The 118727-nt window shown below is 40.2% G+C and overlaps 4 protein-coding genes across 6 annotated transcripts in view; all 4 read right to left on the minus strand.

Annotated features, from left to right (window-relative positions):
• Positions 1 to 15903, minus strand: part of LOC133610603 (forkhead box protein K2-like) — a 24544-nt gene extending 8641 nt beyond the window's left edge. The window contains exons 1-5 of the mRNA XM_061967020.2: positions 15411 to 15903; positions 8573 to 8767; positions 8351 to 8492; positions 5990 to 6136; positions 1 to 91 (exon numbers count right to left, since the gene is read on the minus strand). The exon at positions 1 to 91 is cut by the window's left edge and continues 103 nt beyond it. Coding sequence (XP_061823004.2) covers positions 1 to 91; positions 5990 to 6136; positions 8351 to 8492; positions 8573 to 8767; positions 15411 to 15709 — 874 coding nt within the window. The 5' untranslated portion in view covers positions 15710 to 15903. The remainder of the gene's footprint in view (positions 92 to 5989; positions 6137 to 8350; positions 8493 to 8572; positions 8768 to 15410) is intronic.
• A 7896-nt stretch (positions 15904 to 23799) lies between these two features.
• Positions 23800 to 70555, minus strand: LOC133610068 (transmembrane protein 238-like). 3 transcript variants are annotated; one of them, XM_061966130.2, is made up of 2 exons: positions 69901 to 70555; positions 23800 to 24747 (listed from the first exon to the last, which is right to left on the minus strand). In XM_061966130.2, exon 1 carries the CDS (start codon positions 70436 to 70438, stop codon positions 69905 to 69907), a length of 534 nt encoding a protein of 177 aa, XP_061822114.1. In that variant the 5' UTR covers positions 70439 to 70555; the 3' UTR covers positions 23800 to 24747; positions 69901 to 69904. The 3 variants fall into 3 exon arrangements, with proteins under 3 accessions (XP_061822114.1, XP_061822113.1, XP_061822112.1); XM_061966129.2 differs by lacking the exon at positions 23800 to 24747 and adding an exon at positions 57860 to 58089; XM_061966128.2 differs by lacking the exon at positions 23800 to 24747 and adding an exon at positions 57860 to 58180.
• A 12217-nt stretch (positions 70556 to 82772) lies between these two features.
• Positions 82773 to 96471, minus strand: LOC133610601 (uncharacterized). The gene is made up of 2 exons (XM_061967017.2): positions 95887 to 96471; positions 82773 to 86428 (listed from the first exon to the last, which is right to left on the minus strand). Exon 2 carries the CDS (start codon positions 86376 to 86378, stop codon positions 84867 to 84869), a length of 1512 nt encoding a protein of 503 aa, XP_061823001.2. The 5' UTR covers positions 86379 to 86428; positions 95887 to 96471; the 3' UTR covers positions 82773 to 84866.
• Positions 96472 to 100735: 4264 nt separating this feature from the next.
• On the minus strand, positions 100736 to 110744 carry LOC133610602 (uncharacterized). The gene is made up of 4 exons (XM_061967018.2): positions 110707 to 110744; positions 110221 to 110325; positions 109937 to 109998; positions 100736 to 102327 (listed from the first exon to the last, which is right to left on the minus strand). Exon 4 carries the CDS (start codon positions 102275 to 102277, stop codon positions 100883 to 100885), a length of 1395 nt encoding a protein of 464 aa, XP_061823002.2. The 5' UTR covers positions 102278 to 102327; positions 109937 to 109998; positions 110221 to 110325; positions 110707 to 110744; the 3' UTR covers positions 100736 to 100882.
• Between the last annotated feature and the right edge of the window lie 7983 nt (positions 110745 to 118727).

Genomic DNA, 118727 nt, shown 5'->3' on the forward strand with positions numbered 1-118727 from the left:
TCCTCCAGAAGGAGCCTTTCCCTGGCTCCTCCTGAGATCGTGCTACTTTGATGAAGTACCGGTTCAGAGACAAGTTGTGGCGGATTGAGTTCTAGACACAGATATTAATGAGTAATTCAGAAACATTATCAGTGTTTTCCATACACTGATTTATTTGTGGCGGGCAGCCACAGGTAAATACGAAAACGTTTGGGACTACATGTCAGAAATCTCTGAGTTTATGCATACTCTATCATACTTCTCCTAAGCATGTGTGATGTTTATTGATGTTCTGATGTCATCAAACTAACATTCCAGGAATTTGCACTGTTGCCATCGCGCCTATTAACGCAAATTCAACCAATCCTCTCCGTTGGTTGGCATTTTACTGGGATTTATCTGGGGAATTCCCCTTATTTTGCTCCCATTTTATGCAAATTAGATTTCCTTAGCAGGAACATCGGATAGCTACATTACGGTACTTAGTAGAGCTGCAACGATTAATCGATTAATTAGATTTGTATTCTGTTGATTTGATTCATTGTTGAGTGTAATTATTCAAAATGTATAAAACCTCAACAATGTTAACAGTTTCAACAGAGCTGCTGCAATAGAGCATATGTGAGAGTGGTGGTGTGGGTGCGTGCCATTGAGTGTTGCACCTGTATGGCTGAAAACAGCAGAAAGCGGCGATGGAGAGAAATGGTTCAAAAGCAAAGAGCAATGAGGGGAAAGAGATGAAAGGGCAGAAGCGGTCATAAGTTTCTGATCATTTTAAACTTAAAAAGACAAGGAGGCGCAATGTTTGTACTGTCAAACGGAGAAGGCATTCCACCATATCAATGCTGTAGTACATTACCAAAAAGCACCTTGTAAGCAAACAACCAGAAACAAGATAGAAGTCTGTTTTGGCAGGGAGCAAACGCCATCTTTAGTCTTGACTTGCATTACGGAAGTTCTATTCAAACACATGCGGGGCATGTAAGAACATGTTGGTATTAATGCCAATGCTTGTATGTTAATGCTACCTAGGGATCCCAGTGAGGTAGAGAAAGAGAGGAATTGAAAATATCAGCTGGAGGTGAAGGGGGCCCTTTTGGGGTTCAATTGAAGAGATTTTACCATTTTTAAAAGATACTTTGTAAGTCATTCCCAACATAGAAATTCTCTAAAAATGCAATTTAAAAATATTCCTAGGGCTAGTAGTGTTTTCATGCATGAAAAGATCAATATGAAGATTCAAATACATTTCAGAATATTTACATAATTATGAAAAATAATGACATGATTATGATAATTATTGTAATTGTTAAAACTCAGGTATGTTGTTAAACTAGTAAGTTGCTTAGTAAAGTCATGGATGTAAGATTGCATTCATAGTGTCTGCTACTAGGGATGTCCCGATCCAGGTTTTTGCACTTCCGATCCGATACCGATATTGTTTTTGCACTTCCGATCCGATACCGATACTAACCGATACTGGCCTATCCGAGCATGTATTAAAGTTATTTAGCCTACTTAGTTGTCAGAATCATGTTGAAAAGGGTTTTAGTACTCTTGATAACAACTAGCCAGCTGAATTAGGGGAGTTTGAATAATACACAATGGTTGGTAACAAGAAACTGACCTGTTTATTCAAAGATAAACAAAATAGACAAAATTATACATGACAAACAGAAATGGCATCATTGAACTAGGGCTGGGTGATATGGCCTTTTTTTAATATCGCGATACACGATATATATGTGGATATTTTGCCTTAGCCTTGAATGAACACTTGATGCATATAATCACCGCAGTATGATGATTCTATGTGTCTACATTAAAACATTCTTCTTCATACTGCATTAATATATGCTACTTTTAAACTTTCATGCAGAGAGGGAAATCACAACTAAAAAAAAAAAAATCACTATTTTTTTCATACGGTGTTGATCTGGAAATGTTTGCCTCAGCATTTTGATTAGATTAGATTAGATTAGATTTATTGTTCCCCTTGGGGAAATTCATTGTCACTGTCGTACATTTAAACACTAGACATTACACATCACACAAAAAAAAATAACAAAAAGACATCATACATGACTAACACACATTTACAGGCTTGTCAGACAGGTCGGCCGGGCCTGCTGTTAAGGGCGGCTATAGCTGCAGGGATCAGGCTTTTCCTGAGGCGGGCCCTCCGGAATTTGATTGTTCTGTACCTGCGCCCTGATGGTAGTGGGATGATGTATTGGTGTAGTGGGTGAGTGATATCCTGAACTATTGTTTTTGCCAGTCGGGTGATGGACCTGTGGTTTATGTCTGAAATGTTGGGTGTGGGTAGGCCGATGATTTTAGCTGCTATGTTTGTAATGCGTGTGAGTTTGGTCCGGTTGGTTACAGAAAGCATGGTGAAAAAACATGTGGAACAGTACAGAAGGATGGGTTGAACAATGCTTTGGTAAAGTAATAACAGGAGATGAGGTGCAACGTATAGTCCTTTGATGATGTGGGCGTGTGGCACTGAATGGAGATAAGCGTCTCGACAGACGTTACAATATTTGAACAATGATGACGAAAACTGTTCTCTGTCGTGTCCGTGTGTCGAAAATTGTTATGCGCTTATTTGTTTATTTGATTTTGTGCGTGGCATAGATTTGCCGTGCGCTAGCATCACAGCTAAAGTTAGCCATGCTGCTACCTCTCTGCTGGGAGAGGACGTATACGTATGTGACGTATGACGTGACAGCATGTGACGAGTGTAAGAAGGTGCGCTTGCTGTCTGAGAAGGAGACACAGGAAAGAGTGAGAAGAGCCTGTCGTGTAATGTCCACAGCTAAAAGCAACTGCGTGAGAATCCACAGACCTGTGGATGTGTTGAAGGTGTGCTGGAAAATGCGGAATGGAAATTAGGGAGCAGCAGAAAAGTGGAATGAATTATTTAAATTGGTGCGTTGGAAAACACGGACCGGAGTTTTTTTTAAAAAAACTGGATCTGGATCGGCATTTTCCCATGCCTTGCCGATACGCATTTTTTGGCACATATCGGCGGCCGATCCGATCCAAATATCGGATCGGGACATCCCTATCTGCTACAAGTTTGTTTGTTTACGAAATAAAATTAAGCATTTTATCACGCAATCTTAAGAAATTCATGATTATACTTTATACAGCTTTTTAGGCAACTTTGCCATGCAGCACTAGATCTAGTACAAGTTCGTAGGTTTAGTATTGTAAATCATGATTAAAATTATGAAACATATCTACTGGTCAACAATAACATGCCATATTATGCCATGACTCACCAGGAAGTTTGTAATTTTATTTTCTCAAAATTTTCTTCTCTGCATGTTTGCTTCCCTCGCAGTGTTGTTGCTATGACAACCAACCTTTGCCACCATAGTTGATCACTTTCCCGTCGCAAAGACTGCAAAGTGCTTTCCTCGGATCTCTGTGCTTGAAAATGAATCCCGAAAGCGGGCATCCGTAGACTTCTTTTTCTAACCACAACCAATTCTAAAAAATCTTTATTCCAACATCCAACGGAGACACAGTTCCACGACATGTTGAAAAAGTCGTGAGACCGCCGGAGCGAGGAATTCCGAAACGCGTGTTTTTTCATAACAAAATCACCACACAAAATTTACCAATCCTACACTATGATATTAACAGACTAAACACAAGTACCTAAACATGCGAAATGTTAAGAACACATTCGCTAGCAAAAACGCAGCAAAGCCGCTAACATTTATGTTTCTTCGTCACACAATATTTCACTTCTGAGCGTTCTTGAATGTCAACGGAGGCAACTGACACAGACCCAAACATACTGTAATGTAGTGATGTGAGGAAATGTGCAGAGGCTTTGAGGCGTGTCGAGAAATTAAGGGGGCTTTTCCGCGAAGCGCGCATCGAGGCTCGTTTTATGTAGGGAAGGAGCCAGGAATGATGACGTGTGAAGCCTCGCGGCTCGCCTGTACCACGTGACTTTTTCAAGACGCGGTTCAGATTTCGCTGGGAGATTTGACAACTTATAAACCGCCCAAGCTCCATTGAAAATATGGGCTTTTAAGAGTTGTGGTCATTTTGGAATCTGGATAGAGAATACAATTTGTTTTCAAATTGCCAATAAAATCCAAGTATGACGACTTAAATCAACTTATTTTGATCATGTCAGTCAACTTTTGGTAGTGCAATGGTTTGCGCATATACCTTTTATGCCACATGACATGGGTTCGATTCTCAACGTCAGTTCGCGAATGGGTTTATCACTGTTAACATTACGTTTAATAAAGTAACACATTCTGTATTTTTTTTTTTTTTAACCAGCCACTAGAAATCTATAGCTGGATGATAGAGAGGTTTTGTCAAGAAAAACCCCCCGCCTAAAACCAAAAATAAAAATGAACTAAATATCCTCCGTTCTGTACACAGTTGTCCAAGTTACATTATATAGTCATCTTCCGCTTTATGCCATTTCCTCAAGGAAAACACATAAAACATATTTTAGTATATAGAAAACCATTCGGTCAAACATTTATTGTGATTCATTGTCATTTCCAAGAGCTATAACAGACGCAACAATTCAGTGCATCATACATTATGTGGTGAAGATACAGCTGTTTGTAATCATACAATTGACCAGCAGGTGGTGTCTTGTGCCGAGGCATGCATTGAAGCTTCAGAAAGTCTCACACCAATTGGCTCAAGTAGCTCAATGCCTTTATGAGGCTTCATCTGACCATCACTACTGTAATGTTCCAAGAATGGAGGCTCCCACAAATTCCCAGTTTTTCTTCATTTATTTGAAGAAAAGCCACACTCTTGTACAACAAGCTCAATGTACGTCTCTCTCCATTCCCGGCAACACTCGCACAAACTCACCCAATAACAACACGTCACTTCCTCATCCTTGCCCCGGAAGTCCCGCAACCCCAGTTAAAGCCATTGGCTACAACGCTGTACAGCCCCCTGCGCATTGTTTTGGCGGTTTTATAAGAACATTGGAAAAAAATTACCACTTTTGCTAGAGAATTGCAAAATTCCGCTTAATAGCGATCCACTGTGACTTTTTACTTGTTAATGGACTAGGGATGTAACGGTAAACTAAATAATGATAAACTGCGGCAAAACTCCGGACGGTTAGTAACACGTTTAATTTTTAAATGATTGAAAAGCCGTCATTTATTATTGCATTCTAGGCGGCATTGCTCACGTCCTGGTAACGCACCAGCAGCCGCGCCTCTGAAGACGGCGCAAGCGCACTAGCGCTGTTTGCAATGGCGGAAAACAACAGACGGACCTTGCTCTTGAGATTTTGCCCTTGTAGTAAACGGACAAAATATGAAGTCTGGACATATTTTGGATTGATAAAGCATGCTGAAGGTAAAATAATTGAGGACAGTCAGTCCATTACCAGAAAATGCAAGAAAAAAATCAGGCAACACTTCAAACATGTTGAGCCAACTTGTTCTAATACACCAATGAAAATGAAAATTAAATTTAGCATGATTGTGGCATCACATGTCTGCCACAATCATGTGTGTTCTTAAATGTGTATTCCATGTCGAGAGCAGTTTTGATTTGGTCTTACATGTTAAACAACTAAAATGAATGTTTTGGGCATTGTTTAATCCAGACGCATACATTTGTCCAAATGTGGCCAAGTAGACGCATTGTGGGTTTCCTGGACGACGTCTACATCGTTAAAAGAAAAATCTAAGGAAGAGAATTCCTCTGCCATCTTCCACTAGTTTTTTTAAATATATAAATCGCCCGCTTGAATATTCCCTCTTCAACACTGACATTAAGTGGCCAACTGACACAAAGGCACACATTACCCCCAATATATTGGTGGGAGAAGACATTGCTATGCTAATTTTTACAAACTTTTTCAAAAGTATTCTTTGCGTTTGTTCTATTCAAACAATAAAGCAGTTTGTGATAAACCAAATGAGCTTGCATGGCCTACATCACCAAATGAACAAACACATATTTACTGCTACAATAAAGTGAGCATTACACTGACCTGCCAGCCTTTATCAGCCGTTCTGTAGTAAGGGTAATTCTTGGTGATGTGGGTGTAAATTCCATTCAGTGTCAGCTGTTTATCTGGGGCCATGGTAATTGCTTGGACTATCAACTGTGCATATGAATACGGTGGTTTGGCGTCATCCTAGAGAGAAGAAAATTAGGGCTGTCAAACAATTACAATTTTTAATCAGATTAATAACAGTTTTTGAATGTATTATTTATGATTAATCACTATTTGCAAGTACATCTAAATATGCCAACTTTCACTGTACTGTATATGCCATGACATAATTACACATGTTTAACATACTGTATGTTTATGAACAACTCCAAATGAAATGAGAATTCAAATCAGGTTAAACAAATAATAGTACACACCATATTATTTGCCTCTTTCTTGCATGTCTCTGTGCACATTTTAATTTTCAAATGCAGTACAGGAAGAAGAGTAGACTTAAGAATAGTCACTTAAACGTTTTGTTTTTAAATGTTTTATCATTGTTCTTTTTGTGAAGAAAAAAAAAATCTTAAAATCCATCCATAGTACCAGTCAGCTCATTGGAATCCATCTTGCCTATGTGGTTCATGTTGTGTTCCACATAACAGTTTAGACTTTTGGTTGATTTATTCTCTGTTTCTATCATTATTTGCTGTTGTGTGCTTTCATTTTGTTACATCTGTTTCCAGTTTTCATTCTTAAAAAACTGCCACTTGCCTGCATTTAGGGAATGGGGCAAAGCTATCTTTCATCTTGTAATATTCCTTTGAAGGGGGAGTGTCTAAAGCAAGGTACCCACGGTGATTTTCTAAATCTGAAGATATTTGTTTATCTGTTACAGATGCCACACATAAAGATAAAACAATGGCGTTGGGATCTTTCAGGCATGTGAACACCCTTTGAGAAAAACAAAAGTTGAAAAAAAATTTCTCCCAGCACAAAATGCTGCCACGTAAGCTCTGAAAGAAATGTTTTGAAAATCAAAACTACATTTGCTGCAATTGGGTGCGTGTCTACACATTTTACCTCTAGATTTATTCTCATCTACAACCTCTTTTGGCTGTCTTTTTGACACATGTTCCATGTAATGTACCACAGTATTTTAGTTTTTTAGTCGATAATTTACTAACATTATCATTGAAAATGTAATGTAAAATTCTATAACATGCATGCAAAGAACTCAAAAAACGTTTCCCATTTGGAAAATCCTGTAGCCACACCCCCTTGGGCAATATACTTTCTATGTTGAGACCACTGTTTACATCCGTCACGTCAAAAATATATTAATATATATATTAATAAATGTTTTAGAACTACAACTCAGGGTTTCCTCTTAATATAATTGAAGGTGGCGTGCCGACAACAAGTAAGCAAGCGAGAAGATGCTAATTAGCAAGCTTGTTTCTGCACCCCTGTTGTCTTCCTGTCCTGCAATTCAGTGCGGCATTTAGGTAGGAGGAAGAGCAAATACCTGCAGCTCAGGCAAGCTTTCAACAAATTTTGTTTGGACCCTATTTTTTGGATATTGTAGCGGGTTTACATAATTCACCCACGGAACTTTTGTTAATGTTGGAGAGTTCCGGTCGGTCGAGTTTTCACGGGACATATTTCCGGTGTTGTATGTTGTTGCAATGTGAAGCCATGGATGGATACTGCTCGATTGCTGATTAGAAAATAAATGTCATTAAAACAATTAGCTCCATCTTTTGATATTACTCCTTCGACTCCGGTCCTTAAACGCTACAATATTTCATTAAAAATACGTGCAAGTGATATTTCAACGTGAAAGTGAATGTTTAAAAACGCAGATTTCCGCGTTTAAGACATGCTTATCGCTGAGTTGCGTAGTTTCATTTTATCTGCTTTCAGATATTTTTACTCTGAGTCTGTGCTTTTTTTGGCTCTATGCATGAGGCCATGTTACTTTTTTTGTACCTTAACTTATTAAAGACTCTATTGATCTTACACGTCCATTGTCCTTGCATCCTGTGACAAGATAGACGCCATTTATTTTTTTAATAAAATAAATTAGTTGCCCCCATTCACACGTTTTTTTGACAGCCCAAAAGAAAAATACAGGAAAGTGGATATTTTTGGAAAAATAATATGTTTAGCTGTTGTTTGCATACAAAATGGCTCTTCGATTGACTGGATTGAATCGAGTTCTGTATTCCAAATTCTACCCTGCAGTGAGTGTTAAGCAATTTTTAGACTTCAACGAGGACATTCTCAGCACATTACTGAAATAAAAGCATTTCACAAAATGCATTATTAATAATGCAGACTCACACAGACATTACACGTGCATCAATATCCTGTTTGATGAAGGCTTATTTGATTGGGACCACCTTCACTCACCTTTGGGCTGTCTTCCCCAGAGGCTTCCTTGTCGTTTTCAGAATGGGAGTTATCTGCTATAAGGTCTGAGACCAGAAGTCGATTGTTTCGGTAGCTAGACAGTCCCGCCCCCCTCGGGCTTGAAGGGCAGGAGTTTGCCGCACTATAAAAATGTTGAAATGTTTCCAAATTCAGATGAAGAAACAAAACCACGAGATTGAAAGTGCCATCCCTTAAACTCACCTGAGGGTGCCTGTGGGTGAAGGCAGTGGGCTCATAAGATGGGCTATATTGTCCGGAATGTTGATGGTAAGTGGGGATATTTGAGGTTGCACGGACTTGACCGGTGATTCCGGCACACTCCTTGGTTCCTTTTTTTCAGCAGAAAGTGCTGTGAAAGTGATTTTTATACTTGTGCTGGGGAATCGGAAGCAACATCTAAAAACAAACAAGCAGAAAAAACATTTCAAACCACATACATATAACAAGCGTGTTATGTTTCATGTTACTATGTTTTGTGTTTACAACGCACTTACATGAATTATTAATACAATGACAAAAGACAGCTAGTTGTGTGTGCGGGTGAATAATACATGTTTGCGTGTTGCTACACTGAGGAAGTATGTCGTCACTACTATTTTTTTTTAGCTAAAGTTAGCGTGTATCAATGGCTTTTTATTTTCTTTTTACCTTACAAAATATAAACATTACCAGCTATCCATCCATCCCATCCATTTTCTACCGCTTATTCCCTTTGGGGTCGCGGGGGGCGCTGGAGCCTATCTCAGCTACAATCGGGCGGAAGGCGGGGTACACCCTGGACAAGTCGCCACCTCATCGCAGCATTACCAGCTAGCATATGTTTAAATGTCTACTCATACAAGTTATATATACAATTGTATTAAAATTGTCATTCAGCCTGAATAGGATTGCTGACACTCATGGCCAATGATGTGCGATATAAACCATAGTACGACATAAACAATGTCTATGGTACAATATAATACTCTATTGTTTATATGTTCATTTTAACAGTTGGTTAGCGGCTAAAGTAACTGAAAAGCTGTTGCTTTGCGGTAACATTTTTACGTCTCTTTAATTAAATTAAATAACTTTACGGCAGCATGGGGGAAGAGGGGTTAGTGCGTCTGCCTCACAATACGAAGGTCCTGGGTTCGATCCTGCGCTCGGAATCGTTCTGTGTGGAGTTTGCATGTTCTCCCCGTGACTGCGTGGGTTCCCTCCGGGTACTCCGGCTTCCTCCCACCTCCAAAGACATGCACCTGGGGATAGGTTGATTGGCAACACTAAATTGGCCCTAGTGTGTGAACGTGAGTGTGAATGGTGTCTGTCTATCTGTGTTGGCCCTGCGATGAGGTGGCGACTTGTCCAGGGTGTACGCCGCCTTCCGCCCGATTGAAGCTGAGATGGGCTCCAGCACCCCCCGCGACCCAGAAAGGGATAAGCGGTAGAAAATGGATGGATGGAACTTTATAGCCAGGGCCAGTTGAGCATGGATGTCAACAATGTAGCAGTTTGCTACTAGCTTGACGTAAAACACTACAGAATGCTAAACTAACGAAACGGAATCGGTGCCAAAAAGAGGGAAAATTAACTCTTGTGGCTTTGGTTTGGAATAAAAAATTCAGACACCAACTGAACAACGCTAATCTGGTAATAGCAACTTGAACATGTTAAATCTTTTCTATCACTCAAACACACATTATGTAGAAGAGTAAAGAGACAGTGTTAAAATGCGACAAAGTTCTAACGTTTCCTCAAAACCACAAACTATGAAAAGACAAAAAACAGACCAAACAAGCCTGACACAGTTGTTGTTTGAAGGCATTGTCTATCTAAAGCAGTCCCAGAGACACTAAAAAATGTCAGATGCCATCTCGAAATTTGTGTGTTGATATGGCTCAAGTATATATTGTCGAAAAGAGCTGGCATGAAAAATGATTTTTAGTTTTTTAAATGTCTTGTCCCTTTATGTATAAAATATATGATTTATAAATAAAAGGAGAGAAGTTAAGAAACATTTAATGTATGTACCGGTACCGTATTTTTCGGAGTATAAGTCGCTCCGGAGTATAAGTCGCACCGGCCGAAAATGCATAATAAAGAAGGAAAAAAAACATATATAAGTCGCACTGGAGTATAAGGCGCATTTTTGGGGGAATTTTTTTTGATAAAACCCAACACCAAGAATAAACATTTGAAAGGCAATTTAAAATAAATAAAGAATAGTGAACAACAGGCTGAATAAGTGTACGTTATATGAGGCATAAATAACCAACTGAGAACGTGCCTGGTATGTTAACGTAACATATTATGGTAAGAGTCATTCAAATAACTATAACATATAGAACATGCTATACGTTTACCAAACAATCTGTCACTCCTAATCGCTAAATCCCATGAAATCTTATACGTCTAGTCTCTTACGTGAATGAGCTAAATAATATTATTTGATATTTTACGGTAATGTGTTAATAATTTCACATATAAGTCGCTCCTGAGTATAAGTCGCCAAACTATGAAAAAAACTGTGACTTATAGTCCGAAAAATGGGGTATGTATATGTATCATAAGAAATAATTCCATCCATCCATCCATTTTCTACTGCTTGTCCCTCTTGCGGTCGTTGGGGTGCTGGAGCCTATCCCAGCTGCACTCGGGTGGAAGGCGGGGTACACGCTGAACAAGTCGCCACCTCATCGCAGACAACATTCACACACTAGGGACCATTTAGTGTTGCCAACCAACCTATCCCCAGGTGTATGTCAATTCTACATTGTGGCGTGGCGCAGTGGGAGAGTGGCCGTGCGCAACCCGAGGGTCACTGGTTCAATCCCCACCTAGTACCAACCTCGTCATGTCCGTTGTGTCCTGAGCAAGACACTTCACCCTTGCTCCTGATGGGTGCTGGTTAGTGCCTTGCATGGCAGCTCCCTCCATCAGTGTGTGTGAATGTGTGTGTGAATGGGTAAATGTGGAAGTAGTGTCAAAGCGCTTTGAGTACCTTGAAGGTAGAAAAGCGCTATACAAGTACAACCCATTTATCATTTATATATATCGTTATTGGGATATATAGTGATCTATATCAGGATATATTTTTGTATCCATATTGCACAACACATGGCAGTCTCATTCACAAAATCAGTCTTACAGGAGCTACCAACAATGTGTTACTTAGGGCGAAGTTTATATGCTTGGAACAGGGGCAGGGAGTGATGTAATGCTTGCAGCACATTCAAAACGTTGTATTAGACAGTCCCATACAGTTAAAAAAAATCTGTGTTATTAATAAATATTAACATATATGCGTGGGTTCCCTGCGGGTACTCTGGCTTCCTCCCACCTCCAAAGACATGCACCTGGGGATAGGTTGATTGGCAACACTAAATTGGCCCTAGTGTGTGAATGTGAGCGTGAATTTTGTCTGTCTATCTGTGTTGGCCCTGCGATGAGGTGGCGACTTGTCCAGGGTGTACCCCGCCTTCCGCCCGAATGCAGCTGAGATCAGACTCCAGCAACCCCTGCGACCCCGAAAGGGACAAGCGGTAGAAAAGGGATGAATGGATGTTTATATTATGTTGTTTTGCTATATTTTCAATTGTTGTTGCTTATTGTACAATGTACTTTGTTGAGTTTTTCAAGTGCTTGGAAACTTTTTGTGATTTTCCTTACTGTATTAAAAACAACTAGCAATAAAACTAGCATCTTTTACAGGTGTTATTATAGACCGTTCATGTGCTGAGAGATTCTACTTCTGTCCCTCTATGTCCCCAACAGAGAGAGAGCATCAGCGAGCATGACGTCACACTTGCTTCGCGTTGCTGCTCTACTTGGAATTTATCTCCTTAAAAGCCTCCACTGTCCTCTTAACATTAGTGCATTTTGTAGATCCCTGTGTGCGGGTATATCTGGGATACATTAAAGTTATGTCCACATCGCAGACAAGCTGACTACGCTCCAGACAATTGCGCGTGTCTTGTATATGTCATAGCATTTAGTTTCAGCAGCGCTGTTTTCTTTTTTCAGTGGCCGAGTTTTTGGTGCATCATTTGTCAATAGTGCGCAAATAATAGCTTAAATATAACCATACATACTGTAACAACCTGCGATGGCGATGTGCCACCATCTGTTACATTAAGGGGAAACCCTGGGTGATCAAAGTACGTCTTTTTTTCGGCGACTAAATTTTCGGTGTATCACTAGTCAATAGTGCTCAAATAAAGCAAATAAATACATAAATAAAAATAAATAAAATAAATCAATTCATATTGCAACTACCTGCTTGTCTTAAAGCGTATGTTTGTCTGTTATGATGTTAATTTTTCTCATGGTCTTGAACGGATCGGTTTGGCAGAGAATGAGTGTGGGAGTGTGAACAGACAAAATATTTGTTGGCTTGGTCCCATCCATCCATTCATTTTCTACCGCTTGTCCCTTGGTCCCGTTAGCATAAAATTGGCATAAAAGGTAAAGAGTGTCGGACTTTGTCTTCTTTTGGACACTACAATACATTATATTACTTTACTTTGTTTTCACGTAAAAAAAAACCTTCCCATTTTTAAGGTGTAGCGGGTAATATTTTGCCGTGGCGCAACGCCACAATCAAATACATTAAGGGGAAACCCCGGTGACAACATAAAATGGTTGACGGAAACTTTGTGGTGACAGCAGCATGAGGTCTGTCAAATTAGTTCGAAACGGGTGGACGACGATGAGGCTACGACCAGCAGCCAAGGACAATGCAAGCAAACATGGGCGCTTAAATATTTTAAATAGTAGATTATTGCATATTGTTTGAATGTGGGGCAGCACGGTGGAAGAGGGGTTAGTGCGTCTGTCTCACAATACGAAGGTCCTGAGTAGTGTTGGGTTCAATCCCGGGCTCAGGATCTTTGTGTGTGGAGTTTGCATGTTCTCCCCGTGACTGCGTGGGTTCCCTCCGGGTACTCCAGCTTCCTCCCACCTCCAAAGACATGCACCTGGGGATAGCTTGATTGGCAACACTAAATTGGCCCTAGTGTGTGAATGTTGTCTGTCTATCTGTGTTGGCCCTGGGATGAGGTGGCGACTTGTCCAGGGTGTACCCCGCCTTCCGCCCGATTGTAGCTGAGATGGGCTCCAGCGCCCCCCGCGACCCCAAAGGGAATAAGCGGTAGTAAATGGATGGATGGATGTTTGAATGTGTGGCAACTTGAGACAATAATGTGTTGAGGAACAATCTAAAAATAACATTTAGCAGTTTTATGCATTTAAAGGAATAGCCTAAAATGTAAAAGTCGTAAATAGACTCACTATTGCAATTTTTGGCAGAAAAATCGCAATTAGGTTTTGTCTTAAAATCATGCAGAGCTTAATGTCCATCCATCCATTTTCTGCTGGAGTCTATCTCAGCTGCATTCGGCGGAAGGCGGGGTACACCCTGGACAAGTCAGATGGACAGACACCATTCACACTCACCCACTAGGGAGTCATACCAAAGACTATAAAAAGGGGACCCATTACCTCCCTGATTGGCACTCAGCATCAAGGGTTGGAATTGGGGGTGATCAAGGGTGAAGGGTCAAATGCAGAGAATAATGTCGCCACATCTAGTGTGTGTGTGACCATCATTGGTACTTTAACTTTAACTTAATTTAGTGTTGCCAATCAACATATCCAGTATGAAGCATTTCCTGTTTTTACCTCCTTTCGAAAGCACCACTTTCAAATAGAATGCTTTCTCCTTCTGTTTCATAGCATCATGTACAATAAAAGTAGTGGATGTTTCACACTGATTGGTACAGCTTCAACAACCATCTGAATGTCGCTCCTGTAAATAATGTAAAAACAAGAGTATAAAGAAGTCATACTGCTCCATTACCTTTGTTCATACTACTGTCACTACTCAACTGCCAAAGAACTGGAGACACCTTAATATTTGTTGCTTCCTATACTGTATATGCTGTTATACTATTTGATCTTGCACTGGTACTGTATTGGACTACTGTACTTCTACTTGTACTGATACCTCTACCATAACGACTGTAAGTTATTGTGCAACTTATTGTCTTGTAATTAATGTACATCAGAGCTACTCAATTTTTTTTATATAGTGTATTAGATTCTGCAACTAGTGTTTGGATCCCATTGTACGCAATATCTGAAGAGCATGGAAAAAAGCATTTCACTGTGGTGTACTCTGCATGTGACGAGTAAAACTTGAAAACTGTTGTCGTTGTTTACTACACGGGAAAATAAATAGCTGATCACTGACAGTTGTGGTGATTTCTACTTAGGAAACAGCTTTTGCACAGATAAATTCACGTCACGCAGTCAACCTATGAAATGAGCAAGAAGGTTTTAATTTATCCGGCGACCCCGAGAAGGAAAGCGGTAGTAAATGAATGGATGGACGGCGAAGACACTGCGCAAGCGCATAATCCAAGTTTTTGCCTGCGTCTCCCTCACTTGCAACGTATCCTAGTTCACCAACAAAATATCTAGCCCCAGCTTCTTAAACACGACTGGTTCTGCTGTAAACTTGATTTGCTTCAAGTATCACAACCGAATCGCCATTTTGTAAATTTGCAAAATGTCGCCGGTTATACATGAATATTGTTTATATTGCTTGCTCTCCCTCATGGCTAGCATGTAGACTGGTAGCTTTACCAAACGCATCAGACTTGAGGCATAATTACATAGATACACAGGTATTTAACATATTTACAGGGTTCCGGAGGAAACCAGTCTCCAATTCAAACACACAGGCGTTGGGGGTTAAACGCAATGCTCCAAAGCGCAAATTTGGTGAAAATATACAGGCCGGATAAAACAATTTCAAATGACGCCGTGGATTGGAGGGAAGTTATTTGCTTGGCTACAATCGCAAGCATATTTTCACTGCCATATTTAGCATGGATATTTGGCGTGACGTTATCGTACAAACCGAGTGCGTCCTTTGACACAACACGTGCAACGCAGCTGCCGGACAGCAAAACAACAACACGACATTACCACAATGTGTGCAGTGCTGTCCCCCTTTTAACACCACCACCAAGAATAATTATAATAATAATCCTACATTCGTGGAAGCTGCAGAGGTGGAGCCCCTCTTCTCTGGAACACCCCATCCACAAACACCCCGTTTTTCCCCAGGCATCGGAGGTAGAATTCCCCCGTGCAAGTGCCATCTTCACCCGCCGTGAAAATCTCGAGGTGCCGCCTGGAAATGAAGCTCGAGTGTCCCATGCTGACGTCCACGGAGCCCTGCGAGGAGTTCCGGCCTATGGTCACCGACCTTTTCTTCATCAAATACTCGAATTCTCGGCCCTCGAGCCGGGCTACAGCCGGCCCCGACGTCATCCCGCTAATCACCGCCATCTTTTGAGGAGTCTGCTGGGTGTTTGGAATTGTGTTTTAAATGACGTTCGGGTGGTTGCAGTAAGGCAAGGCAGGTTACTCGTGTGAATTTGTAAATCAAAAAAAAAGAATGTGCCAAATTTGAAAGCGCTAAGGCTCTAACAAGGGACGTGCTAGGCGTGCTAGACCGACCCGGGCTACGGCGGCTCCGACCTACCGCCGCGAAGGAGAGGGGGAAAAAATTGAAGCGTGTGAGCCAATCAAAAGCGAGCAAACGGGCGGAAGTGGCGTGACAGGCGTGCCGTTGGACCAATTAAAAGCGACTCCGGGCAGGAAGCTACAGTGTGTTTACCAATTGCAATTACAATAAAAATAGACGAATACACGCGTGGTTGGTTGCACTATTCATGACTAGATGGATGAAAGACACGGCGCTGTGGATATATATATATATATATATATATATATATATATATATATATATATATATATATATATATATATATATATATATATATATATATATATAAGTAGTCGGGATGTCCGATAATGGCTTTTTGCCAATATACAATATTCCGATGTTGTCCAACACTTTAATTACCAATACCGATATCAACCGATACCAATATCAACCGATATATGCAGTCGTGGAATTAACACATAATTATGCCTAATTTGGACAACCAGGTATGGTGAAGATAAGGTACTTTTTAAAAAAATTAATAAAATAAGATAAATAAATTAAAAACATTTCTTGAATAAAAAAGAAAGTAAAACAATATAAAAACAGTTACATAGAAACTAGTAATTAATGAAAATGAGTAAAATTAACTGTTAAAGGTAGTACTATTAGTGGACCAGCAGAACGCACAATCATGTGTGCTTACGGACTGTATCCCTTGCAGACTGTATTGATATATATTGATATATAATGTAGGAACCAGAATATTGATAACAGAAAGAAACAACCCTTTTGTGTGAATGAGTGTGAATGAGTGTAAATGGGGGAGGGAGGTTTTTTGGATTGGTGCACTAATTGTAAGTGTATCTTGTGTATCTTGTGTTTTTTATGTTGATTTAATAATTTAAATAAAACAAAAAACGATACCGATAATAAAAAAAAACGATACCAATACTTTCCGATATTACATTTTAACGCATTTAGCTCTAATTTATATATATGTATTAGTGATGGTCAGATGGAGCCTCATGAGCCATTAAATTACTTGAGCAAATCGGTGCGAGAATTTCTCGAAGCTTCAATACATGCTTCGGCACCAGACTTCACCTGCTGGTCAAACGTATAATTACAAACAGCTGTATCTTCACCACATCAAGTGTGGTGCATTGAATTGCTGTGTCTGTTATGGCTCTTGGAAATGACAATGAGTCACAAAAAATGTTTTGACCGAATGGTTTTGCTAGTTAAACCAACAAGGTATAATACAATGTGTTTTGTGTATTATATATGCACTGTATATGTAGTGTGTGTTTGTATTTTGCCAAAGTGGTGGAATCATATGATAGAGCAGCTTGTATAATGTGTTTATGTCACTTTGAGGAAATGGTATGAAGAGAAACATGACAATACAATGTAACTTGGACAATGATGTACAGAACAGAGGAGATTTAGTTCTTTTTTTTTTACTTGTAAACGATTCTTTTTTTTTCTTGACAAAGCCTCTCCATCATCCAGCTTTGATTTCTGGTGGCTGGTTAAAAAGAAGAAATACAGAGTGAGTTACTTTACTAAATGTATTGTTTACAAACACGTTCGAGTACTGACGTGGCCGGGATTCGAACTCACGTCATATGTGGTATAAAAGTTACCAGCCGGACATGACTCAAGGTGTGGTGATAAAACGAATACAAATTAGCTATTTTGATATTTATAACTAAGTTCTTTCATTCTTTATTATAGTGGCATTGTAAAAGCTATTTTTTATTCTCCAGTCACAGTCACGTGGTACAAGCGGGCAGCAGTGCTGAGCTGCGTCCGGAAGTTGGTCACGTGGTACAGCCTGGTAGCGAGGCTTCACACGTCATCATTTCCGGCTCCTCCCCTACATGAAGCAAGCCTCGATACGCGCTTCCCGGAAATGCCCCCTTCATAACTTGACACACGCCTCAACACCTCGGCCCGTTTCGTCCTATCACTAAAAATATGTACATCCATTTTTCTACCGTCCCGTTCGGGGTCGCGAGGGGTGCTGGAGCCTATCTCAGCTGCATTCGGGCGGTAGGCGGGGTACACCCTGGACAAGTCACCATCACAGGGCGATGAATGCAGCTGAGATAAGCTCCAGCACCCCCCGCGACCCCGAACGGGACAAGCGGTAGAAAAATGGATGGATGGATGTATTGACATACTGCGCCACCCTGTGGCAGCCACAGAGCCCTCACTTATAATATATCCCTGCGTCACGAGTGTTTACATCAGTTGTTTTGCAGCCTGGATACACAGTACTGAGACACAGCTGGACTCCATCCATCCATCCATTTCCTACCGCTTGTCCCTTTTGGAGTGGTGGGGGGTGCTGGAGCCTATCTCAGCTGTATTTGGGTGGAAGGCGGGGTACACCCTGGACAAGTCGCCACCTCATCGCAGGGCCAACACAGATACAACACACTCACATTCACACACTAGCGCCCATAGTGTTGCCAATCAAAAACCTATTACTCTTAATCATGATTTAATCCTTACCAGAAAAAAGTGAATAATACAGAGATAGTCTGCTATCAGTGGCCTAGTGGACCTACTCAGTGGCCTAGTGGTTAGAGTGTCCGCCCAGAGATCGGTAGGTTGTGAGTTCAAATTCCGGCCGAGTCATACCAAAGACTATAAAAATGGGACCCATTACCTCCCTGCTTGGCACTCAGCATCAAGGGATGGAATTGGGGGTTAAATCACCAAAAATGATTCCCGGGCGCGGCCACCGCTGCTGCCCACTGCTCCCCTCACCTCCCAGGAGGTGATCAAGGGTGATGGGTCAAATGCAGAGAATAATCTCGCCACACCTAGTGTGTGTGTGTGACAATCATTGGTACTTTAACTTTAACTTTAACTATTAACATCTCAAGAAGGCAGCGGAGGCTCTCTTTGGTGGGAAAAATGTTGAGCTAACTCAAGTGTTATTGAACCTTTGCGGTTGTCTCTTCTAGACAGTGAAGATGGCAAAAACTTCTGCCAGCTGCTCGGCCAGACTGAAGGTCTGGAATTGTATCAGAATAAAAATAATATTATATAGTTTACAGCCAGGGCAACGTCTCCTAGTTCACCGCCGATACCTCCAAAGTCCAACCAGAATTTCGTTACTCCTCTTTACAAACCCGAGGCGTGTCATTGCATATACTTTGTGCTCGAACTCAGACCAGATGTGACGCAATCATCAATATACGTCTTTCTATTGGCAGGGATGTGGAGACACTCGGTACACGTGTTCGCCATTAATGACGTCATACTGTTTGTGGTGCATTTAAGAGCCTAGCAGGCCAGCAACATTCGAAGTCGAATGTTTAACTGTATAACAACTAGAGATGCCCGATAAATGCGTTAAAATGTAATATCAGAAATGATCGGTGTCGGTTTTTTATTTTTTTTATTTTTTATTAAATCAACATAAAAAACACAAGATACACTTACAATTAGTGCACCAACCCCAAAAACCTCCCTCCCCCATTTACACTCATTCACACAAAAGGGTTGTTTCTTTCTGTTATTAATATTCTGGTTCCTACATTATATATCAATATATATCAATACAGTCTGCAAGGGATACAGTCCGTAAGCACACATGATTGTGCGTGCTGCTGGTCCACTAATACTACTAACCTTTAACAGTTAATTTTACTCATTTTCATTAATTACTAGTTTCTATGTAACTGTTTTTTATATTGGTTTACTTTCTTTTTTTATTCAAGAAAATGTTTTTAATTTCCATCCATCCATCTTCTTCCGCTTATCCGAGGTCGGGTCGCGGGGGCAGCAGCTTAAGCAGGGAAGCCCAGACTTCCCTCTCCCCAGCCACTTCGTCCAGCTCCTCCCGGGGGACCCCGAAGCGTTCCCAGGCCAGCCGGGAGACATAGTCTTCCCAGCGTGTCCTGGGTCTTCCCCGTGGCCTCCTACCGGTCGGACGTGCCCGAAACACCTTCCTAGGGAGGCGTTCGGGTGGCATCCTGACCAGATGCCCGAACCACCTCATCTGGCTCCTCTCGATGTGGAGGAGCAGCGGTTTTACTTTGAGCTCCCCCCGAATGACAGAGCTTCTCACCCTATCTCTAAGGGAGAGCCCCGCCACTCGGCGGAGGAAACTCATTTCGGCCGCTTGTACCCGTGATCTTGTCCTTTCGGTCATGACCCAAAGCTCATGACCATAGGTGAGGATGGGAACGTAGATCGACCGGTAAATCGAGAGCTTTGCCTTCCGGCTCAGCTCCTTCTTCACCACAACGGATCGATACAGCGTCCGCATTACTGAAGACGCCGCACCGATCCGCCTGTCGATCTCACGATCCACTCTTCCCCCACTCGTGAACAAGACTCCGAGGTACTTGAACTCCTCCACTTGGGGCAAGATCTCCTCCCCAACCCGGAGATGGCACTCCACCCTTTTCCGGGAGAGAACCATGGACTCGGACTTGGAGGTGCTGATTCCCATCCCAGTCGCTTCACACTCGGCTGCGAACCGATCCAGTGAGAGCTGAAGATCTTGGCCGGAGGAAGCCATCAGGACCACATCATCTGCAAATAGCAGAGACCTAATCCTGCAGCCACCCAACCAGATACCCTCAACGCCCTGACTGCGCCTAGAAATTCTGTCCATAAAGGTTATGAACAGAATCGGTGACAAAGGGCAGCCTTGGCGGAGTCCAACCCTCACTGGAAACGTGTCCGACTTACTGCCGGCAATGCGGACCAAGCTCTGACACTGATTATACAGGGAGCGAACTGCTTACCCCATACTCTCTGAGCACTCCCCACAGGACTTCCCGGGGTACACGGTCGAATGCCTTCTCCAAGTCCACAAAGCACATGTAGACTGGTTGGGCAAACTCCCATGCACCCTCAAGGACCCTGCCGAGAGTATAGAGCTGGTCCACAGTTCCACGACCAGGACGAAAACCACACTGTTCCTCCTGAATCTGAGGTTCGACTATCCGGCGTAGCCTCCTCTCCAGTACACCTGAATAGACCTTACCGGGAAGGCTGAGGAGTGTGATCCCACGATAGTTGGAACACACCCTCCGGTACCCCTTCTTAAAGAGAGGAACCACCACCCCGGTCTGCCAATCCAGAGGTACCGCCCCCGATGTCCACGCGATGTTGCAGAGCCTTGTCAACCAAGACAGCCCCACAACATCCAGAGCCTTAAGGAACTCCGGGCGGATCTCATCCACCCCCGGGGCCTTGCCACCGAGTAGCTTTTTAACTACCTCGGCAACCTCAGCCCCAGAAATAGGAGAGCCCACCACAGATTCCCCAGGCCCTGCTTCCTCAAAGGAAGACGTGCTGGTAGGATTGAGGAGGTCTTCGAAGTATTCTCTCCACCGATCCACAACATCCGCAGTCGAGGTCAGCAGAGCACCATCCCCACCATACACGGTGTTGACACTGCACTGCTTCCCCTTCCTGAGGCGGCGGATGGTGGTCCAGAATTGCTTCGAAGCCGTCCGGAAGTCTTTTTCCATGGCCTCTCCGAACTCCTCCCATGTCCGAGTTTTTGCCTCCGCGACTGCTGAAGCCGCACACCGCTTGGCCTGTCGGTACCTGTCTACTGCCTCAGGTGTCCCATGAGCCAAAAGAACCCGATAGGACTCCTTCTTCAGCCTGACGGCATCCCTCACCGCCGGCGTCCACCAACGGGTTCTAGGATTACCGCCACGACAGGCACCAACCACCTTGCGGCCACAGCTCCAATCGGCCGCCTCGACAACAGAGGCACGGAACATCGTCCACTCAGACTCAATGTCCAGCGCCTCCCTCGTGACATTTTCAAAGTTCTTCCGGAGGTGGGAATTGAAACTCTCTCTGACAGGAGACTCTGCCAGGCGTTCCCAGCAAACCCTCACAATGCGTTTGGGCCTGCCAGGTCTGTCCGGCATCCTCCCCCACCATCGCAGCCAACTCACCACCAGGTGGTGATCGGTAGAAAGCTCCGCCCTTCTCTTCACCCGAGTGTCCAAAACATGAGACCGCAAATCCGATGACACAACTACAAAGTCGATCATGGAACTGCGGCCTAGGGTGTCCTGGTGCCAAGTGCACATATGGACACCCTTATGTTTGAACATGGTGTTTGTTATCGACAATCTGTGACGAGCACAAAAGTCCAATAACAAAACACCACTCGGGTTCAGATCCGGGCGGCCATTCTTCCCAATCACACCTCTCCAGGTTTCACTGTCGCTGCCAACATGAGCGTTGAAGTCTCCCAGTAGAACGAGGGAATCACCCGGGGGAGCACTCTCCAGTACCCCCCCGAGTGAATCCAAAAAGGGTGGGTACTCTGAGCTGCCGTTTGGCGCGTAAACGCAAACAACAGTCAGGACCCGTCCCCCCACCCGAAGGCGGAGGGAAGCTACCCTCTCGTCCACCGGGTTGAACTCCAACGTGCAGGCTTTGAGCCGAGGGGCAACAAGAATTGCCACCCCAGCCCGTCGCCTCTCATTGCCGGCAACGCCAGAGTGGAAGAGAGTCCAGCCCCTCTCAAGAGAAGTGGTTCCAGAGCCCTTGCTGTGCGTCGAAGTGAGTCCGACTATATCTAGCCGGAACTTCTCCACCTCACGCACTAGCTCAGGCTCCTTCCTTTATTTTATTATTTTTTTTAAAGTACCTTATCTTCACCATACTTGGTTGTCCAAATTAGGCATAATAATGTGTTAATTCAACGACTGCATATATTGGTTGATATCAGTATCGGTTGATATCGGTATCAGTAATTAAAGAGTTGGACAATATCGGCAAAAAGCCATTATCGGACATCCCTAATAACAACCAATGTGCATGTTTGGTGTGTTGCTGTTTACAGCAGAAAACCAAAAGGTTACTTTTACGTCAATTAACTAAAGCCAAGGGTGATCTGTAAACATATAATATACATATGCAAACGTCTTAATGTAATAATTAATTCAGAAGAAATAAAACAATTAATTATGAAACAAAATAAACGATAGGCACACACCCACATGTATATACATATACATATATATATATATATATATATATATATATATATATATATATATATATATATATATATATATATACATATAAACATATATTTTCTATTATTTATAATAATGCAGCTTCTTGGTGTATTATTAAAGAGGTATATCTTATTACGTTGATGTCTTATAATGGTGGTATGTTGGTACATATCGCCATTGCTGGACAAGTAAAAAGTCATGACAGAGCTGCCACCTGCTGGTTCATCATGGTCATGCAATAAAAAACCATGAGCGCCTTTTATTTTCACTGTAGTGTTTTTTCATGCGTTTTGTGGCTTTTGAGTCACATTTTACAACATTTTACACAATTGTCCAATAGCTCTGAAGTTCTACAGACTACACATTTACTGATAGTTTGATGTACAGTATAGGCCAAAAGTTTGGACACACCTTCTCATTCAATGCGTTATCTTTATTTTCATGACTATTTACATTGTAGATTGTCACTGAAGGCATCAAAACTATGAATGAACACATGTGGAGTTATGTACTTAACAAAAAAGGTGAAATAACTGCAAACATGTTTTGTATTCTAGTTTCTCCAAAATAGCCACCCTTTGCTCTGATTACTTTTTCGCACACTCTTGGCATTTTCTCGAGCTTCAAGAGGTAGTCACCTGAAAAGGGTTTTCACTTCCCAGGTGTACTTGAAGCTCATATAGAGAATGCCAGGAGTGTACAAAGCAGTAATCAGAGCAATTTTGAAGAGGCTATTTTGAAGAAACTAGAATATAAAACATGTTTTCAGATATTTCACCTTTTTTTGTCAAGTACGTAACTCCACATGTGTTCATTCATAGTTGTGATGCCTTCAGTGACAATCTACAATGTAAATAGTCATGAAAATAAAGAAAACGCATTGACTGAGGTGAAGGCGTGTCCAAACCTTTGGCCTGTACTGTATGTGTATATCTGTAACTAGGGTGTCCTGTGGGTCTGGACAAATAAGCAAACACAAAATTACTCAATTGTTAATGAAATACAATTTGCATTATGTTTTTAATGTGTAGTGTATATTATATCTGCAGACTTTAGGGACACCCTGCAGAAGTATACATTTATTAGAAAAAATAAACAAGAGCGCACACAGATATTACATCATGCATTCTATTTTCATTAAAACATCTCTAAACAGCACACACCAGATATTTTAAGGTTTTTTTTTTGTAAAAAGTACATTGGTTGGTAAATTCATTCATTCCCTGACGCCGTATGAGTTTGCGCTAGATATCGAGTTGCCAGCTTGGCATTTTAGCCTAGCCTGGCCAAGCACTCTCATTTGGTGGACCCCAGGTTTGTTTGTTAGAGAATACAAATATTGCTGAGGAATGGAAGAATAGTGGTGCCAACCTTTAAGAACAAGGGTGATTAAGAGTTGTGGCAAGGTTCAAGCAGTTGATTTTGTCATTCCAATAAAACACACACAACTGTAGCATCCAGCATATTATACAGGCCTACTACGTTATTGTATTTTAATGTTGGTCATTATGGTGGTACTCGGATTCCCAAGTGTTTTCTGAGGTGGTACCTGGTGAAACAGTTTGAGAACCACTGAGGTAGTTAAACAGTTCTTAGTGTGCACAGTAATAACGATGCAGGTGTCCATGCCTCTTCCTTTAAAGTTGTGTGTTGTTGTTGTTTGGCAGTATCACGATTGTGGGGAGGAAACTATTCCCAAGGCTCTGGATGCTACAAACAGACACAAAGCAAACTGTCTCTGTGCTGGGTGTTTGGTGTCATTCCTGATGCAAGTGGCCCTCTTCCGACATCTGGGAGCAAATATGTCTGTGGCGCAGCCTCCACCACCCTGTGCAGAGCAGTCTTTTCTGCAACTACACAAACATAAAACAGATGAGACACACAATAAAGTTTTAGGTTGTTAGAATAATTATGTATATATTATCATCATAACTTTATGCTTAAGGGCCATACTATAAAGTATTGTCAATTTGTGCAGAGCTAGCAATCCAAAAGATTGCTAGCCTCGTTATCAGTGTTGTGTGCAGACTCGGCCTGCTGGAAGCCAAGGCCGAATATTTGGTTCCAAGACCAGACAAAGCAGAGAAGAGACTGGGCGATATCACCAAGAGTCAACATATTTGCATTTTTGTATTATCATATATTGTGTCTTACTGGAGTTGTCGAGATTACCCCCTTCCCTCAGTCACCGTGATGTAATAGGGCCATTTCCTAATAAATGGAGGAGGCGCACGGGCTTTTCTTTAGAACGTAGTTTGGATCTGTAACTAGAGTACAGCCCAAAACACGTGTCTCCTCATGAGCTAAATTGAACTCCGTCTCTGATTCATTCCTTGCTTCTTGTCTGATTAGTAGATGTCAACAGTGTTTGCACCTGACATCTCTTTGGTCCTTCGAGCCGGATCCCAACACGTCTGACGATTCCAGCCTGGTGAGTAAAACCAGAAGACCATGGCACCCACATCTCCCATTGAGGAGCTGCTTTTTCTGCACCCTGGCTGGATCTGACGACTGACGGGGAACCGAGGACAAGAGGAAGGAACGCAGATTTCAGTGAGTACGTTTTGAATTACAAAGGAAAAATAGCGTGTGACTGAGGGTTACGACGCATAGAAGAAGAAAAAAAAAGCGTGTAACTAAGGGTTACGACGCATACAAAAAGCGTGTGACTAAGGGTTACGACGCAAAAACAAACCCTGTAAATCCTAGGCTCTAACAGGTAAAAAGGCCTACAAATCAGAAGGACGTCGGAGTCCGCAAAGAATGAAACTTCCGTAAGATTCAACATTGAAAATAAACCAAATTAAGGACATCGGAGTCCACGTAAAAACCGACAATTCTAAAACAGAAGAGGCCATATAAGGACGTCGGAGTCCACAAGTACTGAAACTTCCGTAAAACAAGTGTGAAAGGTATGAACGTGAGAGTGTGTGGGAGTTATCGCCACTAGGCGATCACTCCATACTAAAGTTGTGAGAAGTAATAGTGGGTTATTGTGGAGGCATCAGGCAAGACATCTCCACTGGGGGAAAAACCTCCAGTGGAAGTGACGTGTACCACAATAATAAATTGAACCACTATCTTACAACAAAGACAAAAGTAATCCTTATAAGTTCGGCTCTGTAAAGTACGACGGATTACTCCAAATTCTCAAAATGGAAAGAGGGACCCAAAGAAACGCAGATCTGATATGGTCTATTACAATCTATTATAACCAAAATAGGAGAAAACAACAACGGCAGCGGTTACACCCTACTGCATGTTGGCGTTGTGGCAGAGAAGGACATTTAGCACGAGACTGTCCTGAAAAAAAACCAAAACGTAGATCAGCGTTAAACAAATTCTAATCAGAGGACATACTAAGTTATGAGAACTTAACAGACAGCAAGTAAACCAGAAATAATAATTGAAATAAATAACAAAGAAAGCAAATTTCTATGTGACACTGAAGCATGTAGAATTACATGTAGAGAATAAAACTAAATGGAAATAAATGTCTGCAAGATAAGAAGTCTGTCCAGTGTTTACAAGGACGAGACGTCATGAACTGTGCTCGGATTAGTAATAGATAGATAGCACTCTATTGATTCCTTCAGGAGAGTTCCCTCAGGAAAATTTAAATCCCAGCAGCAGTGTACAAAATTGAGATTGAGTTTAAAAAGTAAAAGTAAATAATGGGGGTATAAATGGAAACAAAATAGAAAAATATTATAATAGAATAAAAATAAAAAGCAACAATGAGAATGAAAATATAACAGTAAAATAAGAATATCACAAGAGAAACTAGGCATTAATGACCATGTTATGAAAAAGTATTGCACTGTTATTGTTTTGCATCCCCTGTCATCCTAGCTCCCCCAGAGAGGAGTTGTACAGTCTAATGGCGTGTGAGACAAAGGATTTTTTTTTTAGTCTAAATCATATCTAAAGTTTAAAATTCTAAAATTCAGGTTATGAAGGAGGAATGATTGTTAAGAGATAAATAAAGATGCATGACATTAAAAGGTTTTGGATTGCTGCTGACCATGTTGTATTTTATAAGACTGATTTATTCTGGATTGTTGTGTTTGTATTGTGAAAAGAGAGAGAGGGAGAAAGAGAGAGAGAGAGAGCAGGTGAAGGAAGATTGAGGGTGAAGAGAATGGATTGAGAAAATATGGAAAAAGAATGTTTATAACCTTACGTTACGTGAATGGTTTCTAGGAGAGGAGAACAGAAAATAGAAACATTGTATGAAGTGTAAGGAAGAGATGGATACAGGATGTTGTTTGTAAAGGAAAACGAAAGTGAAGAAAAGATGAGAAAGTGACAAATGAAGGTATTCACAAGTGGTAGGCTGTTGGTTGTGGTTCGCTGCAAGTTTGTGTATTTGTTTGTTTGGTAGTTTAAGTGAAATGGGAAGAAATCAATAGGAAGAATTAATGCAAAATGGAATAAACTAATGCGAACGAGAGATAATGGGGGATATTGAAATAAGATATGAAGAAAATGTAGATTGAAGATATACATGTATGTTTGGATATATAAATAGCGCTTTTATATATACAAATATATGTATATATATCTATAATTAAAATAATGGAACAAATAAAAACCTAGATTAATAACTATAATAAGAGTCGATATGTATAGCATGATAAAATTATATAAAATAAGTTACATGTTTAGAGGCTGAGGAAGAAAAAAAAAAGAGAGAAAAACGCTCTTCGAGTGTGTTCGCCTTATCTCTTAGAATGTGCACTCACGCACACACATAACCTTGTGTGTGTGTATGTGTGTGTGTGTGTGTGTGTGTGTGTGTGTGTGTGTGTGTGTGTGTGTGTGTGTGTGTGCGTGTGGCGCACCAGGAGTGCAAGTTAGAAAATAAATGTATTAAGTGTAAGTTTTAAGTTGTTTAACTTTAAAGTGTAGTCTAACATTCTTAGGTTAGAATATTTTTTAGACATTTGCAGTACACCATACATCTGGGTGGTGAGCTATGATAAGATAATGGCATAACATTAAATAAATAAAGAGGCATGGCAATCTCAACAGCTTTCAGTTAGCTATAGACTTTTGATAATATAATGCGAGTAACTATAACCATTACAACTGTTTGCTTTGAATATTGTTGAATAATAATTACAAATAAAACATATAAAGAATTGGAAGAATGTCTCTTCTGAGTTGTAAAATTATAGTTAATACACTTATAGACAGTTTTTAGTGGGTTTAAAATGTTACTTAAAATTACATGAAGTAATACGTATAACATTTGAATTAGGAATATTGATTTAGTGTTTATTAGGACAATAAATGCTGTAATTTTAAACATCATATGCAGGATTGGACACATTTCACAGTGATTGATATCAGTAATGCATTCTTCTCGATACCAATACATAAAGAAAGTAAATTTTGGTTTGCATTTACTTATAAAGGGAAAAGATACACCTATACAAGACTACCTCAAGGGTATGCGGAAAGTCAGACAATCTTTTCACAAGCAATGCATGCAAGCATGTCCAAATTTGAACCTTCAGGAGGAAAACAAAAGTCCTGATATACGTAGATGACATATTAGCATCACTGGATAGAGAAACCAGTAGAAAAGATACATTAGCGTTATTAAATCATCTACACAGTGAAGGACACAAAGTAAGCAAAACAAAAGTCCAATTATGCAAAACAGAAGTAAAATATCTAGGACATTCTCTAAACAAAGATGGACGCACTATTGTGGGAAGCAGAAAAACAGCAGTGCTGCAAGCACCAAAACTACAAACAAAGAAGCAAATTGTCATTTCTAGGATTAACTAATTACTGTAGAAGTTGGATACCAAATTACACAGAAATAGTAGCTCCTTTAAGTAAATTAATGTATGAAAAAGATCTAAAAATGTCAACACCAATAGAGTGGAATTTAGAAGCTGAAGCAGCATTCTGTGAAATAAAAATAGAATAGGATATGTGCGGTTGTTACAGCAACTGAAGTTTTGAAAGCTATCAAATGAGCATCAAATGACTCAATGCAAGCGGCACAACTAGTAACACTAAAGCAAGTAAATTAATAAGATCAAAATGTTACAATACACACAGATAGTCAATATGCATTCTCAACAGTGCACACATTTGCACAACACTGGCAAAATAGAGGAATGATAACGTCAACGGGAAACCTTGTAACACATGGAGAACTATTAAAAGTAATATTAAAAGCGGTACAGTTAGCAGCTAAAATAGCAATGTGCAAATGTGTGGCACACACCAACGGAACGGACGCAATATCTGTCACACGTGGGTTATGCAGCTTGCTGCGGTTCCTTCTTTCAATGCAAAAAGACGGCTCTGGACGAAGGTGTAAAGGTAGGATGGGATTTATTAACATAAATCATCCAACTACCAAAAACACAAACAACATAAGAAGAAAGGCGTGCCTAAAACACGTCAAGCTAAGACTAAAACAGAAGCTATGGCATGGAACAAGAAACTTAATTGGTACAAGCGTGACACAAACAGTGTGACATAAATAATGAAGCCAGGCTCACTGACTGGCAGAGGTAACTTAAATAATGCCTCTGATTGGTGCTCGGGAAGCAGGTGAGCGGGCGAGCACTAATCAGAGACAGGTGAACAAAATAAGTCGCCATGGTGACAAAAACAAACAAGGAAGCCTAAACGGGAACTAAAGAAGTCCAAAATTAACAGAACATAACTAAACAAAACATGATCCGGACCACGGATCATGACAATATCACGTTTGCGGACAAAACAGCAAAACAAACAGCAGAAGAAGAAATACAAGGTTTTAAACTACAAACTAGTGAAATGAATAATGATATACTAAAAGACATGCAACAACAAAGTACTCCAAAAGAAAAAGATAAATGGAAAGATAAACCAAAAAAAAAAGAACAAAAACAAAAAACGGAGCCACGTTGAACAAAGACGACATCTATGTATGTCCAGACAATAAACGAATTTTACCAAAAAAATCTGTATAAGTGGGCAGCAGTATTGAGCCATGGTTGTACTCATGTCTCAACAGGAGGGATGGTGACCCTTATACAGAAGTACTATACTACCTACAGCTTTTATTCTTATTCAAAAAATAAATAAAAATAAAAATTTGTAGGTCATGCATGACCTGTGCGAGGCCAATTCCCCAAACCAAAACACCCGTTCCAGCATCTATGCATGGATTTTATTGAACAAAATAGGAGTGAAGAAAAACAGTGTTGTCTGGTCATAGTAGATGCATTTTCAAAGTGGGTAGAAATATTTTTTAAAGGAAAAGCAGATGTGCTAACAGTAGTAAAAGCATTATGCAAAGATATAATACCAAGATAGGGTATAACTAAATCTATACATGACAATGGACCTCAATTTGTAAATCAATTAATCAAGAATAAGAAGCTATTTAACCAACAGGAAGCAATATGTGAAGATGGGTGAAAATATGTCAACACGGCTAGATATATCTTGTGGTGTACCCCAGGGATCAATACTGGGACCAAGATTGTTTAATATTTATACAAACGACATTTGTAAAGCTACAAAGGACTTAAAGTTAGTTTTATTTGCAGACGACACAACTGCTTTCTGTTCAGGAGAGAACACACAGAAGATAATACAAATAACAGAATAAATGAACAAATTTAAAAAAATGGTTTGACTCTTTGAATCTCAGTAAAACTAAAATAATGCTATTTGGTAACAGTAGAAAAGAGCATCAAACACGAATACAAATAGACAGAGTAGATATTGAAAGGGTAAAAGAAACAAGATTTTGGAGAGTATAAATAGATGATCAAATGAACTGGAAATCTTATATACAAAACATACAACATAAGGTGGAAAAAAAAACATTTCAATAATGAATAAAGCAAAATACGTCCTGGGCCAAAACTCACTTCATATTCTCTACTGCTCGCTCGTGTTAAACTTAAAAGGATTCCCACCACGGGAACAGACTGGCCAAATTACTGGTGTTACCTCACAGGACATCCAATACGGGGGAACTGGACACTCTGGTCACTACATATATTATACTGTAGTATAGATTATATGTATTATTCTACTTATTTTGTGTCTGGTTTTGTATTTGTTTTGTATCCCGTGAGGTGTATATTATTTTTTGTTATATTTGGATGCATTTGTTTGGTTTGTAAGCTTGTGAATCTGGGCTATCCATTAAGTAAGACTACTTATTATGTTGAAGGGGGCAGGAAATATAAGATTCTCTTTATCCTGTTCCTTCTCAAGCATAGGTGTGTAAATATGTGTTCAGTTGCCAAAGTTTTGAATTGTCTATTGATAATGAATGAATGAATTACTGGCCCCGGGAGATAGTGAAGAAGCTAAATTTTTTAAAAGTCAAATAACTCTGAAACATTAAGGCCCAAATCTAGTGTTAACCATATCACTCCCTGATGGACAAAATAGACCACCCAATTCCACACTGTTCAACACGTCCAGATGGGGTTTCCAATTATGGGCATGGTCAAGTGGACTAGACCCATATTTCCTGGTCATTGTTTGCATAAATCAAACCATGCGCAACACCGAATAACCCAGAGTGTTCTAAACGCGCTGGAAGTCACAGTTGTAAGCGTACCATTTGATGATGTGGATAAATGTTCAAAGTAACAACTGGTGTGTAATAATTGGTTCCTCCTTTGGCTGTTAATTGGTTACTCATGGCAAAAAGGTTTAATTGAAGTAATCTGCGAAACAACTCCTGAATGGAATTGCACTACATGGGACAAAATCTAGCCTGTAACAAAAGAAACAAAGCAGAAACCAATATTTGATAAACATGTGACAAAAGCTAATTACACCTGCATTAACATACTAGGCTCTGGACAACAGTTAGGAAACTTATCGTCAGACAACTGCTTACACATAGTAAATGTATCAATATTTGTACAAAAATTGTTAACACGTCTGAACAGTTTGATATCCGAACATTGGAAAAGAACTACACGTGATGTAAACTGGCAAAGTGTTGGAGATCCAACTTATATCGATACAATAGGTGTCCCCAGAGGTGTACCTGACGAGTACAAATTGGTAAATCAAGTTGCAGCTGGATTCGAATCATCCGTCTGCTGGTGGTGTACGATTAACAAGAATGTTGACAGAATAAACTACGTCCACTACAACGTACAGAGATTAGGAAATTGGACAAAGGCCGGACTTGAAGTCGTCACTGATCAACTCGCCGCAACCTCCCTTAAGGCCTTTCAAAACCGTATGGCGCCAGACATGTTGTTAGCGGAAAAAGGAGATGTGTGCGCAATATTGGGTGAACAGTGTTGTACTTCATTCCAAAATACACTGATGCAGAAGATAGCCTGACCAGAGCACTGGAAGGCCTTCGCACCCTCAACGGTAAAATGGAAGAGCACTCACCTATGTGGGATGGATGGTTGAATGTGTTCGGCAAATACAAGTCCTTGCTATCATCAATTCTAGTATCTATGGCTGTGTTTGCAGCAAAACTGACGTTGTGTGGATGTAGTTGTATTCCGTGTCTGGGTTCTCTGCTTAACCGTCTGATTACCACAGCGATTAGCCCAGCAGATGATAGAACTGTTCAGATGCACCTTCTGGCGGACGACAAGAAAGATGAATCTGATGACGAGGATACCTACCTGGACGGTGTTCCTGATCTGTTTCCAGACCCTGGTGACTATATATATATAAAAATAGGATGATGTTGAACTCTGAGTATAAACATAACTTGGCCCTAAAGAAATGAACTATTAACTGAAAATCGCAAGAAGAAGTTATTGGGGATAAGAAGATTCTGGGGAAGTTATGTGATAAACAGGAGGGAAATGTTAGAATAATTATGTATATATTATCATCATAACTTTATGCTTAAGGGCCATACTATAAAGTATTGTCAATTTGTGCAGAGCTAGCAATCCAAAAGATTGCTAGCCTCGTTATCAGTGTTGTGTGCAGACTCGGCCTGCTGGAAGCCAAGGCCGAATATTTGGTTCCAAGACCAGACAAAGCAGAGAAGAGACTGGGCGATATCACCAAGAGTCAACATATTTGCATTTTTGTATTATCATATATTGTGTCTTACTGGAGTTGTCGAGATTACCCCCTTCCCTCAGTCACCGTGATGTAATAGGGCCATTTCCTAATAAATGGAGGAGGCGCACGGGCTTTTCTTTAGAACGTAGTTTGGATCTGTAACTAGAGTACAGCCCAAAACACGTGTCTCCTCATGAGCTAAATTGAACTCCGTCTCTGATTCATTCCTTGCTTCTTGTCTGATTAGTAGATGTCAACAGTGTTTGCACCTGACAAGGTAGACATTGGTGTCTTGGTGGAGAAGGACAGAAGGTTTGTCTTTTAGAAAAAAATGTATGATAGATTGTCGAGATTGGAGCTCACAGCATGAGGAAATCTAGGCTGACATGGAATTATGCCAGCGTTTTACAGGACAACAGTGAAGTTTGCTGCAAGTGTCACAGATTCCAGGTTCCAAGTGGAGGTTAGACTGCATCAATGATCTGTCCTGAGCCCCTTTTTGTTTTTCAATGGGGATGGACAGATAAGATCAGACAGAAAACTGTAAATACAATGATGGTCCAACAGACAATTATGATGACTTAAAGGGGTCATATAGTGATTTTTCAACTACATCAAACTAGTGTACCAAAATATTGGTACTGGTACCAGTACCAAAATGTATTTCGATACTTTTCGGTACTTTTTGATGCTTTTCTAAATAAAAGGGACCACAAAAAATTGCATTATTGGCTTTATTTTAACAAAAAATCTTCCGGTACATTAAAAATATGTTTCTTATTGCAAGTTTGTCCTTAAATAAACTAGTGAACATACAAGACAACTTGTCTTTTAGTAGTAAGTAAGAAAACAAAGGCTCCTAAATTAGCTGCTGACATATGCAGTCACATATTGTGTCATTTTCCATTCTATTATTTTGTCAACATTATTAAGGACAAGTGGTAGAAAATGAATTATAAATCTATTTGTTCATTTACTGTTAATATCTGCTTACTTTCTCTTTTAACATGCTCTATCTACACTTCTGTTAAAATGTAATAATCACTTATTCTTCTGTTGTTTGGATGCTTTACATTAGTTTTGGACAATACCACAAATTTGGGTATCCATTCGATACCAATTAGTTACAGCATCATACATTGGTCATATTCAAAGTCCTCATGTGTCCAGGGACACATTTCCTGAGTTTATAAACATAATATAACATTTTTTTAAATGAAAAAAGATTTTGTAATGCTAAAAAATATCAATGTAATCATAGTAGTATCGACGAGATACGCTCCTGTACTTGGTATCATTACAGTGGATGTTAGGTGTAGATCCACCAATGACGTTTGTTTACATTTTGACGCCGGTGAGCTACGGTGTGTAGTGAAGCATGTTTAGCTATTCCTCGTCCTGCAGGGATGATACTTGTAAGAAACTTACTTTATTTGTCACCATGGAGAAAAGGATTAGTGATTTAGAAGTAGCTACAACATCGCTAACGTATCATTACATTAGTCCGGGGGTCAGCAACCCGCGGCTCTCGAGCCGCATGCGGCTCTCTAGTGCCACCCTAGTGGCTCCCTGGAGCATTTTTCAAAAATGATTGAAAATGGAAAAAGATGGGGGAAAAATATTTTTTTTGTTTAAGTATTTTATTTGTTTGAGCACATACATGACACACACCTTCCCAATTGTTAGAAAGCCCACTGTTTAATATGTTTGTGTGTGTGCTTCACTGATGAGAGTATTTGGTGAACATCGTTTTGTCCTACTAATTTCGGCATTTGAACTCACCATAGTGTGGACTGTGACGCAACAGTTTGTTTACATGTAAAATCTTCTACTCCTTCTGTGTCTCATTTTGTCCACCAAAAGTTTCATGCTGTGCGTGAATGCACAAAGGTGAGATTTGTTGATGTTATTGACTTGTTGGAGTGCTAATCAGGCATATTTGGTCAGTGCATGACTGCAAGCTAATCAATGCTAACATGCTATTTAGACTAGCTGTATGTACATATTGCATCATTATGCCTCGTTTGTAGGTATATTTGAGCTCATTTAATATCCTTTACTTTTATCCTCTTTGTATATAATTTAGTTTTGCATGTCTCATGACACATTATCTGCATTTCTGATAGTTGTTTGTGTGCCATGTTGTTCCAGACCACAGCAAACTACCTAGCTTGCCAAATATTGTATTAAATCTATTGCCGTTTCCTTTAACTTGGACACACACATCTACACCTTTGGCCACTCTAAGGCAGTCATTTCCAGGAGTTATATCACCCTCTGAGAAGTTTTACTAATGTTTTCCAATGTAGTAAAAATGTGTAGAATAAATATTAAATTTTAACGTTTCTGTCAACGAATATTTGCTTCAGCCTGCTACACAGTAATTTTGATAGTAGGCTATTATAGCTAATATAGACACTTATGTCATGTGTTGCCTTTATTATAAGACTTATATACGGCATTTCATATTTTGCGGCTCCAGACAGATTTGTTTTTTGTATTTTTGGTCCGATATGGCTCTTTCAACATTTTGGGTTGCCGACCCCTGCATTAGTCAGTCTACTGCGATCGGGGATTTACCATTGTACCACTGTTGCCATAAATTGTAGATCTGTCTCGGCAATGAATTGTAATTTCGTGTAAATCCTTCTGTATATGCCCTCGGGCCGAGGCAGATTTCTTAGCATTCATGCTCTGTAGTGCTTCCATGTCCGGCTGCAACTCTCACTGGGCCTCACGTCTGAGAATCCTAGTAGGTACATTGTCATGAAAAACAAAGTAAAGCAGGTCCTTCTTATTTTGAGGAGGTTGGAAGTTTGTGTAATGACCTGTGCTGGTTATTGCAACCAATAACAGAGTATTTTAGTTTACCGGTCTCACTGTGGACATATTTTTGTTTGGACTAAAAACATGCTGCGTAAAATAAAAATTGCAGACTCGCTTGTACAGAAATATTTGCTGACGTCATAACGGCAAACTACGTCACAATCTTCTGAAAAATCCAAACAGCTCATTTAGAACTAGGCAAAATAGATTTATAAATATATCAGTCATGACACATGGTTTCGTAAAAAAATTGGGACATATGGGGATCTTACAGTAAACACACAAAACCAGGTGTCAACAGGTAAGAGAAGTTGGTGTTGATATAATATGACCCGCAAGGTGTCATCAAACTGTATAACGCCTCACTAGGAGGAAGGAAGACGGCGCTGGGCACAAGAACAATGTGCAATAATATGACTTTGATGATCATATCATACATTTTGTTCTCAGGTGTTTTTATAGCTTTGCTGTTTTTAAAAAAAATAATATTTCGTCATTCTATTTCATTTATACCTGTGTACTGTGATGCTTTTAATGGACAGGATTAGAAACGAGCAGATCAGAGGAACTGCCTACAATAAGACGTCTGGGAGACTAAGTCAGAGAGGCCAGACTGAGATGGTTTATCCAAGTGGGAATGAACGATTGAGATTATATTAGCAATTTATACTGGTCAGTATCTTGGAAGGTATCTATACTTTAAATCAAGTATGCATTTTAGATACTTATACAAGTTTGCACCTGCTTGGTTGGTAGATATTGTTTGTTTTGTTGACTGTAATGGACAAGCTTTGGTTAACCGATACACATAAAACTCTGCTTCATATCACCCGGCACTTGGTATAAGTACAACTTTTGATTTTGAATTATGAACACAGTTCGTATCACCTATTGTCAAATCATTAACAAATAGAGTAGGCTGCAGAAGGAAACCAAACATTGTGCTGACAAGCCACAAAGAATTCAATACATGTCACCATTGTCGCCACGGTGTCAAGTCAGTGTCATGTTCGCTTGGCCCACAAGGTGTGTGCGTGTACGTGTCTGTGTGTGCGTGTGTATGTACTGTATGTGTTTGTGTCTGTCTGTGTATGTGCGTGACCCAATAGCAGCTTGGCAACAAGTGGTGGAAGGACACATGAGGTGTAAGGTGGAAAATGCAGACCCCATGTTTACTTATTCCTTGTGATCTTTGAGCACCGCAGTTATGAATTAATAATGTAGAGCCGACATTCTAAAGTTACGATCATCATTGTGTGTGGCCTCTTGTTTAAACGGAAAAAAGAAATTGAAAAACACAAATGCATGCAAAACCATATTTAACCAATAAAATAAATACATTTAAAAATAAATGAATAAATATAAAAAAGATGATGAAAATCTATATATTATATACTACATATAACATACATATATGTTATATATGTATATATGTAGGTATATATACATATTAGAGATGCGCGGTTTGCGGACACAACCGCGGAGTCCGCGGATTATCCGCGGGTCGGGCGGTTGAAATAAAAAAAAAATTAGATTTTATCCGCGGGTCGGGTGGTTGAAATGAAAAAAAAAAAGATTTTAAATAGATTCAGGCGGGTGGCAGTTAAACCAATTCGGAAATATATATACATAGTTAAATGTTGTTACCCACATACGAAAAACGAGCAGCACTCTTTGAAACAGGCAATTATTTATCATCAGGCACCTGCAGCACGCCACAACAGAAGAAGAAAAAAAAAAAAAGATGGCAACGCCGGCAGCAAACGTGGTACGCGACAAACTAAAAAAGGGAATACTAAAGACCAGGGGAAAAAAAGGCCAGAAAAGTTCAGCGTGGACTCGTTTTTATGAGGTTAATCAGGATGATAGTAATTCTGGCTACATGATTTGCAAGAGCTGCGACGCTGTTTATGTCTACGACAGTCACAAAGCCGGGACATCTAACATGGTGCATCACATTTGTGCAAAACCCCGAATCTCCACAAACACCCTGAGCATGAGCAGTTTCGCCCGCCGTGATCCCAGAAGAGTGCCACAGGATGTTAAAACAAGGCTTACAGATGCATGTGTGAACGCAGCTGCCTGCAGCAGTTTGAGTGGCGCGAGCGCGCTTGGAGGTGCGCTCAGCGCGGCTCCCAGATGATTGCGCACTGGTGTGCGTCTGGGCCGTGACAGCGTGGCACGCATTGAATGTCTCTGCTGCATTGGATCAGTCTCCTTTCTTTAACAGGCAAAAGCTCTATAACCTCACTAATGCCTTGCATCGTCTATTTTAGATATATAACAACGAGTGGGTGCGGGCGGGTGCGGTTTTGATAAAATGTTAGTTCAGGTGGATGGCGGATGGGTGACGACTTTTGTGATGCGGTTGCGGATGAAATAATTGCCTATCCGCGCATCTCTAATACATATATTATATATATATATATACATATATATAAACCCAAATATATTAAAATATATGTAAATATATATATAAATACATTTAGAATATATACATACATGTATACATATATACACACATACACATATATACATACCCAAATATATATATACATACATGCACACACACGTATTTATATATACATTTAGAATATATACATACATATATACATACCCAAATATACACACACACACACACACACACACACACACACACACACACACACACACACACACACACACACACACACACACACACACACACACACACACACACACACACACACACACACACACACACACGTATATGCAACTGGTCCTTCCTGACTAATGATGATCAAGTCTGACAATATTGTTTTTTAATCAAGCTGAGTAACCATTTCGATGCTTTGCAGTTACAAGAATAGGACCCAACTCATAACACTACCTACCAAGACTTTACACAACCCCACCTAAAAGGAGTGGATACTTCTGAAACCAAAAGTCAAAGAAGTTTTTGTTTGATAACGTCACTTGTCACGGCATTATTGTGAGGATTTTGAATGGAATAGTTGAATTTATATTAATTTTAATGTTAAACATTTTCTTAAGGTTTTTTTGGTTACGAGTCTGTCACAGATTCAATAACACAGCCTCTGTATTCCATTGTTTATTATACTTGTATTACTTGTATATCTTTAACTATCCATCCATCCATCCATTTTCTACCGCATTTTCCACCTACTCAGTGGCCTAGTGGACCTACTCAGTGGCCTAGTGGTTAGAGTGTCCGCCCTGAGATCGGTAGGTTGTGAGTTCAAACCCCGGCCGAGTCATACTAAAGACTACAAAAATGGGACCCATTACCTCCCTGCTTGGCACTCAGCATCAAGGGTTGGAATTGGGGGTTAAATCACCAAAAATGATTCCCGGGCGCGGCCACCGCTGCTGCCCACTGCTCCCCTCACCTCCCAGGGGGTGATCAAGGGTGATGGGTCAAATGCAGAGAATAATTTCGCCACACCTAGTGTGTGTGTGACAATCATTGGTACTTTAACTTTAACTTTAACTTTGTCTCTTTCGGGGTCGCGGGGGGTGCTGGAGCCTATCTCAGCTGCATTCGGGCGGAAGGCGTCGTACACCCTGGACAACTAATAATCTAACAATCAATTAACTTAACAATATTAATTTAACAATTCAATAACTGTACCCGGGCGTCACGGTGGGAGAGGGGTTAGTGCATCTGCCTCACAATACGAAGGTCCTGAGTAGTCTTGGGTTCAATCCCGGGCTCGGGATCTTTCTGTGTGGAGTTTGCATGTTCTCCCCGTGACTGCGTGGGTTCCCTCCGGGTACTCCGGCTTCCTCCCACTTCCAAAGACATGCACCTGGGGATAGGTTGATTGGCAACACTAAATTGGCCCTAGTGTGTGGATGTGAGTGTGAATGTTGTCTGTCTATCTGTGTTGGCCCTGCGATGAGGTGGCGACTTGTCCAGGGTGTACCCCGCCTTCCGCCCGATTGTAGCTGAGATAGGCTCCAGCGCCCCCCACGACCTCAAAAAGGGAATAAGCGGTAGAAAATGGATGGATGGATGGATAACTGTACCCACTGGACATCTATTGCAGCCGGTCACCCTGGAAGGAGGGTTTCCCAACATCTGCGATCCCTTCTCAAGGTTTGTTCTTTTTTCCCATCTGGGATTTTTCAAATATTTCCTTGCCGAGTGTGGGTTTAGATCAGGGGATGTAGTTGTGAAGCCCTTACAGGCACTCGTGTTTAACGGCTACATAAAAAAAACAATGATTGATTGATATTTGAGCATAAAGACTTGACACTTTTTTGTGTTTGACAAATATGTACTTTGAATTGAAACAAAGAACAATAATATTTATTGGAAATCAGTAAACAATTTTTAGCAATTTTTGCTATTGTACCAAAAACATCACATAAAAAGTCACAGGAAATACATTAAGAACAGTTCAATTGTAATTTTTGACATCGTATTAAAGCATTAGAACTATTCAATGGCTTTAATACGAGACTTGACGGCAAATAAGCTTTTTGAAATGAGCTCGCTCCTTTACATGTTCACCTGACACACTGCTATTTTAGGGAAACCATATCCTGGGAGAGTCACATGATTGTCACATGACAACCACTCCAAAATGTTGGTTGGTTGCTTGAAGTTTATTTTGGACATGAATGCAGTTTCAACACGATACATCACATATTATACATTTCTCTTTTCAACATGCTTGAAAAAAGGAGTAGGAAGAAGCTACCCTTATTTAATCTTACTCCCTTTTCCACATCATAGCAGTTTTGTGCACATAAATGTTTGCTTCCTGTTTCATTTTGTAAAACAATGACATCAACGTTTTCTAATTGCAACAGTTCTCTTCATAAATAGTTAAGTCAGTTTACAATCCACATCTTATTTCCAATAAATATTGTTGTTCCTTATACATTGTAAACACTTCGTGTTTGAACAACCTCTTAAACTGGATCACATTAGTATTTTGTTTCAGTTCGGTTTCAGTTTATTTGGAACATGCATACGATACAATGTAATGCATCACATATTTCCAGTTGTTTCATTACAACGCGCCCAAAAAGGAGTAGGGAGAAGTAGATCTTATTTAATTCTACCCCTTTTCATATCATATCAAGTTTATCCCATTTCCTTGTTTTCTGTAAAAAAAACAGTGACATAATAATTAATATAAAACAGTAAGTAAACAAATATTAAATACATAAATAATCATTATCTCAAAAAAAAAAAAAAGTTCAAAATGTTCATCATAATTGTTCTTTTTACTTTGTGAACACTTGTAGTTTGAAGTCTCTTAAAGTGAATCATATTGGTGCTTTGTTTGATTTCTTTGGTTAAACCATTCCATAATTTAATTCCACATACGGATATGCTAAAGGTCTTAAGTCTTGTACGAGCATACACATGTTTTAAATTAGATTTTCCTCTAATGTTCTATTTCTCCTCTTTTGTTGAGAAGAATTGTTGTACACCTTGGGTAGCAGGTAATAGTTGGCTTTATTCATAATTTTAGCTGTTTGCAAATGCACCAAATCTTTGAATTTCAATATTTGTGATTCAATGAATGAAGGTTTGTATTTCCTTTATACCCAACATTATGTATTATTCTAATTGATCTTTTTTTGTAACACCGTTAGTGAATGAGGCACATATTTGTAGTTGTTTCCCCATATTTCTACACAATAACTCAGATATGGTAACACTAGTGGGCAATAGAGAATAGGAAGTGATTTATTCATTATTGACGTGTTTCTTGCTACTTTACTGTATATTTTTACATGAGGTTTCCAGTTAATTTTTTCATCTATTATTACACCCAAAAATGTGTTTTCTTTTACCCTTTCAATGTCTACTCTGTCTATTTGTATTTGCGTTTGACTCCCTTCAACTGTGTTTGATTAAAACCATCAAACCATCTTTTTAATTTGTTCAGTTCTTCTGTTATTGTTTGTATTAGCTTCTGTGTGTTCTCCTGAGCAAAACACAGTTGTATCATCTGCAAATAATACTAACTTTAAGTCTTTTGTAACTTTACAAATGTCGTTTGTATAAAGATTGAACAATTTTGGTCCAAGTATTGATCCCTGAGGTTCGCCACAAAGTATTTTTCAGCTCTGTAGACGTGTGTTTGCCTATCTTCACGTATTGCTTCCTGTTGTTAAATAGCTTCTAACCAAGTTCAAGACCAACCCTGTGATTCCATACCTTTCTAATTTGTTTAAGATACTGTGATTGATTGTGTGAAATGATTTTGTTAAATCCATAAACACTGCAGCAGCACATTTTTTGCTATCTATTGCATTGGTGATCTCTTCAGTCATTTCGATTAATACCATTGATGTTGAAATGTTGGCACTGATTCCGTATTGGTTGTGTCTGTGAGTGTTTCATTTTTATTCATGAATTTGTCCAATATGTTGTTAAACAGTTTTTCAATAATTTTAGAAAATTGTGGAAATAGAGAAACAGGTCTGCAGTTTGTAAACTGGTGTTTGTCACCAGTCTTGGTACGACTTTTGCTATTTTCAATTCATCTGGGAATTTGCCTGTTTGAAATGATAGGTTACTGATATGTGTTAAAGTTTCCGAAATCTCTTCAATAACCTTTTTTATCGTTTCTATATCAATTGCGTTACAATCAGTTGAGGTCTTGGATTGACAATTTTTACATAATATTGATTATTTCCTCTTTTGTCACTCCTTCGAGGAAAATAGAGTTGGGGTTTCTGCCTATAGTGTCATTCAAGTCCTCAAATGACTCGGGATTTGGGATCTTTTCCTCCAAATTTGGTCCAATGTTCACAAAGTACTTATTGAAGCTTTCAACTACTTCGTTCATAGTGTAATTTTTTACATTTCCATCTGAAAAGTATTTACCGTAGGATAATCCTTCTTAGCACCATTTTTAATAATGCAATTTAGGATGCCCCATGTTGCTCTCATTGTTTTTGTTCCAGTCCAATAATTGACTGAAATGTTATTTTCTATATGTACGAAGTATGTTAGTTAGCTAGTTCTTATACGTTTTGTACTTGTTTTCTGCCTCTGTAGATCTTTGTTATAAATGTTCTACACAATGTATTCTTCTTGTTGCAAACATTTTTCCATCCTTTTGTCATCAATGGTTGATTTTTGTTTTGTTTTGCTTCTTAGTAAGTTGTTTCAAAACACAGTGTTTGTCATAAAGCATCTCGAAGGTATTAAAAATATATCATATGCATCATCTACATCATTTTCACTGTAGACATTGTCCCAACTTTGATTTCTTGAAAGCTGTCATACTTTGTTCTGTACATATTCTTCGAAAAGTCTTTTTGTCATCAATGTTTCTCTTCTTGTAGTTTTCGTCATAGATTATGAAAACTGGCAGATGATCACTGATGTCGGATATTAGCAGGCCACTTGTGGAATTATTATCAAAATCATTAGTAAAAATAGTATCAATAAGTGTGGCGCTGTGTCCTGAGATTCTGCTTGGCCTTGTGATTTTAGGATATAAATTCAGACTATACATTGTGTCCATAAAGTCATGTATGGGTTTAACAAAAGGAAGTTACTTTTGACTGAGTTCATTAAAAATTGCCTTAATCCAGTTCTCAAACGTATCAATGTTTGACTTTGGTGATCTATATATACAACTGATCATTATGTTTTTACTTTTTTCATGACATATTTCAATGGTTATACAGTCTAAGATATTATCAATAGCTAGTGACCTATTTTTTACCACTTTGTAGTTTAGGTTCTTCGTCATGTACACAGCTCCTCCTCCTCTGTTCTTGTTGGTTTTGTCGATACAATTTAGTTCATATCCTTCCAAGTCATAATCAATTCCTTCATTAGCATCCATCCATGTTTCTGAGATAGCGATAACTTTGAAGGGTTCGTTGAATTGTTCCAAAAAATGCTTCACATTGTTGTAGTTTCTGCTGTTTAAATGAATAATCGACAGTTTGTTGTCTATTTTAATGTTTCCATTATGTTGTTTGTCTGTATAACAAAAACAATTATTCCTGGTGTGAAAGAAAAATATTGTGACTGGATCTATATCCTTATCTAACTCCGGACTATTGTAATCTATGCTGCTGAAGGTTTTCAGTTCCATACTTTCCTATTCACCAATCTTTTGTGTTGTTCTATGAATGGCTATAAGTGTAGATGAATGTGCACCTCAGTGAAGATCTTCTTGTTCGGTAATCCCTTGGGGCGTTGTAATTTTGTAGTCGAATGTTTGTTTTCCGTCAGTCTCCATTCCGTCAGACAACTTTGACTTCTTTACTTACGGTAATCCATTCCATAATTTAATTCCACATACTGATTTACTAAAGGTGTTAAATGTTCTACGTGCATACACATGTTTTAAATTACATTTTCCTCTAAGGCTATATTTCTACCCTTTCGTTGAGAAGAATTGTTGTACATTCTTGGGTAGCAGGTTATAGTTTGCTTTGTACATCATTTTAGATTATTGCATATGCACCAAGTCATTGAATTTCAGTATTTTTGATTGAATTAATAAATGGTCTATATGTTCTCTATTGCCAACATTATGTATTATTCTAACTGATCTTTTTGTAACACGGTTAGTGAATAAAGTGTACATTTGTAATTGAGATATGGTAACAATATGAAGTGATTTTTGGTTCAGAACATTCATCCATCCATCCATTTTCTACCGCTTGTCCCTTTTGGGGTGGCGGGGGGTGCTGGAGCCTATCTCAGCTGCGTTCAGAACATATTTTGCTTTATTCATTAATGACGTGTTTCTTGCTACTTTATGTTGTATATTTTTTACAAGAGATTCCCAGTTAATTTTTCATCTATTGTTACACCCAAAAATATGTTTTCTTTTACCTTTTCAATGTCTACTCTGTCTATTTGTATTTGTGTTTGACTTTCCCTTCGACTGTTACCGAATAGCATTGTTTTAGTTTGACTGAGATTCAAAGATGTCTGTTTTTGTCAAACCATCTCTTTAAATTGTTCATTTTTTCTGTTATTTGTATTAGCTTCGGTGTGTTCTCTCCTGAACAAAACACTGTTGTGTCATCTGCAAATAATACTAAGTTCAAGTTAAGCACAAAGCACAGAACACATTTGAAGTGCATACTTATGGGTTGAAAGGGAGAAACTGTTATGCAGTGATTTTTGTGTTTATGAGCTATTGTAAATGTTTTCCATGTAGCGATGTTGGTTCTAATGAGATTAAATATAAGCCACACTGTCAACAGGGTGTGTCTACTTCAGCGTGAAAAGCAACTGTTCCACAAGTAAGCATAAAGCTTGACCAAATACTGAACAAAATCTCGGCCAGTTGGACTCTGTATTTGTTTACACCTTTATGATGTTTCATTGATAACATTTGTCTCCTCATAGGCAAGAGGATTCAGTCCCTGCCTCAGTCGCAAATAGATCCAGTTTGACTGGTTTCTGGTGAATAAGATAGGCGACCATTACTCAGATTTCACAACAGAACAGCAAACCAACAGAACGAGAAGGGGTCATATCTAGCTGATATAGCACACACATGCATTGAAATAAATATAAATGCAAATAAAAACAGATGTGTTCAATAAGTGTCAGAATGTTCTCAAAGAGGACACTTAATTATGTGAAATAACGACAGAGACAGAACCGGTGGACCAATCTCTTCATAGACAAATTTTGACACTGGAACATTTAATACACACTGTTGTCTCGGCTTTCAAACAAATATAAGCAAGGACGCCTCGGGACGCAATTCTCCACGCGTTGTGGTATCACTTACTAGTTGTCGTTTTGCTTGAAGATCGCCAGGTTGTAGTGGGTGAGTGATTGAATGGGCAACTAATGTAATATGTGTGTTGCGAGTGTATGCTATGTCAAAGTAAGCAAACAAACTCAAAGCCGATGCATGCATCAAACTGTTCGCTCAAACCCAAATCAATAAAACAAAAACAAAACAGCGTCACTTAAACGCTTCGTACTTTCTTTTCATTTTCAAAACTAAGGTTCACAGAGCGGTTGAAAACTATTTCTGCTGATGTCTCTTGTCTGCAGCGAGCACACCTGTGTCTGATTGATTATCAAGGCTGAGGCCTGCATTGATTGCGTCGCCGCTCAAAACCAACCAAAACGCGACGTTTGTAGTTTCTCTGTCGATGTCTCAAACACACACAATAGAATTATGGCAGCACAGTGGAACAAGAGTTAGTGTGTGTGCCTCAAAATAAGGTCCTGGATTCACTGCCCGGACTCCGGGTCTTTCTGTGTGGAGTTTGCATGTTCTCCCTGTGACTGCGTGGGTGCCCTCCAGGTACTTTGGCCTGGGGATAGGTTGATTGGCAACACTAAATGTTCCCTGGTGTGTGAATGCAAACGTGAGTGTGAAAGTTGTCTGTCTGTTTTGGCCATGCGATGAGGTGGCGACTTGTCCAGGGTGTACCCCGCCTTCTGCCCGAATGCAGCTGGGATAGGCTCCAGCCACCCCCGCAACCCCAAGAAAGACAAGCATAGGGATAGCATCAGAGATAAGAGCATGGAAACTAGAGCTTCATATGTAGTTGTGAAAATAGAATAAACTGAATTATTTGAGAAATCAGACTAATTTAGTGCATGGAAATGGACTGACTGTAAAAAGTGACATGACGTCAGACAATGTAGCAAAACTCTCCAATGTGACAGTGTGACCCTATTCTTGGCCGGGGTTATTGGGGAATGTTATTGCCGACGGACATTAGGTTACACGGAGTTCTTTACTTTTCTTTTATCCTGTATCACTTTGATTTATTTTGTCAGAGAGAGACAAGTGAGTTCAAACCCCGGCCGAGTCATACCAAAGACTATAAAAATGGGACCCGTTACCTCCCTGCTTGGCACTCAGCATCAAGGGTTGGAATTGGGGGTTAAATCACCAAAATGATTCCCGGGTGCGGCTACCGCTGCTGCTCACTGCTCTCCTCACCTGCCAGGGGGTGAACAAGGGGATGGGTCAAATGCAGAGACAAATTTCACCACACCTAGAGTGTGTGTGACAATCATTGGTACTTTAACTTAATATATACACCCGCTGTGACAATCTGTGTTGGCCCTACGATGAGGTGGCGACTTGTCCAGGGTGTACACTGCCTTCCGCCCGCATGCAGCTGGGATATAAAATGGATGGATGGACCCGCTGTGACACAAGTTGGGTCAGTTTCACTGTTTTGAGTCTTTTCCAGATGTCCCTAATGTAGTGACCGCTTATGTTTTTGTAGTTCTGCCAAAGATGGAGGCGGAGCTACAGGACACCCACAGCTGATTCTAATCAATCCTTCCTATTTATTTCCTTCAATTGTGTCACACCTGGGTGAAGTTTTGTCTGGGTTTCGTCTGGTTTCATGTTGTCTTGTCATTTCCTGTTTTATTTTGAAAGGTTAACTCTCCCTCTCGTTTCAGGTCACTTGCCTTTCCTCCCGTTTCACTGGTCTGATGTCTCTCCTGATTGCCTGATTGTGCCCACCTGTGTCACTCTCCCTCATGTGTATAAATGTCTCGTCTTCCTCTTGTCTTGTACCAGAGTATATCGTCTTGTCATGTACCTCCAGCCTTCGTCCACAGTCTCGAACCAAGTTGCTAAGTATTGCCTCGCCTTATTTATTGATTTCTTTGTTTCCTCTGAGAGAGTGATTTTCGTTTGCTAAAGTTTTTGGTCAAGTTTTTTTGTGTGTTATTTCATAGTGCCTTGCCTTCCTTTTTTCCTCCTCTTGGAGCGCTTTAGTTTGTAGTTATCTCAGCTCTTTATAGCGTACTTTCTGTTTTAGTTTCTTGTCTCCTCTGCATGATTTATTTACCTGTTTGTAGCTAATCATAGATTGTTTTTTTTTTGTTATTAGATTCGTGGGTAATTTTGCTATTGCCTTTTTCCTCCCTATGGAGTGATTTTCCGTTTATGGCCTTATGCCTATATGTCTTTTGTTACTCTATTGTATCAAAGCTAGATTCTGTAGCCACGTTGTTTTAATCACTCTCTTCAAAGAGATTTCAAAGAAAACTGTTTAAATAAAGCCTGTGTCAATTGTCCCCCTTCTGCACCTGAGTCCTCATTCTCGCCAAGGCATAACAAATTGTTTGTTTTATTGCTGGTTGTTGTTTGATGCTGCATGCTACGCTTCACGTCCCCAGTTTGGTAAACATCAATCCCGCCCTGTACCTTCCTGCCCGTGCCGGCAAACTGCCTATTTGTCTGCTCATCGTGTTTTGTGGTTTTGTGCCCGAGCCTATTCTCGCGGTGCCTTTTTTCTTCTTCTATTTTTTTAATCATTGACAGTGGGGACAATAAAAGACTTGCACTCGCACTCACAGGTCTTGTCCTCTGCGCTTATTGGGGTCCACCACAGTAAGCCATGACATATACTGTCCCGTTTTTTAGAAACTTTAAAAACCTTTTTTTAGAAGTGTTGTGAACGCAGCGTGCTGGGATGAATGTCTATGTGTGCCCAATGGAAACGAGGCAGCCAGCCAGGCACAGAAGATAACTTTGCACAGCAACACTGTTGTAATTTTTGCTCATTGAGAAATGTTTCTCTGCTTGCATCAATCAAGCCCAGTCGATGTCCCGCCCCTGAAAGCCATATATACCACCGTGATTGGTAGGTTCGTTCAGCTCCGCATACAGCACAAAAATGCCATCCATATAAAACTCTCGGGCCGCCCTGACATTAAACTTTAATATTAACGTGGGGGCCGCAAAATACCCGCGGACCGCGAGTTTGAGACCCCTGCTGTAAAGTAACAGTACTCTTGAGTACAATTTTTGGCTACTCTACCCACCTATGCTGGTTAGACTATTTTAATGTTCTGGGCTGGCGTTAGACTCCTTCTGGTTTGGTATGGTGCAGACTAGAGATGTCCGATAAAACGGACTGCCGATAATATCGGCCGATAAATGCTTTAAAATGTGATATCGGAAATTATCGGTATCTGTTTCAAAAAGTAAAATGTATGACTTTTTAAAACGCCGCTGTACGGAGTGGTACACGGACGTAGGGAGAAGTACAGAGCGCCAATAAACCTTGAAGGCCCAATCACATAATATCTACGGCCTTTCACACACACAAGTGAATGCCACGCATACTTGGTCAACAGCCATACAGGTCACACTGAGGGTGGCCGTATAAACAACTTTAACACTATTACAAATTTGCGCCACACTGTGAACCCACACCAAACAAGATTGACAAACACATTTCGGGAGAACATCCGCACCGTAACACAACATAAACACAACAGAACAAATACCCAGAACCCCTTGCAGCACTAACTCTTCCGGGATGCTACAATATACACCCCCCGCTACCCCCTACCCCCCCACCTCAACCCCGCCCACCTCAACCTCCTCATGCTCTCTCAGTGAGAGCATGTCCCAAATTCCAAGCTTCTGTTTTGAGGCATGTTAAAAAAAAAAAAATTGCACTTTGTGACTTCAATAATAAATATGGCTGTGCCATGTTGGCATTTTTTTTCCATAATTGAGTTGATTTATTTTGGAAAACCTTGTTACATTTTTTAATGCATCCAGTGGGACATCACAACAAAATTAGGCATAATAATGTGTTAATTCCATGACTGTATATATCGGTATCGGTTGATATCGGTATCGGTAATTAAGAGTTGGACAATATCGGAATATCGGATATCGGCAAAAAAGCCATTATCGGACATCTCTAGTGCAGACTAGTAGTGCTGCGCTCCAATTTCCTTGGCAATCTACTTTACGGTTGCTCTTGTTTTTGATCATTTCTTTCTTTAATTCAATAAATATCATCTGCTTTCACTTCTCAGTTCAGGCTGGTCGACATAATTTTTGTTTTGCCTTTTTTATTTGTGTGAAAAGAGTTTTACATTATCCACAAAAGTTGAAGGGCAACTCTACTCTTCTTTGTTGAGCCGAGTTGCATCCATTCAACCTTTGTGGATTACATGGTCCCATGACTGACAGTCCACACACACATTTGTATACTATTTGACTCCAAGCATACCAGAATTAGATGTGCAGGTTTTGCCATAACACGAATACATGGGAAACAAATTGTTCTATTATACATCTTTTGCGTTTTTATATTGTGGTTATTTGTCATTGAATACAAGCAAAAGAAAAACAAAAAAGAAAAATTTATAAATAAATACATACAAGCATATTGCATGAGTTTAACACTTATAAAACATATTAAGCATTGTAAAGATGAACACATTACTGTATGTTTATGTTCAACAACTTAGATACACAACCAGTGTTTTGAGAACAAGATATTATTATTCTAACACAAGTGGTTAAATGACAATTAGTGCTCATAAGTTAGCAAGTACCTCAGTGGCCTAGTGGTTAGAGTGTCCGCCCTGAGATCGGTAGGTTGTGAGTTCAAAACCCCGGCCGAGTCATACCAAAGACTATAAAAAAAATGGGACCCATTACCTCCCTGCTTGGCACTCAGCATCAAGGGTTGGAATTGGGGGTTAAATCACCAAAAATGATTCCCGGGCGCGGCACCGCTGCTGCCCACTGCTCCCCTCACCTGCCAGGGGGTGAACAAGGGGATGGGTCAAATGCAGAGGACAAATTTCGCCACACCTAGTGTGTGTGTGACAATCATTGGTACTTTAATAGCTACATGTGGCTTCCCTGTCAGGACAAAAACAATCCCTGAACTTCCCCAATTGTTCCTTTTTTAAAAAGAAAAACATGCCACTGTGGTAAAAAGTCACATTTGGAGTTTGATTGCCAGATACAAATAGAAGCCAGAAAAGTCGACCTGTTTAACAGGTGAGCAATCAGTCACGCTTAACCTGTAGCAGACTGTTGTGAAGCTGCTGTCATTGGAAAGAATTTATAGATATTTTCACACACCATTTTTAATTCTCAATTAGGGCTGGGCGATATCGACCAAAATTATACCACTGTATTTTTAGTCCGAATGGCGTATGACCAATAGTTGTATTAGAGAGAGTGCATGGACACTTGCACTTCACACGTAGGTGTGAATATACAAAAAGGCAAATCAGAAATCAGACTAATTTAGTGCATGGAAACGTAGTGATTGTAGAGATGGTATAAGCCTGGTGAAGAGTGGGGCCTGGTTTCTTCCAAACATGATGCCTGGCATTCACGCCAGAGACTTCAATCTTTGTCTAATCAGACCGGAAAATGTAGTTTCTCATGGTCTGAGAGTCTTTCAGGTGCATGTTGGTAAACTCTAAGAAATGGCTTCCGTCTGGCCACTCTACCATACAGGCCAGACTGGTGGATTGTCCTTCTGGAAGGTTCTCCTCTCTCCACAGAGAAATGCTGTAGCTCTGACAGAGTGACCATCAGGTTCTTGGTCACCTCCCCGACTAGACAAAGATGAATGCAGTGACATCCTGTATAAAAACCAACACTTCCCATCCAACCTGATGGAGCTTGAGAGGTGATGCAAAGAGGAATGAGCGAGACTGCTCAAAGATAGGTGTGCAAAGCTTGTGGCATCGTATTGAAAAGACTTGTCATTTTGGTTTGCGGAGGGATTTAGGCCATTTCCTTTTTTTTTGCGTAATCTTGGAAAACAGGCCACATTTAATTTTGTCTGTAGAATATGTCATGGGCCAAAATAAAACAATATATAAAGTGATGAGAGCAGTAAATGGCTGCACTTTGAACACTCCTGTTTTAAGTTAATCAACTACCAAAGGTAACACCCACACCAGGAAGGCACGATGTAAAACTGGTCCTTCAGCTTTGTAGTTAACTGGGATCAAATTTTCAGTAATTATACCTGACCAGGGCAGCACGGTGGAACAGGGTTTAGTGGGTGTGCCTCACAATAAGAAGGTCCTGGGTTCAATCCGGGGCTTGAGGTCTTTCTGGGTGGAGTTTGCATGTTCTCCTCGTGACTGTGTGTGTTCTCTCTGGGAACTCCGGCTTCCTCCCACCTCCAAAGACATGCACCTGGGGATAGGTTGATTGGCAACACTAAATGGTCCCTAGTGTGTGAATGTGAGTGTGAATGTTGTCTGTCTATCTGTGTTGGCCCTGCGATGAGGTGGCGACTTGTCCAGGGTCATACTTGCCAACCCTCCCGGATTTTCCGGGAGACTCCCGAAAGTCAGCGCCTCTCCCGAAAACCTCCCAGGACAAATTTTCTCCCGAAGATCTCCCGAAATTCAGGCGGACTCAGGTCCATGAGGACCTGAGTCCGCTAACCCACAATATAATCAGCATACCTGCCCAATCACGTTATAACTGTAGAATGATGGAGGGCGAGTTATTGGTTTCTTATGTGGGTTTATTGTTAGGCAGTTTCATTAACGTCCTCCCAGTGCGGCAACAACACACAACAACAGCAGTCACGTTTTTGTATACCGTAAAGCAGTTCGTCTGCCGTAAACAGCAATGTTGTGACACTCGTAAACAGGACAATACTGCCATCTAGTGTTATGTGTGTGTATATGTGTAAATAAATGAACACTGAAATTCAAGTATTTATTTTATATATATATATATATATATATATACATATAATAAAATAAATATATATATACATACATATACATATATATATATATATATGTATATATATATATATATATATATATAGCTAGAATTCACTGAACGTCAAGTATTTGTTTTTATATATATATATATATATATATATATATATATGAAATACTTGACTTGGTGAATTCTAGCTGTAAATATACTCCTCCCCTTTTAGCCACGCCCCGACCACGCCCCCTTCTAACACGACCACGCCCACCTCCACCCCCCTCCCCCCACCTCCCAAAATCGGAGGTCTCAAGGTTGGCAAGTATGTCAAGGGTGTAACCCGCCTTCTGCCCAAATGCAGCTGGGAAAGGCTCCAGCACCCCCCACAACCCCAAAAGGGACAAGCAGTAGAAAATGGATGGATGGATGGATATACCTGACCAGGAAAACTTTGAAACCACACACGATATATACAGTATATTTGCTCAAGCCAGTAATGATACCAATAACTTCCTGCTTCTCAAGGCAAATACCAATAACTTATGTTTATTATTTTCAAAATTTAGATTTGACTGTAGTTAAGCACTCCAGATGGTAAAAAAACAAAAATCCTCAAACAAAAGTGGATTTGACAAACTGTCCTTTGAGATTTGTTCTAACAAAAAGTGACATCACTACTGAGCTATCGTGCTAACATCACATCAATAAATTAGTAATGAATCCAATGTCCTGATTTCTATCCATCAGTGTGTGCAGGAGAGTAGCTGTCACATTATATTTTGCTAGCAAACATACATCCAGACAAAAAGCAGCAAGTAAGAAGTACAAACTAAAGACTCAAATGGTCTGCTGGCCGATGGGGTGCAGTGTCACCAGCGATGATAGGGGCCATGGTCTTCTGCATTTCTGATATCGCTGCGGTTTGATTGATGATTGAGACTTTTATTAGTAGATTGCACAGTACAGTACATATTCTGTACAATTGACCACTAAATGGTAACACCCGAATAAGTTTTTCAACTTGTTTAAGTCGGGGTCCACGTAAATCAATTCATGGTACAAATATATACTATCAGCATAATATAGTCATCACACAAGTTAATCATCAGAGTATATACATTGAATTATTTACATTATTTACAATCCGGGGGGTGGGATGTGGAGGGGGTTGGGACATGGGAGTTAAGTTTGGTTGATATCAGCACTTCAGTCATCAACAATTATATCATCTGAGAAATGGACATTGAAACAGTGTAGGTCTCACTTTGTAGGATATATACAGCGAGCAGTGAACATTGTCAATTGTATCACTGATTTGGCTGTATCGTTTTATTTTTGATGATATGCAGATGTGAATAGTAATGCTCTACATTTACTCCGTTACATAGTGATGGTCAGATGAAGCCTCATGAGCAATTGAACCACTTAGACCAGTGGTCCCCAACCTTTTTGTAGCTGCGCTTGAAAATGTGTCCCATTTTTTTTTTTTTCATAAAGAAATACAATCGTGTGCTTACGGACTGTATCCCTGCAGACTGTATTGATCAATATTGATATATAATGTATATATTGTGTTTTTTATGTTGATTTAATACAAATTAAAAACCCAGTACCGGACCGGTACAGGGGGGTAAAATAAACAATTGGTAATCTCACTTAAAATGCTGGACGAGGCACTGCACAATGATATAATTCTGTGAAAAGTATTTGCTTCTGTGCAAATTTAAAGAAAGTCAACAATGGAAATGACAAATGAGAACTTGCGAAATGGTCCTAAAATAATCTTTGAAAGGTGAAGAAAGCGTATTAGGACTGAACTTTGTTGATATCATAAATAGATAGTACATTTAGTTTCCTAAACAGAGGAGCAGATGGAGCCAAATAGTTAGAGGAGGTAGCTAATCTTACAAATTTATTTTGCATAATGAATATGTGTACATTTGATGTATATGTACTAGCCCAGACAACATTGCAATAGATAGGATATGGATAAATTCAACTGTATTAAAGAGTTAAGAGGCATGCCTGATGAACCAAACCCCTGATTCTTCTGATGATACCAAGAGATCTTGACACTTTATTGGTTACTTAACCTGTGTGTTCTGTCCATGACAATTTTTCATCCACTAGGATACCTAGAAATTTGGCAGATGATACTTGACTAATTTCGATTCCTCCAATAGAAATCTTAGCACTCTGTTTACAGTATGTTTTGTTTTTGCTTGCAGACACAATACAGTTGTTAGTTAGTGGTAGTCTATAAACAAGAAACCATTCAGATAGCACGGCTATACCAGAATTAGCTTCCCTAATGAGGTTTTCAAATTTCTTGTGAGTTAGGATTAAACTTGAATCATCAGCAAACAGAATCGGTGTAAAGTATCAAGATACAGCAGCCAGGTCATTGATGTAAATGAGAAATAGTAGGGGTCCAAGTATAGACCCCTGAGGAACTCTACATGACATCTTAAGTTTGGATGAAGAACAAACACTGACCTACACATATTGCTCACGGTTATAAACATAACTAGACAGCCATGTAATTTATCAAGTAAAATAGTATAATCAACAGTATCAAAAGCTTTAGAAAGATCAAGGAATATTCCAAGAGCAAATCCATTCTTATTAAGGGCAGCATAGATATTCTCAACCAACTGAACAAGAGCCGCATCGGTGGAGTGATTTCTCCTAAAACCATACTGGTGTTCATAAAGGATATTGTGTTCATTCAAGTGGTGCATCATTCTTTTATAAGCCAGTTTTTCCAATATTTTAGAGAAGCATATTAACACTGATATTGGCCGATAATTATTAAAAAGTCTTGGATCTCCGGATTTTTGCACAGGAGTAACTTTGGCTATTTTTAAATCTGATGGAACCTCCCCAGATTGCAGGGATAGGTTAAATATGTGTGTAAGGGGTTTACTAATATAGGGGGAAACTGATTTAATCAATGAAGCACCTATATTATATCATCATGACCAGCTGCTGATATCTTCAAGATAGAAATGAATTCCAATACCTCTGTTTCATTAATATCTTCAAACTGAATTCTAGATCATTGCTATTTGGTTTTCCCATATCCTTTGACAGTGCTGAACCCATATTTGTATATTTACTATAACAACAGGGTCATTATACATCCTGTCACCATCCTTGAACTGAGATGGTAGGGGTGCATTCGATTTTCTTTTGTTGAGAAGTTTATTGACAATTTTCCAAGTGCATTTAGTCTGATGAGACTCTGAATTTATTGGAAAAGTACTTTTTCTTAGTTATCCTTAGCAAATGATAATATTCATTTTGATATTTTTTTATAAATCGCAGAATTAAGTGGAGTGGGATTTATGAGGAATTGTTTATACAATGTATTTTTAACAATAGAAAACCTGTTGTAAACCAGGGTTTCCAAAGGCCTTCAGCCACTTTCTTCCTGGTTTTGACCAAAGGAAAGCAGCAATGAAAGGCAGAATTAAAATACTGAATGAATGTCTGGTAAGCATGCTGTACATCACAATGTTCATAATCATCATCCCAGGAAATATTGCCTATCAATCTCTTAAACCGTTCAGTATTCCTAGTGTTAAAAATTCTAAATTTAGGGCTGTTAGTTGCTCCCACATGTTCAGTCTTATTTGGCAAGGAAAGATGGAATACAGGGAAGTGATCTGATAAATCAGTTACCAAAATATCTGATTGAGCTACATTATTTAGCAAATTTGTAAAGATATTATCAGTAAGAGTTGCAGAAGAACTCCTAACTCTTGTTGGCCTGTAAATCACAGGATAGGGACAGTTGGAGTACATTGTATTCAGAAAATACGCAGTTGATACATTATCTTTTTTAAATAGATCAATATTATAACCCCCTAGAAGGAAACATACCTTATTTTCTTTATTAATTACATCTAGTGTTAATACAAGAATAGCAGTGAAGGGTGTTATATCTGTATCAGGGGGTCGATAGATACATCCTACTATAATGTTCTTGCTAGAGATGTCCGATAATGGCTTTTTTGCCGATATTCGATATTCCGATATTGTCCAACTCTTAATTACCGATTCCGATATCAACCGATACCGATATATACAGTCATGGAATTAACACATTATTATGCCTAATTTTGTTGTGATGCCCCGATGGATGCATTAAACAAAGTAACAAGGTTTTCCAAAATAAGAGAACAACTTTAACTGAAGTTATGGAAAAAAAATGCCAACATGGCACTGCCATATTTATTATTGAAGTCACAAAGTGCATTATTTTTTTTAACATGCCTCAAAACAGCAGCTTGGAATTTGGGACATGCTCTCCCTGAGATAATCCTAATACCCACTACAACTATGGGAAATACTATACTTTGACTTTCACAAAGTGCGTAATTTTTTTTTTTTTTTTAAACATGCCTCAAAACAACAGCTACAAAAACAATGAAGGCACACAGCTTCAGTTCAGAGTATACTAGAGTAATACATTAAACAATAACATAGTCCTCCTTTAGTGCAATACTGCCTGGTATACTGTATAACAGGAAATTATAAACTGGGCTCAATCTGCCCTGCTCTAACGTATTTGTATGAGTAACAAAAATGTGCTGCAAGCGAGTGGTGAGTGCTTGAAGTGGCCTAGCAGTCATAACCAACTTTTTGCAGTCATTGCAAATTGCCAGTTTTTTATCCGTCAGACACACTTTAAAATAATCCCAAACCATAGACATGGTGTCGTTAGTTAGTCACCGAGCGAGCTCGCTTGTTAGCCACGGCTACAGCACCGGCAACAACACACTCTGGTTGTTGTTATGCTCCGCTCGCGGTGGTTTGATGAGGTCATCACGCGTCGCCAGTAAACCTCTCATGCTGCAGTCGTCAACTCCTGTGTTGTGTGGGGGAGAGGGGAGGGGCTGCTGACTGGAAGAAGCAACTGCTCTGTACTGCTCCCTACGTCCGTGTTTTACCGGATATGTACCGCTCCGTACAGCGGCCTTTTAAAAAGTCATTAATTTTACTTTTTGAAACCGATACCGATAATTTCCGATATTACATTTTAAAGCGTTTATCGGCCGATAATATCGGCTGGCCGATATTATCGGACATCTCTAGTTCTTGCCATTAAAAAATGAACATGAAGGAATTTCAACAAAGAGATTCAAAATCATTTGAATGACGCTCAAAACCAAGATCATCCCTAGCATAAAATTGAAGCCTGTTATGGACATAAATTGTCACACTACCTCCTACTCTTTCTGATCTACAGGAGTGAACAGCATTATATAAATACATATCATAAAGCGTTTTTGTTGATTCTGAGAGAGCAATGATTTGACTTTGTTAAATATTTGTATTGATTTCTGTTATATTGGCATTAGTGTGTGAATGTGAGTGTGAATGTTGTCTGTCTATCTGTGTTGGCCCTGCGATGGGGTGGTGACTTGTCCAGGGTGTACCCTGCCTTCCGCCCAATTGTAGCTGACATAGGCTCCAGCACCCCCCCCCCCGTGACCTCAAAAGGGACAAGCGGTAGAAAATGGATGGATGGATAATACAGTCAGCCATATGAGTGCCCCAACCACCTCCCAAACAAACACCACACTATGCACTTGCACAAATGTTACTGTAGATGAGGGATTGAACAGTTTTTTCCCACTAGCAAATAAGGTACCACAAGGTACAATTTGTGTGCACCCATGTATCTCCCAAAAAAGCACAACAAAATGTTACATTGAAGTACTGTACATTTAACTACTGGTCAACTTTATTCTAAAAAAAAAAAAACATTTGTCACAAAAAGAAAAACACAGAAATTCACTATTTACATTAAAAAAAAAAAAAAAAAAAACATTTTCTTGTTCTGCTTGCATCCCTTCTGCCTTTAGTTGGAGCTTGTCCCTGAATAAGAAATCATCATTAAAAAAAAAAAAAAAGTGTTTTTTAAAAAACAGTACTTAAAGTCCAGTCGATATGTTAAGGGTAATCTGACCTGCGAAGAAGAGGAGGAATGTCAGTGGCATGAAACATTATTGAGAGGATTGTGTTTGTAACCAGAAGATGCACATAAACTATTTTACAAGCCTGTGCTTTACTCTTCAAAGAATATTTATTGCTGGATGAAAAGTGGATGACACGGGTGGTAGTGGTGTCGTGGTACTAATTAGATAACAATAAGCCTGCAAAACCTGTCAAATTTACTTTACATACGTTTAAATTAAGGACACAAGCCAAAAAAGCTCAGTCAATGGATGAACAGTATTTGTGCAACACTAACAGAAATACGGTACACATTTATTACTCTACCATATTAGAAATACTTAGATTTAGACAAAGTTTATTGATCCACAAGATAACGTTGTGGAAAAATGGGTCATAACGCCACTAAAAAAGTTAAGTTTAATTTATTTTTTACGTAGTTACAGAACAAAACAGAAATAACCTAAGGCCAATTGTTGAAATCATATCATAACATTTAAGATTGTTCTGTAAGAGTAGTTCAAGGATCCATATTGGGCCTCCCATTTTATCTGCCTTAAAAATCTCCCTGACATTTGTTAACGTGTAGACATTTATCAGACAAAATATATATTCTGTTTGCGTGTGTGCTAGTATATATATATATATATATATATATATATATATAAATATATATATATATATATATATATATATATATGTGTATACATGCATATATACATACATACATACATACACACATACACACACACACACACACATATATATACACACACACACACACATTTATATACACTTGTATGCATACATATATACACATATACATATTTATATATATATACATATATATATATATATATATATACACACATATATATATATATATATATATATATATATATACATACACATATATATATACACATATACATATATATATATATATATATATATATATATATATATATATATATATATATATATATATATATAAAATGGGACCCATTACCTCCCTGCTTGGCACTCAGCATCAAGGGTTAGAATTGGGGGTTAAATCACCAAATGATTCTCGAGCGCGGCTACCGCTGCTGCTCACTGCTCCCCTCACCTCCCAGGGGGTGGAACAAGGGGATGGGTCAAATGCAGAGGGTAATTTCACCACACCTAGTGTGTGTGTGACTATCAGTGGTACTTTAACTTTATATACAAATGTACATAACACATGTACATATATACATATATACACACACACACACATATATACACACACACACACACATACATATACATATATATATATATATATATATATATATATATATATATATATATATATATATATATATATATATGTATATATATACACACACATATATACATATACATATGCATATGTACATATATACATATACATACATATATATATATATATATATATACATATACTTGGACATATATATACAGTCGCGATTAAAAGTTTACATACACTTGTAAAGAACATAATGTCATGGCTGTCTTGAGTTTCCAATACTTTCTACAACTCTTATTTTTTTGTGATAGAGTGATTGGAGCACATACTTGTTGGTCACAAAAAACATTCATGAAGTTTGGTTCTTTTTATGAATTTATTATGGGTCTACTGAAAATGTGACCAAATCTGCAGGGTCAAAAGTATACATACAGCAATGTTAATATTTGGTTACATGTCCCTTGGCAAGTTTCACTGCAATAAGGTGCTTTTGGTAGCCATCCACAAGCTTCTGGTTGAATTTTTAACCACTCCTCTTGACAAAATCAGTGCATTTTAGCTAGGGCTGGGCGATATATCGATATACTCGATATATCGCGGGTTTGTCTCTGTGCGATATAGAAAATGACTATATCGTGATATTCGAGTATACGTTCTCACGCAGTTGCTTTTAGCTGCGGGCATCACACTGAAGGCTCTTCCCACTCTTTCTTGTCTCTCCTTCTCACAGAGACGTAAAACAAGCGCACCTTCTTACATACGTCACATACGTATACGCCCTTGCGGAGTAGAGAGGTAGCGGCATGGGTAACATTAGCTGTGGTGCTAACGGAGTGGTGCGAGTGGTAATACGAGAGAAAGAAGGTGTGAATCTGGTAATAAATGAAGAAATAACTAATTACCAAGAAAAACAGCACGGAGTCAATCGTGTGGCGGTGGTTTGGCTTCAAGCGGGAATATGTCGAACATACAACGGTAATATGTCAAGTATGTGGCAAAAGTGTACAAAAAGTAGCAGCTCTACTAATGTAGCATCATTTGAAAAGTCACCTACTAGAGAATGAAGAGTGCTTGAAACTCTGCATGTCAACATCTCCGTTTGGTGCCACACCAACAAAATGCTGTCGCAACCATTTCCACATCAACACCGTATGAAAAAAATAGTCAACAACAGGAGATAACGTCTGCAGGAACCTACCACATAGTGAAAGACATACACTATTTGATTTCCTATCATGCAGCTCATTTTTATTTGACACTTATTGAAATATCTTGTGTGACATCATGCACAAAAGTGCACTTTATTTGTTTTTAACTATTGTTGTGGCGTTCCGTACAAAAAGTTCACTTTAATTTAGTGTTTTGATATGTCATCTTAGTGACATCATGCACAAAAGTGCACTAATAGCTTGTTTTAAAATGTCTCTGACAATCTTGCACTTTCTCTTTTGGAAATGACATGAATGTTTGTGCCACTGCTTAATAACTGTTTAATAAATACAGTTTTTGGTAAATTGACTTAGTTGTGATTTCCCTCTCTGCATGAAAGTTTAAAATGAGCATATATTAATGCAGTATGAAGAAAAATGTTTTAATGTAGACATATAGAATCATCATACTGCTGTGATTATATGCATCAAGTGTTCATTCAAGGCTAAGGCAAAGTATCGAGATATATATCGTGTATCGTGACATGGCCTAAAAATATCGAGATATTAATAAAAGGCCATATCGCCCAGCCCTAACTTCAGCTAAATGTGTTGGTTTTCTGACATGAACTTGTTTCTTTAGCATTGTCCACACGTTTAAGTCAGGACTTTGGGAAGGCCATTCTAAAGCCTTAATTTGAGCCTGATTTAGCCATTCCTTTACCACTTTTGACGTGTGTTTGGGGTCATTGTCCTGTTGGAACACCCAACTGCTCCCAAGACCCAACCTCCAGGCTGATGATTTTAGGTTGTCCTGAAGAATTTGGAGGTAATCCTCCTTTTTCATTGTCCCATTTACTTTTTAATGTTTACACATCGAGTTTGTGTGTGTAGGTTGGGAGGGATTGGTCTAATAATAGATACACCGACACAAGTATACGCAGTAGGCCTGCACGATTATTTATTCGACTCAGCTATAGATTTATTTTAATTTTTGCATCTATAGTGATAAAACAACTTTTATGGATGAATAACCCCAAACTACAATGTTCTTATGTCTACAAACTTAAAATGTATGTTGTTCAGTCCGGTATACAGAGTTAAATTACCTCGGTTTTACTTTCTCCGCCATCCTGGAGAAAAGTCCCTTGATGCCATCTTTTTACAAACCCCAAAACCAGTGAAGTTGACACGTTGTGTAAATCGTAAATAAAAAGAAAATACAATGACTTGCAAATCCTTTTAAACCTATATTCAATTGAATAGACTGCAAAGACAAGATACATAACGTTCGAACTAGAAAACTTTGTTATTTTTTGCAAATATTATCTCATTTGGAATTTGACGCCTGCAACATGTTTCAAAAAAGCTGGCACAAGTGGCAAAAGAGACTGATAAAGTTGAGGAATGCTCATCAAACACTTATTTGGAACATCCCACAGGTGAACAGGCTAATTGGGAACAGGTAGTACATAATTGGGTACAAAAGCAGCTTCACCTTGTGAACAAATGCGTGAGCAAATTGTCGAACAGTTTAAGAACAACATTTCTCAACGAGCTATTGCAAGGAATTTAGGGATTTCACCATCTACGGTCCGTAATATCATCAAAAGGTTCAGAGAATCTGGAGAAATCACTGCACGTAAGGCAGAAAACCAACATTGAATGCCCGTGACTTTCGATCCCTCAGGCGGTACTGCATCAAAAAGCGACATCAGTGTGTAAAGGCTATCACCACATGGGTCTCAGGAACACTTCAGAAAACCACTGTCAGTACCTATAGTTCGTTGCAACATCTGTAAGTGCAAGTTAAAACTCTACTATGCAAAGTGAAAGCCATTTATCAACAACACCCAGAAACGCCGCCGGCTTCACTGGGCCCAAGCTCATCTAAGATGGACTGATGCAAAGTAGAAAAGTCTGACGAGTCCACATTTCAAATTGCTTTTGGAAACCGTGGACGTAGTGTCCTCCGGACCAAAGAGGAAAAGAACCATCCGGAATGTTAGAGGCGCAAAGTTGAAAAGCCAGCATCTGTGATGGTATGGGGGTGTATTAGTGCCCAAGACATGGGTAACTTACACATCTGTGTAGGCACTATTAGAGCTGGAAGGTACATACGGGTTTTATAGCAACATATGTTGCCATCCAAGCAACGTAACCATGGACGCCCCTGCTGATTTCAGCAAGACAATGCCAAGCCACGTGTTACAACAGCGTGGCTTCATAGTAAAAGAGTGCGAGTACTAGACTGGCCTGCCTGTAGTCCAGATCTGTCTCCCATTGAAAATATGTGGTGCAATATGAAGCCTAAAATACCACAATGGAGACCCCGGACTGTTGAACAACTTAAGCTGTACATCAAGCAAGAATGGGAAAGAATTCCACCTGAAAAGCTTCAAAAATTGGTCTCTTCGGTTCCCAAATGTTTACTGAGTGTTGTTAAAAGGAAAAGCCATGTAACACAGTGGTAAAAATGCCCTTGTGCCAACTTTTTTGCAAAGTGTTGCTGCCGTTAAATTGTGTGTTAATGATTATTTGCAAAAAAAAATATAAGTCTCTCAGTTCGAACAATAAATATCTTGTCTTTGCAGTCTATTCAATATAATATAGGTTGAAAAGGATTTGCAAATCATTGTATTCTGTTTTTATTTTACGAATTACACAATGTGCCAACTTCACTGGATTTGGATTTTGTAAGTGCTTGAGCACTGCAGCAGTGCTGCTGTAAAAAGCCATTTGCATTGCATTTTTTTCTCTGCGTGCGGCCATCTTTCCTCAATGCCCATGCGCAATGCACATAAATCAACGTGTTTACATCATTGATGACGACGAGCAAGTCCACGAATCGCCCCATCTCTCGTACGCAGCACTGCCAACTGTATTGCGATCGATCCACCACGGTTACATTTCACAATACTTGTATCTAATATAAAGCATTTATAAGACTCAAGAGTATGTCATTTCTGTCTCTACATGGTCATGTTTACAATTCATCATCTACTCTCTGTATTACGTGTGGTCGCTGGGGGAGCAATCACATTCAATTAATGCCAGATCTTTATTTTGATTTGGTGGATAATTTTATCTTTAGCCCAAACCCACCAAAACACACGCAAGCGTAACACGCACGCCCGCACACACATCCCAAATATAACATTTGGCTCTGCAATGCAATGAAGCTGTGAATCAATGAGAAATGCTGATTAGAGGGACTGTTTGCAACTTTTACACAGATGCCTAAAGGGCGCCAACTTTCTAATGTATTTTACACTGTACATGCCGCTCTTCTTATACCTATTGACGTAATTAATAATGACGTAATTACGTACCTATGCGATGACGTAATTACGTACGTACGTAACACATTCTCGTGCATTAGCTTTACGTGTTGTTAGCCAATTACTGTTGTTTGAACGTATATTCTACCATAACAACAAGACTGCAAATTGTTTGTTGCATCTCTTGGCCTGCTTTTGTATGTGTGCACGCGCTTCCTGCACGTACGTGTTGGCGATACTGGAAAAGTGACCGCCGTAAACACCAATCAATTTATTTGGACCGGTAAACATTTTTATCACGATTATTATGATGCCATTTCCATGATCATTAGTGGTAATGGTGTGGCTATGTATGTGTGTAGTGTGCATATGTATGTATATATTTATAATTTATGTATATACAAGTTCATTAGGTTTGAACATAGAGTGAACAGGTAGTTCTAGCTCAGAGTAATTTATGATTTAAAGAAAAGGAATGGGATTAAATAAGTGTAAACTTCTTCTCACTCCTTTTCAAATATGTAAAAAAATAATAATAATAAATTTTAAAAAATCCATTGCTCATTTTGTTTATTTTTTTTCGTTTTTTATTCTTCATTGCTTTCAATTTGTTATAATGGCTGTTAAGGCTATAGCACTGTATTGGATCAGGCTTGCTCTTTTTTTTTGCATATTTGAAATAAAAATATTTCAAATCAAATCAAGTTACATAAGCTTTATAATTGTGAAAAATGTGTAACACAAATGTGTTTTGTTAAACCACTAATGGAAACATTGGGGTTCTTGTTATATTTTTTGCTTCGAAAAATGTCACTGTGAGGAAGTTTTAAACAGCACCTTCACTTAATTCGGAATTATTCCACCAATAACCCTGTAGTAATTATTAGACCAGAGGCGTCAAACTCTTTTAGATCAAGGGCCACATGGAGAAAAATCTACTCCCAAGTGGGCCGGACTGGTAAAATCACGGCACGATAACTTCAAAATAAAGACCACTTCAGATTGTTTTCTTTGTTTAAAAATAGAACAAGCACATTCTGAAATTGTACAAATCATAATATTGTTGTTGTTTTTTTTACACTTACATGTTGTTTTTATTTGTCGCTATTTATATTTTATGAATAAATTATGTGATAATGTGTTCAATTTCATTCTATCAAGATAAAAAAAATTGTATCAAAACCAAATTACAGGATGTTATTTATGTAGTTTGATCATTTCCCTCGACTGGTGCACAAACATCATGTGATTTATTTTTATTTTTACATATGTAGCATCCTGCGATGAGGTGGCGACTTGTCCAGGGTGTACCCCGCCTTCCGCCCGATTGTAGCTGAGATAGGCTCCAGCGCCCCCCGCGACCCCAAAGGGAATAAGCGGTAGAAAATGGATGGATGGATATGTAGCATCATCTACAAAGATACAAATAATTGCTATTGCGACATCTAGTGGACACATTTAGAACAGCAGTTTATTTCATTCAAAAATTTCGGCTTATTTTCATACTTAGCAAACTCATCTCGCGGGCCTGATCCGGCCAGCGGGCCGTATGTTTGACACCCTTGTATTAGAGTAGACTCTTATTACTATTAGACGGGGACGGCCTGGCGCAGTTGGGAGAGTGGCCGTGCCAGCAACCTGAGGATTCCTGGTTCGATCCCAAACTTCTACCAACCTAGTCATGTCCATTGTGTCCTTGAGCAAGACACTTCACCCTTGCTCCTGATGTGTGGTGGTTAGCGCTTTGCACGGCAGCCCCTGCCATCAGTGTGTGAATGTGTGTGTGAATGGTGAATGTGTAAATAGTGTCAAAGCGCTTTGAGTACCTTGAAGGTCGAAAAGCGCTATACAAGTATACACCTTATACCATTACTCTACAATTGGCTATTGGACTCATTTGAGGCTTTTAACAAAATATACTATTAATAACTACAATAGTATAATTCTTAAAAATGCAAATGTAAAGGTTGATGCTAATTGCAAGGTTCTACTTCACATTCAGATTTGTGAACTAATTGTGAGTTTAGAGCAGTGGTTCTTAACCAGGGTTCGATCGAACCCTAGGGGTTCGGTGAGTCGGCCTCAGGGGTTCGGCTGAGGTCAAAATACACCCGACTCATCGTGTAAATAAAAACTTCTCCCTATCGGCGTATTACGGATACGGCAACAGCTGACTGATTTGCAGGTGTGTAATTTGTTGTGAGTTTATGCACTGTGTTGGTTTTGTTCTTTCAACAAGGTGATGTTCATGCACGGTTCATTTTGTGCACCAGTAAAAAAACATGGTAACACTTTAGTATGAGGAACATATTCACCATTTTAATTAAAAATTAGTAACATATTGTCTCTTAATTAGTCATTATTAAGTACTTATTAATGCCTTATTCGGCATGGCCTTGTTATAACCCTAACCCTCTAACCCTGGCCCTAACTCTAACCCTTAACCAAATAACTCTAAATTAAGTCTTTGTTACTTAGAATATGTTCCCCATACTAAAGTGTTACCAAAAACATATAACTTTGTCTTGAATTAAAGAAAAACAAAAACATTTTATTTTTCACTAAAGAAGGGTTTGGTGAATGCGCATATGAAACTGGTGGCGTTCGGTAAATCCAACAAGGTAAAGAACCACTGGTTTAGAGCAGTGTTTTTCAACCTTTTTTGAGCCAAGGCACATTTTTTTCATAAAAAAAAATACGGAGGCACACCACCAGCAGAAAAGGTTAAAAAATTAAACTCCACCAGGTTGTCGTGCCTTATTTTGAGTTTGTTGTTGTTTGTTTGTAGTGCTTTAGTTCTTGTCTTGCGCTGTTATTTTGGTGACCGTTCCTGTTTTGTTGGTGTTCTTCTGTCCGCACCTGCTTTGTTTTCGCAATCAAGACTATTTAAGTTGTACGTACACCATCCTTCTTTGTGGGGACATTGTTGATTGTCATGTCATGTACGGATGTGCTTTGTGGGCGCCGTCTTTGCTCCACACGCTGTAAGTTTTTGCTGTCATCCAGCATTCTGTTTTTGTTGACTTTGTAGCCAGTTCAGTTTTTCTTTTGTTTTACATAGCCATCCCTATGCTTCAGTGCCTTTTCCTAGCGGAACTTGCCTTTTGTTAATTTTTGGTTTAAGCGTTACATACCTTTTTACCTGCACGCTGACTCCCGCTGTACTCTGCATATTGGGATCACGACAAACCATTCTCGACGCGCAGTGCCGGCCCAAGCCTCCATGGGGCCCTAAGCAAAATTTTATTTTGGGGCCCTCTATTTCTGCCAATAATATTGATTGTTGATCATTCACACACCTACTATAAACTCATTGCGGCTCTGGCAGTGTTGTTTACATTATCCTATTGTCAGCCTGGCATGTCTTTACAAATGACATGTCATTTATAAAGATATGGGGGTGGCCCAGTTAAGAACATAAATAATACCAATGAATGAACGAATGATGTCCAGAGTGCCACATATGGTTCCTAATCTTAAAATGTAGAAAACATTCAGCTACAAGAGTGGCCTGGGGTTGAACAGTCCAAGTGATAAAGCTTTGTATTTACAGTAAAAGTGTCATCTTGTCTCATCAGTCTTGTACATATTAGTCTTTAATTACTAGTTTACATTTTTAGTTAATTGTTCATATTTAATGTTTACTTTGTACAAAGAGAGCGCAGTCTACTGAAGTTAAATTCATCAATAGTTTTCCCCTTTGAAAGACGCAAGGCAAAATCCTTCCATTTCACCATGTTGCTACAATGATCTTCACTGTTTTCATGCTGTTTCAGCAGTGCACCTATGTTGACCCAATCCCGCTGTCCCTCGGCTGCCAGTTTTAAGGACTTTTTGGAAAATAATTTGCAGCAAAAGCAATAGACTGCATCTTTACTTCTTGAATAAATCAGCCAGCTACGCTTGACTTTTTCCCCATTGACTAGCTGTCTGTAGGTATAATGATAATGAAAACTTCGGCCATCATGCCGTTTGGGGAATGAAAAGTTCTCCTTAATAGACAGTGGTCCTCTGATCATCTGCTCAGTCCTGTCTGAATCTGAGAGGAAAGATATGGCGTCACATTAGTGCCAAAAATCCAAGCGCATAAAAACTGTTATCGCGCGCTGATTCTCCACTTTGTGCGCGCGCGACACCCTTTTGTGCGCGCGTGGTGTCTTTTTGCGCGCGCGTGGTGTCTTTTTGTGCGCGCGCGGTGCCTTTCTGCGCGCGCGCCGTCTCGGTCTGTGCGCTCTCTGTGTACTCCTGGCATCTCTCCTCGCGCTGTCATTTTTTTTTTGGCACTTTGGGGGCAGGTATGCTTAGACAGCCCCTCCTTTCTGATTGGCTCTGAGCATTTTTCATATGACCAATCATTCTCCAGCGTAGCAACGTTGTAGCCATCTTACCTCGGACAGCTAGCCTCAATCATTACATTGATGTCAAAGCAAGTTATGGTAATTTAATTAGTACATGTACCAATTAAATTACCATAACTTGCTCGATTTTCAACCAATTTACAAACGGTTTGCCTTGTTACAAATCTTATTACATGTAGATATGACATAGGATGCTGCACCTGTTGAAATTACCTCTTTCGCTATAAAAAAAAAAGACTTAATTGTGCAACATAGTTGTGTAGGGTCAGTGATAGTCAGTTCTCTGATTATTTTAAACTGTTTCAGAATACATTATTAAAAGGCTATTTTTAACATTTTAAAAACAAAATTCAAAGATTATTTCATTAATTTTATGGCTGAATCAAAAGAAATTCCATAAATTAGAAAACAAATGTTCAAGAAGAAGTGAAAACTTTGCGCCTATAACAATCTTGATACATATTGACGATGACCCGCCCTGCTATACTTCTGATTGGCTCTGAGCGTTTCGCCTGACCAATCAGAAAGAAGGGGCCGTCTAAGCATACCCGCCCCCAAAGTGCCAAAACGAAACATGCCAGCGCACAGACCGAGACGGCGCGCGCGCAAAAAGGCACCACGCGCGCGCAAAAGGGTGTCACGCGCGCGCACGAAGTGGAGAATCAGCGCGCGATAACAGTTTTTATGCGCTCGGATTTTTGGCACTAATGTGACGCCATAGCAGGCGGCAAACGTCACAGGCGCAGCAGAGGCAGCTTTACATTTAAAGAGAGGCAGGAAGAATCACTAAGCCTAGATCAGCAGCAGCACTCTGTTGACCTAAAATTGTGTTTTTGTACAATAATATATCTTTGATCATTTAGAAATCATCAGTCAGACTCGTACATGCAAAAAATTAAAAATAAGATTTTTTTGTTAATTGCTTTTGGGGGACCCCTGGTGGCCGCGGGGCCCTAAGCAAGCGCTTAGTACGCTTATGCCTTGGGCCGGCTCTGTCGACGCGTTCCGACTTCTACAAAGCAATGAACTACCTGCTGCCACCTACTGATATGGAGTATTACATAGTTACCCTGCCAAGCTCTACACAGTACAGGCACTAGACAACGGCACATTATTATGATTATTGATTTGCAAAAAATATTTTTTGGACCAATTAGGTGAAGTTGCATAATTTTCCACGGCACACCAGACGATATCTCACGGCACACTAGCGCGGCACAGTGGTTGAAAATCACTGGTTTAGAGTATATCATGGCTGTCCAACCTTCTTCCCACCAAGCAGGGGCGCCGCTAGGGATTTTGGGCCCCATGAAAATAATCTTTACAGGGCCCCCAACACAGTGTCATTATTTTTTCTGTATTATAATGTCATCATCATTAGGGGCCTCTCTGGGCCCCCCCCCCCCCCCCATCATGGGCCCCTAGAATCCGTCTCCTTTACCCCCCCTTTTCGGCGCCCCTGCCACCAAGGATCACATTCCGGAAAAAAATCAAGACGGACTAAAACCAATCCAATATGCAAAAAAGTTTCAAGGAATCTGTGTCCGCTTTGTGTTATTAGCATCAACTTTTCTCCTTATGTGGAAAAAAGGTGTGAGAGCTGCACTTTGGACACCCCTGGCCTAGATTATCCCGTGGCCATTAAAGTTGCCAAAACAACAATGGAGTTATGGTTTCTGTACAAAAGTAATACGCACCATTTTAGAGAATCTTCTCTGCTTTGTCCTCCACAGACTGCAGATTCTCACCCGAGTTCCTCAACACCCCCAGCTCCATGTGTTTGCGGTCAGGAGCGCACTCGGTGCCCCCGTCAAAGCCCTTGTTGTCGTGACCCACGGGACAGGTGCCGTTCCGTTCCCACGTAATCCTCGAGTGCGCGTCAGAGGACGAGATTCCGTTCACGTCCTTTCCACAGTTGTTCTTCTCCAGAGACTTGATGGCGCTCCTGGACAGCCTCTCGGAGATCTTCCTCGCCCAGTGCGTGAAGCGGGCGTCCAGGGAGCTTCTCCTGCGGTCGGCTGCCAGCCGCACGTTGCCGGTGTACCACAGCACCCACCACACCAAGCTGAGGAAGATGACGAGCGAGCCCGTGTAGATGAGGAAGTCTCCGTAGAAGCGTCCGTCCACGTTCAAGTTGCCGAAGATCCCGACCAGAATAACAATTAGACCGGCGACATCAAAAACCACGGCGAGGAAGAACACCGGCGCGCAGTTTCCCACGCACCTATCCGCCATGGCTTGGCCGCGCGTAACACCACTCAACCCTTGGAAGTCTTTTCCTGGACGCACATGTCGCTGACTTCACACCTGTACGATGTTCCGTTCACCTGCCAGCAAGCCCCGCCTTGTTGTGTGACGTCACCGCAAGCAGAGTCCAACCCGCGACCTATTTAAATTTGCTGCGTTCACGGACATTGTGTGACTGACACTTTGATTCAATCCAGCTGTCGATAGTATCAATATCAACTATCGATATGAAGAGTATTATCAGTATTGAATCAATACTCGTGTGAGGGTATCAATACTTCAGTTCCCCTATTTGTATGTCTGTTTATGTCTATGTTTGCTGTTGTAATGTTCATGTTGTATGTCAGTGTTTTGCAACCTTTTTTGAGCCAAGGCACATTTTTTGCGTTGAAAAAATGCGGAGGCACACCACCAGTAGAAGTCATTAAAAAAACAAACTCAGTTGACAGTAAAAAGTCGTTGTCGCAATTGTTGGATATGACTTTAAACCATAACCAACCATGCATCAATATAGGTCTAGTGTTTTAGTTCTTGTCTTGCGCTCCTATTTTGGTGGCTTTTTCTATTATTTTGGTATTTTCCTGTAGCAGTTTCATGTCTTCCTTTGAGCGATATTTCCCGCATCTACTTTGTTTTAGCAATCAAGAATATTTCAGTTGTTTTTATCCTTCTTTGTGGGGACATTTTTGATTGTCATGTCATGTACGGATATACATTGTGGACGCTGTCTCTGCTCCACAGTAAGTCTTTGCTGTCGTCCAGCATTCTGTTTGTGTTTACTTTGTAGCCAGTTCAGTTTTAGTTTCGTTCTGCATAGCCTTCCCTGAGCTTCAATGTCTTTTCTTAGGGGCACTCACCCTTTGTTTATTTTTAGTTTAAGCATTAGACACCTTTTTATCTGCACATTGCTTCCCGCTGTTTCCGACATCTACAAAGCAATTAGCTACCTGCTGCCACCTACTGATATGGAAGAGTATTACACGGTTACTCTGCTGAGCTCTAGACAGCACCGACACTCAACAACAACACATCATTTGCAGACTATAATTACTGGTTTGCCAAAAATATTTGTAACCCAAATAGGTTAAATTAGATAATCTCCCACGGCACACCAGAATGTATCTCACGGCACACTAGTGTGCCGCGGCACAGTGGTTGAAAAACACTGTTGTATACAGTGTTGATATTGTTATGATTATCAAAATGTTTTACTCTCAATGGTGACAAAACCTGGTAAATATATCAAAGTATATATAATAATAATGCATATAAGTACAGTATAACGTCTTACTTCTTATTCCAGTAATAGTTATAGTAACACACACACACACACACACACACACATTCACATTCACATTCTTGTATTTGTTCCCTTCTTGAGACGCTCCGAAAAATGCCTACCTCTTTAGGACCACCCTAATGTATTTAGAACATTAATAATATATTCATACTATGCAAATATAAAAAAGGTAAGCTTTCAGTAAATTGTTCTGTTGTTGATTTTTTTGTTTGTAATTGGTTTTTAAGCTTCATTATTTACTTCAAGTTATTACAGTATGTCTTTATATACATATTTTTTATTTTTGTAATTAATTTTGGCCAAAGGAGGTGCATTTCAATTTCTTACACACACTTATTATATATGTTGGCCAGAGGGGGAGAACTTTTAAAACCGACACACAGTCCATCCATCCATCCATTTTCTACCGCTTGTCCTTTTTGGGGTCGCTGGAGCCTATCTCAGCTGCATTCGGGCGGTAGGCGGGATACACCCTGGACAAGTCGCCACCTCATCACAGGGCCAACACAGATAGCCAGACAAAATTCACACTCACATTCACACACTAGGGCCCATTTAGTGTTGCCAATCAACCTATCCCCAGGTGCATGTTTTTTTGGAGGTGGGAGGAAGCCGGAGTACCCGGAGGGAACCCACACAGTCACGGGGAGAACATGCAAACTCCACACAGAAAGATCCCGAGCCCGGGATTGAACTCAGGACCTTCGTATTGTGAGGCACATGCACTAACCCCAGTTCCGACCTCCTTTTTAAGACCAACCTAATTTTGATAGATTTCACCACCAGGGGTGCAAATGAGATCTCTATTTTTTTTGTTTTTTGTAATGTGCTTAAGGCCGATGACAAACGAGTCACGGACCACAGATGGCCCCTGTGCCGCACTTTGTGCAACCCAGCTGTAAAAGCTAACTGTTAATGGCCACTATAGTCTTAGTACCGTAGTGTATTCAGTCATTCTATGGTCACATATGGGACACGGGTTGTCTTATGTCAGCACCAGAAGTCGTAAAATCAGCTGTTCACCTGGCGGGTTTTTTCGGGGATGAATAGGGAAGTCGTTCTTTTGCTGTCGTCTTGTTTTATCATATATTGCTGCCTTTGCACCTGTCAATGTCAGTCAACAAAAAATCCTGACTTTGGAGCAATGTTCACAGACTCCAGTATTTGGCTTTCTATTAGATGCAATGGTTTTCCGTATTGGGACCATGATTTCGGTCCTAACGTGTTCACTGGTCCTGATATAGAAGCTGCTTTTCCTTGTTGATGTCTCAAGAAATACAAGAACACACACACACACACACACACACACACACACACACACACACACACACACACACACACACACACACACACACACACACACACACACACACACACAACACACACAAAGGCATGCGTGAACAGGAGTTGAGGTCTATTGTGACTAAATGCAAAGCGACAGAGCCACGGAGAAAAAGAAAAATGTATGTTGACATCAACAAACAGATGGTTTTAAGAAAAATAATCAAACACGTGTCCACCGGAAGTGAGCAGAGAGATGATAGTATCACCCAGCAGCATATACAGGAAACATATTCATACTCTAGTGCGCAGAAGCCTTTGCTTAATGGGAAATTGTAGAAAGGCCTATATGCTCATAGGGCAGAAAGATGGGAAAAAAAATCACAAAATATTGACAGTATTCTCAGTAATGTGCTTTAAAGGAAGTCAGAAAAAAATGAAAATCTGTATAAAATATGAATTATGAATGATTGCAATAAACCACATGAGGCCTATGCATCATTAAGTCAGAAAAAAAGTATTAAACATATTAACATTAACCAATCTGCTCTAAAGCAAGTCAGAAAAAAGTGGAAAACCTGTACAAAATATTGATTATTGATAATTGCAATCAACTGCATGGAGGCCAATGCAAGATGAAGTCAGGCAAATACTATTAAAAATAGTAATATTAACAAATGTGCTCTGAACTAAATTAAAAAAAAAATGGAAAACCTTCCAAAATATTCCCTCTTAAATGAAAAAGTCTGTGATTATTGCCAATATTTGTGACGCCATGAAAATAGACAATATGGATAACATATGTATTGTAACTATAGAAAAAAAAGAACAATATTCATATTTGCATTGAATAATATTGACTTGTGCTCGAATGCAGCTGAGATCGGCTCCAGCACCCCCCACAACCCCAAAAGGGACAAGCGGTAGCAAATGGATGGATGGATGGAATATTTACAAATTACTCATTTTATAAATTCATTTTGTAAAAAAAAATGTTTACCAAATGTTTAAAGACATTGTGCAGAAAAAAGCACTATATGAAATATCATGAACAAAGAGGTTCAAGTTGCATTATATACAGTATGTGGCGCAGGGATGCGCGGACTGACAGACAGCAGCAAGGCAGACGCACTTTTCAACCTTCAAGGTACTCAAAGCCTTTCGCCACTATTTCCACGTTGGCGGAAGCCAAGGATTGAACCAGGAACCCTCAGGCTGCTGGCACAGCTGCTCTATCAACCAAGTCACGCTATCCCAACATCAGCAACAGTGTTTCATTCAGCAGCAATTCGAAAAGAGCCATACCTGCTACTGGCCGTGTCAATTTTATGGCACGTCACTGTTTCATTCTTCAATTTATGGGATAAATATTCCCGCAGCCAAAATGGCAAAGTGGCAAACACTTTCACCAGCTTTGTTTTGACCACCCCAATGTTGGTGTCAGTACCTGTTCCAATAATTCCTATATTTCTCTGCTCACAACTCTGTTGAGCTTGCTTGTTGCTAGGTTTTGATGGTACAGGTGCTATATAAGCCCCCGACTTGCGTCCCTTTTTTACAACCGTGCTCCACTGCGGGGACTGCAGTTGCGATCGTGGTGATGTTAGGCGACATCCAGAGGCTCCTGTCGTTGAGCAGGGCCCACCAGCCCGCCGTGAGACGCGTTGGCGATTCCGATGTCCAGACCCTCGGAAAAGGGATTCACAGCCGGACGCGATGACTCCTCCATCTGCTCTCTTCTCATGCTGTACAGGTGACAGTCCGATGTTACGATATCCGATATACGATGAAATTTAAAAGTTTATCTTCAACTATCACTTTCCCACTAACATAGTAGGTTTTGCGCGATGTCATACTGAGCTGAGCCTCCATCAGCAGCACCTGCCGCCATTTTCTCCACATGAGAAAATCGCTTTTTGACTGATTTCAGTGAAGGTTTTTTTTAATCAAATCAACCAATCAAGGTTTATTTGTATTGCACCCTACAACATCACAATGGTGCACAAAGTGCTTTACAGGACAAATAAGTTAAAAGCAAGTAAAACCATGCATATTAAAACAGTAATAATAAATACTTATGGCAATTGTTTGTTAAAAGCCAATATAAACAAATGTGTTTTTAGTTGAGATTTAAAAGCCTCCAGCTCTGTGATGGTTCGCAACTCAGGTGGGAGGGAGTTCCATAACTTGGGTGCAGATGCGGAAAAAGAACGTTCACCCCATTTTTTAACTCTATTCCTTGGTACTTCCAAAGATGTGTGTAAAGATGAGCGCAGATTCCTTTGTGGGTGGCGAACAGTTAAAATATCAGCCAAGTATGCTGGGGCCAGACCATTGATGGCCTTAAAGGGGAACATTATCACCAGACCCATGTAAGCGCCAATATATACCTTGATGTTGCAGAAAAAAGACCATATATTTTTTTAACCGATTTCCGAACTCTAAATGGGTGAATTTTGGCGAATTAAACGCCTTTCTATTATTCGCTCTCGCAGCGATGACGTCACGTTGTGACGTCACATCGGGAAGCAATCCGCCATTTTCTCACTTTCGTCTGTGTGTTGTCGGAGGGCATAACAACACGAACAGGGACGGATTCAAGTTGCTCCAGTGGCCCAAAGATGCGAAAGTGGCAAGAAATTGGACGAAATTTGTTCAAAATACAAGGCTGTGGGGAAAGCCGACGAAATGGTCAGTCGTTTGTTCCGCACACTTTACCGACGAAAGCTATGCGACGACAGAGATGGCAAGAATGTGTGGATATCCTGCGACACTCAAAGCAGATGCTGACATCAACTCCAAAACTGGACAGATCAGCTTTCAGGAAAAGAGAGCGGATGAGGGTATGTCTACAGAATATATTAATTGATGAAAACTTTATTCATTACTCGCGGTTTTACGTAAATTATTATACATAAACTGTGTTTACCAATAATTTAGCTTAAAAACATTTATTTTTTTCAATCATTCGGGTAGTCTTGTGTAATGCAGTATTTTGTGTCTATTTAGGTATGGTTAACCTGAGTGCTGAAATCGTGGAAAAAATATATGTTCTTAGCACGCCTGAAATGGGCTGTCTGCACTCTCAAAGTGCATGTTGTTGCCAAATGTATTTCATATGCTGTAAACCTAGTTCATAGTTGTTAGTTTCCTTTAATGCCAAACAAACACATACCAATCGTTGGTTAGAAGGCGATCGCCGAATTCGTCCTCGCTTTCTCCCGTGTCGCTGGCTGTCGTGTCGTTTTCGTCGGTTTCGCTTGCATACGGTTCAAACCGATATGGCTCAATAGCTTCAGTTTCTTCTTCAATTTCGTTTTCGCTACCTGCCTCCACACTACAACCATCCGTTTCAATACATGCGTAATCTGTTGAATCGCTTAAGCCGCTGAAATCCGAGTCTGAATCCGAGCCAATGTCGCTATACCTTGCTGTTCTATCCGCCATGTTTGTTTGTATTGGCATCACTGTGTGGCGTCACAGGAAAATGGACGGGTGTATATAACGATGGTTAAAATCAGGCACTTTGAAGCTTTTTTTAGGGATATTGCGTGATGGTTAAAATTTTGAAAAAAACTTCACCAAATAAAATAAGCCACTGGGAACTGATTTTTTAATGGTTTTAACTCTTCTGAAATTGTGATAATGTTCCCCTTTAAAAACAAAAAGAAGGATTTTTAAATGTAATGTAAAACATACTGGGAGCCAATGGAGAGCAAAGAGAACCGTGGTAATATGGGCATGTTTTGGAGTATGAGTGAGGAGGCCAGCAGCTGCATTTTGTACTAACTGGAGCTTGTGGAGGAGTAACTGATTTAGTCCATTATACAGGGCATTACAGTAGTCCAGTCTAGAGCTGATGACAGCATGAATGGCTTTTTCAAGGTCTGCCCTCTGCAGAAAAGGCTTCACCTTTGCCAAAAGCCTCACCTGGAAAAAAAACCTGCTCTAACTACAGAGTTAATTTGTTTTTCAAATTTAGGTCCCTGTCAAATATTGCACCCAGATTTTTCACAGCAGGAGCGAGGGTTGGGGTGCTAAAGCTGGGTGCTCTATGACGTGCATCAGGGCTAAAAACAATGTAATCTGTTTTGCTCTCATTTAAATTTTCCAGTATGCAAACTTCTCAACACTTGACTAAGGTGCTCTATGTACACATGTGACCAATACATTTTTGCGTTTCTCATTGCATAGTTCAATAGTTGTACATTTGAATACATTGTCAATAACAAATGACATGGTATTTGCCACCCTGTAATGCAAGTCCTTCATTATGTATACTGCCACTCTGCCTACACTCTTGTTATTTCTATTAATGTCATCTAGTTCATATTCTTCCAGTTCAGAATTTGTTCCTTTCTTATCATCCATCCACCTTTCTGATACTGCAATTACTCTGAAGGGTTAATTAAAAGCTTTAAACTGCTGTAATTGGTATACCAACTTATGCAATTAAGATGTCATCGGATTGGATGTTGGTTACGTGCTGTTCATGTGTCTAATACAAGCAGAGAATGGAATGGATTTGTTCCGCTGTCTGGCAAATATAGAAGTGCTGAGTATATTTAGCGCTGGAATGCGGAACGTCAATGGCATGTAGTTGACGTTCGGCGGGTGGTGAAAACGGACACATTGACTTGAATAAAAACGGAAAGAGTCCGTTCCACGGCCGCTTCACATTCAGTGGATATCCAGGGCATACTTGCCAACCCTCCCGGATTTTCCGGGAGACTCCCGAAATTCAGCGCCTCTCCCGAAAACCTCCCGGGACAAATTTTCTCAAGAAAATCTCCCGAAATTCAGGCGGAGCTGGAGGCCACGCCCCCTCCAGCTCCATGCAGACCTGAGTGAGGACAGCCTGTTTTCACGTCCGCTTTCCCACGATATAAACAGCGTGCCTGCCCAATTACGTTATAACTGTAGAATGATCGAGGGCAAGTTCATGGTTTCTTATGTGGGTTTACTGTTAGGCAGAGTGCGTGCAGCCAACAGACAGCGCTTCGACATCCCTACATGACCAGCGCTTGTCCAGAAAGTTCCACACTAAGACAGTTCAGAAATAAAGCACACGTCAGATTCATTATCCACCAGCAAACATAGACAGGCATCCTGCCTGCTGTCCAGAGCGACCTTGGGTGAGCATCCTGCAGCATGTTTGTGATGTGATGTCTTCCTTGCTAATAGCGTCATCCCGTGGCTTGAATTGCGTGTGATGGCTTTCCTTGAACACCTTTTTTGTTGTCAAAAATGTAGTGACGCCATATTTTCTGTGAATGTTCTACTTTGTTAAATAAAAGTCAAATTGTCAGAACACCTAAACATTGATTGAACATCCAAGCTCTCAATAAAGTAGTGGTTATACAAAAGGCACAACACAAACAACATAATAAAGTATGTGAGTAACAAAAGCAGACTGACAGACATGTTCTTAATCAAAATGTAGTGCTAGCAAGTATTGTTAGCCTGATACAAAGCTAGCAATTAGCTTGTCAATCGGATGTTAAACAGATCACAAAGTACAGCAAAAATAAGACAGAAACACAGGGAATACACAACTTTAAACTTTAAACAAATGACAAAAAAGTGCCAACAAGGCTACTAATTTCTTAATGGACGCACACTGCTAATTAAAATATCTGTGTTTGACCACAAAGGCTAGTAGGATCAGTGTTGCCAACTCCTCAGTAAGGAAAGCAGCTATTGGCTGTCCTAAAAGTCGAGAGAAAACTCATTCGCCTCATTTACATAATCCATTGCAATGGAATCTGTACAAGAGAGGAATAATGTCACTGGGGAGATAAAAAGTGACATTTGAAAAAATATTATTAGAACTGCTATAAAACTTTTTTCTGTTAACTCTTAGTTGTTTTTTATAAATCTAAATAAATTTGTTCTGCATTGTTAAATGTTAGAATACCACATTTGATCAAAAGACTGGTGTGACATTGACGAGTGAACAGATTATATTGACTGGCTCATTAACATGAGCCATTGTAATGAAGCTCAATGTAAAACACTTTGAGACAAATGTGAAAAAGCGATATATAAGGATCTTGCACTTACAACCATATAAAGAACAGAATATCAAAAATGATTGCAATACTAAAAATAGAACAACAACATACCCAACTTGTGCTGAAGTATACATTGCTTATTACATAAAGGTCTGGGGACATGAGAAAAAATATATATACAGAATAATAAAGATAATTAATAGAATGGATTATCAAGACTAGAGATGTCCGATAATATCGGCCTGCCGATATTATCGGCCGATAAAAGCGTTAAAATGTAATATCGGAAATGATCTGTATCGGGTTTTTTTATTATCGGTATCCTTTTTTTTGTTTGTTTGTTTTTTTGTTTTTTAAATCAACATAAAAACCACAAGATACACTTACAATTAGTGCACCAACCTAAAAAACCTCCCTCCCGCATTTACACTATTTCACACAAAAGGGTTGTTTCTTTCTGTTGTTAATATTCTGGTTCCTACATTATATATCAATATATATCAAAACAGTCTGCAAGGGATACAGTCCGTAAGCACACATGATTGTGCGTGCTGCTGGTCCACTAATAGTACTAACCTTTAACAGTTAATTTTACTCATTTTCATTAATTACTAGTTTCTATGTAACTGTTTTTATATTGTTTTACTTTCTTTTTTATTCAAGAAAATGTTTTTAATTTATTTATCTTATTTTATTTTATGAATTTTTTTTTAAAGTACCTTATTTTCACCATACCTGGTTGTCCAAATTAGGCATAATAATGTGTTAATTCCACGACTGCATATATCGGTTGATATCGGTATCGGTAATTAAAGAGTTGGACAATATCGGAATATCAGATATCGGCAAAAAGCCATTATCGGACATCCCTAATCAAGACCCAACAAATGATTCATAAAGTCACACATTTTAAAAGTAAATGATCTTGTATAAAACACAACTGCATGCTCAAAATATGTATAAAGTAATTAATAATATGCTTCCAGAAGTGGTCCAGAAGATGTTTCAGATGTGAACCAGTAAATATGGACTAAGAGGTATGTGTGTGTACTCAGCAGCCAAGGTATGAACACATGTAAAACAAATATGTATACCATATAAAGGAGTCTATGGAATCATTTACGAGTAGAAATTAATATATGTAACACTTAACTATTTCAAAAACCCATATGAAACACTTTTTTGAATAATTATGAAAATAAATTATGAATATTTATATACACATTAAATGTTAATTGTATGTAACACCTGTTTTGTGCTGTTTTTGTGGCAAAGTTGGGAGAGTGGCCGTGCCAGCAATCTGAGGGTTCCTGGTTCAATCCCCACCTTCTACCATCCTAGTCACATCCGTTGTGTCCTTAAGCAAGACACTTCACCCTTGCCCCTGATGGGTCCTGGTTAGCGCCTTGCATGGCAGCTCCCGCCATCAGTGTGTGAATGTGTGTGTGAATGGGTGAATGTGGAAATAGTGTCAACACGCTTTGAGTTCCTTAAAAAAGGTAGAAAAGCGCTATTTACTTTTTACTGTCAACTTTTCAGTCAAAATGTTGAGTTCATTTTCAAATAAAATGACACAATGTTGCATATCAATTAGGGATGTCCGATAATGGCTTTTTGCCGATATCCAATAATCCGATATTGTCCAACTCTTTAATTACCAATACCGATATCAACCGATACCGATATATACAGTCGTGGAATTAACACATTATTATGCCTAATTTGGACAACCAGGTATGGTGAAGATAAGGTCATTTTTTAAAAAATAAAATAAAATAAAATAAGACAAATAAATTAAAAACATTTTCTTGAATAAAAAAGAAAGTAAAACAATTACATAGAAACTAGTAATTAATGAAAATGAGTAAAATTAACTGTTAAAGGTTAGTACTATTAGTGGACCAGCAGCACGCACAATCATGTGTGCTTACGGACTGTATCCCTTGCAGACTGTATTGATATATATTGATATATTATGTAGGAACCAGAATATTAATAACAGAAAGAAACAACCCTTTTGTGTAAATGAGTGTGAATGAGTGTAAATGGGCTTTTTTTTTGGGTTGGTGCACTAATTGTAAGTGTATCTTGTGTTTTTTATGTTGATTTAATAAAAAAATAAATAAAAATTAAACTTTACCGATAAAAAAAACAAACGATACCGATAATTTCCGATATTACATTTTAAAGCATTTATCGGACATCTCTAATATCAATGCATGTACCTGACTAAACTAAAAGCACTAATCTAAAATATCTAATTTATAAATGTTAGAAGTATGTTAACAAGATTGTGTTACACACACAACACTAGCCACGTGTACATGGACCACATTTATTTGAACTTATCATCATTGGGATTAGAATGTTCTTGTATACATGGACCCTGACAAAATGATCTGAATATGACGTTCATTGTCATGCATCACACTTTACACATTTACTTTGACATGCGCAGAACCTCACGTAAAGGGAAAGGTGTGTTAATTGTGCTGTGGCGCCATCTGTTGGACGAGTTTGCTCACCGCAGGTGCTGAAGAAGCAGTAGACTCCCACTGCAAAACATGGCTTTGTGCATTCCTTCTCGTTATCACGGTATTTAGTTACCATGTTTTCCTTCTGTTCACTGCTTTGGTTGTACCACCGCTACGTCTCTATCTGGCTGTTATCTACCGCGCCCCTGGGCCCTATTTGGACTTTATCAGTGAATTTTCAGAGTTCGTTGCTACTCGAGTGACGCACGCAGATAATATAATTGTAATGGAGGATTTTAATATCCATATGAATACCCCGTCAGACCCTCCGTGTGTGGCGCACCCGACTATAATTGATAGCTGTGGTCTTACACAAATAATAAATGAACCCATACATTGCAACAGTAATAAGATAGACCTAGTCCTTGTCCGGGGTGGCACCACCTCCAAAGTTATGGTACTCCCGTATACTAAAGTAATGTCCGATCATTACCTTATAAAATTTGAAGTTCTGACTCATTGTCAACAAAGCTGCTAATAATCACTGCTTTATAGCAACTGTAACATAAATGCTATCAAAATTTCGACTCTTGCTGGCCAACTGCCTTTGGTAATGGCACCATTCCCAAATTATGTGGGCTCTATTGATAACCTCATTACCAAATTTGATGATGCCCTGCGCAACGCAATTGATAATATTGCACCGCTAAAGCTACAGAAGGCCCCTAAAAGGCATACCCCCGAGTTCATAGAAGAAACCAGAGCTCTTAAACTATCATGTAGAAAGCGGGAACGCAAATGGTATTCGACTTAACTTGAGGTTTTCCATCAAGCATCTAATGATAGTTTAATAACTTATGAACGCATGCTTCCCTTAGCTAAAACTAATTACTACTCCTATCTCATCCGCCTGAATAAAAGCGATCCTAAATATTTGTTCGGTACAGTTGCATCACTCTCCCAACAAGGGACTCCCCCCAGTAGCTCCTACCACTTGGCTGATGACTTTAGTGCTAAATATTATTAACTTATCACTTTCCACTGGCACTGTTCGCCGAGCATTCAAAAAAGGGGTTATTCATCCTCTGCTCAAAAGACCAAACCTCGATCCTGACCTCATGGTAAACTTCTGGCTGGTGTCCCACCTTCCCTTTATCTATATGATGTTTGCATTAGTTTATTTTCAACCTGTATACAATTACAGTGTATACTGTAGCGGCCCACTTGGATTAATGACACAAGATGCAGAGAGCTTCGACTGGTGCAACTTTAATTATCTCCTCCTTTTCTCCTCACAATTATGACACCGTGAAAACTATGAAGATGGCATAAAATACAAATGCCATCGTACCATATTTCCACAAACAATACATAAATCATGTTTACATTTTTAAACTTATATAAACAAATCTTTTTAGTAAACTTAAATAATGAATTTTCACATGAATGAAGCTTAATTACAAGTTACAGCTCTTATTTAAATAAAAATAATGACATTTTCCCGTTTGTTTTAAATGAAATTAACCACTTGTTTTACAAGAAATAAACCATTAGTCTCCTCCTACCTCCTTCCGCTTCCAAGGGCGCAAAGTTTACTCAGCTAGTTAGCTTAGCTTCCACACACAGCTCATAGTGACTCTCCTAAATGTGACATATAAACAACACAAACACGAGGCACAATAAAATAACCTCTCACAAATGTTCACACAGAATTTGACAAATATATATTTGTCAGCATGTTTTACCAGTCCTGGAGTAACGTGAGCATGCTGTTGATGTCAGACGGAACGGCAGCAGGAAGTCAAGCATCAGCAATAAAGGAAGTACCTTAATAAGAGTGGGCTCTTCAAAATAAAGGCACAAAAAAAACTAACATGACAGAACTGCATTTTTCTCATGAACAAAATGTTCTGCCATTTACATATACATCACATGTCTACTATTTCACATTCCAACATGTCTGAAAATGAGTAGGAAGAAACAGAGCTTATATCAATACATATACTTAACTGGAATGAAAACACCAAAAAAATGTAACCTAAAAATGGCAGAAGCATATTAACAAATACACTATATAGGCAAAAGTATTTGGCCACCTGCCCTGACTCACACATGAAGTTGAAGTGCCATCCCATTCCTAACCTATAGGGTTCATGATGATGTCCGTCCACCTTTTGCAGCTATTACAGCTTCAACTCTTCTGGGAAGGCTGTCCACAAGGTTGCGGAGTGTGTTTATAGGAATTTTTGATCATTCTTCCAAAAGCGAATTGGTGAGGTCACACACTGATGTTGGTCGAGAAGGCCTGGCTCTCAATCTCCGTTGTAATTAATCTCCAAGGTGTTCTATTGGGTTCAGGTCAGGACTCTGTGCAGGCCAGTCAAGCTCATCTACACCGGAATCTGTCATCCATGTCTTTATGGACCTTGCTTTGTGCACTGGTGCACAGTCATGTTGGAAGGGGAAGGGGCCCGCTCCAAACTGTTCCCACAACGTTGGGAGCATGGAATTGTCCAAAATGTTTTGATATCCTGGAGCATTCAAAGTTCCTTTCACTGGAACTAACTCCAACTCCTGAAAAACAACCCCACACCATAATTCCTCCTCCACCCAATTTCACACTCGGCACCATGCAGTCCGAAATGTACCGTTCTCCTGGCAACCTCCAAACCCAGACTCGTCCATCAGATTGCCAGATGGAAAAGCGTGATTCATCACTCCAGAGAACGCGTCTCCACTGCTCTAGAGTCCAGTGGCGACGTGCTTTACACCACTGCATCCGACGCTTTGCATTGGACTTGGTGATGTATGGCTTAGATACAGCTGCTCGGCCATGGAAATCGATTCCATGAAGCTCTCTGTGTACTGTATGTGGGCTAATTGGAAGGTCACATGAAGTTTGGAGCTCTGTAGCAACTGACTGTGCAGGAAGTCGGCGACCTCTTTGCACTATGCTCTTCAGCATCCATTGACCCCTCTGTCAGTTTACGTGGCCTACCACTTGGTGGCTGAGTTCCTGTTGTTCCCAAACTCTTCCATGTTCTTATGATAAAGCTGACAGTTGACTTTGGAATATTTAGGAGCGAGGAACTTTCACAACTGGATTTGTTGCACAGATGGCATCCTATGACAGTTCCGAGCTGGAAGTCACTGAGCTCCTGAGAGCGGCCCATTCTTTCACAAATGTTTGTAGAAACAGTCTCCATGCCTAAGTGCTTGATTTTATACACCTGTGGCCGGGCGAAGTGATTAGGACACCTGATTCTGATCATTTGGATGGGTGGCCAAATTCTTTTGGCAATATAGTGTATGTGCTAATGTTGTTACACAAGTTCTGTAAGTTTATTTCAAATCTTGCAGCTTAATTTGCTGCTGCTGTTCTCACCAGCACACGTGTGTTTCTTACACTGGTACTCGTAAGAGAATCTTTCCCCACACACACTGCAACTCAACGATTTCTCTCCAGTGTGTGTTCTCATGTGTACTATTAGGGTTCTTTGTTGACAAAAGCTCTTGTTGCAGTTTAGACATGTATAAGGCTTTTCACTAGTGTGTGTTCTCATGTGTATTTTAAAATCGCCAGTTCGTGTAAAACCTCTATTACAGATTGAACAAGAAAAAGTTTTTTCACCAGTGTGTATTCTCTTGTGTGTTTTCATATCACTAATGCGTGTAAAACCTTTACCGCAGATTGAACAGGAAAAAGGTTTTTCTCCAGTATGTATCCTCATGTGTATTTTTAAATCACAAGTTCGTGTAAAACTTTTACCACATACTGAACAAGAAAAAGGTTTTTCTCCAGCATGTATTCTCATGTGTACTTTTAAATAGCAAGTTTGTGTAAATTCTTTACCACACACTGAACAAGAAATTGTTTTTTCTCCAGTGTGTATTCTCATGTGTCTTTTCAAATCATTAGCTCGTGTAAAACCTTTACCACATACTGAGCAGGAAAAGGGGTTTTCTCCAGTGTGCCTTGTCATGTGTGTTTTCAAATGTTGCCTTAGAGTAAAATCTTTACCGCACATTGAACAAGAAAAAGGTTTTTCTCCAGTGTGTATTCTCATGTGTTCTTTCAGCATACATTTATGAGCAAAACCCTTACTACATTCTGTGCACGAAAAAGGTTTTTTTGCAGTGTGTGTTACCATGTGTGTTTTCAAATTGTATTTTTGAGTAAAATCTTTAGCACAGATTGAACAGGAAAAAGGTTTTTCTCCAGTGTGTGTTCTCATGTGTGTTTTCAGACGACAATTGTGATTGAAAGTTTTGTCACAGTAAGAACATTTAAAGCGTGTGTTGTCAGTGGGACATGTCTTATCAGCTTTAGAGTCTTCATCATCAGTGTCAGGAGAGTGTGACGTTGTGTCGTCACTATCTGATAGTGGAGCTAAGAGCTTGTCTGCTTGTGATCCTCCACAGTGGTCTTCTGTTGTCATGTGTTGAGTTGAGCTGCTGCTTGAAGGATCCACCTCTCTCTTCTCCTCACTTTCACTTTTGACTTCATCATCTTCACTCTTCACAATCACACCAGTCACTGGCATCTTGGTGACATGAACCTCCTCCAGTCCTTCAACATGCTCTCCCTCCTTACTGATGCTGTGTTCCTCCTCTTCTTCTTTAATGTGAGCGGAGCTATGACTCCTCTTTCTCTGTACTGTGAAGGAGGGCTGTGACTCCTTTTCCTCCTTAATGTAAAATGTATGTGGCTCATCCTCCTCTTTAATGCGGGGCTGCTTTGGCTCCTCCTCTTCCCCTTTAATATGGCGGTACTGCGGCTCCTCCTCTTCCTCTTTTATTTGTGAGGGCTCCTCTTCTTTCACTTTTATATAGAGGGGCTGGGACTCATCCTGCTCCATCCTTGAGGTCTACTATTACTGCTCAAGGAGAAGATGTTCTTCACAGATGTCTGCAGGACATAAGCAGAAAAACATGCTTTAGAAACATCCAGCCTTACTCAGTCACATGAGACATTGTCCTGCATATGTTCTGATAAAGTCTTTGAAGATCTCATCAGTCACCACGCAGACATTCAAGATGTCATAACCATACCGTACATCAGGGAATCACAGAAGCAATAAAATGAGTCATGAAAAAAAACAAAGTAACACCAGCAGTAAAACCTTACATGCAAATATGACAGCTGCTTGCACACCAGAAGCAGAACATAAAACAGGACTAAAAAATTAAAACCTACTTTTCAGAATCCTGAAGCCTGGCTAGCCTGTTTGTAATAGTGGTTTAAGATAATAGATGTAACAAATCAATGTTTACATTTGCCACATTTACAAGTTCAACATGTGTTTTACTTTTGTAAAGGGGAACTGAACTTATGTTTTTTTTAATTTTGTCTATCATTAATAATCCTTATGAGAAACAAGAAAAGATATGATCATTTTTTTGCATTCTAATTTGTAACAATCGGCTCTTTCTAGGTCAGGGGTCGGCAACCTTTACCACTCAAAGAGCCATTTTGACCAGTTACACAAATTAAAGAAAACAATGGGAGCCACAAAAATCTTTTGAAATTTAAAAGGAAATCACACTGCATACAAAGTTTTTTTTTGCTTTGTGCTATGTATAAACCAAGGGTCTCAGACACACAGCCCACACCTGTTAGTGCAGCCCGCAAGTTTTATATGAATGGGGGGGGGGGGGGGGGGGGGTTGTATAATGTAGCCCAGAAGAGTCAGGGCTGCATGGGATTCTGGGTATTTGTTCTGTTGTGTTTATGTTGTGTTAAAGGGGAACATTATCACAATTTCAGAAGGGTTAAAACCATTAAAAATCAGTTCCCAGTGGCTTATTTTATTTTTCGAAGTTTTTTTCAAAATGTTACCCATCACGCAATATCCCTAAAAAAGCTTCAAAGTGCCTGATTTTATCCATCGTTATATACACCCGTCCATTTTCCTGTGACGTCACACAGTGATGCGAATACAAGCAAACATGGCGGATAGAACAGCAAGGTATAGCGACAATAGCTCGAATTCAGACTCGGATTTCAGCGGCTTAAGCGATTCAACAGATTACGCATGTATTGAAACGGATGGTTGTAGTGTGGAGGCAGGTAGCAAAAACGAAATTGAAGAAGAAACTGAAGCTATTGAGCCATATCGGTTTGAACCGTATGCAAGCGAAACCGACGAAAACGACACGACAGCCAGCGACACGGGAGAAAGCGAGGACGATTTCGGCGATCGCCTTCTAACCAACGATTGGTATGTGTTTGTTTGGCATTAAAGGAAACTAACAACTATGAACTAGGTTTACAGCATATGAAATACATTTGGCAACAACATGCACTTTGAGAGTGCAGACAGCCCATTTCAGGCGCGCTAAGAACATATATTTTTCCACGATTTCAGCACTCAGGTTAACCATACCTAAATAGACACAAAATACTGCATTACACAAGACTACCCGAATGTACTCGAATGATTGAAAAAAATGAATGTTTTTAAGCTAAATTATTGGTAAACACAGTTTATGTATAATAATTTACGTAAAACCGCGAGTAATGAATAAAGTTTTCATCAATTAATATATTCTGTAGACATACCCTCATCCGCTCTCTTTTCCTGAAAGCTGATCTGTCCAGTTTTGGAGTTGATGTCAGCAGGCCAGGGAAGCTAGGGTCGATATTCTTCTCTTGATCATCTTCGGTGGCATAAGGGACGGTAGAAGCAGTGTGAGCCAAGACATCCAGGGGGTTTAGCTCGCTCGTCTGCGGGAACAAACTACCGCCATTGCTTGCCATGCTACCGAGGTCCTTTGTCCCTGAATAGATCACGCACTCCGGCAGATTCAATGGGGGTCTGGCGGCAGATTTCTTTGACTTTATCGTTGGAAATGCATCTGCTTTGAGTGTTGCAGGATATCCACACATTCTTGCCATCTCTGTCGTAGCATAGCTTTCGTCGGTAAAGTGTGCGGAACAAACGACTGACCATTTCGTCGGCTTTCCCCACAGCCTCGTATTTTGAACAAATTTCGTCCAATTTCTTGCCACTTTCGCATCTTTGGGCCACTGGAGCAACTTGAATCCGTCCCTGTTCGTGTTGTTACACCCTCCGACAACACACCGACGAAAGTGAGAAAATGGCGGGTTGCTTCCCGATGTGACGTCACAAGAGCGAATAATAGAAAGGCGTTTAATTCGCCAAAATTCACCCATTTAGAGTTCGGAAATCGGTTAAAAAAATATATGGTCTTTTTTTCTGCAACATCAAGGTATATATTGACGCTTACATAGGTCTGGTGATAATGTTCCCCTTTAAGGTGCAGATGTTCTCCCGAAATGTGTTTGTCATTCTTGTTTGGTTTTGGTTCAAAGTGTGGCGCATTATTAGTAAGAGTGTTAAAGTTTTTTATATGGCCACCGTCAGTGTAACCTGTGTGGCTGTTGACCAAGTATGCCTTGCTGTCACTTAAGTGTGCAAGCAGAGGATGCATATGATAAGAGGATGTGCTGGCAAGCTGTTTGTACAGATTGTAGAGAGTGCCAAGTGCTGTACCATCATGACACGCCCTTATTATTATTGTAAGGGTGAAAATTGGAGAATATTAATCACAAGAGGCACTGAAATCCGGAAGTCTCCCGGGAAAATCGGGAGGGTCGGCAAGTATGCAGCTGAGCCGCATCAGAGTGATCAAAGAGCCGCATGCGGCTCCGGAGCCGCGGGTTGCCGACCCCTGTTCTAGGTGGATAGCAATGCAGTTAATTGGAGTTATCCATTCTGCCTCTTAAAACGCATCCGAAAAACGCCAACAATACTCCATTTACATCTTGAGACCTGAATATTAACCATGTGTTAGCAATATTGTTATTCTAAGCACTTATGCAGACAAACTACTTTTAGCCATGATCACAGAGAGCTAGCTAGCTTGTGCAGCTAGTGAGCTACAGTGTTGACATAGCCTACTGAGCTGGAAAGATGGTGCTTCTTGATCGCTTCTAAATCGGTAAAAGTCAATTCTAGATTATAAATCATGTCTCTCACCTGCAGGGTTGCCCCTTAATATGATTGTGACGGCCCGCCACAGCAAAGTAAAATCCGACACACTTTAAAAATGAGGTTTTTTTTAAACTTGCAAGTAGGGCTGGGCGATATATCGATATACGTGATATATCACGGGTTTGTCTCTGTGCAATATAGAAAATGACTATATCGTGATATTCGAGTATGCGTTCTCACATAGTTGCTTTTAGCTGCTGGCATTACACTACAGGCTCTCCTCGCTCTTTCCCGTCTCTCCTTCTCACAGACAGACAAGCGCAGCTTCTACACACGTCACATACTGTCACGTCATACGTCACATACGTATACGCCCTCGCGCATTAAAGAGGTAGCAGCAAGGCTAACGTTAGCTGTGATGCTAGCGTCGCCGTGTGAGCGATAATACGAGCGAAAGAAGGTGCAAATCTGGTAACAAATGAAGGAATAATTAATTCCCCCCAAAAACAGCAGGGGGTCCATCGTCTGGCGGTGGTTTGGCTTCAAGTGGGAATATGTCGAACAGACAACCGTAATTTGTCAAGTGTGGGGCGAAAGCGTTGCTATAAAAAGTAGCATTACTGCTAATATGTAGCGTCATTTGAAAAGTCACCCGCTAGAGAATGAACAGTGCTTACTCCGCATGTCAACATCTCCGTTTGGTAGCACACGCCCACACCATCAAAATGCCGAGGCAAACATTTCCAGATCAACACCGTATGAAAAAAATTGTGATTTTTTTCAATTGTGATTTCCTTTTCTGCATGAAAGTTCTAAAGGCCTACTGAAATGCGATGTTCTTATTTAAACGGGGATAGCAGGTCCATTCTATGTGTCATACTTGATCATTTCGCGATATTGCCATATTTTTTGCTGAAAGGATTTAGTAGAGAACATCGACGATAAAGTTCGCAACTTTTGGTCGCTGATAAAAAAGCCTTGCCTGTACTGGAAGTAGCAGAAGATATGCGCGTGACGTCACAGGTTGTGGAGCTCCTCACATCCGCACATTGTTTACAATCATGGCCACCAGCAGCGAGAGCGATTCGGACCGAGAAAGCGACGATTTCCCCATTAATTTGAGCGAGGATGAAAGATTTGTGGATGAGGAAAATGAGAGTGAAGGACTAGAGGGCAGTGGGAGCGATTCAGATAGGGAAGATGCTGTGAGAGGCGGGTGGGATCTGATATTCAGCTGGGAATGACTAAAACAGTAAATAAACACAAGACATATATATACTCTATTAGCCACAACACAACCAGGCTTATATTTAATATGCCACAAATTAATAACGCATAACAAACACCTCCCCCCTCCCGTCCATATAACCCGCCAATACAACTCAAACACCTGCACAACACACTCAATCCCACAGCCCAAAGTACCGTTCACCTACCCAAAGTTCATACAGCACATATATTTCCCCAAATTCCCCAAAGTTACGTACGTGACATGCACATAGCGGCACGTACGTACGGGCAAGCGATCAAATGTTTGGAAGCCGCAGCTGCTTGCGTACTCACGGTACCGCGTCTGCGCATCCAACTCAAAGTCCTCCTGGTAAGAGTCTCTGTTGTCCCAGTTCTCCACAGGCCAATGGTAAAGATTGACTGTCATCTTCCGGGAATGTAAACAATGAAACACCGGCTGTGTTTGTGTTGCTGCAGTCGGCCGCAATACACCGCTTCCCACCTACAGCTTTCTTCTTTGCTGTCTCCATTGTTCATTGAACAAATTGCAAAAGATTCACCAACACAGATGTCCAGAATACTGTGGAATTTTGCGATAAAAACAGAGGACTTAATAGCTGGCCACCATGCTGTCCCAAAATGTCCTCCACAATCCGTGACGTCACGCGCTGACGTCATCATACCGAGACGTTTTCAGCAGGATATTTTGCGCAAAATTTAAAATTGCACTTTAGTAAGCTAACCCGGCCGTATTGGCATGTGTTGCAATGTTAAGATTTCATCATTGATATATAAACTATCAGACTGCGTGGTCGGTAGTAGTGGGTTTCAGTAGGCCTTTAAAGTAGCATATATTAATGCAGTATGAAGAAGAATGTTTTAATGTAGACACATTGAATCATCATACTGCTGTGATTATATGCATCAAGTGTTCATTCAAGGCTAAGGCAAAATATCGAGATATACATCGTGTATCGCGATATGGCCTTAAAATATCGCGATATTAAAAAAAGGCCATATCGCCCAGCCCTACTTGCAAGTTAAATATAACGTGATGTAGCCTCCAAAAGAAGTCACACAATGTCAGACGCTCTTCTTAATTTTTATTGCCAATCTTTTGCTTATTCCAATTCTAACATGTATTTCCTCTCGTGCACACACTCCTGTCTACTTCACTCCCAGACACACAACAACACTTCCTCATTCTTCGTCAATCACCTTTCAGAGACAGTGTGTTCACGGATTGATTGTGCAATGTGCACATATTAAGAAGACTTTTAAGGAAAAAAATGCAGTTGAAGCAGCAACAATATCACTATACTGATTTTAAACATAAAGTACACACGACACATGATCGTACATGTAATATATCACTGTATTGATTTTAAACATGAGGTACACATGATTTTACATGTAATATATCATTATATTGATTTTAAATATAATGTACACATAGGGTGTCTCAAGGCAAACAGGTCCTAGATGAGGGACCAGACAAAGAGCAGCTCAAAGACCTCTATGAAAAAACAAACTCTAGGACTGAGATTTTCCTTGCCTGAATGCGGGTTAACGAGGCCCCCCTATGGAGCCAGGCCTGAAGGTGGGACTCAATAGCGAGCACCTGGTGGCCGGGCCTGTCCCCATGGTGCCCGGCTGGGCACAGCTTGAAGGGGCAACGTGGGTCCCCCCTCCAATGGGCTCACCACTCATAGAAGGGGCCATAAAGGTCGGGTGCAATGTGGACTGGGCTACAGCCAAAGACAGGGCCCTTGGCGGTCCGATTCTCGGTGACGGAATCTTGCTCCTGGGACGGCTGGATCTAGTTGGACTCACTTTGACGTACAACAAGGGCTCTGGAACTAGTCCTCTCGAGAGGGGCTGGACTCAACTCTGGCATTACAAGTAGTGAAAGGCGACGGGCGGGGGAGGCAATACATGTTGCCCTGTGGCTCAGAGCCTGTACATTCCAGTTTAACCCAGTGGAAGACAGGGTAGCTTCACTCTGCCTTCGGGTGGGTATACCGTTGTTTGTGCTTACGGACTAAACAGCAGTTCAGAGTACCTGCCCTTTTGGATTCGCTCGAGAGAGAACTGGAGAGTGCTGCCCTAGGTGATTCCCTTGTTCTGTTGAGGGACTTTAACGCTCACATTGGCAATGACAGTGAAACCTGGAGAGGCGTGTTTGGGAGAAACAGCCGCCCTGATCTGAATCACAGTGTTTTGTTATTGGACTTTTGTGGACGTCACAGACGGTCTATAACGAAGTAATCCACACAACTGGCAAGATAGTCCAGAAAAATAGAAACCAAGGTAATCCCCAGTCGGGGCACGATCTGTCTTTTCCTTCGGATTTAAAACTCCTTCCATCAATCCACAGAGCCTTTGCTGCATAATGAATGAACTCAGAGACATTCAAAAGTTTTGTTTTCATGATTCTCTGTCCTAAAATTATTTCGAAAAAAACTCTCTGCCGTCTGTTTTTCTTTAATTCGGACCTGCCACCAACTGATACATTCTTTGCTGTAGCGCAGGGGTAGGGAACCTATGGCTCTCGAGCCAGATGTGGCTCTTTTGATGACTGCATCTGGCTCTCAGATAAATCTTAGCTGACATTGCTTAACACCATAAGTAATGAATAATTCCGGAGGTAATGACAGTGTTAAAAATAACGTTCAAAATATAAAACATTCTCATGCATTTTAATCGATCCATCCGTTTTCTACCGCACCTGTTCAAGAAGTCGCATTAATGGTATTTATTTATTATTGGTTAGCTTCAGAATAACAATGTTATTAAAAAGAATAAGAGACTTATTGTACACTAAAAATGTTGGTCTTACTTGAAAATGCACACATTTAGTTGTATTCAGTGTTACAAAATATTATATGACTCTTACGGAAATACACTTTTTAAAATATTTGGCTTTCATGGCTCTCTCAGCCCAAAAGGTTCCCGACCCCTGTTGTAGCGTCATGTTTGTAGTGCAATCCAAGATCATATCTTGATGCTGTTTTCTATCTACCATCTACCCATTAGAGACATGATATTTCTAATCTGTCCAAATATTACAGCGGACATCACAACATAGCTTGGCTCTTAACTTGTTAGACGCCGAGTGAGACGTCATATAGGTCAACTGGAAAAAAAAGAAATTAACTGTGCCCCCCCCCGTGTATGGGAGGCACATGACGTATGACCAATAGTCGCATTAGAGAAAGTGCATGGACACTTGGACTTCACACGCAGGTGTGAAAATACAAAAAAAACTTACTATTTGAGACACCAGACTAATCTAGTGCATGTAAATGTAGTGACTCACACACCCTCTACCCAAATTTGGTACATATCTCAAATACATAAGCCAGTCATTAGATATATATTTTTAAGTAACACATGAATTGTTTTCCCTCGTAATATAATTCAGTTAATGAAAAAGTAATTTCTTTAGTAATTCAATTAATTTTTTTGTTATGTAGCAAGACACTATAATTAATTAAAATAATTTACCACCACTAAGATGGGTGAATGAAAAAAAAAGCATGCGTTTATTCACTTGACTTTCTAAAACTATAGACTTCTTCATATTTTGCTTATTTATTTGCATACAATGTATAATACTATATTGGCCCTGCGATGAGGCGGCGACTTGTGCAGGGTGTACCCCGCCTTTTGCCCGAATACAGCTGAGATAGGCTTCAGCACCCCCCGCGACCCTGAAAGGGACAAGCGGTAGAAAATGGATGGATGGATGAATGATATAATACTATATTTTATTAATTCTATTAAAGACAGAAGTTTTAAGTTTTCACTATTAATCTCAATGTTGGAGATAATTATTTGCATGCAATGTGCAATATTACATTTTTGTTAACAAAAGTATTTTATTTAAGTCTGTTACTTTTGTTTTTTGAAAATTATTCCCTAAAAAGTACTATTTATATCTGGTCTAAGAAGAAGAACATTATTTCAATTAGAATTCTACTAAAAGTAAAATGCAGTGTAATTTCAATTTACTAGTTTTTGATCAAATACAAGAACAACCCATTTTGAATTCAGACTATCTTTGAATCTCAGTAAAACTAAAATAATGCTATTTGGTAACAGTAGAAAAGAGCATCATACACGAACACAAATAGACGGAGTAGATATTGAAAGGGTAAAAGAAACCTGATTTTTGGGAGTATTAATAGATGATAAAATGAACTAGAAATCTCATATACAACATAAGGTGGCAAGAAACATTTCACTAATGAATAAAGCAAAATACATCCTGGGCCAAAAACCACTTCATATTCTCTACTGGTCGCTAATGTTACCATATCTGAGTTATTGTGCAGAAATATGGGGAAATAACTACAAATGTGCGCTACATTCACTAACGGTGTTACAAAAAAGATCAATTAGAATAATACATAATGTTGGATATAGAGAACATACAAACACTTTATCGAGACAAAAATATTAAAGTTAAGTGATTTGGTAAAATTGCAAACAGCTAAAATGATGTACAAAGCAAACTACAACCTGCTACCAAAGAATGTAGAACAATTCTTCTCAATTAAAGAGGAGAAATATAACCTTAGAGGACAATCTCATTGAAAACATGTGTATGCATGTACAACACTTAGAACCTTTAGCATGTCAGTATGTGGGATTAAATTATGGAATGTATTAAGTAAAGAAGTTAAACATTGTACTGATATGATCCAGTTTAAGAGGTTGTTCAAATTAATAGTGCTTACAAAGTACAAAGAAGAATACTTATGAGAAACACTTCCAAACTGATTGAAAATAAGGTATTCTTCATCTCAGTATGTGTATCATGACCGACTTAATTATATATTACAAAACTGCTGTATTACTCATTCACGGATATCATTTTGCTATAAAAAAAAAAGGGTCAGTAAATGAATGTATATATTTGCAAACGCTCTGAAGTGGGAAAGGGGTAGGATTAAATAAGCTTTGCTTCTTCCTACTCCTTTTCGGACATGATGTAAAGTGAAATAATATGTAATTGTGTGATGTATTATACTGTAAGTGTGTTAATGTTCGAAATAAAACAAAGAAAGAAAGAATTATCCCTGTCAAATCGTAAATCGTAATGCTCGTCAAACTTGTCGTAAAACGTTCCTATTAATGAAAATAGACATTTGTGTGATTATCACTGTGCACCAACCTGAGAAGCAGCTAAATGGAATGGAATGACGCACCAAAGACGTTCCTTTTTCCGACATCCATCCGGCGAAGAAGCGGAAGTTCCTTCAACCATAGAAGTCCGGCATGCGCGGCGCGCGCTAAAACATTTGGTTCCGTTTCCCCGTATTAATGTTTTGTTTCACACCAAATATTACAATAATTACTCCGGTTCCTCACAACAATATTAGACCGTAGAGCTGCGTGATATACCGGTATTATAGTTAATACCAGTATATTTTGTAAAGCGATACGTTGATTGGCAACACTAATGGCCCTAGTGTGTGAATGTGAGTGTGAATGTTGTCTGTCTGTCTGTGTTGGCCCTGTAATGAGGTGGCGACTTGTCCAGGGTGTACCCTGCCTTCCGCCCGATTGTAGCTGAGATAGGCTCCAGCACCCCCCGCGACCCCGAAAGGGATAAGCGGTAGGAAATGGATGGTTGGATATGTATTTGGGATAGTATCGCTATACCGGCATATAATATATTTTCACGCTACGTTACAGCCGCTTGCTGTCCTCGCGCCTGACAGGCACGCCCCTTGTATGTTTATTGACGCGTTTTAATTTTTTTAATTTAATTATTTATTGACGCTTCTATGTGATTCACTATGACGCGCAGGACGTGCTGTGCCTGCGCATCATACTTTTTTTTTTTTAAGAACGGTGCGGTTCCGACTTCGAGTCCAGACCTAAAGAAGATATTAACAGGGGCGTCACTAGCTTTTAAGGACAGGGGGGGCTTAGCCCCCAGGAGATGCACAGGATGCAAGCGAACGTAGCGCACGAGCACAAAACTTCACAAACGGCTAACAAAGACTTAGAAATTATTCATTGTTATTATTATTATTTCAGTCGGTTTATTTTCAATCTGTGTTCAGTACAACAACAAACATGGGTTTGCACAGTGACATTTTGTTTACAGCATCGAATAACAATTACTTGCATGATCCTTCAAGATACACTGAAACACAATGAAAGTCGTGGCATTAGCCTCTATGTTATTAATTCACAACATAGAGGCTATGCCACGACTTTTGCTCACAATACAATAATTGTTTGTTCCCAAATATTTTCACGTTGCACAGATTACATTTTGGGCACATATGTGACTAAAATGGTTGTAAATTCAAGCCCTGGAAATATTACTTAATTACTTGAATTAGAGTAATATATGGATCGGGATAATTTGGCTTAAAAATAATATATTTATATATATATATATATATATATATATATATATATATATATATATATATATATATATATATATATATATATATATATATATATATATATATATATTATGGCAAGCCGTTAAGGAAATTAAATATATATGGAAGTCTGAATAGAAATGAGAAATGTTTATATATACTGTAAATAAGAAAGACTTAGAGTCTGTCTGCTGATCTGAAAAACAGCCAAAGCTGTCAAAGAGCTGAGGGACCATCTTCAAAGTGCAATGCTGAAACATCCATCCATCCATTTTCTACCGCTTATTCCCTTTGGGGTCGCGGGGGGCGCTGGAGCCTATCTCAGCTACAATCGGGCGGAAGGCGGTGTACACCCTGGACAAGTCGCCACCTCATCGCAGGGCCAACACAGATAGACAGACAACATTCACACTCACATCCACACACTAGGGCCAATTTAGTGTTGCCAATCAACTTATCCCCAGGTGAAACAAATAATGCAAATAATAAAATGTAACTTCCAGGGCTTGAGATTAACGCAGTCTCGTCGTCCCGGGGACGGTAAAAAAAAATGCACAGGACGAAATGAAATGCTCCCCGGGACGATGGCTTTTAACCATTTTTTTTCTTTTTCTTTTTATGTATTTAATCATTTTACATTTTATATTAAATGTCTTGTTTTTTCCTCCCTCTGAAAATCCTATGAAATGTTTAACAAGCCATCCTATAATGATACAACAGCTATTAAGGCGCACTACATAAAATAAACGTAATGTTATTAATATCAGTACTACGGACACCATTAACCAAAATTCCTCAAAACAGCCCACTACCTATAATATGGGCTTTTTAAACATCAGATCATTGTCTCCCAAAACCTCATTAGAGACAACAATCTTAACGTCATTGGTCTCAGCGAAACCTGGCTAAAACCAGATGAATTTTTCCCGCTTAACGAGGCATCTCCTCCTAACTATACGAGTGCACATATTGCCTGTCCCCTTAAAAGGGGTGGAGGGGGTGCAATTATATTCAATGAAAACCTTAACCTTACCCCTAACCTAAGTAATAAATATAAATCATTTGCGGTGCTTACTATGAGGTCTGTCACTTCGCTACGTCTCTATCTGGCTGTTATCTACAGCGCCCCTGGGCCCTATTTGGACTTTATCAGTGAATTTTCAGAGTTTGTTGCTACTCGAGTGACGCACGCAGATAATATAATTGTAATGGAGGATTTTAATATCCATATGAATACCCCGTCAGACCCTCCGTGTGTGGCGCGCCAGAATGTAATTGATAGCTGTGGTCTTACACAAATAATAAATGAACCCACACATCGCAACAGTAATAAGATAGACCTAGACCTAGTGTCACCACCTCCAAAGTTATGGTACTCCCGTATACTAAAGTAATGTCCTTATATCTTACCTTATAAAATTTGAAGTTCTGACTCATTGTCAACAAGCTGCTAATAATCACTGCTTTAGCAACTGTAACATAAATGCTATCAAAATTTTGACTCTTGCTGGCCAACTGCCTTTGGTAATGGCATCATTCCCAAATTATGTGGGCTCTATTGATAACCTCGTTACCAAATTTGATGATGCCCTGTGCAACGCAATTGATAGTATAGCACCGCTAAAGCTTCAGAAGGCCCCTAAAAGGCATACCCCCGAGTTCATAGAAGAAACCAGAGCTTTTAAACTATCATGTAGAAAGCTGGAACGCAAATGGCATTCGACTTAACTTGAGGTTTTCCATCAAGCATCTAATGATAGTTTAATAACTTATAAACGCACGCTTCCCTTAGCTAAAACTAATTACTACTTCAATCTCATCCTTCTGAATAAAAACGATCCTAAAAATTTGTTCGGTACAGTTGCATCACTCTCCCAACAAAGGACTCCCCCCAGTAGCTCCTACCACTTGGCTGATGACTTTAGTGCTAAATATTATTAACTTATCACTTTCCACTGGCACTGTTCGCCTAGCATTCAAAAAAGGGGTTATTCATCCTCTGCTCGAAAGACCTAACCTCGACCCTGACCTCATGGTAAACTTCTGGCTGGTGTCTCACCTTCCCTTTATCTTGAAAATCCTCAAAAAAAATTGTTGCACAGCAGCTAAATGTATTATTGAACAATTAAACATTAATGAATATAGACACAAAATAAGGCACTCTAATTACAGTTCAATAATTCTTAATATAAAATAAAAATACATTAAACACAATCCACATAAAAACAAAACCTTAAAGAGAATACCAATAATATACAATACAAATTAAAATAGATTATCAACATGCCATCAAAATGGGTTTATTTAAATGAAATCAAAGTTATCTCATGAAGACAATAATTTAAATCTTTATTATAGTCTGAAAAGTTTACCATCCTTTAAAATATTTTATTCTATCAGAGAAATTGGGTTTCACATTGAATAATCTACTTTTATGAATAAAAAAGAAAAATATTGATAACCTTTTTTAGGTTGCAGTCTTTTGCAAATATGTCAAATGTAGTATCTGCTACAGGAAGAAATCATCAGTTCCATAAGTGGTAAGAAAACAGTTTAGACACTCTTATGTCGTTTGGCAACCAGATTGAAATAATATTAATAACAATATTGTTTTATGCACTTGAAGGCTTCACATCACTGCTGTTAATCATCCATCCATCCATTTTCTACCTCATGTCCCTTTCGGGGTCACAGAGGGTGCTGGAGCCTATCCCAGTTGCATTCGGGCGGAACCTCATTGCCTGCTCTTTAGAATCTTGTTCCCCACCACACATACAACCCTTTAGCTTAGCATCTTTAGCACATTTACCACAATCATGTTCTTCTCCACACTTTGCACATCTTTATTTTCATTGACAATGTTGTGTTGTATGTCCCATTCTTTGACATCTAAAGCACTCAAGTGGTTGTGTCGTAGATTCCCTCACTTTGTCATTCATACATGCCATTCACAGCTCAGAAGCCATTGTTTTATCAAACACCAGTCAAATTAATAAAATGTCACTTTTCACTCATCTATTAGACTGAAATATTTTAGTGTCCATTAATTTCACACCTTAACACTTGTTTCCACTTCATTGACATTTCTAAACGTACATTTGAAATGACTCCTCTTTATGCTGCTGACTTTTGCATTAGTTTATTTTCAACATGCATACAATTACAGTGTATACATCACATGTCTACTATTTCACATTCCAACATGTCTGAAAAGGAGTAGGAAGAAACAGAGCTTATATTAATACATATACTTAACTGGAATGAAAACACCAAAAAAAATGTAACCTAAAAATGTCAGAAGCATATCAACAAATACACTATATAGCCAAAAGTATTTGGCCACCTGCCCTGACTCACATATGAAGTTGAAGTGCCATCCCATTCCTAACCCATAGGGTTCATTATGATGTCCGTCCAGCTATTGGAGCTATTACAGCTTCAACTCTTCTGGGAAGGCTGTTCACAAGGTTGCAGAGTATGTTTATAGGAATTTTCGATCATTCTTCCAAATTCTTTTGGAAATATAGTGTATGTGCTAATGTTGTTACACAAGTTCTGTAAGTTTATTTCAAATCGTGCAGCTTAATTTGCTGCTGCTGTTCTCACCAGCACACGTGTTTCTTACACTGGTACTCGTAAGAGAATCTTTCCCCACACACACTGCAACTCAACGATTTCTCTCCAGTGTGTGTTCTCATGTGTACTACTAGGGTTCTTTGTTGACAAAAGCTCTTGTTGCAGTTTAGACATGTATAAGGCTTTTCACTAGTGTGTTCTCATATGTATTTTAAAATAGTCAGTTTGTGTAAAACCTCTGTTACAGATTGAACAAGAAAAAGTTTTTTCACCAGTGTGTATTTTCTTGTGTGTTTTCATATCACTAATCCGTGTAAAACCTTTACCGCAGATTGAACAGGAAAAAGGTTTTTCTCCAGTATGTATCCTCATGTGTATCTTTAAATCCCAAGTTCGTGTAAAACTTTTACCACATACTGAACAAGAAAAAGGTTTTTGTCCAGCATGTATTCTCATGTGTCTTTTCAAATGATTAGCTCGTTTAAAACCTTTACCACATACTGAGCAGGAAAAGGTGTTTTCTTCAGTGTGCCTTGTCATGTGTGTTTTCAAATATTGCCTTAAAGTAAAATCTTGACCGCACATTGAACAAGAAAAAGGTTTTTCTCCAGTGTGTATTCTCATGTGTCTTTTCAAATCATTAGATCGTGTAAAACCTTTACCACATACTGAGCAGGAAAAGGGGTTTTCTCCAGTGTGCCTTGTCATGTGTGTTTTCAAATGTTGCCTTAGAGTAAAATCTTTACCGCACATTGAACAAGAAAAAGGTTTTTCTCCAGTGTGTATTCTCATGTGTTCTTTCAGCATACATTTACGAGCAAAACCCTTACTACATTCTGTGCACGAAAAAGGTTTTTTTGCAGTGTGTGTTACCATGTGTGTTTTCAAATTGTATTTTTTAGTAAAATCTTTAGCACAGATTGAACAGGAAAAAGGTTTTTCTCCAGTGTGTGTTCTCATGTGTGTTTTCAGACGACAATTGTGATTGAAAGTTTTGTCACAGTAAGAACATTTAAAGCGTGTGTTGTCAGTGGGACATGTCTTATCAGCTTTAGAGTCTTCATCATCAGTGTCAGGAGAGTGTGACGTTGTGTCGTCACTATCTGATAGTGGAGCTAAGAGCTTGTCTGCTTGTGATCCTCCACAGTGGTCTTCTGTTGTCATGTGTTGAGTTGAGCTGCTGCTTGAAGGATCCACCTCTCTCTTCTCCACACTTTCACTTTTGACTTCATCATCTTCACTCTTCACAATCACACCAGTCACTGGCATCTTGGTGACATGAACCTCCTCCAGTCCTTCAACATGCTCTCCCTCCTGACTGATGCTGTGTTCCTCCTCTTCTTCTTTAATGTGAGCGGAGCTATGACTCCTCTTTCTCTGTACTGTGAAGGAGGGCTGTGACTCCTTTTCCTCCTTAATGTCAAATGTATGTGGCTCATCCTCCTCTTTAATGTGGGGCTGCTTTGGCTCCTCCTCTTCCCCTTTAATATGGCGGTACTGTGCCTCCTCCTCTTCCTCTTTTATTTGTGAGGGCTCCTCTTCTTTCACTTTTATATAGAGGGGCTGGGACTCATCCTGCTCCATCCTTGAGGTCTACTATTACTGCTCAAGGAGAAGATGTTCTTCACAGATGTCTGCAGGACATAAGCAGAAAAACATGCTTTAGAAACATCCAGCCTTACTCAGTCACATGAGACATTGTCCTGCATATGTTCTGATAAAGTCTTTGAAGATCTCATCAGTCACCACGCAGACATTCAAGATGTCATAACCATACCGTACATCAGGGAATCACAGAAGCAATAAAATGAGTCATGAAAAAAGACAAAGTAACACCAGCAGTAAAACCTTACATGCAAATATGACAGCTGCTTGTACACCAGAAGCAGAACATAAAACAGGACTAAAAAATTAAAACCTACTTTTCAGAATCCTGAAGCCTGGCTAGACTGTTTGTAATAGTGGTTTAAGATAATAGATGTAACAAATCAATGTTTATATTTGCCACATTTACAAGTTCAACATGTGTTTTACTTTTGTTGCTGTATGTTGTAATGGCTCTACTGAAGTGGGACCTGTTTGCATCAGCTCTGTGCTATTTCAAAGGGGAACTGAACTTATGTTTTTTTAATTTTGTCCATCATTAATAGGGCTGTAACAACTAATCGATTAAATCGATTAAAAAATAGTTGGCGATTAATTTAGTCATCGAGTCGTTGGATCTATGCTACGCGCATGCGCACAGGCTACGTTTTTTTTATTTTATTTTTTTAACTTTTATTTATAAACTGCGACATTTACAAACAGCTGAGAAACAATAATCAAAATAATAGGGGTGTAACGGTACGTGTATTTGTATCGAACCGTTTCGGTACGGGGTTTTCGTTTCGGTGCGCCGGACGAGTTTCCACACGGACATATTAAGTAGCGTACTGCACGTTGTGTAAACAATACTCAAAATGCCGGACATTTGAGGCATTTATGACAGCTCCGCAAAAGAGGACATGTCTGGTGAAAAGAGGACGTATGGTCAGTCTATCCTAGCCCGTTAGCTGCTAGCATGCTGGCAAAAGAGGACATGTCCGGTGATAGCATGCTAGCAGTGACCGAGCTCGGTCCGGTCCTCTTTTCACCGGACAAGTCCTCTTTTGCTGGGGGTGTCGGGCGGTGTTTCTTATATGCCTCAAATGTCCGGCATTTTGAGTTAGGGTTGCGTGTATTTTCAATGCACGTTCAGGGTTAAGAAGGTTAAAAACACAACAAGTTGTGCGCGCAGCAGCATTCGTGAGGGAGGGGGAGAGACAGAGAGAGCGAGAGAGTTGTGATAAACGCGCATGCGTCGTCAGGCTCTGCTTTTTATCGATAGATTTATCGATTTAATTTGTTATTATCTATAGCAAGGTTGTCAAAAGTGTGCATTTTTGTAACATTTTCCTTGTTTTATTTGGCAAGTTGAAAGAACATGGTGCCAGTATGCTGTTTTTTTTTCAATAAAATACCGGAAAGGATAAAAATGTAGTTTGTCTCTTTTATCCGATTATTAATCGAAATAATAATCGACAGATTAATCGATTATCAAATTAATCGTTAGTTGCAGCCCTAATCATTAATAATCCTTATGAGAAACAAGAATACATTTGATCATTTTTTTTGCATTCTAATTTGTAACAATCGGCTCTTTCTACGTGGATAGCAATGCAGTTAATTGGAGTTATCCATTCTGCCTGTTAAAACGCATCCAAAAAACGCCAACAATACTCCATTTACATCTTGAGACCTGAATATTAACCATGTGTTAGCAATATTGTTATTCTAAGCACTTATGCAGACAAACTACTTTTAGCCATGATCACAGAGAGCTAGCTAGCTTGTACAGCTAGTGAGCTACAGTGTTGACATAGCCGACTGAACTGGAAAGATGGTGCTTCTTGATCGCCTTTAAATTGGTAAAAGTCAATTCTAGATTATAAATGTCTCTCACCTGCAGGGTTGCCCCTTAATATAATTGATTGTGACGGCCCGCCACAGCAAAGTAAAAGCCGACACACTTTAAAAATGAGGGTTTTTTTAAATTTGCAAGTTAAATATAACGTGATGTAGCCTCCAAAAGAAGTCACACAATGTCAGACGCTTTTCTTAATTGTTATTGCCAATCTTTTGCTTATTCCAATTCTAACATGTATTTCCTCTCGTGCACACACTCCTGTCTACTTCACTCCCAGACACACAACAACACTTCCTCATTCTTCGCCAATCCCCTTTCAGAGACAGTGTGTTCACGGATAGATTGTGCAATGTACACATATTAAGAAGACTTTTAAGGAAAAAAATGCAGTTGAAGCAGCAACAATATCACTATACTGATTTTAAACAAAGTACACACGACACATGATCGTACATTTAATATATCACTGTATTGATTTTAAATATGAGGTACACATGATTTTACATGTAATATATCATTATATTGATTTTAAATATAATGTACACATAGGGTGTCTCAAGGCCCATGGTGCCTGGCTGGGCACAGCTCGAAGGGGCAACGTGGGTCCCCCCTCCAATGGGCTCACCACTCATAGAAGGGGCCATAAAGGTCGGGTGAAATGTGGACTGGGCTACAGCTAAAGACAGGGCCCTTGGCGGTCTGATTCTCAGTGACAGAATCTTGCTCCTGGGACGGCTGAATCTAGTTGGACTCATTTCGACGCACAAGGGCTCTGGAACTAGTCCTCTCGAGAGGGGCTGGACTCTCAACTCTGGCGTTACAAGCAGTGAAAGGCGACGGGCGGGGGAGGCAATACATGTTGCCCTGTGGCTCAGAGCCTGTACATTCCAGTTTAACCCAGTAGACGACAGGGTAGCTTCACTCTGCCTTCGGGTGGGTATACCGTTGTCTGTGCTTACGGACCAAACAACAGTTCAGACTACCTGCCCTTTTGGATTCGCTCGAGAGAGAACTGGAGAGTGCTGCCCTAGGTGATTCCCTTGTTCTGCTGAGGGACTTTAACGCTCACATTGGCAATGACAATGAAACCTAGAGAGGCATGTTTGGGAGAAACAGCCGCCCTGATCTGAATGACAGTGTTTTGTTATTGGACTTTTGTGGACGTCACAGACGGTCTATAACGAACAGCATGTTCAAACATAAGAGTGTCCATACCTACACTTGGCACCAGGACAGCCTCGGACACAGTTTGATGATCGACTTTGTGGTTGCGTCATTGGATTTGCGGTTGCATGTTTTAGACACTCGGGTGAAAAGAAGGGCGGAGCTTTCTACCGATCACCACCTAGTGGTGAGTTGGTTCCGATGTTGGGGAGGATGCCGGTCAGACCTGACAGGCCCAAACGCACTGTGAGGGTCTGCTAGGAATGTTTAGCAGAATCTACTGTCAGAGCGAGTTTCAATTCCCACATCCGGAAGAACTTGAAACATGTCATGAGGGAGGCACTTGACATTAAATCCGAGTGGACCATGTTTCGTGCCTCTATTGTTTAAGGCGGCCGGCCGTAAGGTGGTTAGAGCCCAGGACCCATAAGGGATGCGGTCACACTGAAGAAGGAGTCCTACCAAGTACTTCTGGCTCATGGGACTCCGGAGGCAGCGGACAGGTACCAGCAGGCCAAACGGCGTGTGGCTTTGGCGACCGCAAAGGCAAAAAGTCGGACATGGGAGGATTTCAGGGAAGCCAAGGAAAACTACTTTCAGACCGCTTTAAAGCGATTCTGGACCATCATCCGTCAAGTTTAAGGCCTGGAGTCCTTCCCAGAATACTCTGGCCCTTTTTACAGTAGGAGGTACCATTGACAACGGTAATTTATACATTTTCTTCTCCTATTTTTCTTTTATATTTTAATTATAACATTAAAAAAACTACCGTATTTTCCGCACTATAAGCCGCACCTAAAAACCACAAATGTTCTCAAAAGCTGACAGTGCGGCTTATAACCCGGTGCGCCTTATATATGGATTAATATTAATATTAATTTTCATAAAGTTTAGGTCTCGCAACTACGGTAAACAGCCGCCATCTTTTTTCCCCGTAGAAGAGGAAGCGCTTCTTCTTCTACGGTAAGCAACCGCCAAGGTAAGCACCCGCCCCCATAGAAGAAGAAGCGCGCGGATATTACGTTTCATTTCATTTGTGTGTTTACATCTGTAAAGACCACAAAATGGCTCCTATTAAAGAGACACGCGTACAAGGCAGAATTCAAACTCAAGGCAATAAGTCACGCAGTAGAACACGGAAATAGAGCAGCAGCGAGAGAATTGAACATAAATGAATCAATGGTGCGTAGGTAGAGGAAGCAACAAGATGACCTGCGCCACTAAGACAGGGAGACAGCGCCGGACAACATACGCCAACATCTGCCAGTGGATTGTAAATGCCTGGGCGGATATATCGGTCTCAACTGTGGTCCGAGCTTTCCGGAAGGCAGCATTCACGGAACTGCTGGACAACAACAGCAACACTGACTCTGATGACTTCGACGAGACGGAGCCGGCCATTTTGGATGCCGTATTCGCCCAACTTTTTAATTCAGACACTGAAGAAGAATTCGAGGGATTTATGGATGAGGAATAACTTCAGAAAGTGGGCTTTAAATGTTTATTTTGTGTGTTGTGTGACATTAACGTTCAAGCAACGTTGAGTTATTGATGTTGCTATTGCTCTGCACTAATTTGAGTGTTACTATTTTTGTGATTGCACATTTGCACATTACATTTTGGGGGTGAACAGAGTTGTTAGAACGCTGGTTTGTAATATATTATTAAAGTTTGACTGACCTATCTGACTGTTTTTTTGACATTCCCTTTAGCGCAGTGTAGGCGCGGCTTATAACCCGGGGCGGCTTATAGGTGAACAAAGTTTTGAAATATGCCATTCATTGAAGGTGCGGCTAATAACCCAGGGCGGCTTATAGTGCGGAAAATACGGTAACTATTTTTCAGTTAGCTTACACCATGGTTCAGATTTTCCTGCATGTCCAACACATGTTGAAAAATTACAATAAATATGACTGACTCAAAATAGAGTAAATATATCTATTGCTATAGCGTCTAGCGAGGCTTCCTCATTAACTCTCAAAATGGCTCAGGAATCTCTGTGAGATTGATACCATTTTGGTCAAATATATTTATTTGCAAACTTTGGAAGTCTTTTGGCTTCATAAATCAGAAATATGTGATAATAGCTTCAGTATAGAGGCAACTTGTTTTTCCACTCTACTGCTACTTTAAAAACAGATATTATGGTGGTTAACATTATTCTTACACGTACGTTTACTTCATGTGGGTTCGCTCACAATTAGGCCTGGGCCGATATTCGATAAGACAACTAAAAGACAAATAAAAATTAGGTCTAAGTTTTCCTGCATCGATAAATCGTCATGTGCATGCTTCAAGAGCATTCACGCTTTTCGTCGCTTTCAGCAGCTATGTGTGTTTGTAGCATAGCGGAATGAAAAGAAGGGGGTGAATTATCGCGTCCTCATTAAGTGTCTTTAACCATGTATACTTGGACAACATTTATTTAATCTGATCATCATTGGGATTAGAATGTTACTGTGTACATTAACCCTGGAAAATAATATTTGATTATGCCGTGCATTTTAATGCATCATGATGAATAAACAAAGTCAACAGTATATAATGCTACTTGTGTACATGTTGAATAAACTAAGCCCCTCCCCCAGTTTACGAGAGGCACATGACGTATGACCAATAGTCGCATTAGAGAAAGTGCATGGACACTTGGACTTCACACGCACGTGTGAAAATACAAAAAAACGTACTATTTGAGACACCAGACTAATTTAGTGCATGTAAACGTAGTGACTCACACACCCTCTACCCAAATTTGGTACATATCTCAAATACATAAGCCAGCCATTAGATATATTTTTTAAGTAACACATGAATTGTTTTCCCTCGTAATATAATTCAGTTAATGAAAAAGTAATTTCTTTAGTAATTCAATTAATTTTTTTGTTATGAAGCAAGACACTATAATTAATTAAAATAATTTACCACCACTAAGATGGGTGAATGAAAAAAAAAGCATGCGTTTAATCACTTGACTTTCTAAAACTATAGACTTCTTCATATTTTGCTTATTTATTTGCATACAATGTATAATACTATATTGGCCCTGCGATGAGGCAGCGACTTGTGCAGGGTGTACCCCGCCTTTTGCCCGAATACAGCTGAGATAGGCTCCAGCACCCCCCGAGACCCCGAAAGGGACAAGCGGTAGAAAATGGATGGATGGTATAATACTATATTTTATTAATTCTATTAAAGACATAAGTTTTAAGTTTTCACTATTAATCTCAATGTTGGAGATCATTTGCATGCAATGTGCAATATTACATTTTTGTTAACAGAAGTATTTTATTCAAGTCTGTTACTTTTGTTTTTTGAAAATGATTCCCTAAAAAGTACTATTTATATCTGATCTAAAAAGAACAACATTATTTCAATAATAATTCTGCTAAAAGTAAAATGCAGTGTAATTTCAATATACTAGTTTTTGATCAAATACAAGAACAACCCATTTTGAATTCAGACTATCTTTGAATCTCAGTAAAACTAAAATAATGCTATTTGGTAACAGTAGAAAAGAGCATCATACACGAACACAAATAGACGGAGTAGATATTGAAAGGGTAAAAGAAACCTGATTTTTGGGAGTATTAATAGATGATAAAATGAACTAGAAATCTCATATACAACATAAGGTGGCAAGAAACATTTCACTAATGAATAAAGCAAAATACGTCCTGGGCCAAAAACCACTTCATATTCTCTACTGGTCGCTAGTGTTACCATATCTGAGTTATTGTGCAGAAATATGGGGAAATAACTACAAATGTGCGCTACATTCACTAACGGTGTTACAAAAAAGATCAATTAGAATAATACATAATGTTGGATATAGAGAACATACAAACACTTTATCGAGTCAAAAATATTAAAGTTAAATGATTTGGTAAAATTGCAAACAGCTAAAATGATGTACAAAGCAAACTACAACCTGCTACCAAGGAATGTACAACAATTCTTCTCAATTAAAGAGGAGAAATATAACCTTAAAGGAAAATCTAATTGAAAACATGTGTATGCACGTACAACACTTAGAACCTTTAGCATATTAGTATGTGGAATTAAATGATGGAATGGATTAAGTAAAGAAATTAAACAATGTACTGATATGATCCAGTTTAAGAGGTTGTTCAAATTAATAGTGCTTACAAAGTACAAAGAAGAATACTTATGAGAAACACTTCCAACCTGATTGAAAATAAGGTATTCTTCATCTCAGTATGTGTATCATGACCGACTTAATTATATATTACAAAACTACTGTATTACTCATTCACGGATGTCTTTTTTGCTGTATAAAAAAAAAAAAAAAAAAAAAGAGTCAGTAATGAATGTATGTAGCAGGATCGAGTGCGTTGCGTATTGCTTGGAAGACAAGGGGACTCGGTGGTTGCCTTTAGCTGAAACAGGTGGCGTATTTATTGCTCCTCACGGCATGTCTCAACAGCAAGTGCGTTTAAATGACCAGAAATGCTATATAAAACATCCACAAATGTCGCAAAACCTATACATCACAATTACAAATACACTGAAAATTAATACACCACCGTCAAATATTTTATACAATAGCAAAATAAACAATAAATTAAAACAGTACAGAAAAATAGAATAAAGTTTTGGGAGCAACAGAAACATACCTGTATGAAGTATAGAGGAAATAATGCGGCAGCATTAACACACGAGTCTGCAGCACACCTGTCTAAAACGGAGGGAAAACTTCAATGAAGTGCCGCAGCCACCGTGTGTGAGTGAGAAGTGCTACCGAACAGTACACTAGCAAAACGTTTGCTAAAACACTCAAACTCTGAGCAAAACAAGTGTACATGAACATGTCAGCAACATTAGCAGCACAAGAGTAACTTATAACCTCGTTCCACAGTTACATTCTCTTTAAAACAGGAGAGCAGGGAAAAACGCTCACCTCCTCAAGGCATGTCTCAACAGCAAGTGAGGACGACAACGTCACTACCGGAAGAAGGTGGGACTTCAAAATAAAATGACAAATGCTCCCAAAACGAACTATTTGCTGAAAAAAATACAAAATAAAAGTGACAATGAATACAATAGAGCAATCAAATAAAACATGAGGGAATTTTGGTGGAATGCATAACAAATATATTATATACCTGCTACATGTATATATTTGTAAACGCTCTGAAGTGGGAAAGGGGTAAGATTAAATAAGATTTGCTTCTTCCTACTCCTTTTCGGACATGATGTAAAGTGAAATAATATGAAATTGTGTGATGTATTATGTTGTAAGTGTTTATGTTCGAAATAAACCAAAGAAAGAAAGAAAGAAATAATTATCCCTGTCAAATCGTAAATCTTAATGCTCGTCAAACTTGTCTTAAAACGTTCCTATTAATGAAAATAGACATTTGTGTGATTATCACTGTGCACCAACCTGAGAAGCAGCTAAATGGAATGGAATGACGCACCAAAGACGTTCCTTTTTCCGACATCTATACGGCGAAGGAGCGGAAGTTCCTTCAACCATAGAACTCCGGCGTGCGCGGCGCGCGCTAAAACATTTGGTTCCGTTTCCCCGTATTAATGTTTTGTTTCACACCAAATATTACAATAAGTACTCCGGGTCCTCACAACAATATTAGACCGTATACCGGTATTATAGTTAATACCAGTATATTTTGTAAAGCGATAAGTTGATTGGTAACACTAATGGCCCTTGTGTGTGAATGTGAGTGTGAATGTTGTCTGTCTATCTGTGTTGGCCCTGTGATGAGACGGCGACTTGTCCAGGGTGTACCCTGCCTTCCGCCCGATTGTAGCTGAGATAGGCTCCAGCACCCCCTGCGTCCCCGAAAGGGATAAGCGGTAGGAAATGGATGAATGGATATGTATTTGGGACAGTATCGCTATACCGGCATACAGGGGCGCCGAAAAGGGGGGGTAAAGGAGACGGATTCTAGGGGCCCATGATGGAGGGGGGCCCAGTGAGGCCCCTAATGATGATGAAATTATAATACAGAAAAAATAATGACTCTGTGTTGGGGGCCCTGTAAAGATTATTTTCATGGGGCCCAAAATCCCTAGCGGCGCCCCTGCCGGCATATGATATATTTTCACGCTACATTACAGCCGCTTGACGCTTTTTTAATTGTTTAATTTAATTACATTTTGTTTTGTTTTGTTTTGTTTTTTTGTTTATTGACGCTTCTATGTTATTCACTATGACGCTGCGCATCATACTTTTTTTTTTTTTTTTTTTTAAGTTACGGTACGGTTCCGACTTCGAGTCCAGACCTAAGGAAGATATTGAAATGGTAATTTTTTATAATCCATGCAATAACCTCACACAGGAAACCTTTTACACCATTTCTAAGGAAAAGGCGGACTTAGTTGGGAAGAAGTTTGCAGATATAGGTCTACTTTGTGGTGGTCATTTGGATCCAACCCACAACCAACACAAAGAGGAAATAATAAGAAATAATACAGAAGTAGTCCAGAAAAGGCCTAGAGAGGGAACCCTACGCGAAATGGGTTTTACTATCCATGAACTTAAAAAAGCCTTGCACGGAAGTGGGTTTTCAGCACCAGGACAAGATCACTTATGTTATGTCATGTTTAAACAACTACCTGAAGAAGCAATGATTGTTGTACTTAACTTGTTTAATAAGATATGGAGTGAAGGAGAAATGCCAGCCAGTTGGAAAAGCGCCCCGATTTTACCATTCAGTAAGCCAGGCAAAGACACAGCAGATGCAGGAAATTATCGACCATTACCACCAACTTCTCCATCCATCCATCTTCTTCCGCTTATCCGAGGTCGGGTCGCGGGGGCAGCAGCCTAAGCAGGGAAGCCCAGACTTCCCTCTCCCCAGCCACTTTGTCCAGCTCTTCCCAGGGGATCCCGAGGCGTTCCCAGGCCAGCCGGTAGACATAGTCTTCCCAACGTTTCCTGGGTCTTCCCCGTGGCCTCTTACCGGTCGGACGTGCCCTAAACACCTACCGAAGAAGGCGTTCGGGTGGCATCCTGACCAGATGCCCGAACCACCTCATCTGGCTCCTCTCGATGTGGAGGAGTAGCGGCTTTACTTTGAGCTCCTCCCGGATGGCAGAGCTTCTCACCCTATCTCTAAGGGAGAGCCCCGCCACCCGGCGGATGAAACTAATTTCGGCCACTTGTACCCGTGATCTTTTGCTTTCGGTCATAACCCAAAGCTCATGACCATAGGGGAGGATGGGAACGTAGATCGACCGGTAAATTGAGAGCTTTGCCTTCCGGCTCAGCTCCTTCTTCACCACAACGGATCGATACAGCGTCCGCATCATGTAATTTATAATGTCTCATAAAAAAGCCATAAATAAACGTTATCCATATATTTAAAGACAGCTATTAGTTTTTAGTTTATCAATAGTATCAACGTGTCGTCTTTTTCTCATTACATGATGCCTTTATCTCTATTTTTACATTTTGATAGAGGGAGGTATTTTTTTAAAGTTATGTACATTTATATGTACATGTAGATGCTTTATGGGGATAGCTCCATCAAGAGTTTGAGTATAAATATGTAGTATAGGAATTAACTACACACAATAAAACATTAACAAAATGCTATTGTTGTGTTTTTATTTCCCTGCTTTCTCTTTTATTGTGATGTTTCCTCAGCTCATTAGTCTCCAGCAAGGGGCGGACACTAGGCACACCTGCAAACCATTTCTTCAGAGGAGTATTTAAGCTCGTCACCCACAGCTGGGCCTTGCAGGTTATTTTATCCTGCACCTTCCACGTGCATGTGCCTACTTCGCCTCGTCAGTCCTGGTATGTTGTTTTTCCTTAATCCTGTAATTCCTAACGTGTTGTGTTTGTTTCCTAGCCTCCTTGAGGCAACAAGGACTTTACCCTGTGTCTTAGTGTGCCCTGGCTTCTCCCCCTGCCGACCACTGAGGAACCTGTTTTCATTTAAGTATTCATGGTGTGCACTTCTGCCCCCATCGCTTTTTGTTACACTTTTTGGACTCATTAAATGTTTCCCCTTTTTGTTATTCAAACTTGCCTCTCGTCTCTGCATCCCGGGGTCACCCCCTTGACCAGTTCGTAACATAATAACCGGCCACATCATGGACCTCGCAGAGATCGACCCGGTCAGAAGAACTCTAGACCAACAGGAAGAAAAATTTGGCGTGCTTAGGGCTGGCGTCAAAGCCATGGCGGAACGCCAAGATGCTCGCATAAATATCTTGGAGACAAAGCTGGGAAGCGTACTCACCGCTCTGCAGTCGATGACTTCCCCCACCGCCGACGCAGCAGTCCCGCTGAGCCATCCTCGACCCGCAGATATTCCGTTACCTGACGACACCCCTCCTGCTACGTGTCCACCACTCTCCAAGCCCGAGCGTTTCTCCGGCGAGTCAGGTGACGTGCGGTCTTTCCTCACCCAGTGTGAGATTTTTTTTTAACTATTGCCAACCTCTTTTTACACTGAAAGAGCTCGTGTGGCTTTTGTCATGTCCCATATGAGTGGCCGGGCTTCCGCCTGGGCCACCGCGGAATGGGGGCGTCAATCTCCCGTGTGTGCCTCGTATGCCGCTTTTGCCAAAGCCATGGAGAACATTTTCCAGCGCGAAAGACCAGGACGTGAGGCAGCACGGTCATTACTTCGTCTACAGCAAGGTCAGCGCAGCGTCACGGACTTCGCCATCGAATTCGAAGGCTCGCTGCTGAGAGCGGATGGCCCACTTCCGCATTGGTGGACGTCTTCTCCCTCGGTCTGGCTGAGCGAGTCCGGAAACACATGATCCCACTCAAGACTCCCGACAACCTCGACGAGCTTGTCGCTCTGGCGGGGAGGGTTGAAAATCGCCTCGTTGACTGGGAGAGAGAGAGGTTTAGACGTCAGGGACTCTGCACTTCGTCACGCAGTGGGAGTGGCCATGGAGCGCGTCAAACATTCGCACCGATACCCAGTGTCGATGCCCTGCCGATACCACAGGAAGAGGAACCCATGCTGCTCGGAGGTAATCGTCTATCTCCAGCTGAGAGGGATCGTCGCCTCCGCCTCCAGCTGTGTTTATATTGTGGAGAAGTGGAGCATCGCCTCTCCCACTGTCCTCATCGTCCTGTTCGCCGCCGCACTCAAGCGCCGCCACCTCTACGCACTCAAGCGCCGCCACCTCTACGCACTCAAGCGCCGCCACCTCTACGCACTCAAGCGCCGCCACCTCTACGCACTCAAGCGCCGCCACCTCTACGCACTCAGGCGTCGCCTCCTCGCCCTGTTCCAGCTTCACATCCTCCAGCGATCGACCATGCCCCTCTACTGTCCGCTACAGGTCAGACACTGTCCAGACTTCAACTATCGTGTACGCTAGCCTGGGATAAGGACCAGAAATTGGACATTAGGGCACTTGTTGATTCTGGTTCCGACGATAATTTCATCGATGAGTCTGTAATTAAGCGTTATTCCATACCCGTTACTAAGTTACATAAACCTAGAGTTGTCCGATCCCTCGACGGAGGCCACCTGGCGAGCGTTATACATCAGACCCTTCCGTTATCTCTTCAATTATCTGGGAACCATTTTGAATCAATCATTTTTCTAGTCATACCCTCTCGTTCTGCTCCGATTGTGCTTGGGCTTACCTGGCTAGCTAAACACAATCCCCATATTGACTGGGCCAAAGCTACAATAATTAATTGGGGAATTTTTTGTCATTTACATTGTCTGCGGTCTGCATGCCCTCGCACAAGGTCCTCGCGCGTCGTCACACAGGAAGTCATTGATTTGTCGGTTGTGCCCACTGCTTATCACGACCATAAGAAGTTTTTAGCAAAGATCGAGCTTTGTCGTTACCTCCACACCGTCCCTACGATTGTGGTATTGATCTCCTCCCTGGTGCTACACTCCCTTCTTCGCGACTATACAACATTTCTCGACACGAAAGACGTGCTCTAGAGGACTATATCACCACTTCACTTGCATCTGGTCTTATCCGCCCATCCAACTCTCCACTAGCTGCCGGGTTCTTTTTTGTGGAAAAGAAGGACAAGACACTTCGCCCCTGCATCGATTACCGTGCCCTCAATAATGTTACTGTTAAGAATAAATATCCGCTTCCGCTTCTCGACTCAGCTTTCAACCCACTACACACTGCTAGACATTTCACCAAATTGGACCTCCGCAATGCTTACCATTTAGTTAGAATTAAGCAAGGAGATGAATGGAAAACTGCTTTCAACACATCGCTAGGACATTTTGAATACCTGGTCATGTCTTTCGGCCTCACCAATGCTCCTGCCGTTTTTCAGGGCCTCATAAATGACGTCCTGCGCGACATGCTCGACCGTTTCGTGGTAGTTTATTTAGACGATATACTAATTTTCTCACCTACCCCTGAACTACACGTCCAGCATGTTCGCTTAGTGCTCCAAAGCCTTCTTGAAAATCGTCTGTATGTCAAAGCTGAGAAATGTGTTTTTCATTCTGAGTCGGTTCCTTTTTTGGGTTTTATTGTTGAGAGGGGTCAACTCCGAGCAGATCTGGCGAAAATACAGGCAGTGGTTGATTGGCCCACACCCACTTCTAGGAAGCTCCTTCAAAGGTTTCTAGGTTTCGCTAATTTTTATCGTCGTTTTATTCGTAATTTTAGTCGAGTAGCGGAACCATTAACAAAACTTACTTCCATTAAGCTTCCCTTTTTGTGGACCTCAGAGACTCAATCTGCTTTTGAGAAACTCAAGTCTTTGTTCACCTCTGCACTTGTTCTTATCCATCCTAACATATCCTCTCAATTTGTTGTCGAGGTTGACGCATCTGACTCCGGCGTGGGGGCTGTGCTCTCCCAGCGCTCCACCACCGACCAGAGGCTGCACCCCTGTGCCTTTTTCTCACGCCGCCTGACTCCTGCTGAACGTAATTATGACATTGGCAATAGAGAACTACTCGCCGTGGTGTTGGCACTACAAGAATGGAGGCACTGGCTGGAGGGCTCGGAGACCCCGTTTTTGGTGTTCACAGACCACAAGAATCTGGCCTATATCCGTACTGCTCAACGGCTCAATCCTAGACAAGCGAGGTGGGCGTTGTTCCTAGCTAGATTTAATTTTACCATGACCTTCCGCCCCGTTTCCCAGAATGGTAAACCAGATGCTCTGTCGAGGATGTACTCCTGCCCCGAGGAAGAGGTCAAGACCGAGACAATCATCCCTCCATCACGAGTACTGGGAGCGTTGCAGTGGGACATTGAAGGCCGCGTTAAGGAGGGACTCAAGAACGTTCCCTCTCCTAAGAACTGCCCTCAAGGGCGTTTGTTTGTGATCCCAGAGCTCCGTCCTGAAGTACTAAACTGGGCCCACAGCTCCAAGGTCGCTTGCCACCCGGGCATAACCCGTACTTTTTTCCTCCTATCCCAGCGCTTCTGGTGGCCAACCTTCAGGGCTGACACAAAGGACTTTGTATCGGCCTGTGCCTCTTGTGCCCGTAATAAAGCATCACACCGGGCACCAGCCGGTCTTCTGCGCCCGCTTCCCATTCCCTCCCGCCCGTGGTCCCATGTGGCATTGGACTTCGTCACAGGACTTCCACCATCCAAGGGCAACACAGTGATATTGACTTTGGTTGACCGCTTTTCTAAGATGGCCCATTTCGTCGCTCTGGCCAAGTTACCCTCTGCACTCGAGACTGCTGAACTGCTCTTACGCCATGTCTTCCGGCTGCATGGTATCCCAGTGGATGTAGTTTTGGATAGAGGTCCACAATTCTCGTCTGCTGTTTGGAAGGCGTTCTGCAAGGCATTAGGAGCATCACCCAGCCTTTCTTCAGGATACCACCCACAGACTAACGGTCAGACTGAACGCACCAATCAAGACCTAGAGGCCGCAATCCGCTGCGTCTGCCACCAGCAGCCGGCCTCCTGGGCCTTCAGTCTACCGTGGATAGAGTACGCACATAATACACTCATCAGCTCGGCTACAGGTATGTCACCTTTTCACTCTGCCTACGGTTACCAACCCCCCGTTTTTAATTCTCTGGAAAAGGAGGTCGCCGTCCCATCTGTGGCTGCCCACCTGCACCGCGCACATCAAGCCTGGCGCAATACCCGGTCTGCATTGCTACGCACCTCAGAGCGCAACCAGCGCCTTGCTAACCGCCACCGCAGTACAGCACCAGACTACAAGCCCGGTCAGAAGGTGTGGTTGTCGTCTCGTGATCTTCCTCTCCAAGTGGACTCTAAGAAGCTTCAGCCAAGATTTATTGGGCCTTTTTCCATTGAGCGTATCATCAATCCCTCCGCCGTTCAATTACACCTTCCTGACTCCCTAAGGATACATCCTTCGTTCCACGTCTCACTCATCAAGCCCGTTTCCACCAGTCTCTTGAGTCCTCCAGAGGTGCCTCCTCCACCTCCCAGGCTTATTGATGGCCATCCTGCGTTCTCTGTCAAGGCCATTCTTGATGTGAGGAGAAGGGGCAGGGGTTTCCAGTATCTGGTGGACTGGGAGGGCTACGGCCCCGAGGACCGATCCTGGGTCTCGCGTTCCCTTATCCTAGACCCTACACTTTTAAATACATTTTATGTTCGTTTTCCAGAGAAACCAGGTAAGCCGCCAGGTGGCGTCCTTTAAGGGGGGGGTACTGTTGTGTTTTTATTTCCCTGCTTTCTCTTTTATTGTGATGTTTCCTCAGCTCATTAGTCTCCAGCGAGGGGCGGACACTAGGCACACCTGCAAACCATTTCTTCAGAGGAGTATTTAAGCTCGTCACCCACAGCTGGGCCTTGCCGGTTATTTTATCCTGCACCTTCCACGTGCATGTGCCTACTTCGCCTCGTCAGTCCTGGTATGTTGTTTTTCCTTAATCCTGTAATTCCTAACGTGTTGTGTTTGTTTCCTAGCCTCCTTGAGGCAACAAGGACTTTACCCTGTGTCTTAGTGTGCCCTGGCTTCTCCCCCTGCCGACCACTGAGGAACCTGTATTCATGGTGTGCACTTCTGCCCCCATCGCTTTTTGTTACACTTTTTGGACTCATTAAATGTTTTCCCTTTTTGTTATTCAAACTTGCCTCTCGTCTCTGCATCCCGGGGTCACCCCCTTGACCAGTTCGTAACAGCTATGTCACATGAGTGGTTTCTAAAGTAATAACAACACAAGTAATGTAAAAAAAAACATGGTGTTTACTTTTTGATATCAATATAAACATAGCAGTTTGGCTAATGAAGATAAAGTCTAATAAACAAATTTTGTTCTTCTCTAACACCATCGCCTCATGATTCATTACAACAATTTGGCCGACAAAAAAAAAAAACAGGAGTGATACCTCTAACATCGAATACACAATCTTCACAGCCTGCGTTCAATTTGATGAGATGACAAAACATAGCTAGCATTGATGTTATTGGAACTGAAGACCACCAACTTCTCATCTAGCTAAATGGATGGAAAAAGTAATTGTAAACAAGTTGTC

The sequence above is a fragment of the Nerophis lumbriciformis genome, linkage group LG11 (genome assembly GCF_033978685.3).
Source record: "Nerophis lumbriciformis linkage group LG11, RoL_Nlum_v2.1, whole genome shotgun sequence".
NCBI lineage: Eukaryota > Metazoa > Chordata > Actinopteri > Syngnathiformes > Syngnathidae > Nerophis > Nerophis lumbriciformis.

Coding starts and splice junctions, on each gene's coding strand:
- LOC133610068 (XM_061966130.2), bottom strand. CDS start 70,438: ATGGCGGATAGGTGCGTGGGAAACTGCGCGCCGGTGTTCTTCCTCGCC.
- LOC133610601 (XM_061967017.2), bottom strand. CDS start 86,378: ATGGAGCAGGATGAGTCCCAGCCCCTCTATATAAAAGTGAAAGAAGAG.
- LOC133610602 (XM_061967018.2), bottom strand. CDS start 102,277: ATGGAGCAGGATGAGTCCCAGCCCCTCTATATAAAAGTGAAAGAAGAG.